Source organism: Peromyscus maniculatus, chromosome 12, assembly GCF_049852395.1.
Source record: "Peromyscus maniculatus bairdii isolate BWxNUB_F1_BW_parent chromosome 12, HU_Pman_BW_mat_3.1, whole genome shotgun sequence".
Classification (NCBI taxonomy): Eukaryota; Metazoa; Chordata; class Mammalia; order Rodentia; family Cricetidae; genus Peromyscus; species Peromyscus maniculatus.
In genome coordinates, this window is record NC_134863.1 from 79,936,876 (window position 1) to 80,080,345 (window position 143,470).

The 143,470-nt window shown below is 49.1% G+C and overlaps 4 protein-coding genes and 3 long non-coding RNA genes across 14 annotated transcripts in view; 4 read left to right on the forward strand and 3 right to left on the reverse strand.

The window, feature by feature from the left end:
* Window positions 1-1,408, reverse strand: part of LOC143268161 (uncharacterized) — a 4,472-nt gene extending 3,064 nt beyond the window's left edge. Inside the window, exon 1 of the long non-coding RNA XR_013043857.1 lies at window positions 958-1,408. This is a non-coding gene — a long non-coding RNA (uncharacterized LOC143268161). The remainder of the gene's footprint in view (window positions 1-957) is intronic.
* A 10,019-nt stretch (window positions 1,409-11,427) lies between these two features.
* LOC143268045 (protein Mis18-alpha-like) lies at window positions 11,428-22,499 on the reverse strand. The gene is made up of 7 exons (XM_076548356.1): window positions 22,480-22,499; window positions 21,475-21,769; window positions 21,102-21,425; window positions 20,744-20,858; window positions 18,838-18,904; window positions 12,560-12,656; window positions 11,428-11,853 (listed from the first exon to the last, which is right to left on the reverse strand). The coding sequence occupies exons 1-7, from the start codon at window positions 22,497-22,499 to the stop codon at window positions 11,740-11,742; spliced, it is 1,032 nt and encodes a 343-aa protein (XP_076404471.1). The 3' UTR covers window positions 11,428-11,739.
* A 726-nt stretch (window positions 22,500-23,225) lies between these two features.
* Window positions 23,226-28,761, forward strand: LOC143268160 (uncharacterized). The gene is made up of 2 exons (XR_013043856.1): window positions 23,226-28,089; window positions 28,564-28,761. It is a non-coding gene; the product is annotated as an uncharacterized LOC143268160 (long non-coding RNA).
* Window positions 28,762-36,572: 7,811 nt separating this feature from the next.
* Mrap (melanocortin 2 receptor accessory protein) lies at window positions 36,573-46,586 on the forward strand. Its single transcript, XM_006983538.4, has 3 exons — window positions 36,573-36,905; window positions 45,184-45,283; window positions 46,223-46,586. The coding sequence occupies exons 1-3, from the start codon at window positions 36,722-36,724 to the stop codon at window positions 46,443-46,445; spliced, it is 507 nt and encodes a 168-aa protein (XP_006983600.2). The 5' UTR covers window positions 36,573-36,721; the 3' UTR covers window positions 46,446-46,586.
* Window positions 46,587-48,332: 1,746 nt separating this feature from the next.
* Urb1 (URB1 ribosome biogenesis factor) lies at window positions 48,333-109,219 on the reverse strand. Of its 2 annotated transcripts, XM_006983539.4 has the most exons (39): window positions 109,007-109,219; window positions 105,869-106,008; window positions 104,865-105,016; window positions 103,772-103,904; window positions 100,136-100,232; window positions 96,956-97,041; window positions 95,337-95,471; window positions 94,078-94,202; window positions 91,528-91,723; window positions 90,187-90,324; window positions 86,872-87,045; window positions 85,819-85,948; window positions 84,826-84,942; window positions 83,651-83,763; window positions 81,350-81,469; window positions 79,980-80,096; window positions 79,402-79,540; window positions 78,684-78,854; window positions 77,595-77,788; window positions 75,932-76,147; window positions 73,846-74,025; window positions 72,537-73,386; window positions 71,794-71,992; window positions 70,564-70,750; window positions 67,737-67,795; window positions 65,281-65,474; window positions 64,202-64,312; window positions 64,031-64,094; window positions 63,045-63,216; window positions 62,673-62,781; window positions 58,036-58,196; window positions 57,462-57,573; window positions 56,277-56,383; window positions 55,673-55,816; window positions 53,983-54,092; window positions 52,442-52,639; window positions 51,299-51,540; window positions 49,825-50,424; window positions 48,333-49,048 (listed from the first exon to the last, which is right to left on the reverse strand). In XM_006983539.4, the coding sequence occupies exons 1-39, from the start codon at window positions 109,146-109,148 to the stop codon at window positions 48,795-48,797; spliced, it is 6,888 nt and encodes a 2,295-aa protein (XP_006983601.1). In that variant the 5' UTR covers window positions 109,149-109,219; the 3' UTR covers window positions 48,333-48,794. The 2 variants fall into 2 exon arrangements, with proteins under 2 accessions (XP_006983601.1, XP_076405287.1); XM_076549172.1 differs by lacking the exons at window positions 91,528-91,723; window positions 94,078-94,202; window positions 95,337-95,471; ... (4 more) ...; window positions 105,869-106,008; window positions 109,007-109,219 and adding an exon at window positions 90,769-90,841.
* Window positions 109,220-126,522: 17,303 nt separating this feature from the next.
* LOC143268022 (uncharacterized) lies at window positions 126,523-127,270 on the forward strand. The gene is made up of 2 exons (XR_013043611.1): window positions 126,523-126,724; window positions 126,911-127,270. It is a non-coding gene; the product is annotated as an uncharacterized LOC143268022 (long non-coding RNA).
* Window positions 127,271-131,688: 4,418 nt separating this feature from the next.
* Window positions 131,689-143,470, forward strand: part of Eva1c (eva-1 homolog C) — a 72,619-nt gene continuing 60,837 nt past the window's right edge. For 6 of the 7 annotated variants that reach the window (XM_006983540.3, XM_076549173.1, XM_042259524.2 and 3 more), the window contains exon 1: window positions 131,689-132,198. In XM_006983540.3, the coding sequence (XP_006983602.1) occupies window positions 132,039-132,198 (160 nt within the window). In that variant the 5' untranslated portion in view covers window positions 131,689-132,038. Of the gene's footprint in view, window positions 132,199-132,229; window positions 132,249-143,470 lie in introns of those variants that run through there. The other variant, XM_042259526.2, reaches the window with a different exon arrangement.

Consider the following 143,470-nt stretch of genomic DNA (forward strand, 5'->3'; position numbering starts at 1 on the left):
AGGCAAATGTTGTTTCCCCTCAAACTTTCACCTACTAATTTGACATCCATCTTTACATGCCTGCCAGAGTCTTGCCCTCTGATAGTTGTGCTCTGTTTCTTCCCATCCTATAATTGTGTTAGGATGAACTAGCCTTTGGATAACTTGTTTATTTAGTCAATCATTTATCAGTATGGGCTCACCTGTAGCTACCTTTTCTATGGTATGCTGTGGGCAGAGTTTTATGGGGACCAGTCAGCTCTGTCCCACCAGCTGGCTCCCCAAATAACCACACAGAGACTTATTATTAATTGTAAATGCTTGGCCGATAGCTTGGGCTTGTTACTAACTAGCACTTATGTCTTAAATGAACCAATATGTCTTATCTACATTCCACCATGTGGTAGGACAGTTTCAGTATGGCATATTCATCTTGCTTCTCTTCATGTTTCTTAGCAACCATAACTCTGCCTTTCTTCTTCCTTACACTCTCTTTTTGTCCATAAGCCCTGCCTAAACTTTTCCTGCCTAGCTATTGGCCAGTCAGCTCTTTATTAACCAATGAGAGTAATATGTATTTACAGTGTACAAAAAGATTGTTCCACAGCAATATGCCCTCTAATACTACCACTACAGATTTTTATACTTTTCATTTTTATACATTTTCACATTCTTAAACTTTTATGTTACATATTCATTTTAATTATTTTAATAATGGTTGATTTAAGGGCCTTGTCTGCTAATTCCAGTATCTGGGTCATCTCAGAATTGGCTTCATTTGCCTTCATTTTCTCTAGATAGAATGCCTTGCTTTTTCTGAGTCTTTTTGGAGGTAGAGTGATCTTTGAGGCAGAGTGATCTTTCCATTGTATGTGATGGCTAGCTTTAAATTTTAGCTCTCCACAACGTAGAGTCACCTCGGAGTTCCTTAGATCAGGCTGTGGGCATGTCTGTGGAGCACTGTTTTGGTTGCCTTACCTGATGTGGGGATAGAAGACCCACTCTGAATGTAGGCAACAGCACTTCAGGGGCAGGGCCCTGGACCACCTAAGAGTGAAGAAAGCCAGCTAAGTAAAACCAAGCAGGTATCATGCTTGCGTTTGCTGTTCTCTGCCCTCAGGTGTGATATCACAAGGCTGCTTTGTGACCCTGCTGCTACTGCCTTGACTCCCGCTCAAGGACAGAGGGAAACCTGGAGTTATAAACTGGAGAAGGCCTTCCTCCCCCAAGTTCTTTAGTCAGGGTGGTTGTCACAGCAACACAAAGCAAACTAGGCCACTGCCGTAGTAGGTAACACATGGAGACTAGAGTCTGCTGCATCCTCTGAACTGTGGGGTTTTGTCCATTGTGACCTATTTCATTTTGATTCTTTTCCTCACTCAAGGATTTGACCAAGGTTATTTGTGTTTTTTAACTGTGGAATGAGGGACTACACCTAGAGCCTGGAGTATTGATAGGCAAGTTCTGTCTCTACCACTGAGCTAACACACACCTAGAACAATATAAACATGTTGGGGGGCGTTCTGTGGGATGTCTTTCTGTACACTGTGAATATGTGTTACTCTGATTGGTTGATAAATAAAGCTATTTGGCCAATGGCGAGGCAGGATAAGGTTAGGCAGGACATTCAAACTGAAGACGAGACAAAGGTAGTGTCAGAGGAAACACAAGCCCAAGGAGCAACAAGACGCCAGCAGACCGTTAACGCCACAGCCACGTGGCAACAAATAGATGAATAGGAATGGGTTAACTTAAGACGAAAGAGCTAGCTAGCAGAAGCTGGAGCCATAGGCCATACAGTCTGTATTTAATATAATTAATGTAATAAGTCTCTGAATAATTATTTTATAAATGGCTGTGGGACCATGCTGGGAGAGATTTGTCTGCACCTCGGGGCCAGGTGGGATCAGAGAAACTTCTGTCTACAGGGTGGTAACTATGGCCTTTTACCCTCTAAGATTTCCTCTACCCCATGCCATTTAAGTACTGTCCTATGCCACGCTCTGCCCCCTGACTCCCAAAACCAATTAAATTTTGTTTTCCGCTTGAATTCACACTGGCTTATGTTGTGATGGGGATGCACCCAGGAAAGACATCTATAAATACAGACCTCACCCCTGCTGTTCCCTTATCTTGGTGTTGTTATCTATCTTGTTGCTGTGGCTTTCCGTCCCTTTCTGGTGCCTCTGAATAGTTGTCTTATTATATCTTCTCCATATTTTGCAGTTATTACCTAGAGGTCTATTAGCAGGATATGTGCTATTCCACAATTATAACAACAACAAAAAATAGACTGCCTGATTGGGGTTTTAGTTTAATACTTTTATATGTAAACAATTTAGAATGGTTACTGCATTTTTGCAGCTTCTTAAAATTTTTTATGAGCCAGGCGGTGGTGGTGCACACCTTTAATCCCAGCACTCGGGAGGCAGAGGCAGGTGGATCTCTGTGAGTTCAAGGCCAGCCTGGTCTGCAGAGTGAGTTCCAGGACAGGCACCAAAACTACACCGAGAAACCCTGTCTCGAAAAACAAAAACAAAAACAAAAACAAAAAGAAACAAAAACCAAAAGCAAAACAAAACAAAAAAATTATGAAACATATTTAATCTGATTGATATTATCAATAAATTCTGACAATAAGTAAATCATGATCTTTGTCTTAAATATTTTGCAGCGCACCCAGAGATGTTAAGACAAACATAGGAATGAATTAAAAATTCAGCAGAAACTTACTAGAATAGGTCAAAGTAAAGGAACTGAAACATGTAGATGTAAAGGAACTGGAATATGGGTATCTCATCAATTACCTCATGCTGTGTAAGAAAGCACCCCAAGATTAATGACTTGAAATAGCCATCTGGGCTCGGGAGATCGCCCCACTGGTAAACTGCTGCTTGCCTGGCAAACATAAGGACCTGAGTTCAGTCCCCAGAGCCCATGTCAGAAAGTAACCAGGTGTGATGGATGGTGCATACTTGCAATCTCAGCACTGGGGGAGGCAGATGCAGGCACCCCTGGGTTTCACTGGCCAGACAGCCTGGCCTACCTGGTGAGCTCCGGGTCAGGGGGAAACAAGGTGGATGGCTCTTGAGGAATGATTCTTCATTGTCCTCTGGCCAGCACACACACACACACACACACACACACACACACACACACACACACACACGGGGAAGGATGGGAGAGAAGAGACAAGGTGGGAGAGGGGAGAGAGAGGGAGAAGGCATATTACCACACACACAGAACAACCATTCTGGCTGCTGGGGTTTGCCTGGCTCTTAACTGTGAAACGTGTCCCTGCTGCTAGTGCTGCAGAAGAATGGGAGTGTGTCAGACCTCTTAAGACAGTGGTTCTCAACCTTCTGAATGCTGTGATCCTTTAATGTATTCCCTATGCTGTGGTGACCCCCAACCATAAATTATTTTGTTGCTGCTTCAGAACTGTAATTTTGCTAGTTATGAAACATAATGTAAATATCTGATATGCAGGATATCTGTTATGTGGCTCCCAGGGGGGTCCTGACCCACAGGTTGAGAACTGTTGACTTAAGACCTTGCCCTGGAACTTGCACATCTTTTGTGTTTTTTTTTTTTTTTTTTTTTTTTTTTTTTTTTTTTTTTTTTTTTTTTTTTTTTTCAGTGCTGGAAACTGAATGGACCCGAGGCCTTTTAGATGCTCTGCATTGTGTGGTCTGCCATGGAGTCACATCCCAGGTCAATACAATGTCTCAGTTGCTGTATCAATTACTCAAAGCCAAAACAAGTCACAAGGACCACTCACATCCAAGTATCTCTCTAACACCACCAAGAAACAAAAAGGAGTGATTGCTTCATGCAACATGTTGACAAAAGAAGCTAGAGCTCAAAGAGTGTGTACTGGGCTGCGATTTGTGATCGACCACATCTATGGGTCTTACTGGAATTTCTGGGTGACTGGGTGAGAAGAGCGACACACCAGCTTCCTTGAGCTGTACCTCGGCTTTTATGCTAATGAGGGCTTTTATGCTAATGAGGGCTTTTATACTAATGAGGCGATTTGTGTATGGTAATTGGCCTTATGTCCTCAGTCTATCCCGTGGCTCCCCGTGTTTGCATTCTGGCGGGACCCAATCATAGTACGGCACGTTTGCCTGATTCCCTATATAAGCAGCTGCAGTTAAGTCCTCGGGGCCCCTCACCTCCCGCTCTCCCTTAATCAAGAGGCGCTCCAATAAAGTGTGATCTGAGAAGGATCCTCGCGTGGTGGTCGTTCTTCCTCGCTGGCCGAGGAGCGCGCCGCAACTGGTGCCGAAACCCGGGAAAGGTAACTTCGGACACCAGGTGAGGGGTCGAAGAGGATTCAGAACTCAACACATGGAGCGGTGACGTCGGTAAGTTCTTTAGGAATGGTGACGTCGGTAAGTTCTTCAGGAACGGTGACGTCGGTAGTAAGTTCGCCAGGAACGGCTACAACGTCAGTAAGGTATGCTGATTACTGGGATTAATCCGCAGCCCTTCGCTCAGGCATGGTAAACGGGTATCGGTAATGCGGGCGTTACCGCAACACCTGCCCGGGCACAGTTTCCATTTCAAAGCAGAATCCACTGAGTGTCCCTTATCGGATGCTTGGGGAAGAACTGTTTGATATTTCAATATGTTTAGATTTTGAAATATTTGCATAATACAGTGAGAAGCCTGGGGGATGGGAGACTGCTTCCATGCACATCTTACAGATGCAGAGCGGAAGGAACTTCACGCACTCATTTTAGCCCGATGTGTTTTTCACCGCGACCCATCACGTGAGACCGACTGTAGAGTCTACTCATGGGGTCGCGTTCGCACTCAGAAAGTTTCGGATTTCAGAGTTTGGGCTTTCGGATTAGTAACACTCAACCCTTTACTTAATTAAAACAAATATGGCAGGGGCCAGAGGGACGGCAGGTGGGCAAAGGTGCTTGCTGACAAGCCTGACCTGCAGAATTTGTGACCCTGCGACCCACATGGAGAGAAGGGATGCTTGCAAGTTGTCCTCTGACCTCCACACGTGCGCTGTGGTAAGCATCAGCCCCCCATACACACACACACACACACACACACACACACACACACACACACACACACACATAAAATAAATAAACGTTAACAAAAAATTAACATTTTTCTATTTTTTTTAAATGAGTTTGAAGGGGAACTTTACAGGTCATTTTAACCCAATTCCTCATTCCATGGTTGGGGACAGGGCTGGGAAACAGGGTCAACGGTACGAGTGGCACCATCTGCTACTGGCCTGGCAGGACCCAGACTACAAAGCTCTGTCCGGCTGCACCTCAGAGAACCACCTTTGCCTCCGCTGTTACCATTGAGCATAATTTAACACACGAATGCAAACATTTGCGTTTCAGCAAATGGAAACATAAAGCGCAGTTCTTTCCCAGTACCCATGGGGGTCCCTGCTACAAACCGGCGTTCTATTTTGTACATAGCCGAGGCACATCTGCCCACACTTTAAATCACTTCCCAATTACTTTTGATTCCTAATACAATGTAAATGCTATGCAAATTGTGTTATAAGCTATTATTTGAGAACTAACAACAAAAAGGAATCCACAGATGTTCAGCATAGATTTAACTTCTTTTCAAGTATTTTTGGGAAGTGGACAGTGTGTGTGTGTGTATGTGTGTGTGTATGTGTGTGTGTGTGTACCTGTGGAGGTCAGAGTTCAACCTTGGGTGTTGTTCCTCAAAAGCCATTGACCTTGTTTTTATGTTAAGACTAAGACAGGGTCTCACTGGGACCCGAGCTCACCAATTAGGCTAGATTGGCAGGCACTGAGTCCTAGAGATCCTCCTGTCTCTACCTTCCCGGTGCTAGGATTATAGGCACTCAGAACCATGGCCAGCTCTTGACCTGGGTCCCAGGGATCGAACTCAGATCCTGATGCTTACAAGGCAAGCACTTTCCCAGCTGAGCTCTCTCCCCAGAACCTCCCACATTTCTGATCTGTGGTTCTCTGCATTCACAGCCATGGAAGCTGGGGGCGGGGGGGGGGGGGGGGGGGGCAACTCCAACTGCCTTCGTCTGCTTACATTTTGGAAAAAGGGCTCACCAAAAGTGCTTTGGATGCCTAGTTCGGTTAACAGTACCGTTCCCCAGGCCTTCCCAAGAAGCTCATGACATGGAGACAAACGGGGAGAACTCTTGAGAAGTCCTTGTGGGTCAGGGGCTTTGGTGGGGTGATTGGAAGCATCTCCCCCAAAGGCCGACATCTCTCAGTTGGCAATTTCAAATGGAGCCGGCAGACACAGGTATTAGAGAGTCAGCATTCGGGAAGGGGGTTTAGTAATGAACCTGAGTCATGGAAACATAGGAAGGAGTGAAAGAGAAACCATAGTTAACTTCCCATGTACGATCCGAGTCCCAGGAAGGCTGCTTGCAGGCACGTCGGAGGAAACAGTACTGGGGGTGAGCTGACAGACTGTTAGTAATCTGACAGGGACTAGGGTAGAAAGGGGCTGGGGGAGTCCCGGCTGGCTGTGCCATTTAACCGAGAAGCTTCTGATGCTCCAGGTTAGTTGGAAGAGACTCCAGCAGCCACTCCATTTGTCCTGGCGCTAGTGAGTAGCCAGACATGGAGAATGTTTATGTGGTGAAATGCGGCCCCTTGTGGTCTGATTCAGGAAGAAAATATATATATATTTAAAAAAAAAAATATATATATATATATATATATATATATATATATATATATGCCTAAATGACACTAACCACTGTACATGGAAGAGGTAAAGTAGATGGAAACACAAGTTCACATTGGGAATTGCAGGGAAGCCTGCAGTCTGGGTTTCTGAAACCGTTGCCATGGAGATGTCCATTCTGAGCAGCCCCAGGACTCTGAGGAAGTCCTTGCCACATGGGCTGCCCAGCACAGCTCCACTTGGGCCTCTTCACTCTGGGGATTGCATGCCCCAGGATGGCATTCCCATCAGGCTCCGGTCCTCCCAATGAAGGCAAGGTTGTGGGGGTAGTCCAATTCCTTGACGATACTGAGACCCTGGGACCACTTCATCCTGCAAACCTGAGACCCCTGCTTTGAGATCATCCTTCTCGGGGAGAAGGGCATCCTTGTGGGGTCGCAGAGGCCATCCCCAAACACGGGGCATGTGTCTGTGCCCCGTGGGTTCTACATGAACAAAGCTTTGACTGGCTCTCCTGGCCCTGGGTGCAGTAGGACGCTCTCTGGCCTATTGACCTCCAAATTCTCTCTTGAGGTTTGCACATCTGCAGATCACTTATGATGCCTGTCTGCTGGGCTTCTCACTCACACGGGGCACACAGTGAGCACCCGCTGTGATCAGAGTCCTGTTTCAAATAGTCATATTTTTACCTCTAATTCTAAGAATTCATTGTATTCGGTTAGTAAAAAATAATTTTTAATACCAAGTATTTTTAACGTGTGTGGGAGGAGAGAGATGGAAGACACAACAGCGGAATGATCACAGGTGGGTAATTACACATGTAAATGACTGAGTTTGGTAATTTCCCCAAATTCCTATTTACCGTTAACATTTTATGCTGAATCCTACACTACCACTTCATTTGGGGGTGTTTCTTTTTATCTTATATGTGAATCCTAAAATATTAAGGGGAATTTAGACAACCATTTTTCTAGGCTGAGCTTTTACATATAGTGCCACTTATCCTTGTAACTGATAAACAAGTAGACAGGATAAAACTGTTCTTTTCACTTAAAAAAAATCATTAATTGCCTCCATTCAGTGTTCAGGGTCCGACACTTTGGGTTCTCAGGTCACCGGTGTTGGGGACGTCTTAAGTCTTGAAGGACTAGTTCCCCCAAGTCTAGAACACAGTATCACAAGGCAGTGAAGCCAGTGATTTACTGATTGGGAAGTAATGACAGCGGCTGAGCGATCTGCAGTTCACTAGGAGGATGTTGCAGGACCTCAAAGAGGCCAAGCGAGAACTACAGAGAAGCGAGTGTGAGACACAGCACAGCACACTCGTGAGCAAAAGCTCAGCACGCCGGACGCAAAGCAGCACAGGGCCAAACCAACAGGACGGGGCCGCCAAGACTCAGTGATAAGGACGCTTGCCTCCGAGCCTCAGACCTAAGAAGGGTGCTTAGAGCCTGTGCGGCAGAAAGAACGAACCAGCTCGGGAAAGCTGACCTCTGATCTTCACACACACATACACACACACACACACACACACACACACACACACACACACATACCTCACATACACACACACATACCTCACATACACACACACCTCACACACATACATACACACACATCTCACATACACACACACCTCACATACACACACACCTCACATACATACACACACACATACCTCACATATACACACACATATCTCACATACACACATACCTCACATACACACACACCTCACATACATACACACACACATACCTCACATATACACACACATATCTCACATACACACATACCTCACATACACACACACACATATCTCACATACACACATACCTCACACACATACATACACACACCCCTCACATACACACATACCTCACATACACACATACACACCTCACACACATACATACATACACACACACCTCACATACACACACATACCTCACATACACATACCTCACATATACACACACACACACCTCATACACATACATACATACACACACCTCACACACATACATACACACACACATATCTCACATACACATATACCTCACATACACACATACCTCACATACACACACACCTCACACACATACATACACACATACCTCACATACACACACATATCTCACATACATACATACCTCACATATACACACACACCTCACACACATACATACACACATACCTCACATACACACACATATCTCACATACATACATACCTCACATACACACACACCTCACACACACACACCTCACACACATACATACACACACACACACACCTCACACACATACATACACACACACATATCTCACATACACACATACCTCACATATACACCTCACACACATACATACATACACACACACCTCACATACACATACCTCACATACACATACCTCACATATACACACACACCTCACACACATACATACACACACATATCTCATACACACATACCTCACATACACACACACCTCACACACATACATGCACACACACATACCTCACATACACACATACCTCACATACACACACACCTCACACACATACATACACACACATATCTCATACACACATACCTCACATACACACACACCTCACACACATACATACACACACACATACCTCACATACACACATACCTCACATACACACACACCTCACACACATACATACACACACATATCTCACATACACACATACCTCACATACATACATACCTCACATACACACACACACCTCACACACATACATACACACACACATCTCACATACACACATACCTCACATACACACATACACACCTCATACACATACATACATACACACACACCTCACATACACATACCTCACATATACACACACACCTCACACACATACATACACACACACATATCTCATACACACATACCTCACATACACACATACCTCACATACACACACACCTCACACACATACATACACACACATATCTCACATACATACATACCTCACATACACACACACCTCACACACACACACACCTCACACACATACATACATACACACACACACCACACACACACACCCACACACACACACACACCTCACACACATACACACACACACACACACACACACACACACACACACCTGTAATCCCAGAGCGGAGAGGCAGAGGCGAAGGGTTTCTGGGGCTCACTGCCAGCTAGTCTTGACAAGTTATCCAACTCCAGGTTTAGAGACTCCGTCTCAAAAAATAAGGTAGAGATAGAAGACCCCTGACACCAGCCTCCAGCCTCCACACATACATGAACACATACACAGAGGGAAAAGGAGCCACTACAAAGACTGAGCACCACTCGTGTGGTGAGGTGAAGTGTGAATTGCTGTCCACCCACTGTTTGTTCAGCAGTGGCGGCAAGTGCTTCTGCCGCCTGTTTACACACCGACACTGACCGATTTCTCACTCAGGGAGAATAAAAAGGATGTCTGTGACGGCAACTATGTAAGATTCCCGGGCATTTGTTTTCAAGTCTTTTGCTTTTTCTCTGGAAGAAATGAAGAATGCGGCTATAATCCTTTGGTTGTAAGACACTTTCATTTTTTACTTAACAAATGAGATGTTAAGAATGGTCTTTTGAGTGTTGGAGTATTTTCTTCTAAATGTTAAGTTAAACAGGATGGAGCAAGACTGAAATAGACTCCGGTGCTAGGAAACCAGCTCGGAAGGAAGAGGGGAACCGTTTTTTAGTACTTGATTTCTCTGGTGGAATGCCCACAACCCCTCTCTGCCCGACTTCAAGCTGCCAGTGGTTTACCCAGCAGCTCAGGCATCTCTAAACATCTCAAACGCCACCTCCTGCACACCGCAGGCGCCTCCACGGCCCACCTTCTGTTTGAGGCATGCATTCAACGGTCAAGTACAACCACTCAACGGGAGTTCCGAAGGCCTTCCGGTCACTGGGGGCACACGCTCAGTTACACTGTGACTCGGACTTTCTCAGGACGCTTCAGAAACTGAGTGAATGAGCCCTACAGGGTGCTGTGAGGAGCCGCATCTGTACCTAGAGTATGTGGATCTCAGGGCCCCAGAATGTTTTTTATCACTTAAATATCAATTTAGTTTGTAAACAAATGAACCTTCAAGCATTTTAAAAATCTTTATTCTCGGCCGGGCGTTGGTGGCGCACGCCTTTAATCCCAGCACTCGGGAGGCAGAGCCAGGCGGATCTCTGTGAGTTCGAGGCCAGCCTAGACTACCAAGTGAGCTCCAGGAAAGGCGCAAAGCTGCACAGAGAAACCCTGTCTCGAAAAAAAAAAAAAAAAAAAATCTTTATTCTCTTCCTTATTATAAAAATAATACATGCTCATTAGAAAAGTTTTACATTATAGAAAATTGAAATCTAATATATTACACTAAAATCTTACCCCAGAAGTTACACACTCTTTGGTAAGTATCTTTAAGCATGAAGATCCCACAGCAGGATGGGATGTCACTGCACACAGCTGTCATTTTTAAGCATGATCTAGTGAACAGCAGGATGGGATCTCAATGCACACAGCTGTCATTTTTAAGCATGATCTAGTGAACAGCAAGATGGGATCTCACTGCATACAGATGGCATTTTAAGCATGAAGATCCCACAGCAGGATGAGATAGATGGTAGTTTATTCTTGCACAAATTTCCAAGTAACTCTAGCAAGTGGACTGACCAGTTTTTCCAGAGACTTAAGCACTAACCTTCAAAGACAAAGCAGATGAGAACAACAAGATTTTCTTACTGCTCACTCTTTATTATCCAAAGTGTTAAGTGACAAAGTTTTTAAAAAATAGAAAAATGCACACATACAATGAATTTAACAAAAAAAAGACAGAAAAAAAATCACCCCGTTTTTTAATAAAATAAAAACTCAAAATCTCGTTCCAACATGTATGTATCATAAACTGGCTTTAAGAGTCACATAGGGAGAACAGGTACTTCTCCCCTAAAGTACCCAGAAGGAGTCTGACCACCATTAGGAACAGGGTGGGGCAGGTCGGGAAGGGCAGCTCAGCGGCAGCAGCCAGCGGAGGACAGTTTTGACTCAATCTCCAACAGCGTCGTCAGCAGGGCCTTCAGGACGGCAGCAGCCAGCGGAGGACAGTTTTGACTCAATCTCCAACAGCGTCGTCAGCAAGCCCTTCAGGACGTCTTCCATCTAGCGGGTTGGAAAGGCGTGGAGAAACACAAGTGTGAGTGCAGTTACTGCTCACAGTTGAAGGGTTAAAATGAGTCAGCCTCTGGGAATGTTACGCATGGCATAGATGAAGATATTCGGCCTAAGGAAACTCTTTAGCTGGGTGAGTCTCCCGTGAATGAGACATACTCATTCATAATCTCACTAGCTTCAGTCACAACCTGGCCCACAGTCTACAGCTACACATGAATTCGCCATCCCGTCAGTCTCAAGAAACATGAGTGCACAGCAATGAGCCGAACACCAGGCAAGCCAATCCGCTTAAGGCCACAGGATGGCTCAGCAGGCAAAGGCACCTGCTGCTGACCACCCTGGCTCAACCCTGAGACCTGACTGGGGATCCGACACCCTCTTCCAGCCTCCAGAGACATCCAGCACACTCATGGTGCACATGCATACATGCAGACACATAAAAATATTTTTAAACAATTTAAATCTTGCTTTGCTCCAGGCTACATTTCTGGTTTAGAATGAGCACTGTTTTGAGCTCAGCATGGAATGTGTTCACTGTTCCTGACACAGCTCAGCTCCCTAATGGATGGTGAGCACTTTCTCACTGCTAAAGTGCTAAAAGCAAAACAGATGACATCACAGGGCCATGTGGAGGGGTCATCTGGTCACCGCCGGAAACTGTTCAAACAAGGGCATAAATTTAGAGCAAAATTACCTGCTTTATAGACTTCTCTCTTTTAGCTCTGCTTTCCAGATTGAGAAGCTCCTTGTCTTCCGACACGATTTGCTTTTTGGAGGACCCTAAATTGTAACTGAGATGTGGTACAACCGAGTTTCAGTCTGGAGAGGAACAAGCATCAGCTCTGCAGCTCTGACACTGCCAGCTCGAAGGCCGAATATTCCTCTACCCCCGAGTGACTGAAGACAGCCTCTCCCTGTTGGTGGAGACCTTCTGAGGAAGCCGTACCACACAATCTCATCTCTCCCTAACGGCTTTGTCCAGCTCGCCCTGTGCATCCAGCTTCCGTTATAAATATTTCACTGTCGGAATAAGCCTCCTCCACCCCACCCCCCCACCCCCCCACCCCCGGCAGTCACCACAGCTCAAGGCCAGGGGCAAGCAGAGCAACCCTGAGAAACCAAAGCTTGCTCTACGTGACTTTCCAGAAACATGGACGCTTTCAAGTTTGGCTTCTAAAAAGTAGTCAGTTGTGGAACCAACTCTTGATTATCAACCTCAGGGTTAGAGAGATAGATGTAGGTAGTTAAGAGTACTTGCTGCTCCTGTAGGAGCTGAGTTCAGTTCCCAGGACCCCTATGGCAGCTCACAACCCTCCCTGACTCCAGTTCTAGAGGATCCGATGACCTCTTCTGGCCTCCAGGGAACCAGGCTTGCATGTGGCAAAACACCCATAAACACACAATAAAAATAACTAAGTCTGAAAAAATAAGATTTAGACAGCCTCAACATTGTCCTCCAGCTTGTGTTCTCCACAGCTCTCTAGGGTTGTGGAGTGTTATTATTTAAAAAAGTATTGAAAATGTATTTTTTTTTTTTTTTGAGACAGGGTTTCTCTGTGTAGCTTTGCGCCTTTCCTGGAGCTCACTTGGTAGCCCAGGCTGGCCTCGAACTCACAGAGATCCGCCTGGCTCTGCCTCCCGAGTGCTGGGATTAAAGGCGTGCGCCACCACCGCCCGGCGAAAATGTATTTTTAAAAAAGCAGCAGCAGCAGCAGCCTGGGCCATGAAAAAAGGAAGTCTGGTGCCAGCTCCCACATAACTCAACGCGAGGAAGGACACGCAATTCCTTCCCTTCTTTAAGTCTGTTATCCATGTAGCAATTTCACATCATCTGTCAAATAACAAGCCTTCTGGAGCTGCTGAGACGGCACAGCAGGTAAGAGCACTGGCTGTTCTCCCAGAGGATCTGGGTTCAATCCCCAGCTCCCACATGGCGGCTCACGGCTGTCTGCAGCCTTAGTTTCAGGGGACCTGACACCCTCACAAGGACATATATGCAGGCAAAACAATAACGCTCATAAAATAAAATAAACAATAATAAAATCATTTTATATAAAAGAAAAGAAAAAAAAGAAGAGAACTAGAAGAAACCATCCTGTGAAAAAGAAGAGATGAGCTGAAGAGACTGATGGCATTGAAGTACTTTTCTGAACTGTGACCCCATGCCACACTGGGCAAACACCTCTGCAGTGAACCCAGGCTCCTCAGCATGACAGCCCTGCCCCTAAAAGGTACCACGACCCTAAATTTAACTTTTAAGGAGAAAAGTAACTTCAATATTGTGACCTTTAGGACAAAATATTCCACCCCTTTTCTTTTATATAGATAGGTTCACTATGAAACATTATGGCGATCCTAGCACTTGGAAGAATGAGGCAGGAGGATCACTGAGTTCAAAGCTAGCCAGGGATACTACCACCCCCAATCTTAAAAATTCTGAGAAAATAAAGGGAGCTGGGGATTCCTCTCTCTGTTTTCTGACTGAGATGTAATGTGACTGTCTTTCCCACTGACTGACTGGTCCCTCTAAGTCTGAGTCCAAATAAACCATTCCTTCTTAAAAAGAAAGTCAGCTGGGTGTGGTGGTGCACACCTTTACTTCCAGCACTCGGGAGGCAGAGCCAGGCGGATCTCTGTGAGTTCAAGGCCAGCCTGGTCTACAGAGTGAGATCCAGGACAGGCTCCAAAGCTACACTGAGAAACCCTGTCTTGAAAAACAAAACAATAATAATGATAACATGGAAGATAGAAATTCTAATCCAGTAAGGTTGGAACAACCCTCTTTTTTGTTTGTTTTTGTTTTGTTTTAGGTTTTTTGAGACAGAGTCTGGATATGTAGCCCTGACCTGCCACCACCGCATGGCTTTATCATTATTATTTTTAAGGAGAGGGCTTGCTGGGTAGCCAAGGTGCTGTAAACTCCCGACCACCCTCCCCACCTCAGCCTCTGGAGTGCTGAGGTTACGGGGCATCATCACACTTGGCTGAAAGGCCCTCTCTTTGATACGCATGCACACCCTCAGTTCATTGTCACTGACCCTGGTGAGCATCTCACGGACTGAGGGAGCACGTGTCTGGGACCCGGCCTTCTACTCAGACATTAAATCATGACCCACCATAGACTATGTGCTCTGTAACATGGAACACTGCTTGCTTAGTGGTTTTTCCATGAGAGTTGGCTTATGGATAAAATTTTGATTTAAACTTGTCTAGTTTCAAAAGATGCCAAATACAAAGTAATCAATTAATAAATGGATAAAAATTACTTAAAAAAATTGGGTGGGGGGAGGGTGTTTCGAGACAGGGTTTCTCTGTGTAGTTTTGGTGCCTGTCCTGGATCTCTCTCTGTAGACCAGGCTGGCCTCAAACTCAGAGAGATCCACCTGCCTCTGCCTCCAGAGTGCTGGGATTAAAGGTGTGCGCCACCACTGCCCGGCCTGTTTTAAAATTTTTTAGGAGAAAAATCTAAGAAATTAAACAAGCATGATAAAAGTACCTCAAGTAAGGAAAGTATAGTCATTTTCTTTTCTTCTTAAATTGTTCTTTCCTGATACACAAGATCTTAGGGTCACATCTTTACTAGGATAAATTAAGAGGCACTGATATCAACTGATTTAATTTTGTATTTCCTATTTTAAAAGGACAGTCAACTGAAGGCCACTGAGACATCTGACATTGTTCTGAGGTTTCCCATATCTAGCACTGGGTTTTTTATTTGGCAACCCAGGGCTTCTAGGATGAGCATAATCCCAGTATAGGGTAACCCCAATGGAACTCAATATATACACATATAGCTTTCCATATGGCTTTTCAAGTGATCAAAGCTGTGGCTGGCTGACGGCTTCTAGAGGAGCCAGTTTTCTCTAAGGGTGAAGCCCTGGTAGGTGGACCATGATCCGTGGACAGCCACACACACGGAGTATAGAAGCCACACAAACTGGACTTGATAGGTTATGAAAGAAGCCTGAAGTTTTGGAGGTAAGAAGTGGGAAGACAGAGCTGGGAAAAAGATAGAGTGAGGAGGGTGAATATGATCAATACAATGCATGAAATTCTCAAAGCATCACTAAACATTTTTTAATTAAAAAACTATCTGAAATTAGGGGCCTGTAGCACCTAATTCACATTATTTCCTAATGCTTTTTAGAAATCTTGCAGAATACAAATATTTCCTTGCATTTTTGAAAAATACAGAAAACAGGCAAAACAAAACAAAAAACCAGACAATTCTTTATTATAGTGAAGAACTAAATTCATATTTCTAGTCTTCTAGAATACCAAAGGGACTCCTTTCTTAACCAATTTTGAAATGCCAATTCTTCATGGCCTTCTTCTTGGGAGTCCAAGGGCATTCTGAGTCTTACGGATCCTAAGGCTAGCTCTCTATGTTGCTCTCTCTATGATCCTCCTGCCTCCACCAAGTGCAGGGATGATGGTGTGCACCACCGTGCTGGGCTCTGAACCAAGGGTTTGTACACACTGTGCTCTACCCACTGAGCTACAAACACCCTGATCATCCAAGGCAGAAGTTCTCCAACAGTGAAGAGGCAGATCTACATGATATAGATATAGGACATATATATATGTATATATATATGTATATATGTGTATATATATATGTATATATGTATATATGTATATGTCTGTATATGTAGCTATCTATATCAACTTCATAATAATTAGGAGGCTACAACACATTGTCAATATTGTAATCAAGAAAAAAGATTTAGAAAAACCTGAGATTTTAACGCCTAGGATATACTGATAATAAATGGATAATCTGAATTTTCAAAATTAGTCACAATACCTGCAAGAGCTCACATGAGCCCTCTCACATCTCGGTACCATTTGAATGTGATCTGTCTTCCCAAGCTCGTGAAGAAACTCCAGTGAGACAGTACACGAACCTCAGACCCACCTGGGGTCTCTTGAAGGTGACTAAGACTGGACAAGTCATCATGGTAGAGTCCCAGTGGCTTTATAAGAGGGAGAGACCAGAAGAGACACACACCCACACAAGGTTCCATCTTGCCACAGTATACTCTGCACCACCTGGGACTGTCATCAAGAAGGCTACCACTGAACGTGGCCCTTAGACAATGTACCCCCAGAACTGTAGTGATAGCATGGTCAGCTACTTCATCACAATCCAACTGATCCAGAACTAGAATAATCTTGGGGAACAGCAGGAGTGTGTGGCTACCATCAGACTATCATTGAACAAGACTGAGAAGCACTACCAGAAACCACAAATGACTTTAATCAAGGAACCTGCTCAATCCTAAGATCCTCAACGAGGGACGGATCAGAAAAACAGGGGAGCCGTACTTCTGGAGCCCACCCCTGGGCTCCTGCTGACCACTTGAATGGCTCAGCTGGACACTCAGTAGAAAGGACACCCTAAAGCAATCGAGTATTTCACAAGGCCTGGTGAGACCCAGGACAACTGAAGGCGATACAGATGACAGGTTCAGGAGACACAAGTAGACGAGCCCCTTCAGCCCACTGAGTGAGAAGGACGGTTCCCTTCTCAACTCTCAACCAGTTCTGATTGCTAAAGAACAGTCAGCTCCACGTCACACTGCTGTCAACAAGGCTGTACACTGTTCAGCACCCGAGAGCAGACCACAGGCTTAGCAAGACAAGCAACAACTGCGTGATCTACTGTTTGCTCCACTGCAGCGGAGCTCCAGCTACCTGCAAGCTGATTTCAGGAAAACACTAAGCACAGACAGTGGACCTGGGACACGCCACGACATAATGGGGGAGGTTACATCAGAAGACTGAGCTGGAAGCAGGGAGGAAAGAACACTGCAGAGCAGTAAGGCCAACACCAACACCCTGGATGGACCGCAGTCAGTGCCGCAGCCTAGTGAGGGGCGAACTCCCCGGCTTGTTTTCCTCGGCCACAACATGAGACGAGATCTAAAGTTGAGATTTCCAGGAGACAGCTGGAGAGATGACTCAACAGTTCAGAGCACTGGCCGCTCTTGCAGAGAGCCAGGTTCAGTCCCAGCACCCACACAGCAGCTCACACCTGTCTACTATTCCTAATTCCAGGGGATCCAGCGCCCTCTTTTGACCTCTGTGGGCATCAGGCACACGCATGATGAACACACATACATACGTGCAAAGACTCATACACACAAAATAATAAATAAATCTAAAAAGCAAAGGTGATATTTCTAAATTGTAACCATCCACCTGCCAGCAACATAACCTGACACGCGTACACATTATCTTTACCAATATCCATGTAATTTCCCTTGAGTTTCTGTACCGCTGCACTCGACTTTATTTGAACAGGATATTCCAGCATTATTAAAGCTCTAATGTCGGTACCACCTTTGCTTCTCTGGCACTACCTAACGTTAATCTCCACACCTCAGCAAGACACGGTTCCTATTTGGGGTAGCAACTACAAAAGGCGGGGCTTCCGTTCATGTGCCAAGGACAGCACTTGCAACCACTAGATGACAGCTATGACAAGGTGGCTGTCCTTCAGCCCCAGCAGTGGCCACACGGAACAAAACTAGGACTGCTGTGCTGTGGTCAGGACTGCTTGTTTAAGGCCACAAACGGCCTGTCTGTGTACCCAGTCGGCTGTGGACACGGATTCTGGATTAGTACTTCCTGTCTGTGCCGGGACATGGAAGAGGCGGCGGCACTGGGACAGGGCGCCTCAGACTTGGAGATTTTAAGACAGATATGTTCTACATTTACCTCCCCTCTTCTTCTGCACCAAACCCAAAGCCCTAAAGTCTGTGTCAGCGACCCCTTCAGAAACTTAGAAACTTCCACTTTCCTATCGAAAGGGGCTCTCACCACCGAATAATGGGTTTTTACTTCTTTTATATGTGTTCAGTGACCATTGAAAGTTACATCTCAAGCAGTCTCACAGAATGGTGGGAGACTTTTCCTTAAAATTAAACATTTTCTATGACGCAATATTCACATCAACACCTTACTTACCAGCCTTCTTCGCCTTTACACGTGGACAGTTTCTGTTCTTTATCCACAGACACATTGGAGGAAACACCTGGGAGAGAGCAGCAGCACTTCATTAAAAAAAAACAACTTTTAACTCAACTTTAATTTTTATTTTAGAACTCAGAGGGATAGGGAAAAAGAGGAGCCCAAAGACGGAGCCCATTACATGGTTCAAAACTAAAGGTGCAGGGGCCTTCTGGAAAAAGAAGGTGGAGTAGGAATTACTTCATATCCTTCTTTGACAACTAACAGTATTAATAAAGCCAACAACATTACCCAGGAACATCAACGACAGAGCTTGGATTGTGAGAATCGCAAGCTACAAAGAACAACTACCAGGCAGAGAGAAATCAAGGTCAAGACCAAGGAAGATGGTCATCCCTGCACCTCCAGATCCAACACAGAGCTCCTCTAAAAGTAACGGAGCAGGTCCCCAGACAGACATCTTGGGCTTGGACACGTCACAGTTGGACCAGAGAAGCAACAGAAAACACTCCCAGAGGAAAATGGAGAAGCAATCTCTCCAGTTCACCCTCTTCCAGAGTCGCCTTGGTAAACCCCATGCCCACATATTCAGTGGCTCTGATTAGAAGCCGGGATGTAATTCCATGAGTGTATTTTGGTGTTTACAGCTCTGGGTATCATGCCAAGCAAGCTCTGCCTCACAAACCTTCCCTGGGCCCTGAAAGCTCAGACCACCTCTTGCCTGGACGGCTGCTACAGTAGTTAGCCTTCCCTCCCTGCTTGTTCCACGAGAGTCCACCGTCACGCCTCTGCGCGGTGTGCACTCGAGGACAGATTCTCCAAGTCCCCCCATTTCCTGGTTCCTTTCTAAAGCTTGTCTACACTTAGGCAACACAAGCCTGGGTCCCTTCCTGGGGGCGGGGGGTGGGGGAGCAGGACCCAGGTTAGTATCTACATATAAAGATAACAAAGAGAAATTTTCCAGCACCCAAACTTGACATTCCCGTGGGGATTGGAAAGACACTGGTGATAATTACACAAGCAATGGGGAAGTCACACATTTTTTAAATTTTTATTAATTTATTTTTGAGTGTTTTGCCTGCATGTGCTGCAAGTGCATGCGTGGTGGCGTCAGATCCCCTGGAATTGGAGTTACCAACGGTTGTAAACCAGCCCGTCGGTGCCGAGAACTGAACCCAGGTCCTTTGCAAGTGCTCTTGACCCTCGAGTCCTCTCTCCAGCCCCTATTTTTTGTATATGTTAAAAAATAAAAAACTACTGGGGTTGAAAGATGAGTTTATAAATATATTAAGAAAGTTCCCAGGTGGCGGTGGCACGCGCCTTTAATCCCAGCACTCGGGAGGCAGAGCCAGGTGGATCTCTGCGAGTTCCAGGCCAGCCTGGTCTACAGAGCCAGATCCAAGCACCAAAACTACACAGAAAAACGCTGTCTCGAAAAACAAAAAACAGACAAGTCCCATCCCAATTTTAGGCTGTCCAAATTAATGGTGGCAATGCTGGGTGGATCACCCAGCAAAGAAACCGCCTCCTCACTCACTGGCCTTATAGCATTCATGCACTCACTCAATCGTCCCCGTTATCGCATGTTGTTAGCCCTCACTTTGGCACAAGCTGTTGGACATGCCCCCAAGTCCCCTCAAAGCAGCTGGATGGTCTTCACACTTGGAACTGAAAGGGCCATCGGCCAACAGAGCCCACCAGATCTGAAAAACCTGGGCACGCCCCTGAAGGAAGTACCTAGCTGAGACGCTCGGTCATTTGTTTCTGAACAACTGTTCACAACGACGCTCAACCATGCTCAACCCTCCTGGGGATGGCCGAGCCCGCTGACGGGAAGGCCCCTCCTCCCCTCTGCTCCCCGTGGAACCCAGGAACCCCTCATGCCCCCCGGGCCCGAACTGACAGTGCAAGAGGATGCAGTTGCTGTCCTCCTGGCTGGTCACCCTGGTGAGCGAGTCGCCCAGCGGCCGGCGACAGCGCGAGCACAGGAACACGAGCGGGTTCTCCCCGGCCGCCGCCTCCGCCGCCGCCGCCGCCGCCGCCGCGTCCGCCGCGTCCGCCGCCGCCGCCGCCACCTCCGCCGCCGCCTCCGCCACCGCCGCCACCACCGCCTCCGCCGCCACCGCCGCCGCCTCCGCCGCCACCGCCGCCGCCTCCGCCACCGCCGCCACCGCCTTCTCCACGCACGGCTCGGGCTCCGCCTCCGCCACCGCCGCCGCCGCCGCCTTCTCCTCGCCCGGCTCGGGATCCGCCTCCGCCACCGCCGCCACCGCCGCCTTCTCCACGCACGGCTCGGGCTCCGCCTCCGCCGCGTCCGCGCTCCACATGCTCGCCCACTTCTGCAGCAGCCGGTGGCGGCGCGAATCTTCCGAGAGCCGCTTCTCCAGCAGCGAGGGGTGGCCCCGCGTGCCCCGGCGGCTACAGACACAAGAAGCAGAGGAGCAACCTAGGGAGCAAGAAGCCGCCATGAACGACAAATCTCCCGCGTGCCCCAGAGCCCCACGGGAAAAAGCACAGCTGGGCATGCACGAGGACCGAGGGACGGGGCACCGCCCGAGGGACGGGGCCTGAGGACCCGACGGCACCTAGTGCGCGTGCTCGTCGGCCGGCAGGCGCCCGCTGCGCCCGCTGCGCCCGCTGCGCCCGCTGCGCCCGCTGCGCCCGCTGCGCCCGCTGCGCCCGCTGCGCCCGCTGCGCCCGCTGCGCCCGCTGCGCCCGCTGCGCCCGCTGCGCCCGCTGCGCCCGCTGCGCCCGCTGCGCCCGCTGCGCCCGCTGCGCCCGCGTCCTCACGCCTCCCTCGGCTAGGAAGCTGAGCTGGAGATGTTGGCGGGGTGCCTGCCTGCACCCTCCGCCACCTCTGAGGAAGTTGAGGGTCTCGAATGAGCGACCGCTCACCTCCCCACCGTTAGCACGAGTGGACACGCCGGTGCTGGGTTAGCAGAGCGGGGCGGTGGTGGCGCACTCCTTTAAGATCTCTGTGAGGCAGATCTCTGTGAGTTCGAGGCCAGCCTGGTCCACAGAGCGAGATCTAGGACAGGCACCAAAACTACACAGAGAAATCCTGTCTCGAAAGAAGAAAAAAAAAAAAAAACAAAAAAAACAAAAAAAAAAAAACCTCAGGCCTAGTTATAGATGTAACCAACCGTCTTATTAAATAAGAAACACAGAAATAATGCAAAAGAGAAAGCCGAGAGGTCAGAGCTCAGAGCTGAAATCTCACCCTTCCGCCTGCAGTGTCCCAGCTTCCCGAATGAGCCCTCTATTTCCTGTCTGTTCCTCTATTTAAAGAGACAGAACAAGCCACAGCTATCTCACCTCACCAGTTCCTCAGCTGGTCCTGTTTTCTCAGACTGGAAGCTTCTGTGTCCTCATCCCAATAGCTCTCAGCTGAACTGTGTTGCTCCAAAGCCTGAAAGCTTAACCAGCCAAATGCTTCTAGTTTCTGGTCCTCACGCCCTATATATCTTTTTGCTTTCTACCACCACTCCCTGGGATTAAAGGCTGGCTTTCTGGGATTAAAGGCGTGTGCCACCACCGCCACACTCTTGCTATGGCTCTAATAGCTCTGACCCCCGGGCAACTTTATTTATTAACATACAATCAAAATCACATTTCAGTATAATTAGATTACCACCACACCTAGTGGAGGCTGGGGCCATGGTGTTGCTGTGGCCCTTCAAGGACCAAGCATTGGCATCATATGTGTGAAGATACCATGCCTGAGTTAATTAGCTTCCAAGTAAAAGAAAGTGCTTCAGATAGTTCAGGGTTTTCCCGCCCAGCAAATTGTCTTTTTCCCCTACTGCTTTTGTAGAGTGCGCCTGGCCTACCCTGTCTGTTATGTGAGTAACACAACCCACATGAGTTGTGGAAGTTGAGTAGTATCTTTGGATTTCAATGGGCAATTGTTCGCCTCAGATGTTGGGATCCTATGATCAGTACTTAAAATGCTCTAGTAGGATATCCCAGTTCAGTGAGCCTTCATTCTCAGCAAATACATCTTGTTGCAAGAAAATACAGCTCTCACCTCAAAGTGACTTAAGACAGGGTTTATTATGGAGCCAAACATGAGTGGCCATGGCCCAAGAACACAGATCCCGTGTTCCAATGTGACATCAGTTACGTGAGGTTTTAATTGTGTGTGAGGGGACACAGTAAAGAAACCATCAAAATGGCCCATTTGACGATTAAAGAGGTAGGTTTTCATTGTAGATAAGAAAAAGGAACTATCAAGGCATCTGGAAGAATTCGGAGCAGAGAGAGAAAGCAGCAAGTCTTTTAGATAGCAAGATGGCCCGGGCTATCTACAAGAAGGAGGAATAGCAGGAGAGAACAGTAGAGATGGGGAGATTGGGGGGTGGGGGTGGGAACGGGACCTTGCCATTATATAGGGAAGGAATAGGTATCTGGGAGAAGGGAAGCCTGTGAGCTAGAACAGGCCTAGGAATTTGGGGTAGAGGAGGAGGTGAGAAGGGCCAGGATGCTAGAGTTGGCGGTTTGAAGTGTATGACAGGTACTCGTGAACAGGCTCTGTAGGAACCTGGAGGCCAGCATGGGCCTTGATATGCAACCATGGGCATATGTCAATGGAGAGCTGTATGCCCCTTCTGCCAGAGAGGCAGGGGAATGACTCCTTTTAGAACCTGTTTCATACGTTCCTGAGGAATGCTGACTTTTATTTAACTGCCAGAAATCCTTCTGCGGTCCGGTTCGGCTTAAGGTGGGCCAAAACTGTCATTTCTGGATACATGCATTTCCTGAGACTTAAGGGAACAGAACAAAGAATGCCATAAGCCAACAAACTTTTCAAATACACTGTGAGTTGTATCAGGAAGGCGGGTTGCAGCAAAGCAATGGGAACCCTCTGCTGTGGACCTCCAATGCCATCTGGCCATATTCTTAGCATTTGGGTTTAGAAGCTAGGGATCTGATTGTATAGATGTAGCAGGAATTGTTAGAAGATCTTGTTAATAAAAACAAACCCAGGGCCTGGTATTGGAGTGAATGCTGGAAGATCAGAGAAGCAGAACAAGCCACAGCTTCCTCACCTAGGCAATTCCTCAGCTGATCTTATTTCCTCAGACTGGATGCCTCTGAGTCCTCATCCAGAATGGATCTCAGCTGAACTGTGCTCAAAAGCCTAAAAGCTTAACCAGCTCTAGTTCCTGGTTTTTCACACTTTATATACCTTTCTGCTTTCTGCCATCAGTTCCTGGGATTAAAGGCTCATTTCCTGAGATTAAAGGTGTGAGTCACCATGCCTAGCGTTTCCAGTGTGGTCTTGAACTCACAGAGATCCAGATGGATCTCTGCCACTGGAATGCTAGGATTAAAGGCGTGTGTGCCACCATTTTCTGGCCTCTATATCTAGTGGCTGTTCTGTTCTCTGACCCCAGATAAGTTTATTAGGGTGCACAATATTTTGGGGAACACAATACCACCACAATACATCAAAGTTTATCTCATACAGGGGAGGGCAGTAAATGACCATAGAAGGGGACCAAAGATAATCCAAAATGATTGGGCTCTGAACTTAACAGCGTTCCAACCTCTGCAGTCACTGATGTTCTGACCCCTCAATTAGCCTTTGTGGTCTCTGCCTCTTTCCAGGAATTTTCCTTCAGAGTTCCAATACCCCTGGTGGAGGCAGGAAATAGCAGTCATTGCAAACACTCTCGAACTCCTGCTTTGCTGAACTTGGCAGGGTGGGAGAGGAAGGGAAAGAGAGCTTGGAAATAGAAGAAAGTTCAAGAAGAAATGAATGGATGAGGCCTTGGCCACTTTGCTGGAAGGCTTGTGGATTGATTTTTTTTTTTTTCAAGACAGGGTTTCTCTGTGTAGCTTTGCGCCTTTCCTGGGACTCACTTGGTAGTCCAGGCTGGCCTCGAACTCACAGAGATCCGCCTGGCTCTGCCTCCGGAGTGCTGGGATTAAAGGCGTGGGCCACCACCGCCCGGCGTGATTTTTATTTACATTTATTTAAGGGGGACCTGCAGATGTTGGAGGGCAGAGGACAACTTGGAGTCAGTTCTTTACTTCATGGAGTTTAAACTCAGGCTTGCTGCCAAGCACCTTTAACCTCTGAGTCATCCCTCCACCCTGAACTAGAGATTCTCAAAAGTGCACTGGCAGCCAAGGAAAATGAGAAATTAATAACTGCTGATTACAATCACAGACTGATTTTAATTGCATGTACTTCCTAACATTTGCACACCAGAATGACAATAAGATGTGATTGCAGGTCCCCAGAGGCGGGTGGCTGAAGTCTCTATTAGGCAGGTTTGATTGTGGTTGCATTCAAAGACTATTTAGATGTGTGTGTGTGTGTGTGTGTGTGTGTGTGTGTGTGTGTGTGTGTGTGTGTCTGGGATCTAAATGGTACCAAAGGCTGCCCTTCATAACCAGCTGCCACCAGGAGAACGACACACTATGCCCTCAGCCCCCAAGGACCTTCTTTTACCTTCTTAGGAGACCTTCTTAAGAGATAACAACCCACTATAGGTTAAGCCGGGAGCAGGGAGGTGGTGATATTTATATCTGTGTTCCAGACAGAACTCAGGAATATGTTTCACCTTCTTAAAAGTCCTCAGAGGTGGAACGTTCTTTAAATAGTGTTTCTTCACTCTTCTATTTGGTGAGTAGAATCACAACTTCCCAGCCTTCAACCAATCCTTGGTTCTTGTGAACGTTAAAAACAAGTAGGTAGAGCATGTGGTTTTCAGCAAAACCATGATACAGTGGAGCTGAGAACCCCACGTGTCTTAATTGATGCATCTCATTCTAAGGATGAAAAGGCTGAGGTCTATGGGGTTCGTGAGTAACTGTTCAGATGACCGGCAGAGATTTATGAGAGCCTGGACTGTTAAATATTGAGCACACCCCTCCCCTTCCCCCCCACAAGCACCTAGAGAAGAACAGCATCACCATCCATATCTTGGTTACAATTTTAACTGGAAAGAAACAATATGCAAACGGTCAAGGTTGTGGAGGCATCTGTTAATATAAGGATTTAATTGTTATCTCAGAGCGTCAACCTTTGTGGGAATATTAGTTTTCTCTAATGCCAAAAGGTGAGAGGAAATGTTTAATTTGTTATTCCCCCTGATTCTTTTTAAAAATCTAGATTATTGTCAAACCATTAAGTTCACCATAATAGTTAGTAATCCATTAGACAGAAGTAAAAATTTCAAGCTAGTCTAATTAAATTATGCTCAATTGGAAATGAAGGAGAGCAAGAGAATGGAAAGGTAAATATATATGTAATTCCTCAGTTTAAAATACCTGCACAAAGATGTGAAAGCCTCCCCTACACTCCACCTGACCTGTTTTCACCGCATCCACTGCCATGAGCAATAAGGTGTCTATCTCTTTTATCTGCACCAGTCTCTGGCACATCCTCGGCTTCCCCTCTCCTGCCCAACTTGACCTCTTCGGAAGGGGAGTGGGAAGTCATTTTGTTGGACACCCTTGATTTAGCTTTTCCTAATGTCTTAGTCAGAGTTACTGGGGTCACATATTTAACAAGAGCACCCCAGAGGTCATGTGCCCCTCATGCACACGGTAAGGGACAAACACAGTCATCACTGCTTTCAGTGGTTTGAAATGTAGCACCTGGAGGTTTCTTGTGATTGTTTTTCTCTGTGTAAACAGTATTTTTTTTTTTTCAAGACAGGGTATCTCTGTGTAGCTTTGTGCCTTTCCTGGGACTCACTTGGTAGTCCAGGCTGGCCTCGAACTCACAGAGATCCACCTGGCTCTGCCTCCCGAGTGCTGGGATTAAAGGCGTGCGCCACCACCGCCCGGCTAACAGTATTGTTTTATATTGTCATTCAAATTAGTAATTAACAATTTGGAGACTCTTGTTAAATTAGGCAAATATTGTTTCCCCTCAAACTTTCACCTACTAATTTGACATCCATCTTTACATGCCTGCCAGAGTCTTGCCCTCTGATAATTGTGCTCTGTTTCTTCCCATCCTATAATTAATTATGTTAGGATGAACTAGCCTTTGGATAACTTGTTTATTTAGTCAATCATTTATCAGTATGGGCTCACCTGTAGCTACCTTTTCTATGGTGTGCTGTGGGTGGAGTTTTTTGTGGGGACCAGTCAGCTCTGTCCCACCAGCTGGCTCCCCAAATAACCACACAGAGACTTATTATTAATTGTAAATGCTTGGCCGATAGCTTGGGCTTGTTACTAACTAGCACTTATGTCTTAAATGAACCAATATGTCTTATCTACATTCCACCATGTGGTAGGACAGTTTCAGTATGGCATATTCATTTGCTTCTCTCCACGTTTCTTAGCACCCGTAACTCTGCCTTTCTTCTTCCTCACACTTTCTTTTTGTCCATAAGTCCTGCCTAAACTTTTCCTGCCTAGCTATTGGCCAGTCAGCTCTTTATTAACCAGTGAGAGTAATATGTATTTACAGTGTACAAAAAGATTGTTCCACAGCAGTATGCCCTCTAATACTACCACTACAGATTTTTATACTTTTCATTTTTATACATTTTCACATTCTTAAACTTTTATGTTACATATTCATTTTAATTATTTTAATAATGGTTGATTTAAGGGCCTTGTCTGCTAATTCCAGTATCTGGGTCGTCTCAGAATTGGCTTCATTTGCCTTCATTTTCTCTAGATAGAATGCCTTGCTTTTTCTGAGTCTTTTTGGAGGTAGAGTGATCTTTGAGGCAGAGTGATCTTTCCATTGTATGTGATGGCTAGCTTTAAATTTTAGCTCTCCACAACGTAGAGTCACCTCGGAGTTCCTTAGATCAGGCTGTGGGCATGTCTGTGGAGCACTGTTTTGGTTGCCTTACCTGATGTGGGGATAGAAGACCCACTCTGAATGTAGGCAACAGCACTTCAGGGGCAGGGCCCTGGACCACCTAAGAGTGAAGAAAGCCAGCTGAGCAAAACCAAGCAGGCGGCATGTGTGCGTTTGCTGTTTTCTGTCCTCAGGTGTGATGTCACAAGGCTGCTTTGTGACCCTGCTGCTACTGCCTTGACTCCCGCTCAAGGACAGAGGGAAACCTGGAGTTAAAAACTGGAGAAGGCCTTCCTCCCCCAAGTTCTTTAGTCAGGGTGGTTGTCACAGCAACACAAAGCAAACTAGGCCACTGCCATAGTAGGTAACACATGGAGACTAGAGTCTGCTGCATCCTCTGAACTGTGGGGTTTTGTCCATTGTGACCTATTTCATTTTGATTCTTTTCCTCACTCAAGGATTTGACCAAGGTTATTTGTTTTTTTAACTGTGGAATGAGGGACTACACCTAGAGCTTGGAGTATTGATAGGCAAGTTCTGTCTCTACCACTGAGCTAACACACACCTAGAACAATATAAACAGGTTGGGGGGGGAGGGTTCGGTGGGATGTCTTTCTGTACACTGTGAATATGTGTTGCTCTGATTGGTTGATAAATAAAGCTATTTGGCCAATGGCGAGGCAGCATAAGGTTAGGCGGGACATTCAAACTGAAGACGAGACAAGGGTGGTGTCAGGGGAGACACAAGCCCACCCCCCAAGGAGCAACAAGACGCCAGCAGACTGGTAACGCCACAGCCACATGGCAACAAATAGATGAATAGGAATGGGTTAACTTAAGATGAAAAAGCTAGCTAGCCAGAAGTTGGAGCCATAGGCCATACAGTTTGTAATTAATTAATTAATATAATTAATGTAATAAGCCTCTGAACAATTATTTTATAGGTGGCTTTGGGACCATGGTGGGAGAGATTTGTCTGCACCTCGGGGCCAGGTGGGATCAGAGAAACTTCTGTCTACAGGGTGGTAACTATGGCCTTTTACCCTCTAAGATTCCTCTACCCCATGCCATTTAAGTACTCTCCTATGCCACGCTCTGCCCCCTGACTTCCAAAACCAATTAAATTTTGTTTTCCACTTGAATTCACACTGACTTATGTTGTGATGTCTGGGGGATGCACGCAGGAAAGACATCTATAAATACAGACCTCACCCCTGCTGTTCCCTTATCTTGGTGGTATTATCTATCTTGTTGCTGTGGCTTTCCGTCCCTTTCTGGTGCCTCTGAATAGTTGTCTTATTATATCTTCTCCATATTTTGCAGTTATTACCTAGAGATCTATTAGTAGGATATGTGCTACTCCACAATTATAACAACAACAAAAAGCAGACCGCCTGATTGGGGTTTTAGTTTAATACTTTTATATGTAAACAATTTAGAATGGTTGACAGTTACTGCATTTTTGCAGCTTCTTAAAAATTTTTATGAGCCAGGTGGTGGTGGTGCACACCTTTAATCCCAGCACTCTGGAGGCAGAGGCAGGCAGATCTCTGTGAGTTCAGGGCCAGCCTAGTCTACAGAGTGAGTTCCAGGACAGGCACCAAAACTACACAGAGAAACCCTGTCTTGAAAAACAAAAAACAAAACAAAACAGAAAACCAAAAAGAAACAAAAACCAAAAGCAAAACAAAACAAAAAAATTATGAAACATATTTAATCTGATTGATATTATCAATAAATTCTGACAATAAGTAAATCATGATCTTTGTCTTAAATATTTTGCAGCGCACCCAGAGATGTTAAGACAAATATAGGAATGAATTAAAAATTCAGCAGAAACTTACTAGAATAGGTCAAAGTCAAGGAATTGAAACATGTAGCTGTAAAGGAACTGGAATATGGGTATCTCATCCATTACCTCATGCTGTGTAAGAAAGCACCCCAAGATTAATGACTTGAAATAGCCATTTGGGCTCGGGAGATCGCCCCACTGGTAAACTGCTGCTTGCCTTGCAAACATAAGGACCTGAGTTCAGTCCCCAGAGCCCATGTCAGAAAGTAACCAGGTGTGATGGATGGTGCATGCGTGCAATCTCAGCACTGGGGGAGGCAGATGCAGGCACCCCTGGGTTTCACTGGCCAGACAGCCTGGCCTACCTGGTGAGCTCCGGGTCAGGGGGAAACAAGGTGGATGGCTCTTGAGGAATGATTCTTCATTGTCCTCTGGCCAGCACGCGCGCGCACACACACACACACACACACCACACACACACTCGGGGAAGGATGGGGAAGAGAAGAGACAAGGTGGGAGAGGGGAGAGAGAGGGAGAAGGCATATTACCACACACACAGAACAACCATTCTGGCTGCTGGGGTTTGCCTGGCTCTTAACTGTGAAACGTGTCCCTGCTGCTAGTGCTGCAGAAGAATGGGAATGTGTCAGACCTCTTAAGACAGTGGTTCTCAACCTTCTGAATGCTGTGATCCTTTAATGTATTCCCTATGCTGTGGTGACCCCCAACCATAAATTATTTTGTTGCTGCTTCAGAACTGTAATTTTGCTAGTTATGAAACATAATGTAAATATCTGATATGCAGGATATCTGTTATGTGGCTCCCAGGGGGGTCCTGACCCACAGGTTGAGAACTGTTGACTTAAGACCTTGCCCTGGAACTTGCACATCTTTTGTGGTTTTTTTTTTTTTTTTTTTTTTTTTTTTCAGTGCTGGAAACTGAATGGACCCGAGGCCTTTTAGATGCTCTGCCATGGAGTCACATCCCAGGTCAATACAATGTCTCAGTTGCTGTATCAATTACTCAAAGCCAAAACAAGTCACAAGGACCACTCATATCCAAGGGCTCCTCACTATGGGAAAATGAATTACTCAGTATCTCTCTAACACCACCGAGAAACAAAAAGGAGTGATTGCTTCATGCAACATGTTGACAAAAGAAGCTAGAGCTCAAAGAGTGTGTACTGGGCTGCGATTTGTGATCGACCACGTCTATGGGTCTTACTGGAATTTCTGGGTGACTGGGTGAGAAGAGCGACACACCAGCTTCCTTGATCTGTACCTCGGCTTTTATGCTAATGAGGGCTTTTATGCTAATGAGGGCTTTTATGCTAATGAGGGCTTTTATACTAATGAGGTGATTTGTAGAGACTCGGATTGTCAGAGGATCCAATCACAAGCTAACAAGAACTGGAACTCAGCCCACACTTTAACCTCTAGGGAGGGAAGACTACATCTCGCCTTGAGATTGAGATCCGCCACTTGAATCCAGGGATTTCATACTTTACCTCTGTGCTCTATAACCTTGAGACCTTGTACAATGAGGTTGGGGTGCAGGAAATGCTGGGGGTGTACATGGAGAAGGCCAGGAAGGTTCCTACCTCTTTATCCCTAGACCTCAAAACCAAGGGAAATGCCAAATAAACCCCTTAGCTTCCCTTGCTTTTACTCACATGCTTCTAGCACCAGCTTTAGAGGGCATGCAGCTAAGCAATCCCTCCCACGGCTTCGCTCTAGGTAACTCCTCTGACATGTGCTAACAGTTGCCCAAGTTGTTCAGAATTTGGAGGACGTTCTCGTCTGTCTTCAGTGAGCTGGCACACTGCCCCTTGACTTGTTCCTACACAGAGGGGGATGTTTTGATGTCAGAGAGCTGAACAGTCCACCCTTAGAGCTTACTAATGTCATTGTGTTCTGAACATGTGACCTCTGAAGAATCCTGAACTGACCACACGTTCACAGGCCACCCATCACCCCATCACCCCATCACCCCATCACTCCATCACCCCATCACCCCATCACCCCATCACTCCATCACCCCATCACTCCATCATCCCATCACCCCATCACCCCATCACTCCATCACCCCATCACCCCATCATTCCATCATCCCATCATTCCATCACCCCATCACTCCATCATCCCATCACCCCATCACCCCATCACTCCATCACTCCATCACCCCATCACTCCATCACCCCATCACTCCATCACCCCATCATTCCATCACCCCATCACCCCATCACTCCATCACCCCATCACCCCATCATTCCATCACCCCATCACCCCATCACTCCATCACTCCATCACCCCATCACTCCATCACCTCATCACTCCATCATTCCATCACCCCATCACTCCATCACCCCATCACCCCATCACCCCATCACCCCATCACCCCATCACCCCATCACTCCATCACCCCATCATTCCATCACCCCATCACTCCATCACTCCATCACTCCATCATCCCATCACCCCATCACCCCATCACCCCATCACTCCATCACCCCATCACTCCATCACCCCATCATTCCATCACCCCATCACTCCATCACTCAATCACCCCATCACCCCATCACTCCATCACCCAATCACCCCATCACTCCATCACCCCATCACCCCATCATTCCATCACCCCATCACTCCATCACTCCATCACTCCATCATCCCATCACCCCATCATCCCATCACTCCATCACCCCATCACTCCATCACCCCATCACCCCATCACTCCATCACTCCATCACCCCATCATTCCATCACCCCATCACTCCATCACTCCATCATCCCATCACCCCATCACGCCATCACTCCATCATCCCATCACTCCATCACCCCATCACCCCATCACTCCATCACTCCATCACTCCATCATCCCATCACCCCATCACGCCATCACTCCATCACCCCATCACTCCATCACCCCATCATTCCATCACTCCATCACCCCATCACTCCATCATTCCATCACCCATCAATCCATCACCCCATCACCCCATCATCCCATCACCCCATCACCCCATCACTCCATCACTCCATCACCCCATCACTCCATCACCCCATCACCCCATCACCCCATCACTCCATCACTCCATCATCCCATCACCCCATCACCCCATCACCCCATCACCCCATCACCCCATCACCCCATCACCCCATCACGCCATCACTCCATCACTTCATCACTCCATCACTCCATCACCCCATCACCCCATCACTTCATCACTCCATCACTCCATCACCCCATCACTCCATCACTCCATCACCCCATCACCCCATCACTCCATCACCCCATCACTCCATCACCCCATCACCCCATCACTCCATCACCCCATCACCCCATCACCCCATCACCTCATCACTCCATCACCTCATCACCCCATCACCCCATCACTCCATCACTCCATCACCCCATCACCCCATCACTCCATCACCCCATCACCCCATCACTCCATCACCCCATCACCCTATCACCCCACCACTCCATCATCCCATCACCCCATCACTCCATCACCCCATCACTCCATCATATCATCACCCCATCACTCCATCACTCCATCACCCCATCACCCCATCACTCCATCACTCCATCACCCCATCACTCCTTCATCCCATCACCTCATCACTCCATCACCCCATCACCTCATCACTCCATCACTCCATCACCTCATCACCCCATCACTCCATCATTCCATCACCCCATCACTCCATCATTCCATCACCCCATCACTCCATCATTCCATCACCCCATCACTCCATCACCCCATCACGCCATCACTCCATCACCTCATCACCCCATCACTCCATCACTCCATCACCCCATCACCCCAACATCCCATCACCTCATCACTCCATCACTCCATCACCCCATCACCCCAACATCCCATCACCTCATCACTCCATCACTTCATCACTCCATCACCCCATCACTCCATCATCCCATCACTCCATCATCCCATCATCCCATCATCCCATCACTCCATCACCCCATCACTCCATAACCCCATCACTCCATCACCCCATCACTCCATCACTCCATCATCCCATCACTCCTTCATCCCATCACCCCATCACTCCATAACCCCATCACTCCATCACCCCATCACCCCATCATTCCATCACCCCATCACTCCATCACCCCATCATGCCATCACTCCATCACCCTATCACCCTATCACTCCATCACCCCATCACTCCATCACCCCATCACTCCATCACCCCATCACTCCATCATATCATCACCCCATCACCCCACCACTCCATCACCCCATCACTCCATCACCCCATCACTCCATCACCCCATCACCCCATCACTCCATCACTCCATCACCCCATCACTCCTTCATTCCATCACCCCATCACCCCATCACCCCATCACTCCATCATTCCATCATCCCATCACTCCATCACTCCATCACCCTATCACCCCACCACTCCATCACCCCATCACCCCATCACTCTCACCTCATCACTCCATCATTCCATCACCCTATCACCCCACCACTCCATCACCCTATCACCCCACCACTCCATCACCCCATCACCCCATCACTCTCACCTCATCACTCCATCATTCCATCACCCTATCACCCCACCACTCCATCACCCTATCACCCCACCACTCCATCACCCCATCACCCCATCACTCCATCACTCCATCACCCTATCACCCCACCACTCCATCACCCCATCACTCCATCATTCCATCACTCCATCACCCCATCACTCCATCACCCCATCACCCCATCACCCCATCACCCCATCACTCCATCATTCCATCACTCCATCATTCCATCACTCCATCACCCCATCACCCCATCACCCTATCACTCCATCACCCCATCACTCCATCACCCCATCACCCCATCACTCCATCACCCCATCACTCCATCACCTCATCACTCCATCACCTCATCACCCCATCACTCCATCACCTCATCACTCCATCACCTCATCACTCCATCACCCCATCACCCCATCACTCCATCACCCCATCACTCCATCACCTCATCACCCCATCACTCCATCACCCCATCACCCTATCACCCCACCACTCCATCACCCCATCAATCCATCACTCCTTCACTTTATCACTCCATCAGCCCATCATCCCATCATTCCATCATCCCATCACCCTATCACCCCATCACTCCATCACCCCATCACTCCATCACCCCATCACCCCATCACTCTATCACCCCATCACTCCATCACCCCATCACTCCATCATTCCATCACTCCATCACTCCATCACCCCATCACCCCATCACTCCATCACCCCATCACTCCATCACCCCATCACTCCATCATTCCATCACTCCATCACTCCATCACCCCATCACCCCATCACTCCATCACCCCATCATTTCATCACTCCTTACCTCCCATCATCTTTTCCCCATTCTCAGGCCAGCCTGCTTCTTTACACCATAAATGTCCCCCTGTCTCCATCCTCGGGTTACAGAATTGAGACTTGTGTAAACGGAAGGCTTTTCTCTGTCCTGCCTTGTCCTGCAGCTGTTTCCAAATAATCACTCAGAGGCTTATATTAATTATAATTGTTAGGCTGATGACTTGGGCTTATCACTAACTAGCTCTTACATTTAAATTAACCCATTTCTATTTACCTATTTATTGCCACATGGTCCGTGGCTTACTAGTTCTCTCTGGCATCATGTTCCTTGGGTGACTGGCTGGCTGGTGTCTCTCCTGACTCCCCCCTCCTTCTTCCCATCATTCTCAGTTTGGCTTTCCTGCCTAACTTCCTGCCCAGCTACAGGCCTGTCAGCGTTTTATTAACCAATGGGAGTAATACTATTCACAGCATACAGAAGGCCATCCCACAGCAGACTTGGGGCTTCTGTGTCCTCCATCTTTGCCTCACAAAAAGATGCTGTGTTGTAAAAACCACTTTCAATGATTGTCACACTCTGCAACGTGCACACCAGGCCTGGTTTGACATCTATGGCTCCTGTCTGACTAGACCTGAGTTGTATCCTTTTATGATGAGCCGGAGTCCTGGGAACCAGGGGAGGGGCTTGTTAAACCCTTCAGTGTCCAGCCAGTGGGTCAGAACTGAGGTGACAACCTGGGGTTCAGGATCACAGCTGAAGTGGGGAGAGGCAGGTGACTGACCCTGGGCCCATAACCTGGGGGGTCTGCCAACCTTGCACAGGTACTGTCAGACTGGGCTCAATTATAACACAGACGGCGGGAACTTGCTTGGTATGAAAACCCTGCAGTCCCGCTGAGAGGTAAAAGCAGAAGAGGAAACACGAGGTCCCCTGTTCTTCCAGGGAATCATCGCCTCTCTGCTTTGGAAATCCAAGCACAACCTCCCCTGCTTCTAGAGCTCCCAGCAGAATGCCTGCCTTGGCACAGCAGGGTCAGAACGGGCAGGGCCCAGGCTGTCTGGGGTGTACCTCTTGACACCCGCCACTGGAGACTTAGAAACAAGTAGGACAGATGAAAAGACCAGGATCGGTGCATACTCCCAAAGGCAAAATCCCAAGGGGCCTCACGCATCAGCTGCTCATTCCAGGATTCCTCACAGTCTTTCAGGGTAGTGTCTAGAGACCTTGGGAACGAGTGTGTGCTTAACTTAGGGCAGGCCCCCCAGAAGCCTGGATTCCTCCTTACACTGTGTCCGCTAAGAGCTGTGCAGACCCGTGTGCCTTATTTCCCAAGAGCTCAGTCCTGTGGGACGCTGACCCAGATCCACCGCCTCTTGGGTCTGAACAAATGCAGCTGGCCACCACCCAGCTGGCTCCCGGGGGCTTGAGCAAAAGCTGGGGGTGCATTCAGCCGGGTAGTGGGATTCTCCGTTTTAGTTAACTGGTTGTGCACAGGACAGAGGTTGCAAGTACAGGGCCTGCCTTCAGAATCCAAGTCAGAGGTCGGCTGGTTGCTTCATAATACCGAGAACTGCCCCAGTGTGTGTCAAGGGCACGGCCAGGCTTTCCTGCAGTTTTATTAACTTTTCATGTATCAGAGGCAAAAAAAAAAAAAAAAAAAGATGGCTCTACCCAGCTCCGCTATTCATTTTCTGCTTCTGGCATCTGATTTCTTGCCCACTTCCCAGGCCTTCCACGGAGAGGCAAGCTCGAGCCGAATGGGAAGCCGTGACTCTAGCAGCCGGCTTTTCCTGCTGCGGTAGTTTTTTCCAGGAGAGGCAGGATTCAGAGGCTGTTCACGGGAACAGCCCCCTGACCTTCCAGCGAGGCTATGATAAGCAGGCCCCTTGTCTGGAGACCCGCAGATGAGCCTGGGTGACTCTGACAGTGACTCTGACAGAAATGAGTTAAGCAATGTCGTCCCTGGGGCCCACACACAGCCCAGCTCCGGATGTGAGGCTCTGGCAGACACCGGCCTCCACAGCCACAGTCATGGCCAACAGGACCAACGCCTCCGTCCCGTACACCAGCTATGAATATTACCTGGATTACTTGGACCTCATTCCTGTGGATGAAAAGAAGCTGAGAGCCAACAAGCGTAAGTCGGAACCTGGGAAGGCGGCCAGGCAGAGGCTGGGTCCCAGATGCGGCGTTCCTGGTCTTGTCTTTACTTTCTAACTCCAAAAGACTCACCCGGCAGCAATAACATTGCACACACAGATGGAAATGAAGCAGGCATGGGATTCAGACTGTACCTATAACTTTCAGTAGTAAGTTTATGAATTAGCTTGCTATCAACTAAGCAGAATGTTCCTTTAAAAAATGCACATGTATTCATTTAGGGGGCGGGGGTGCCACGGTGCATCTGGGAAGGCCAGAGGACAACTTGGGGAAGTTGTCTCTCTCCGCCACATGGGTCCCTAGCACGGAAACCCAGTTGTCAAGCTTGGCATCAAGCGCCTTTTAACCCTCTGTCTTGCTAACCCAGCAGAATGTTCTTTTAAGACAAATGCACATGCGCACATACACATACTTACGTCCACGCTTTATTTTTCCGTTCCTTTTCTTAGTGAATATTAATTGTACAAAATAGTGGGTTTTGTTGTAAAGGTTTCATACATGTAGAGAGTGTAATTTTTTTTTAATTTTTGTTTCTTTGAGATGGCATCTTATTTAGCTTTGGCTCTGTTGGTACTCCTTATATAGCACAGACTTTGCTCAGACTCACAGAAATCCTCCTGCCTCAGTCACTCAAGTGCTGGGACTACAGATGTGCATTACCATGACCAGCTGCGGACTTTGATCATATTCAGCCCTGTTACCCTCCCTCATGCCGGATTCCTTCCCCTGGCCCTTCTTTCCCCAAATAGTTGCCCCTCCTACTTCCGTGCCCTTTTTTTCTCTCACCCTGAGATGCTGGGGATTGAGTTAAGCCCCTCCAGCTCTTGGCTACACGCCCCCCCCCCCCCCACTTCTCTTTTGAAGGTCTATTTCTTGATGAAGTTGCATTTGTTTTGGGGCTCCAGTAAGCTGGGTGAGTTTCTTCAAACTCCATATTTAGAGCTGGGAGATGTATTCCCGCCACCTCTAAGATGGATGGCATAATCTCTGCTAAATTGCCAACAGCTGTTCGGCGTTCCTAGTCTCAGAGGACAGGCAGGAGTTAACATCCGTTTCTCATCTGCTTTCATTCATCTCTTGAGCAACTTGGCACTTTGTGGACGTTCTTCCCTGATCCATCCAGCTATTCAGTCAAGGTCAAAAGTCAGCCAAGGTGATGAGCACACAGGCACAGCCCTGGAACCGTGCTCTCGGCGGGGGACCTGCCTCTGCCTGCTCCATAAGAAGTCTTGGGTTCTGTCGATACTTCCCGCACTATAAATGGAATTCCTCAAAGGGATGGAATAATTTCCATATGGAAGGGAGAATGCTGTCTATTCACCGGCTTCTCCAAGAGCTCAGGGAGGGAGAGCAGAAACACACCATTAATCAAACTCTTCCGAAAACACCAGGGGGCTCAATGGACACATAAAACAAAGGGCTGCATATGACTCTTCTCTCACAGGAGGAGCATCAGTTTCAGACTTTCCCCAGGATTTCAATGTCCTCAGCAAATTTCAATGTCCCCTGCACGTAACATAAATCCTAAAAATGACATTTAAAGAAAGATGTCACAATGTTTGCTTTGGAATAAACTCTCATCAAATGTCCTTGCGAGGCATGACACTTGAATGATTCTGTTACTGGAGCCCTTTGATTTGAAACTGATTTAGACAACCACAGCCCATTTTCTGAAACATCTTTGGAGAGAAATGATGTGCAAGTTTTCAGAGTGATTTGTTGCTATGATTGATTGATAAATAAAATGCTGATTGGCCAGGCAGGCAGTATAGGCTGGACAGAGAGGAGAATTCTGGGAAGTGGAAGGCTGAGGCAGGGAGAAGCTGCCAGCCACCGTGATGAGAAGCAACATGTTAAGATGCCGGCAAGCCACGAGCCACATGGCAACTTACAGATTAATAGAAATGGGTTCATTTAAGATACAAGAACAGCTAGCAAGAAGCCTGAGCCCTTAGGCCATACAGTTTATAAATAATATAAGTCTCTGTGTTTGCTTGGGCCTGAGGGCAGCAGGAGGCAGGCAGGAACAGGATAACTTCGGGTACAGTGATTTGTTTCTGGGAACTAGTTAGAGGAGGGCTGTGAGCATTTGATTAATGGATAAACTTTGGGAAAATCTCTCTGTGGTAGCTTTCATTTGGATTTGTCCTTGTTGTTCTGGTGTGGTCCACGAGAAAGCCGCAGTAAAGGACCACTGACGGCAACTCACAGGAGAAGAGAGGCAACACAAGTTGATGGCTCTCCTACACAGGGCCCAGCCAGGGGAGGGTGGTGAGGTGGCCCCATGAAATCCTCAGGCACTAGATGACGTGGGACTCACCCCTCTAGCTTTCCTGAGACATGTCACTCAGCTCCATGCTCTGCTGATGACTTCACCATCCACAGCCAGGCAGAAAAATGGAGAAAGGGAATAAGGAAGGATGCAGGGTTCAGGAAGTCCAGCTGTGGCTGGAGGAAGACTCCAGGGCCAGTTCTCCTCATACCCCACTAGATAGAACCTGGCTGAAAAGGAAGCTGGGAAATGCAGTTTTCTATCCCAGGTAGCCATGAACCCAGACGAAACAGGGGTAGAGAACAGACCCTAGGATTGATAACCAGCACTCTGTGCCATAGCTACCTCTATTCAGACCTCACATTTTAGTGAGGTCAGAGGACAATGTGATATTGCATCATTGGCCATAAAACCCTTGACAAAAACAAGGATCTTAGTTCTCCTTAGAAATCGTAGGCACTGAATGAGAAACTATACCAGGGACATTTATTTTATTCAGTCACCTGAATACTTAATAGGTACTGTTGGAGACAAGATTTAGAGATATAAGAAAATGTCAGATTGACCAAGATCATAAATAGGAAATGAAAAGGTCAAAATGTGAAATTGAAAGCAATCTGCCTGGGATCTTACCGTTTTGTTATTCCCCAACAAAGAGAAACAAATAAGGAACAACAGCAGCAAGAACTGAAGCCGATTCCTACCTGGAACCTGGAATGTGGTGACATCAGACAAACACTGGCGTTTACTCACTCTTGCTCATACACTGAAGCACCTTCCCTGGGGCGGTTTAATTAACTCCTACAATCACGCTAAAGGCCCAGTCAAGGCCTGAGGAGTGGTTGAGAAGTAACGGACCCATTAAGAGGTGGGGCCTAGCGGAAGGAAGTGAGGTCATTGGCAGTATGTCCTTGATGAGAATACTGGGGTCCTGGACTCTCCCCTTTTGCTCCCCAGTTGCCGTGATGTGAGCAGTCTTATTCATCACAGGCTCTGCACCATGGCCCCCAGCCTCACCAAAGCACCAAAGTGACACACTGGGCAACCACAGACTCAAGTCTCTAAAAACCGTGACCAAATAGACCGTGTCCCTTTTAAGCGGTGCGTGCGCTTCAGGGATCTTGTCACGGTGTTGTGCAGCTGACTGACACACTCAGGGTAGTCAGGGGAGTCCTATAATGTAAGGTGGAGCCCATCCGTGCTTGCTGCAATTTGCCTTAGAAGTGGGGTCTTGCTATGTGGGCCAGGCCGGTCCTGAACGTCTGAACTCCAGAAGTCCTGACTCAGTTCCCAAGTAGCCGGGACTACAGCATGCAGTGCTGCACATGGTTCAGAATCCGGTGAATCCTCTGTTGGTGTTCGATTCTTCACAGTCCATAGTGTGAACCGGGAAAGGGAAGAGAGGAAGGAGGGCGGAAGAGAGGAGGGAACTGAGGGAGGGGGGGCGGGGCAGAGCGGGAGGAGGGAAAGAGGGATGGAGGAGAAAAGAACAGGCAGGCAGGCAGGGAGAGGAAGCTGGGGGCTCTCCATATATGAACTGGTTTCATTCTCAGCCCAGCCAGGGGTTCTTTGCAAAAACAAGCCCTCGGGTGTGAGAATCTTTCAGATGCTGGGGGATGACGGTTCTTGCCTTTGGAACAAAATGTTCTCCGTGAGCACTCAAGATGAACTTTCAACAGAAGGGGAAGAAACTACTATTTTTCTTGGCTTTCTATTTCAAAGGAACACAAGAGTGAATTTAGCATGGGAATTGACTAGTGGCTACTCATCCTTATTTTGGTCTGACAAAATTTAAATTTCACTTGTCATAGGTAATGAATTCCAGGCAGGGGGTCGTCTCATTTCCTGCTTGGTATTAGGGATAATGACCAGGGTTCTGGCAGATGGTTGAGAGGAATGAGACTCTTGTCTACTAAGTGCTTCCTGTGAACTTACAAGGACCTACGGACCTCAAACTTTTCATCATTTTTATGAAGAGGAAAAGAGAGCATTAATGTCCACAGAAATCAGAAATACCCATCCAGAAGAAAATCCCAAATGAAAGTTTCAGAAAGCATATGCTCATACCTGGAAGATTATGAAGCAAATTGTAACTCTCTGGGAGTATGGGCATGTAACAAGGCATGCTGAGAAAGCCAGAGGGGTCTTTTGAAAGGGTTCTGTATAAACTAACCATAGTGTGGATAAGGAGAAGGTTTTTAGTGTAGATATTAGAGAGGAGAGAGAGAGAGAGAGAGAGAGAGAGAGAGAGAGAGAGAGAGAGAGAGAGAGAGAGAGAGAGAGAGAGAGAGAGAACAGCCAGAGGCATTTGGAAGAGTCCAGAGCAGAGAGAGAAATAAGTAGATGAATGGCCAGCAGACTGGATGTGACCAGGGTTATCTTCAAGAGGGGAGAGCAGCTGGGAATAGAGAACTGAGAAAACACAGTGAGAGGCAGGAGCAGAAAGAGAACAAGCGGGAATAGCTGGGCCATAAGGAGAATGAGTAGCTGGGGGAAAGAAGCCCGTGTGCTGGAGGGAGTCTAGGGTAGGGGAGGAGGTGAGGAGGGCTGGGGTCCTGGCATGGATTTGGAAATGACCCGGGGGCCAGCACAGCGTTGATATGCTGATAGGCACCACAGGCAGCCATTTGTTCCTCCTGCCCGAGGAAAGGGAAATGACTCCTGTTGGCAGATGGGAACTAGTTTCACCAGTTCCAGAGGAATGCTGGCTTTTATCTAACTGCCAGAAATCCTCCTATGGTCAGGTTGAGCTCATTTCTCAATATTTGGACTTGCCTTTTGGGGTTTGGGGAATTGGAGTTTCCTTTGGACTTGACATGTTTCTGCTTAGGACATCCACTATGACCTCATCTCCCACTTCCCGGGAGCCCAGAGATCCCCTTAAACTGTTGACTGTTTCTTAGCTTAGGGGCAGAAAAGGGAGAGGATGCAAGAGCTGTCCTTGCCTCCCTGGAGTGTAAATGCTGTAAAGGGCTGATAGATTACAAGGCAGGAGCTTGTGTTCCTTCTACAAGCATAGCATCTTTTCTGCTGTGTGTGTGTGTGTGTGTGTGTGTGTGTGTGTGTGTGTGTGTGTGTGTGTGCACGTGCGTGCGTGCGCGCATGCCTGCAGTGTAGTACAGTGTGCAAGTGCGCATATACCCGTGTAACCAGAGTTCAATGTTGGGTGTCTTTCCTCAATTGCTTGGCACCTAATCTGTTGAGATAGGGTCACTCACTAACCCTTGAAGCTCAGCAGCTCATCAGTTGGCCTGGACTGCCAGCCGGTGATCTCGGGGATAAACTTGTTTTCACCCCCTAATCCCCAGGATTGGTTTTTCCATGCATGTCTGGGATCTGACCTCAGGTCTTCCTGCTTGTGCCATAGGCTCTTTACCAGCTGAGTCCTAAGCCCCATTTTTGACATTAACTGTTAGGGTCCAGGGCATGAGTGTTATAGCTCTGGAGGGAGAGGTATCCCGACTCATCGGGAAGCCAAGCTATACCTGGAGCTGCAATAGGACCGCTCTGGAGGCTGGAGCTGCAGTAGGACCGCTCAGCCCTGGAGGGAAGGAAGACAGGTGATACCTGAAGCTGGGGTGCAGTGGGAGATGGTCACCCCGCAGGGTATAGCAATTCTGTTCCTCTCCTAGAGAGAGCCCTTACAGCTGAGCTTTGCTCTGCCCCCACTTAAGGGGGTTTCCCAGCAGAGCTCTGGTTCTTCTCTCTGGCCCAAGATGTTGCTGGTCTGCTTCACTCTGCTCAAGGGGAAACCCCTGCAGAAATGTAGCACTCTCCTCCAGCGAAAAGTTGTTACTTTGTTCTGCTCAGCCTTGCTCAGCACCCCTAGTCTCAGCAAGTTTTTTTCTGCTCCGTCTCCCTAAGGAATGTCTCAGAATGAAGATCTTCACCCAAGACTCTTGAGAAAGAGATTTATTTGGGAAGGAGGAGTCCGGGAGAGCGGCTGCCTCTGCCGGGGTGGGAAAGCACCGTGTACAACTGAACAGGCAGGGGGACTTATATAGGGCTTTTGGGGGGCAGAGTTTCTCCAGGGAGATTCTCTGCTCAGGGATTGGTTAGTTTCGTTGGTCGGGGCAGAGATGGCTCTGATTTCAGAGTCAAACTGTGTTTCTTTCACTGGTCCTTTTTAGCCTTTTGGCTCAAGTTTTAGGGCCAGGGCTTGTTTCTTTCACTGGCTTTGATTCTAGGGACAAAATGTGTTTCTTTGGTACTGGTTTCAGGGTCAAGGCATGTTTCTTAGGTTCTGGGTTCCGGGCTGGCCCCTTTTCCCTACACAAGGTCCACTTTTACAATTTTTTTTTTAACCTGTCTGAGTCATAGGAAGCAGAGATGACACTTTTCAAATATGGCCAGCGCTATATATCCACAGACTGAAATTATTTTTAAAAAATTGGGTATGTATTAAAAGTGGACAGACCCTTCCCTTGTCCTTATCCCCTCTGAAGACAGCAGCTGTCTGTATGCAGTCATGTTGAACAGAGTCATCTGGAGATGATTCAAGTTGTGGTAGTCTTGTGCAGATATACAATGTGGGCTTCCATAATGGACATGAGCATCTGAGGACGTTGGTACCCTCTGGGGGCAGGAGAGCCTGAAAAGCAGGGGTGCCATTTACAGCCAGAGCCCCCCACTTCCATCTCCATGACTTACACACTCCTCGCGCCACAATCACTTCTTTGGTTGGTTGCTCATTTTTTATATGATATGATAATATGACACATGGGCCCTTTGTGTCAGCTTTCACAGCTGTGGAGCAGTACAGTTCACACTAACAGAAGGTTGCCCTGCAGGGCTCAGTGTGCTCAGTAAGTACTTGTTGGGTTACAGACCGTCTTAGGGTTTCTATCGCTGTGAAGAGACACCATGACCACAGCAGCTCTTATAAAAACATTTAACTGGGACTTGTTTACAGGTTCAGAGGTTCAGTCCGTTATTGTCACGGCAGGGAGCATGGCGGCATGCAGGCAGACATGGTGCTGGAGAAGGAGCCGAGAGTTCTACATCTGGATCTGTAGGCAGCAGGCAGAGAGAGTCCCTGGGCCTCGCTTGAGCATCTGAAACCTCAAAGTCTATCCCCAGTGACACACTTCCTCCAACAAGGCCACACCTACTCCAACAAGAACACACCTCCTAACAGTACCGCTCCCTGTGAGCCTATGGGGGTCACTTTCATTCAAACCACCATACGATCCTTCAACAGTCTCTTTCTGTCACACCTTGAGGGGTGTATCGATTCTCCCAGCTTGACCATCTTGTCCTGAGGCTACCCTGTAGTTCTCATAGCCATAGGTAACCACCCCAAAGCCACCATAGTCCCCCAGCTACCTGTCACATGATACTGACCAGGAGCCTCAGAGACAAACCCTCCCGACCTGCCAGGTTCTGCACAGGGATGGAGGAGCCTAAGCATGTTTCCTGGTTTCCACTTACCCAGAGCCACACATCTGGCCATGGTGCTGGCTACAACAATGCCTGGGAGAGGGTCACTAGCCAGTTACACCCCTGTCCCTGGCCTCAGTCCACTTCTCCACAGGGGTAGGGGCCTTGACCTCCAACAGGACCCACCGGCCCTGTGCAGTTCTCCTGGGTTTCTGAGAATGGAGTCCCTGAAGCTGATCCTTCTGGGGCCTGTCACCAGGGCTCCCAGGGGGTCCTTGTTACACCGAGCTGCACTCAGTGAGAAAAGGAAGTCACAAAGTCACTACTCAGGATTCTTCCTCCGAGCAACAGGGCAGCTGGAGAAGGCTTGTGGGGATCCCCAGATTCTGTTCAGTCTGCCATCAAGCGACATCACCCTAAACTGAGGAAAAGCCACGCACGCGCACACTTCCCTTTCTTTCTGCGGCTGTTCCGGGAAACCTTCCCAGCCAACAGCTAGAAGAGACCACTGAGGCACTGGCTCTGGAATGCCAGGTCTCCTGACTTCTCACTGAGGACGGTTCTGCTGTCGGGCTGACGCAGCCGATTCTGTTCCTTCCTGCAGATTCCATCGTCATCGCCTTTTGGGTGAGCCTGGCAACTTTTGTGGTGCTCCTCTTCCTGATTCTGCTCTACATGTCCTGGTCAGGCTCCCCGCAGATGAGGTAAGCCGGGAGGCGGTCGTTTGGACAAATGCAGATGTGAAATGGTAGTCGCCCAACGGGATGGCACCCACTCGTGCTAAGCATGGCCTAACAATAACGATCTATACATAGAGTAGCAGTCCCACAAGTTTGTGAGTACAGCCTGTGGTGTTCTCAGCGAGACCACCTAGTGGCCCACTGCTTAGCAGTTAAGAGCACTTGCTGTTCTTCTAGAGAACCAAGTTGGGTGGCCAGCACTCACGACTGTTTACAACTGCCTGATATCCAACTCCAGGGATCCGGCGTCCTCTGCTGGCCTCTTTGGGTGGCATACACTCACTCTGACACCCACATAAACACAATTTCCTTTTTTTTAGAAATCTAAAAAGGTCACCGAGACACTGTGTGAGGACCCTCCCCACCCCTGCAGAGATGGGGGAGGGGAGGGGGCAGACAGGAAACAAAAGGCTCCTATTGCTCCCGAGGCACCCGAAGAGAAGGGCTTTGAGCCCTCATCCGGTGCCTTCATCTTGTAGCGCTGGAGCCACATGGAGGATGGTTCTCCAGCTTAGCTGGTCCCTGGCCCCTGCTCACCCCGATGCCACTTACGAGGCAGGTTCATCCCATTTTGGGAATAAAGTCCAACACAGGCGGAAGCAGCGGTCAAGGTTTATGCCAGGCAGTCATGTTCCCTGTCCCCAGCACTTCCGTGGCCTGGAAACCCAGAAGACAGGCTTCCTAGTTAACGACACAGTCAGTGTGGCCATCAGGAGCTGACTGGGGTCTGTGTAGACCGTGTGAGAGAGGAGATGATACAGAGGAACGTCACTGAAGGAAGGACTCCAGGCCTGGTTCCCGGGGCGCAGGGCAAGCATGGGGGGGGGGGGAGGGGGCCCTCCAGCCACGGACTCTTCCCTAGCCAGTCCCTTTGATGTTCGCCTCTGTTTGCTCTGCCCACAGACACAGGCCCCAGCCCCATCGGATATGCCCATGGAGTCACAGCCTCGACCTCCCCTTCTGCCCCAGGAGGGCCTCCCCGCAGACAACAGAGGAACCAGGAAGCAGAACTGGCTCTGAGCAATGGTTACAGCAGCAGAGTCCCTCTGCCTCGGCCCTGGAACCAGGCTTGGGATGGGGCTTCCCAGGGCATCAGCTGACCTCAGGCACAAGCAAGGGGGTGTAGTGGTGAGCCCCGAGACAGAACTTCTCAACTGTGGAACTGACAAACTGATACACTCAAATCAACATGGACCATTTACAGTGGAGCAAGAACCTGACCAGGTCACAGCCAAGTCTACAGGGAGGACCATCACTCACGTTCACAGTCCGGGGAGGACCATCACACACGTTCACAGTCCGGCTACCATGCAGAAGCTGCCCCGACACAGCTGATTCTGTTGAATATGTTAATCTGCTTGCTGCTTGCATTTGCTTTGGGATGCGTAGGAAAATAAAACATAAATCAGGATAATTGCCTCCATCATTCCTTCTGCCTGAACATACCTGGCACACAGGTTCTTGTGAGGATGCCGGGGAAGCCTGCAGACTTCCCTGTGCCCTCCACTGACACTGAGAGATCCCCCAGATACAACAGTGTGTGCCCTCCCAGGCCAGCTCAGCTGGACCACACTCTCTCTTCCCCACAGCCTTTCAAGACAGAGCCCAAGGAGCTTGTCAGAAGCAGGGCCGGAATCCAGCGGAGCCAGCCAGCCCCCAGCACGGTCCCAGAATGCTGACTTCTCCAAGCTAGCAAGGAGCTTCCCATTGTAGACGCCGCTTTACGGGACCGTGGCTCTGAGAGCCCCGAACAACTAGGTGTCTGGTGCCGACAGCCCTGGTTGAACTGGGATAGCACAAGGCCCAGAAAACCGGCAGATGTAGCTGCTAGCACAGCCAGGAGCTGGAAGGCTCTGTTCTTAAATGATGCTTTTCCCTTTCCACCACAGCCTTCATGCTAAGGCAGCTTCTAGGTACTGACCGGGGTGGGGCCATGCCAAAACCACGGTGAGCAAACCTCTTGTGTAAAACGGTCGCGTTTGCACACGGCCGGCCTGCTGAGCATCACTTCTGGCACGCTTTAACCATCTCCGGATGCCCTCCATCCTGTGCACGGCGAGTCTCGACATCAGTACAGAGGCAAGCCATTTCGTATCACAGCTGTGGACTGTGGGTCTAGAAGGCTGGCTGTGTAACCCCATGCCAGCTGTGGAAGGTCATGTGGGACCCACTCTCCACAGGGTGAGGGCCAGGCATGGTCTCACCAGGCTTGGGGGAGGTGAATCTAAACAGACGGAGAGAGCAGGCGAGCTCCTTAGTCACCACCTAAGGCAGCATCTACTTCCTGTCTCTGCTCTGCACTGGCCACAGACTGCCAGGAGACGGGAAGGGAGGGAGCATGACCCATGACCTCTCACCAGCTCCTATCCAGGGTCAAGATAGAGGAGGCTGGTACCATCAGACTGCATGTGAGCTCACCTCACAGGAGCAATCAAACCCCACCCAGCCACTGCGACCCGTGAATCTAGGGGACGGCTGAGGACTGGAGCTTGTGATGAGCTGTGGAAACTTGCTGAGGTCTGGTGGCCTTTCAGAGGCCTGGGTTATAGGGACACGCCCCAGATCCTGTCTTTCCAGCCACTGGTCCCTGTGTATGCCAGGTACAGGTACCATAAGCGGGACGGTGTCAATAAACCGCGATCCAACGGCACTTTCCACGTCAGTGTCCTCAAGCTTTTGTCCGTTCCCTGCCATTAAAGGTAAACGGCCCCTGTCCTTACACGAGCCTGTCTGTGTAACAGGACGACACACAGGTGCACATAAAAGTGCAAACACTGAAGTCGAAACCAAGCCACTCAGTACTACGTACACCACACACGACAAACTAAATCACCAGCTCAAACACAAGGGACCAGTGTAGAGAGTATTTCATCTGCAAAATCTATGCAATTTCACACTGACCTCTACCAGAGACAACACCTACTAACAGTGAACCATGAAAGTTCAATTCTGACATAAAATGCAGGTCTCTGAAATAAAAAGTTTGTAAAATGAAAGCAAAGTACAAAGCGACTCACAAAAATAGCTATTTATTATCAAAACATTATAAAACTCAAAATCCTCTTTGAAATATAACTTAGAAAAATAGACGGTCTCCCCAAAGTAGAGGTGAAGGCATTTACCTTAGGGTGTAGTACAACATACTTAAACAGCAAACACAGACAGGAGCTCGTCCCCGTGGTCACTGAAGCTACTCCTACGACTTCTCACAGAGACGACTTTAAACATCTGTCGTCCACAGACCTGAGTTTTCACATGTCAGCTTTCACACCATGAATTCTCCTTCCCAGCACACTTAGGGAGCGTCCTCTGCCGGGGACTCCGGGACTCGGGGTGGAGCCATCCGAACCGCCATGGGCCTCATGGCCTGCCAGTGTCCCAGTCACTTCAACTCTGACTGTAAGGTCAACACCCGAGCCTCGTGATGGTCAGTTAAGGCCTCTTCACTTTTCTTGCTGGAAAACAGTTGAATGTATCAGTTCACACCTCCCGGAAACCTTGCCCTAAGCCTCCTGGACCCTGCAGGGGCGCTGGCGGGCAGGGGTGAGTCAGGCGTCTGGGTCAAGGAGTCAATGTTCCTGCACAGCAGGACAATGGCCTCCGCTTCACCATGTGGCCCGTCCTCTGCGGCGTCACAGACCATTCTGACATGATGGAGGAAGGTGTCTGGCTGCTGGGCCCCCAGCCAGACGTCCTTAACGTACAGCGACACCAGGAACGCTGCGGGAGCTGGGGAGAGATGGACGAGGCCATGAGGATTGCACTTGCTCAGACGGGAACAAACCGCCCACCCACAGCGCAGAGGGCTTTGGACAGCTGCCAGATCCACTACGCCAAACTTGGGGAGCACAAGTGAGCACATGGATAGACAATGAATTTCCTCTTGTGCTGCCCTTTCTGATCCTTTCAGCTGACTTTCTTCTGATGATTGTGTATCGACCTTAAAAAAGAACTTACTCCTAGTCCCAATAAGGTCAGAGGCCTCACGCCAGCACCATCACTGACTCGGCATTTATCATCTCCCAGGGCATGTTTAGGAAAAGGTGAGGTTCACTCTGCTCCTTCTGCTCTCAGGCCACAGCTCAGCCTGCTGTCCTCTCCATTCTCCCAGATGGAGGACAGAGCAGCCACTGCATCTCACAGCCGCCACAGAGCAGGTCACTCATCCACTCACTCTGGCATCCAAGCATGTGTGGGTGTGTGCTCACGTGGGTATATCCATGTGGTCATTGTGCAACACAGCAGTGTTCTGCTTGGGTGACTTATGGTCAAAACACCCTCTGCTCTGTAGGATGGAGTGTCCCTAAGGTGCTGAAGGGGTGCTGTCATCATAAACATGATTGTCGCTGATGAGGAAGACCTGCACTCCCTTTATATTCACTCTTTGTAACTCCCAGTCTCGGTGAGGACCCAGCTAGAAATCAGAGTACCAAGTTAAAGAACTTTCTAACCCATCCTCTCCCAGCCCACGCATTTCTCTAGTTCTGACCAAGAGCCCACATTACCTCGTTTGGCTTCATCTTTTTCATTCAGACAGTCAAGGCACAGGGCCTCCACTGCTGGATGGAAAGGGCTGTCTGTCCGGCCCTGGGCTACCAACAACTGCAGCATGACGGAGCTGAACTCGCAGGCCACATCCTGTGCAGGCTCCGCCAGGCCCTGGGCGCTGCAGTGGCGACCATACAGCCTAAAGATGCCACTCTTCACAGCACTGTCCCTGAGAAGGTCAGCCACCACCGCTGGGCATGGCAAAACGTGGCCCTTGAGCCAGTCAAGGAGTCTTGTGGCCTCTGCTCTGCCCAGGGGGCGCTCAGCCAATGACCTCAGCACCCAGCTGGCCACCAAGGAAAGAGCAGCATGTGTAGAGTCCAGTGTTTTACTTCCGGGGCTAGCCTGGCCCACAGACTCCTGAGTGGGTCCAGGGATGGTCACAACCGGCCCCCAGTGAGTCAGTGTGGCCCTCAGGAGGTCCTTGCATGTCTCCAAACTAGACGCTTCCAGCTCAGGCTCAGCAGTCTCCTCCACCTCTCCATTCCTCTTCTTTCGGCCTCGTGGGCCTTTGGCATGGGCAGCTGTCACAGGCTTGTTCTTATCCTTGAGCATCTCTGTTAAAGACAGAGAGAAAAGATGAGGCTAGGGTTGCCACACCCACACAGAGTGTGTGTGTGCGTGTGTGTGTGTGTGTGTGTGTGTGTGTGTGTGTGCAAGTGAGCAGTGCTGAATGCCTTGGAGCTGGAGTTAAAGGTGTTTGTGAGCTGCTGCAATGAGGGTGTTGGGGTACAAGCCCGGCCCTTTGATGGAGCACTGAGCTCTCTTGAACTAACTGTGTTTGGGACAGGGTCTCTCAGTGGACCTGGCTTACTCACCTGGCTGGCCTGGCTGGCTGAGCCAAGCCCAGGCATCTACCTGTCTCCATCTCCCCAGCATGGGGATTATAAACCTAGCTTCCCAATCTGTTCTTCTGACTTCAGAGCAGAGAACAAGGTGAAAACAAGGCACTCTTAGGGACCTCCCTCAGGCGATCGGGCACCTCAACACTCCTATTACCTCCTATTACCGTTTGGATCTCCTACATCCCCAAAGCCTTGGTGTCTTAGGCTTACTCCCAATGCGGCAGTGTGGACGTGAATGGTTCAGGAAGGTCCTGATCTTGTGGGTGAAAGGATTAAAACATTTATGCACTCACAGCTTAACAGGCTATGGGAGATGTGGAAACACTGGAGAGTAGGTCACTGGCAGTGTACCTCTGAAGGTGTGTCTGACCCCAGGTCTCTTTCTATCTTAGGTATTTTGTCACAGTGACACAAAGCTGACACACTTGGGTACTGACATATCTAAGGTCAGAAAGGCCACCAGGCACTGGGGCTGAAGTTCAGAGCCAGGACCCACTCCGGCCTCCGTGCCCCACTCCGGCCTCCGTGCGCACCAGCTCTGAGCTGTGGCTGCTGAGGGCGGGCGGTGAGGAGGTCTAGAACTCACTCATTAGGTCCTTGACTTGGTGCTGCTCAATGACGGCCTTCAGGGCTCCCTGGAGCGTCGTGTCTCTTTCAATGAGGCTCCACTTATGCAGGAGCACCAGCACATCTTTGGTGGAAAGCGTCTCCTTGTTCACAGTGAATCGGCCCATCTCCTTGAAGGTCTTTAGGATGGTGGCCCGATAGCTCAGCACAGACTCGAGTGTCCAGAAGAAGTGGATCAGCTGGGCGGAGGCCAGGGTGGGTCTGTTTGGAAGTCAGTGTTAGAGACTGGGCAAGAGCTGACCCTGTCCTGACAGCTCAGGACAGTCAGGGTCACACAAACTACACTTCCTTTGAAGGCCAAACCAGTGTGCACTCAGGACAGAGAAGAGGAAGTGTGAGTGAGGCACTCTAGAGAGACCTGGAATCTGAGGAAGAGAAATCTCTCGGAAAGCTAAGCTAAATGGGGGAAGCCAAGAAGGAAGATGGAGGCCGGTCAGGGCCATGGGAGCGCCACAGAACTCTACCCTAGGATGCTGAGTCCTCTGCAGCTCAGGCAGGCCCTGTTCAGTATCACTTCACAGGAAAGCCTGAGTGGAGGAAAGAAGCTTTCCGGTCTTTTCATGTCATCCTCTACACACAAGGTTGGATGCTAAACCATCATTCCAAGGGCCACGGCTGTCGGGCAGCAATGGACAGACAACCCCAAAGTAAGGGGTATGGTTGCCCAGCAGGCTTAATTCGGGACACCTGAAACCAACTGCCCTGTTCTTATCAAAAAATGCCTCCATTCCCAGCCCACTCTCTCCACCAACACACGTCAGCTCCCAACATGAGAAACCTAAGTACACATGTTTTCTCCAACACTGACTCGGAGGAGAATTCAGCTCCCAGAGGAAACCTGGCACGATTCAGAGATCAGCGCCAGGACTGACGAGCTCGAGGATCCATGTGTACCTCTGGAGGCTGGAGAGGCGGTGAGCACGGCTTGGAGGTACCCTGGCTGAGGGAAGGTCACAGAAAACACGCTCTTCTGTGGAACCTCATTTGTTCAAGCAATGTGGGGATGCGGTGGGGGTGCCACCAAGAAGTTTCTCCTGCTAAAAATGCCTGAGCCCCCCAACTGCCCCGACTTGCACAGCAGAGCACCTCACGGCGGGCTCACCTCAGGTGCTTTGTAAGCGCGATGAGAACATACAGGAACTCGTTGACCATGTGCAATGCAAGCATCTTTTGGGACTCGTGGGAGCCAGGCTGGCAAGGTGGCTGGCCGCCCTGCTCTGGTGCTTTGTTGCCCAGGTTGGTCACCCACAGGGTGTGCAGCAAGGAGATCACGTTGGAGAGCAACCGAGTCTCCACAAATCTGAAAGCAAACATGGCAGCAGGGAAGCTCAGATGGGGACCGCAGAGTCGGCCAGACGCCGGTGACAGCCCTGCCTTCAGAAGTCCGATCTGTTCATCCCTCACCCCAAAGCACATGCGCAAGGTGAAAACAAGGTGCCTGATGCAGCAGCAAGCCAGGAGGCCGCCTGACCACTTTCTAACCAGAACACTGTCCCAAGTCCCCGAAGTACAGTAAGAACAGCATTGTGGTTACAGTAGCAACTTGAGCTATAAGTGAAGTTATTACGGGACAGGCTATTGGCCAATTATGCCTTTTTAAAAAAATCTGAAAGTCTTGAGGTTGTTGATGTTGGAAGACACGGTTTAAGCTGTTTCTTTCTTTTAGAAAGATTTTATTCTATTTGTTTTTTGAGGTAAGGTCTATCACAGTAGCCCAGATTGGCCTCAAACCCCCTGGAATCCTCTGACACAGCCTCCTGAGTGGTAGGATTACATGCACCAGTCATGAAGTCTGCACAAGAACCTTTAGAAAAGTATCTCTTCAATGCCAATCTCCGGCAGTGTGTATTCCCAGGTATGAACGCCTAGTTTTTAAATTAGGAGTAAAAGATCATTTAATCTAAGCTTTGGGCAAAAATAAATCAATGAAGGAGCATCTTCTGCAACACCAGGCTTATGACGTGACAGTGCCACAAACCTCTTGGGGATGAGGTGCAGTAGGTACCCTAAGAAGTCATCTGGTGTGGTGACAAATGGGATCTGAAATATGCAGAGTTCCCAGGGCTGCAGCCTGCACATGTGCACTGGAGTCAGCTCCTCAAAGAGCTGACATTACTTTGGAAAGAGAACAAAAAGACCCAGTGGCCCTGGGCAGATCACAGTTGCCTGTCACAGACAGAGCCCTCCTGACAGTGTGGCTGTGTCGGGGCCCCAGCCTTCCACAGACTCACAGTGAGGGAGACTACGAGGGTGACGACAGGCACCTTCTGTCCGGTCCTCCACACTGTAGCGCCGGCTCCTCCCTGACCAGTCGTCCCCCGTCCCCGTCCCCCCCCCCCAGTGGATGAGTGTGAGATGAAGACAGGAAGGCCAGCCCCCCCCGCCCCCCCTCCCCCGGATGAGGGTGAGATGAAGACAGGAAGGCCAGTGGGTTCTGCCAGAGCAGATGCAGCTGTGCTCCAGCCCAAGGCCGACAAGAGACACTGACAAGCAGGAGTTAATGGAAGAGAGGTCCTTTGGCTGTTACCAGGAGCCGGGCTGCAAGCTCACAGGAGTATCAGTGGGCCACCACTGCACACGATCTATTGACACTTAAACGCTTAGAGGTATCATGAACACATAGCTCATGCAAACAGTACTTACCTGCTCTCAAGGATGTGTAAAATCCACGTTAAAAGGCTATAGTCACGGATGACTTCATAGGCAGGTCTGGTGACGTGCGCAATATTCTGCAGAATTTCCAGGATCCAATTCTGCAAAGTCCCAAAAGTCACTCCTTAGTGGACAAACTTACTCAACTAAAAGTGATTTTTCCCTCCCACTGTTTGAACTTTTAATATGTTTTAGATAGGGACTCACACTGGTCCCAGACTCCTGAGGGCTGGGATTATAAGCACTAGCCACTAGGCCCAGCTCCAAAAGAGTGATTTTAAGATGTATCAGCATGCAAATGACAGAAGACAGACTCCCAGCAGTCAGCAGGCCTTGGAGAGAGCCTCACTTCTGATAATCCATCATGGAACTGACCCATAGCAGACATGCACCATGACAACCAGATAGCTCAGATACATGATGGTCCAGGTGGGACACAGTATAGACCCCAGAATTTCCAGCCCAGCCAGGAGCTGCTGCTGGTAGCCCATTTTGTCCTATCCACACAGAAGGGAGACCATCAACACAGGACTACCTTAACTGCTTCTTAGCACCTCAGAATTCTCTTACTAGAAAAGTAAAGTTACCATACTCAAACTCCATTTATCGCAATGTGTTTCTTAATCCTGACTGCTACCCCCACACCTTACATAAGACAGAAATGAAAGCTCGCCAGGATAAGAATTAATCGAGGCACCTCAGCCTTTTCCCATTTACTTCAGACGCCTGGGTATTAGAACATAGAGTCAGCTCTTGCTCCCGGACAGTCGGGGGTCAGGGCAAACTCACTGACTCCTGATGGGTGAGGGAAGACAGTCCTAACTCTCAATTCTCCCCAAGTCAAAGGCAAATTAAGAATTAAGTCTTTAATTGAAATTCAGAGTGCCTTTGACTTTTAAAGCTTTAGTGAAAACTGTAAACTGTCATTTAGTTAGATGATATTGACACCAGACAGTCAAAAAAGATGGATCCAGCCTAAGATAGCACTCTGGAGCTTGTACATCAGTGCATGGTGATTATGATCTCACAAAACAACTAAAGAGACGGTGTGTCCAGTGCTTATACTTAGGGACTACATACAGTGGAAAGTTTTGCAGAGTCAACCTCACATGTGGTCAGGCCTACAGTCCAGCATGGGAAAGGCAGCGGGGATACTGCAAGTTCAAAGCCAGCCACATGAAAATCAGACTTCAGGCCAGCCAGGGCTACAAAAGGAGACCTTGTTCCAAAAACAGGAAGAATAAATCACAGAAGAATAATATAACTGATATGAACTAATAAAACTGAACACAAAGTGTGACTGTCCACAGGCCAACATTTATTTGGAACATGGTTCATCTTATGCATTCCAGGCTGGCCTTGAATCCTCCTGCCTCAGCCTGAGGGCTGGGATTCTTCTGCAAAGGTCTTCTGTCTCCAGACACCACATGAAAGCTGGGAGTTAGAGGGCTCCTGTCACTCATGTGGTACAATTTGCATCCTGGCTTTTTGGCCAACTTCATAGGCTTATGATCAGCGATCAGCACCTTTCCCTTGGTAAACTAAAGAGGCAGAGACCTTTGTCCCTATCACCAGGGGCACGGTAAGAAGGCTACAAAGAAAACCACCTGTCAGGGGACAGACAACTGGGAGGACCCCAGAGAACAGTCGGCTGTGCAGCGGACCCGAGGAGCACGCTCACCTGAGCCACTTGGTCACACAGGGGGCTGCTGAAGAAGGACAGGATGATGTGGAGCACCCCTCTCCTGGAGCACAGCTCATAGCACTGCTTGTCTCTAATCCCCTGCCGCAGAATTCCCAACACCCACTCTTGTTCAGTTCTTTGCTAGGCCAGACAAACAAGAAAGCATTGTTAGGTAAGTTACAGCCCTTACCTCGGACAATCAAACGCCACTGTTTGCAGGTGAGGGCAACAGCTCTGGCCTGACATCATTAAGAGTCTCGTCCCATCCTTGATTTCATTATCAGCTCAGAAATCCAAGGACAAGTCAATTCAACGCTGAGCCATGTGTAAGTGGTGGGGGTTTTACAGAAGGGTATGCAATACTTGGTCCAGGGACTCAGCAAGGAGATACACGAGGGATGCTTAAGGAAGCCCGAGAAGTGCCAGGACACAGGGTGCGTCTGGCTTTGTGGGGCAGCACCAACGGTTCCTTTCTGTGACCTGGCTCTGCACCGTTGCCACGGTACTGGGTAGCAAGCGGTACTACTGGGGACACAGGAGATGTGGCGGCCGAGCCATCCTGTCAGGAGTCTCGGGGGCCTTGAGGACTTGGCAGCCCTACCTGGAAGTCAGAGCTGTAGAAGAACTGGTAGAAGCCCGGCAGTTTGTCCATGTTCACGCTGTCGTGGGAGAGCAGGAACTTGCTGATCTTCCAGTACATGTGCTCCTCTGAGAACACAGGCAGACACTCACTCCCAGCCTCGTGGCCCAGGCTGGCAGAGATGAACTAGGGATCAATCCCAACCCAGCAGAGGCTCTGTGTCCTTCTCCTGATCACTAGTCCCTACGAACCAGAATATGACTGGAAACCCAAGACCACTTCTGGTTTAGAAACCATTCCTGGACTTGGCCACCGGCAAGAGCACAGGGCCCACACTGCCTGCTTCGAGTCTCTCCTAGATGGGAGCTGGCCCAGGAGGGAGGCTCAGACATCTGGCTCCAGAAGACAAGGCAGGGATGGTACACACCTCCTCTTCCTGCTGCGGGTCACTGGTCACCAACACACGACCTTCCCTGGCATGAGGACTGATATGACAGCCATACCCAGGCACTAGGGGCTCAATGGGAGACTACAACCATGAACATCTGATCTCTGCTATATTTTCTCCTAACAGCAAAGTGATAATTATTTAGCTCCCTCCACAAGTCTCCAAGGCAGGGAAGGAAACCTATGTCACACAAGTTCTATGACAGATGAAAACCAGACCTGACTTCGAAGAGCAACTTGACTGCACACTTGACTACACACTAACCGAGGAGCTTGAGACACACCACCTCTCTCTCCTGGGGGCCTCAGCTGGTGAGGAGGGGGGGGGGAGTCAGGTGGGGGCTGTTTCCTCAGCTGAGGTTATGACCTGGCTAGACTAACAGAGCCCTGGGGTCCCCAGTGGTACCAACCTTCTATTGGTTTTTTCTCTGACTAACCCCAACCAGGGCCTTCTGGTGAATCGAGGCCCTGTTCCCCAGGAGCTGTGCTCTAAGATCCTGGGTTAGACCTCAGTGACTCCTATGCTTCCCAGCTGAGTCCCTGGAACCACACACACCATGGCCTCTGTTAAGCATGATGGGTGAGTGACAGTGTCAGCAGGGCAGCTGCTAACTCACATGGGTGTGTGCTGTGCGGGCAAAATACAAGGAAGGCTTTCAGGTGCATGACCCCTAACCTCTCAGCAGTGAAGAAACCTGTGGGGCTGACTCCCACAACCTCGGCTTTATCTGTTCTCCTCCCCCGAATCTACACGGGTACCTGGTTTCAAGATCTGGAGCGCTGCCTTGGCAATGAAAAGAGCCACGGTAAAGGGGAGTCTCAGGTTTGGAGCTTTAATTCCATTACGGACAACATCCAACAGGTACAGAACCTGAACAGAGGGGAAAAGATGAGCATTTTCAGAAGGTGCTGATTGGTCACAGCTTGCAGGGAGTGCCCGCCCCTTCAGCCTGGGGACAAACAGGAAGCTATAGCATTATGCTGGGTGCCTTCCTCTTTGGCTCCCTGAAGTCCAATCTGCTCCTGTTCCGCTAGCACCATGGGGCGTGGACTTCTGGGGGTCAGGTGGTGTGGAAGGTCAGCTGCCTTCACCACTGAGTTTAGACCAACATTCAACGGAAGGCAAACCGTTGTGTCTAGCCACAAGAAAGCAGGGTGCAGGGGAACCCTTCCCAGTGGGCCCGGGGGTTAGAAGGCAGTCTCCCGAGGCTGAGCTAGGCCGGAGCGGGGCCTCTCACTCACGCCTTCTCCACACCCTTCCTCCTGCCCCAGGTGACAGCCAGCTCTCCAAAGCCTCACCTGCAGCCCCACAGATCTATCCAATTCTACTCACCTGGGACTGTTCCCGGAAGCGAGCTCCCTCCAGGTGTGAGTAGTAGGCTGCTAGGACAGAGTAGGCTGCAGCTCGCATCTGGGGGTCGTAGCTGCTAAGGGCCGCGACAGTTAGACCCAGAGCATTTGAATCCAAAAATTTTCGACAGTCCACCACAAACTCTACAGAAAGTAAATTAGAGCACTAAACACATGACCCAGATTTCATGATTCTTGTACAACCCATGCCAGCTGTTTGGGCTGGACACAGAAAACAAGTGTCTCTCTGACTGCTGAGACTGGACAAGAGTATACTATCTTCTGTGGCAATGAGTACCCTGTTTCTACGACACTGGTCAGTTCTAAGCACAGATGCCTCAAAGCTGAGAAGAGCAAGGGCAACACCAAGACTCACTGTGCAGTCTCAGCGCGTCAGCAAAACGGGACACAACGAGGGACCTGACGTCCAGGTCCTACCTTGTCTAGCCCTGGGCCTCTGCCCCCTATAAAAGACTAGAAGGGACTGAAAGTTGGGAAGAAACTCAGCCAGCAAACAGTGGGATCTGGGCCCACTCTGTATATAAAGGACTCCCTACCTCCACTCTGACAACCTCCTTCCTTTACTCTTTAAACACACAACGAAACTCTCTGTAGAGTGGTTCACCAAGCTTAAACAAAAGCAACGGTCAAAAAACGTCGGCTGGGGCTGGGGCAGGGCACAGCTCAGTGGCAGAGTCCTTGTCTACCACACACAAGGCCATGGGGGGGGGGGATTCCCATCATTGCCAGGGTCAGGGACAGCCTGCTGGCTGACATCCATTTGCTCTATGTGAGGCCTCAAGGCACCCCCAACTGCTATGAGAAAGTGCAGGACAGCTGATCACATACAGGGGAGCAATCCCGACAGCCCACGGGCTTGACGCTCACCAACAGAACCTGTATCTTGTCAGCTCCACTTTAATGGGAACTCAGGACTTACCCCCAGGAATAATTCTGTCCGAGAACCTCAGAAAAGAGCTAGGTTTCCCTTGGTGAAGAAAGAGTAACTTGGTGACAATTCCCCATCAAGATGCTCTTTAGATTGAGTGGTCAGTGACCCAATCAGGAACTAACAGAAGCAAACGGAAATGAGTGTCTTCTATGAACACTCTTGGGATACACTACCAACGTGATCAGTTTAAAACTGGAGCAAAGATGGTGCACGCTAAGACGAAGACAGAGAGAATGAGGACCCACGCAGCTTCTGGAGGAGGCTGGGGGAGGCTGGAGACGAAGACAGAGAGAATGAGGACCCAAGCGGCTTCTGGAGGAGGCTGGAGATGAAGACAGAGAGAATGAGGACCCAAGCGGCTTCTGGAGGAGGCTGGGGGAGGCTGGAGATGAAGACAGAGAGAATGAGGACCCAAGCAGCTTCTGGAGGAGGCTGGGGGAGGCTGGAGATGAAGCTGCTGTGGAATCATTCTTTTCGTACGCTGTGCATATGTATTACTCTCATTGCTTTAATAAAGAGCTGGCTGGCCAATAGCTAGGCAGGAAGAGCAAGGTGAGAGAGCCAGACTGAGAGGCTGCTGGGAAGAAGAAGGTGAGGACAAGAGAGTCACCGCCAGACACGCAGGGAAAGTAGGACATGTGCAAAACGAGCCAGGAGCCAGGCGCCACAAGGCAACAAGTAAATAAATAGGACCCGGTTAATTTAAGTTATAAGAGCTAGTTAAAACCAAACCTAAGCTCTCGGCCGAGCAGTTATAATTAACAGTAAGTCTCTGTCTGCATGGTTATTTGGGAGTGGCTGGTGGGACAGAGCTGAAAGTGCACTGGCCGGGACCAAGATCAGAACAGGCCAGTGACTCAGAAGACTGCAAGAGAAACCATGTAAACCAGATACAGAGAAAACTATCAGAACCCAGGTACAGAGAAAACAAACATCTAAAAGCCGCAGCGGCAGTACTGAGCAGCAGGGCAGCCTGCAGGCGGCCAGCAACCACGGAGGCCTAAAAAGAACCTGGAGACACAGGGCCACGCTTCTCTCCAGCCAGCCCCGCGGGACTGTCAGTCAGGAGCTCCAGCGGCACAAGCCAGAAACAAAGTAAAAACAGCAATCATAGGTTTATAGGTAACAAAGAAAAGGTTTAAGAACAGCACAGAAGCCAAGCACGCTGGCTAGTTTTATTAACCCGACACAAGCCTAAGTCATCTGAGAGGAGGGAGCCTCAAATAAGATCGGGCTGTAGGCAGGCCTGTACAACATTTTCTTAATTAGTGATTGATGTGCAAGGGCCCAGCCCATGGTGGGTGGTACCATCCCCTGGCTGGTGGTTCTGGGTTCTATAAGAAAGCAAGCTGAGCAAGCCATGGGAAGGAAGCCAGTAAGCAGCACCCCTCCATGGCCTCTGCATCAGTTACCGCCTCCAGGTTCCTGCCCTGTTTGAGTTCCTGTCCTGACTTCCTTCAGTGAAGGACTATGATCTGAAAGTGTAAGCCAAATAAACCCTTGCCTTTCCAACTTGCTTTTTGGTCATGGAGTTTCATCGCAGCAATAGAAACCCTAACAAGACACTCAGAAAGGAGAAACGGTCTATGCTATGGTTAGCCCCTTCCACATGCACGAAGCAAAGTCATCTGGCTGGAGAGTATAATTGTGATCAACTGCATGACATGATCCCTAAGCAGCCACACTCACCCTTCCTAAACTGAAGCAGAGCTATGATTTCGTTACACATACATGGTGGACACACTCCAACTAAACCAGAACTCAAATTACTAAGTTGTAACTTAGCACATGCTGCTTATGAGAACCTACTTGATGGTAAAGCACAGACGGAAGCCAAGGCTGGGAGAAGAACAATCAGGCGATTGTTCCAGTAACTAACGGACTCCATTTTACAGTTTCTAACAACTGACGATTTGGATGTGGAAAGAGCACTGAAAAGCTTTTTAAAAGCATCAAACTGTAGATAAAATGAATACTACTCTGGGGAACAGAGGTATTTAAGAGATAGCTACATAACAAATATTCATGAATAGAGTATGTTTGGGAGAGAGAACAGTCTAAACATTTAATTTACACTCAATGAGGAAAGCTAGAACTCTGATGGCTGGGACAATTTTAGTAACTACTGACATTCTGAGACAAATGAGTTTTCCACGTGGCCATGAGGAGAAATCAACTTCCTATTTTGTGACTTTCTTGGCTACTCTATGGTCTTAGCTTTGTACTTATGGAAAAGGGCTGCCCTTGGGCGCTGAAAATATAACAGGTTATTGAAAAGTGGCTATAAATGCTATTCTGTTTTAAGAACCCTTTGAACAGGATTTTGACCTTCTAAAACCAGCTTTAAAATTCTGAGATGGCTTAGCCAGGACAAGTACCACGGAAACATCAAAAGCACCCAGGTTTAGTGGACATTCATGGTCCTGTGGCTCTGTTCCAGGAGCACCAGGAAATGTGCCTCAGCCTCTTTTTTTTTTTTTTTTTTTTTTTTGGTTTTTCGAGACAGGGTTTCTCTGTGTAGCTTTGTGCCTTTCCTGGAGCTCACTTGGTAGCCCAGGCTGGCCTCGAACTCACAGAGATCCGCCTGGCTCTGCCTCCCGAGTGCTGGGATTAAAGGCGTGCACCACCACCGCCCGGCCAGCCTCTTTTTATATGACATCCTCAGTCATAATTGTAAAAGGTTCTTCACAGAGAGCAGAGTCCACAGGTCTGGTGCGCTGGGCACCAGGCCGTGGCACACAGCTCACCCTGTGCCGGCTGCCTTGGCAGACTGCAGCTCCAGCCTGTCTAGCGCAAGAGCTGCTGTGGAAAAAGCATCTGTCACTGCCACTGATACAGCCTTGGCTGGCCCTGTTGCTTGGCTAGGCACTCCAAGTGGGCAGGTGGTGAGGTTATGAAAACAGGTTCCCACTCTCCACAAAGGGCTGAAAGCGGAGCAGTAAGACAGAAGAACCGCAGGCCTGACCGGACAAGGGCAGCAAGACCTGGCCAAGGTGGAAGCACAGACTGCTGAGGCCAGGAGCATGCACGCTCAATTTTTTTAAATAAATAAAAAAAAAAGCCATGCCTAGAAGTCAGATACAGAAATTTTTTACTGTGTGCCTTAAAGTTTTAATTTTCTATCATCTAAATTTTAAAATTTGAATACATAATCCAACACTAAAAATAATTAAATTCTCAATTCTGGGAAAAAAGAACAATAACCCTTGTTCTTCCAACAAAAACAAGGTCTTAAGTATAGCTAAAGACCTTGAATATAGCATTAAGTAAATCCATGGGCTGCCAAGAGGACTTGGAGGATAAAGGTGCTTGCTGCAAAGCCTGGCAGCTTGAATGTGATGCCTGGGACTCAGACTAAAGCGAAACCATCTCCTTAAAGTTGTTCTCTGACCTGCACGGGTGCTGTGGCATGAGTGCAAAATATCCTATGCACAATAATAAGGACTAATTAAAAAGCAAACCAGATATCATGGCTGAGAGGGAGAGAAAGCAGACTAGCTCAGGGCTCTAGGTCCCAGGAATGATAAGGTGGACTGTGCCCCTATGCACCTAGCAACATATCCATAACACAGAAAAACCCTAGAAGATTAGTCTTCTGGCTCGGCACTGACCTGGGAGCCATGAAAACCATTCACAGCAATCTGACTGCAGAAGGCCGGCACACTCACCTGGCCTGGTCAGTTCCCCAAAGAGATGGAGAAGAAAGCAGGGGTCGTAGAGGCTGTCGAGGTCCACTCTCACGGTCTTGTCCGTAAACACCAGTGGCTCCCCTGTGTCCTGAAACAGCCCAAGCCAACCACATGCTCATGGGTGCTGACCATCTGAATGCTGACCCCACTGTCAGAGCTCATAAAGCCTAAGCAGAGTTTTCACAGGAAACTGTGATCTTTGAGACTTACTTCAGGACAAGCTTGTGGGGGTAATAAATAACAAAACAGTGTGACCAGTGTGGTCCAGCTTCAGTACGGACATGGAGGTCCAGTCTGCACCTCTGGACAAAACTGGAGTGCTAACAGGGAAGGGGAAGAGCAGCACCACACCTCAGCAGGCAGCAGCCTCCGGTCCTGTGGGAAGTGCAGGATGGTCTGCATCATCCGTTCTGGGTCCAGCAGGCGGAGGATGTCCCCGACGCTTGGCTGCTGCCACAGCGACTTGCCTAGGCTTCGGCACGTCTTGTGATGTTCCACAGCTGCTGGGCCCCACAACAGAACCCTAAGTCACAGAGGAGTGCAGGCTGTCACAGGACCCACCAGAAACAGAACTGATGACCACAACCCCAACACCAAGACCCAAGGGCCACTCTGGGTAAGCATGCACGCTCTATCACTTAGTCCTTAACATGGCCTCTGACATCAACATGGTGATGGTGCTGCCGAGGTGTGGGGACAGCGGGCGGTGGCAGCACAAGCCAGCACCCACACACTACTCCTGGGGTGTGGGGCCAGACTCGGAGCCTGCTGCGATGACCCCATAGCTTACATGGCCACCTTCTGTGCAACGTGGGGAAGAGGCCCTGAGGGCCTGGGGAAGCTGCAGGGCCACGCCCTTGCCCGCTGGGGAGCGGCAGAGCAGGGATTCCACGTGACGGGGTGTGGTTCCAAGGCAGGCTACAGCAGGTCAGGATCCTGACCTCAGGCTACCCACAGCAGCAACCGACTCATCAGGACTGCCGCCGTCTTTGGCCAGCCCTGCCTGGAGAGCCCACCCTGGGCGGCCCGGTACTCTCCTGCAGCTGCCCACTGAGGCCCACGGGACATGGCAACTACTACAGTGTGGGTCTGGTTCCTGCCAGCACTTCTGTGGAGGCTCCGTTCTTGACTTCCAAGTGTGCACTGTGGCATGAACATGCTATGCACATGCCTAGATTTATACAAAATAAGGAACACAAATACTAATAACAGTTTAAGACAACAACAGAAGGGAAGGAGTTGTCTCGGATCTAGAGCTCCCTGGAGAGGGGCTACGCCACTGGGCCAAGTGTCCCCACTGTCCTTCTGTTCATGACACCTGTCAAGCCAACACTCACCTGAAGCTGATGAGGCTGAGGTTGTTCTGTTCATATGCACGAAGGAGAAGTAAAATCTTCTGGTCTAGAAGACAAAGGAAGGGCACTTTCAGGAAACTGCACCCCTCAAATACACAAGAGGGTACACTCACGAGCCCCACCCACATAGCCTGGCCACCAGGTCCTCCTCACCCAGAACACTGAGGGTGGCGCTGTAGGTCCCAAGAAGCACAGCAAAGTGGCTGCTCTCACAGACGGAAGGGCACATCTTCACCACAGCGGACATCAGGTCCACCAGGGTTTCTGGAAGAAACACGGACATGAGCACTGAGGGAGGAGACGCCTTCTCTCACCGTCGGGGAGCGTGCACTGCAGCGGGCCTGGAGGCTGGTCCTGTCTGTCCTCCCAGAGGGAGGCTGGAGGGGCGCCATCCAGTCCCCGCCCCAGATCACACGCATTCTTGTAATAAACACATCTTCAGAATCACCATCTCTCTAGGGCTTCACAGGTTTAGGCTCAGATCTACCCACCCCTTTCCCCCACATTTAAAAAAACCTAGGATTTTAGAATCGAAGCATACTCCCCAGTTAGGCCAACACAGTCTCCAGCAAACACACCCCTGCCTGCACAAGGTGTGGCGCCCATTTCACTTCCTAACTTCCTGGACCAATAATTTGCATCTAACAGTGTTGTCTTTAGCCAGGCTGGTTAGGACAGACAGACCCTGTTAACGCTCACTGGTCTGAGGGTGACGCTTTGTCTCTTAAACTGTCGCTTGGAGGGGACAGAGCACTCAGACTGGGTCCTGACATTCAAAGCAGTCTACACTGCACTCGGGACTCGTGAGCATGAAGTCCATGCGGACTGAGGTGGAGACAGAGTGCAAACCTGGCTGGAGAGACTCCTACAGCAGTGGACCACCACCACCAGCGAAGCTCTAGCCCTCCCTGCAGGACCATGGGGACTCCACTCCTCTCCGGGCAAATGTCCACCCTATTTTCCCATCCCTCCCCTAACTCCCAGACTTTTAACACCGGCTCCTGACAGGGCCACATGAGCCCCCACAGAACCTCTGTAAACCAGACAGTCGTCAAAACAGGGCGAAACTTCTGTGTCACTTTTAAGACAGAGGAGCATGTCTGGACCCTGAATCTGACAGACACAGAGACTCCAGTACTGCACTCTGAAAACAACGAATGGTGCATGGCTAGCTGGAAGGAACCAGAAGAGAGCAGCCGCCACTGAGCTGGGCGGGCAGAGTGTGGAGACACCTTTTACTTGACTGTCCAGGTTTTCCTGTTCTTCCGATGTCAGCATGGTTGGCAAAAACAGAGAATGCTGGGTGAGCATCATGTGGACCACTGGCAGCTGGACAAGTTCAGTGTGCAAAGAGCTTTCTGGACTGTACAGGAGTCTCACGGCACCGAGCAGAGTCTTCAAAAAGGTGAGGTCCTGGTACCGAAATCTGGAAGACAAGCCAAAGGGAAAACGTGTCATGAAGGAAGTTTATTTTTTTAGGAAATGACATTTGCTCTTGGAATCCCCAAACTACAAAGCTGACAATTTCACAGTTGCTATGCATACACTCATCCCTGGTTCTGAGTCCTTCTGTCCACCATGACAGGGCCACTAACCTACATCGTGAGGGGATCCTGTCCTGAGACAGACGTCACAGAATGGGCTGACACAGAGAAGACAGCCTTGGTGGGGTCACTATCATATCACATCACAAACCATCTCCTGTGGCACGTGGCTGAACTTCCTCTGTGGCAGTTATCAAGAACGTTCTGTCTGCGGAGTCAGCAGGCAGAAGCCTGAGTGTGAGGACAGCACTCTGCGGTGGACCCCACCAGGTCGGCCTCCCTGGGTCCTTTGGCCATTTGGACTCCACCAAGCTATGTCTTCAATCCCTTCAAACCCACTCAAGGGAGAGGTCTAGGAAGAATCCTTATAGCTCTCTCGGTCAGCATTAGTCTGTCCCTAGACTTGTCATGAAGAAAACAGGAAGTGCCGTGCAGCATCAAGGAGAGTGGGGCTGGATGGGGCTGTGTAGGGGAGGGTGGGGCTGGGCGGGGCCTGCACCAATTCCCCTGCACACACTGAGGAAAAACCCTGAAACAGAAGAGGTGTGGTGGTGCACCCTGTGATCCCAGCACCTGGGAAGAAGGCTCAGAGTTGGAGGGAGCTTGGACTACATAGTGAGACACTCTTGTCTCAAAAGGCCAAAGACAGACAGACAGACAAACAAACAAGAGAAGAAGAAGAAAAAGAAGAGGGGCTGGAGAGGTGGCTCAGTGGTTAAGAGCACCGGCTGCTCTTCCAGAGGACCTGGGTTCAATTCTCAGCACCCATAGGGTGGCTCACAACCATCTGTAATGCGATCCAATGCCCTCCTCTGGCAAGCAGAGGAACATGCAGACAGAGACCTCAACTACATACAAACATAAATAAATAACGCTTGAAAATGAAGAAGAAATAATAATGATGTCAGTATTTAACCTGGAACCCCCCCCCTTCCTTCTTTCTTCTCATGACATTTTCTCTGGATGTTGGACATCACAAATAATCAGGAATGAAGATTATAGGCATCACACGTCACTTCATCTCTGCACACCCAAACTAGTCTGACCACAGCAAATGCGAGCGAGCGAGGTCACATTAACGCACACACTCCCTGCTGGGAACAAAGTCTCTCCACTTTGCTCATCGAGTGACATTCCAAGTGTGCAGGTCCTCCACCAGCACTACATGTAACACGGGGGAGTCACTGCAGGGCTGTCAAGGTGGGGGGGGGGGCTCAGGGAACAGCCTAGATGTCCTCCAGCAGAGAACTGCTAACTAAACCGCTGTACAGTCTAAAGATGGAATTCTACACAGTAGTGAAAATGGATGACCTTTAGATCTGTATGTTTTAAATTAGAAACACCTGAGTAAAAAGAAAAAACAAAGACAAAGAATGATATGAATGTTCAAAGTATCAAACAATGCAATACTATATCATGCCGTGGAACACACTCTGCCACGCAGAGGCTGGCGGCCACAGCTCAGTGGTATAAAATACTTGTCTAGAATTTGTAAGGCTAGATCAATCCTCAGCACTGAAAAAACAAAAACAAACAAAACAAAACTAAACTAAAAGATAAACATCCCTGGAGGATGACAAATGCATGGCTGGGCACAGAGGGGAGACAGGAATTCATTAGGAATAATCTAGAAAACTGTGACATTCATCATATTTGAGTACAGCTATCACCTCTTCACTTCAAATTTTCAAAATTTCATTTTTACGTCCTGTGAGCGCGCTTGTGAGCGCGCTTGTGTGTGTGCGCGCGCGCAACGTGCATGCGTGCACACAACACATCACAGCATGCATATGGAGGTCGGACCAGTGGGTCCTGGGCCGGAATCAAACTCAGAATGTCAGGCTCGGCAGCAAGCACCTCTATCCACTGAACCATCTCACCAGACTGTTTTGTTTTCTTGAGATAAAGTCTCATGCTGCCCAGGCTGGCCTTGAACTTGCTATGCAGCGGAAGAATGATTTTGTAATTCCTCCCAAGCGCTGCATTACAGACATGCACTATCACACCGTTTCCAGGCTTGTGTGTTTAAGATGATTGTCTTCTCTGCGCCGCTGTGACTGGTTCTCTAACGACAAGCAAAGAGACATGCGTGGTTGGCGCAGCACGCCTTTGTAAGTGGCACCAAGAAAATCAAATCAACTTACTTGAGTCCTGTCTTCACAAACTGCTGCCAGTCACCAGGGTCAACCGCTTTAAGCTCATGCTAGAAAAGAGCAGGCAAAAGCGCACATGAAACATGCCAGTGAGCTGGACACACTGAGGGCTCCAGCGCCGTTTCGGGGGTGGGGGGGGGTGGGGGGGGGGGGAGCTGGACTAGCTGCAGCTCTCTCTCTCACTTTCTGAAGCAGGGTTACCGAGAGCCCTGCTGTGCCTCCTACTGTCTGTCACCTCCCCTGCAGGGCTCCACTCCCCGGCTGTCACAGAGGCAGAGACAGGCCTACGATCTTACAGCAGACTAACGCGCAGACTGTGAACTTACAGCACACAGAAACCAAGTACCCAGACACACCCGCTTTGTTTGAGACCGGGGCCCATGTAGGCAGCCGTGAACTAACTGGAGACGACCTGCCCCTACTTCCTGAGGGCTAGGGTTACAGTCTGAGCTACCATTTCCTGTTTGTCCAGTGCTGGCGATGGAACCCAGGGTTTTGTGCATGCTGAGCAAGGGCTCTACCCACTGAGCTACAGCCCCTTGTTTTGTTATTTTAAAAAAAGTAGTACTGAAATTTTATCAGCACACCCATGCACACACACCACACATGCACAGGGGCATTTCCCGAGCGGTCCTGTTATGTTTCCATGTCTGCCTTTTCAGACAGCACTGGTGGATTTGCGATTGGCCTTTTCCTTAGGAACCAGTGGAGACTACTCACAGGACATGCTCACCCACCCCAGGAACAGTGCACAAAGGGACCGTGAGGCGCAACGCTGGCCCTGAGGCACAGCTAGCACAGGTCACTCATGTCACTGCCTCCACCAGGCCAGCCATGCACGGAGACCCCAGTGCCAAAGACGGCCAAGGAGATCCCAGGGCACTGGCCCTCGACTGAGGACTTCTCTGACGCATCACACTCTTCAATGCTGTTCTCTTTGCCCAGCACTTGCTCTTTCGGGGATTCACCAGGATAAACAGATGTACAGAGGGCTGTGGCAGTCAGTATTGAGTCTCACAGCGTCTAGAATAACCTAGGGACAAAAACCTCTGCGCTGTCTGTAAGGAAGTGTCTAACTCGTACAGTTCAGGTCTAGCTCATCGCCTGCACGCAGAGATACACCATCTCTAGGATATTCATTGACCTAACATGGGGGACGGCCTTGCCACGTTCTCTTAGTTTTGCATTGCGGTCGTCCTGGCTCTGGTGGCAGGGCACTCACTATGGACAGAGCGGGGACCTGCAGGTGCTGAGCCAGCACTCCCCACTCAGCTACCCCCCAGCTGCGCACGGCTCATTTCTGTAGTTGGTATGCTGTTAGCTCGGGATCACAAAAGCCAGTAAAGTTACATTTTCACGGTACTGGAGGAAAGGGTGACAGACATCATACACGGAATACTACTAAGCAACAAAAACACAGGTACTCGCCGGGGTGGGGGTGGGGTGGCGCACGCCTTTAATCCCACCACTCGGGAGGCAGAGGCAGGTGGATCTCTGTGAGTTGGAGGCCAGCCTGGGCTACAGAGCGAGAGCCAGGATAGGCACCAAAACTACACAGAGAAACCCTGTCTCAAAAAAACAAAACAAAACAGCTACTCATTCTCCTATCTGTAAAGTATTACTTAACTAAGAAAAGAGACAATGAAGGGTACACGCTGAAGTCACGCCCTGTTGGGTTCTTGTTACTTTAAATTCACAAACTGTGACACAACAAATTAAGCCTTGAAAGTACAGGTTATTTATACACACACACACACACACACACACATAATACATATATATCAATCACTTTGTGATTCATAATGAACTCACAAACAAAAACATCAAGCAGCTAGCGTATGGGAGCCACTCAAACCCTGATCCAGTCCCAAGCTCTACACATCTCAATGTATCTCTGAAGCTGTACAGCTTCCCCTGGGGTTTTACAATCAACAAGTGTATGGTGCATGCCTGGAAGCTATACAGACGCATGCCTTTGGGGCTGCTACTAACTTTTAGGATGCTATTTCTATATGGAAACGTAACATTTAAAAGGGGTACTTTAATAGAAGGAAATAAACGTGGACCATTTCTCAACTTTACAACCACCACAAGCTGCAGACAGACCGCTCGCTCACTGAACCCAGTGCTTAAGAAGTTGGGGATGGAAAGCCTATGGGCCATCATAAGCCAACTAACTGCCCAACCCACATTTTCAGAAGGCCCTAAAATCAGCCGTAGGGAAAAAGTCACCATGTACTGATGAGTGAAAGTGAGAATGACAGATTTCTGACTGGAAACAAAGTAATCCAGAAGATAGGAAGGCGGTACCTATAAAGTAGTTATGAAAAAACTAAACTGTCCGCTTGAATTTTAAACCTACTGAAACTTTTCCCAACTCATCCTATGCGGCCTGCCTTATCCAACACTGGGCATCACAGAAAAGACAAATTCAACACGACTATGCCTTATGCACAAAGGAGCAAAAACTCCCTAGCGGAATTAATTAGCAAATCAAATTCAACAACATAGAACAAGGCTAATACACTATGATCAAGTAGTTGATTTCAAGAATCCAAGGCTGGTTTAGCAATAACTAATAAAATTCACCCTATTAACAGACTAATCAAAACACAGACTTTCTGTAACATCTCAGTAGATGAAAAAGAATTTGATAAAATCCAACATCCATTCCTGATAAAAGATGGCTTACAAATTCAGAGCCCTCTCACCCGACTGCCCCCAGACGTCAGTCCCCTCCTTCACACCACACAGTTTGGCTTGTCTGGCTCCATGTCCCCTCAGCATGTAAGCAGGGTCTCTAAGGAGAGTCACTTACCAACAACTGGCTGAATCGGAGCAGCATTGGCTTCTCTTGCTCCTGGGGGTCTTCATCTCCTGGCTCCCTGCCACTGAAGGACACAGCCAGCCACTGCAAACAGGACCCCAGAAGGGTCTTCCTCCAGGCCCTCAGCTCTTCTGCTGACCCCGCCAAGGCCTCGGAGACAGAGTCGGCCACGATCCAACTGCAGCAGGAGACAGGGGGCAGGGTTATGCTGCTCAGGGCTGTCTGCACAGAGGCCGCGCTGCCCACTCTCGGGGCCACTCTGACTTCACACCACACTGTCAGAGAGCTCAGCTCAGCACAGCAGAGAAAGGACAGTCTCTCCAGACTCAGTGTGTGTGTGTGTGTGAGAGACAGAGACAGAGACAGGAAGAGAAAGAGAGAGAGAGAGAGAGAGAGAGAGAGAGAGAGAGAGAGAGAGAGAGAGAGAGATTGATTCACCAGGTATAGAATACTGGGTTGGCAGTTATTATCTTTTTTTTTTTTTTTAATTTTTAAATGTATTTTATTTATTGATTCTTTGGGAATTTGACATCATGCACTGCTAATTTCACTCAACTCCTGGTGCCCCCATATCCTCCCCTCACCCCTGCAGTGCCCCCCAAGAGAAAAATAAAAAAAAAAAAAAATCAAAACAAAACAAGCAAGCAAGCAAACAAAACCAAGAAGAAAACAAACAAACGAGACCCCTCTTCTCCTTCTCCGGCCTCTCCAGCTCCTCCTCCCCGTCCTGGCGGCACTGGGGGCTGTGGTGTGTCACACAGTCCACCCTTCTGGCCTATCAGTTTACTAGCAAATGCTCACTGCAGTGGTCCCGGTCTTCTTCCTCCAGACCCGTTCTTAACCAGGGTCTCCCTGCCTCTGATCGAGTGCACACAGGGCCTCGTGCTCTCTTTGGAAGGCTGTTCTATCGCAGTCAGTGGCACTCCGACCCTCGACCCTCTGGAGACCAGAGACCACACCCCCTTACCTAAGTGAGACACTCAAAACCACGGCTGGCGGAAGCCGCTCTAGTAGAGCGCTGCTCTCGGGGCATCAGCCCCAGCCATCCAGCCATCCGCATGCAGGGATGCACTTCTCTAGCCACAATGGTGCCCCAGCCAGACTGCTGTCCCGTCTACGGGCACAACAGGAAGACACACTTTTCCTGAACTGCTTTATACACACCACAGAGAAAAGTGACACTAAGAGGGAAAAACCACCCCATGGCCTTGGCCGTCATACCTCCTGTGACTACTCGGAGTCCGAAGCAAGCTGGGTAAATGGTCCATGAGAACATGCAGATCTTTGGTTCTTGCAAACGGCACGAGCTGAGCCAGGGACTCCAGATGGCGCTCATGTGTGGAGAGACCGTCAATCTGGAAAACCCTGTCTCGCACTCGTCTCCACAGGGCCCTCAGGACAGGAGTGACAGCGGAGCGCACTGGGTAGACATAAAGCAGAGGTTACTGTGCATGATGCAGGGCCCCTTTGGACATGTGGCTGCCTGCGGGGAACCTCCCTTTAGGAAGCACGTCACTGACACAGTACAGAGCAACAGGGATCACCTTCTGTTTACTATAAATGAGTAAGCTGGCGGTGACTGGTGCCAGACCTGAGGCTCAGCAGGGGGAGAATTGGATTCACACGGCTCGGACTCAGTATGAACCTTTCCTAAGGAGAGGACAGTGTGATGGGACAAAGGATGGCTTAGCCCTCGGTTACTTCTGCTCAGTCACAAACAGCCAGAACACCCCGATTACTGCCCACCCTAGCCTGCCTCTCTAATTAGGAAAGGCTAGGCCCTGGGGCTACACCTCAGTTCCTAAGGTCAAGAGACAAGAGAGGCTGTTGAGAATCTCAGCTTTCTCGGCCTCCTGAGACTACAGTAAGGAGGAACGAAACTGTCCCAGCCCAGAACACAAGTGACGGTAAGAGGGCGGCCATTCCACCTTGCAGGCAGAAGCTCCTCCCTGCGTTCTCCATACCTCCTGCGGGCCGCAGGGAGCATCCTTGTGTCCTGTGCTGGAGATACACACGGATAAGGGGGAGGAAGGCATCCAGGTGCTCCTGCAGCAGCCCCGCACCAGGCTGCCCACACCACAGCTCAAACTTCAGCAGGTGGGTGCTGCTGTGCCGCAGGAGCAGGCTAGCAATGCCCAGGGCTGCCTCTGTCCGTCGGACCAAGCAGTACTCAAGCAGGTCGGCTGGGACCGCAGGGGCCAGCACAGGGTCTCTCTGCAGAGTCTGCAGGAATACGGTGTCCAGCTCTTGCTCGGCCAGAGTGGGGAGCAGGGTCCCCAGGCCTCGAACATACTCGGCCCACCAGAGGAGCTCACTGCTCTGCAGCTGCTCCCGGGGGCTGCTGGCCAGCAGCTGGACCAGTGTCTTTCCAAGCCTGCTCAGCTGTCTCTCCTCTCCTGGGGACTGCGTGCCTTGCGGGGCCAGCAGGTGGGCCTTTGGCAAGCCCAGCAGGGCCAGGGTGACCTCTCGGATCTGGACACTTTCCATGTACGGATGCAGCTCCCGCAGCGCCTCCAGCTGAAGCAGGGTCTTGGGTGCTGTGGCAGAGTTCACAGTCCTGGTGCGCAGCTCTCTCAACACACTTTGGGTGATGGCTTCTGAGTACTTGGCCAGGAGGTCCAACCGGCCCCGTTTGTGGAGAATGGGGGAACTCGCCACCAGCAGCTGAAGGACCCCAGCACTGAAGTGGGCCGCGAGGAGCTTCACCAGGATGGGGCTGAGCGTGTGCGGAGGCAGAGCTTTCTGCTCCAGGGCTAGAAACCAACTCTCCAGCGTGGGGTGTTTAAGGACGGCCACCAGCAGCTCCTCTCCTGTCTGGAAAACAAGGTCAGGGGCACACTTTAACATGTGTGACACAGGCCGTGGGCCACAGCTACCTGAGAACACTCTGTGTTTGCAAACCTGCTCTACCTTAGTGCCACGTTTTGATGCCGCTCCCGGGCAAGGCTGCAGCATCCTGCCACACACATGCGCTACAGAAGGCCTGTCAGCACAGGACACAGCTACCTGACCCTCACCTGACCCCTCCAGAGGTTCGGGGACAGGTACAAATAAGAGCTCTAGGCTGGCATGACTGGAAAGGAGTGATTGGAAAGACAGAACCCAGGCTAAGCCCAGGCTAAGCTGTTATCCTTGGGCAGGGGCCCAGCATCTCAGCCATAGTGTTTTCTACAGTTCTCTGTTCTCCTCTAGTAAACACATTTTTAAACTCAGAAATGGACAGTCAGTATCCACAACCTGTGGGAAAAGGGGAAAAGGTTCTGGTGGTGGTACCTTGTTAGTGGCCAACTCAAGTGAAGCCACAGACTCCATGTCCAAAAAGAGATCAGACTCGGCACGGGCGGCCTCTGCCTTCTGTTGGTTCTGGGCATCCAGCTGCTCAGAGTGGACAACCAGGTGTTTAAGGAGATCCAGGAGGAGCTGCAAGTGGGTTGGGCCCACACTTTTGCCCAGCTGTAAGAGACACATGACCCTCAGACAAAGAAGAGCTGACCAGCCAGCAGAGTATTGACTGCCAGGTCCTGTGCAATCAGCAGGAAACTGGAAGGGCAGGCCAACAAGGCAAGACTCATACACAGAGTTTCCAGGGTCCTCTCACATGGGAGACTGTCTTCCTCCAGGACTGTGAGGCAATCTCCCCTCACCATTCTTCCCCAGGTTAGCCAAGCTGTACACAAGGAAGCACTTGTATATATACTCGCTATTTAGGGGAGCATGGGATAAAGGGAACGTGTCTTCCTAAACCTCAGTGAAATACAAATGTTAACTTTGGCTAAAATAAAGGGAAAGATGGCTCAGCAGGTACGGGTACTTGTCATCTAGTGTGACAACCTGAGTCAATCCCCAGGAGCCCCCTACACTGAAAGGAGAAGACTCAATTCTTAGAGCTGTCTTCTGCTTCCACATGCATGCTCCTGCACATGCTCATAAACAAGCACATGCACATAAACAAACACATGCTCATAAACAAGCACATGCTCATAAACAAACACATGCACATAAACAAACACATGCTCATAAACAAACACATGCTAATAAACAAACACATGCTCATAAATAAATAAGTTAATGAGTGAATAAGTGTAGTAAGTGTGGGTTTTTGTTTTTATTTTTTTAAATAAGGGGAACAGGTCAACAACAAAACCTGTAGTGGGTAGCCATTCCAGCTTTGGTCTGGAAATTCCAACCCCCACTGAGGCTTCGGTAACTGTCACGCCTACAAGGCAGGGCCAAGGGAGGGCCCTGAAGACCCAAGTTCAGGATGTGCCGCACTCTCTGTTTTCTTCCTGCTTGGACCGTGGATGCTAGAGGTGGATGGAGCAGAGTTCTCCAGAGAACACCACCGGACTGCGCTGCGTCTTTCCCAGAACCCACAACCTACCTATCCCTCCATTTGTAAGTTACGCCACTAAATAAATCTCCCTTTTAACTACCTGGAGTGGCCTTAATAATTTCCCCAATATCTTGAATGCCTCATTCACAGTGGTTTTTCGCTGGTCTCGGGCCTAAGCTAGGGAATTGAGACCAGACTAGCTGCTCCCTTTTTCGGGAATGGAACCGTGTAGGCGTTCCCTGGTTATATGGAACTTTGCAGGTGGGTTTAGGTACTCGCCAGCCAGGGAGGAGGCCGAGGGTGGGAGCCACCCAGGCCTTTGGAATTTGCCCCACGTGAGTGCCAGATATTGGGGAAATTATTAAGGCCACTCTAGGTAGTCAAAAGGGAGATTTATTTAATGGCGCAACTTACAAATGAAGGGATAGGTAGGTTGCGGGTTCCGGCGGTGTTCTCTGGAGAACTCTCCTCGGTCCACCTCTAGTGCCCAGGGTCCGGGAACCAAGAGAGCGGCTCATCCAGATCTTGGGTCTTCAGGGCCCTCCCTTGGCCCAGCCTTGTAGGTGTGACAGTTACCAAAGCCTCAGTGGGGGTTGGAACTTCCAGACCAAAGCTGGAATGGCTGCCCACTACAAAAACCCAAACTAAAGAGCTATACAGCCCTCCAGCAGCAAGTTCAACAGCGAGCTACTGGACTCGCAAACCATGAAGGCGCAGGCCTGGCTCTGTGCTACTGTCCAGGCTACCACAGGAGGGACCTTGTCCTGCGTACGCACACTGGCCCAGACAGACAAGCACCGCTGCCTCTGCCCAGCTGCCCAGAGAGGGGCAGCACAGGAGCGGCAGCTGGACCTGCCTCGTGGTGTATCAGGATTTCTGTCCCTACGTGACCACTGGGGTGCAGACTCAGAGAAGAGCACTCCCTGCAGGTGGAGGGCTGGGAGGAGGAGGAGGAGGAGGAGGAGGAGGAGGAGGAGGAAGAGGAGGAGGAGGAGGAGGAGGAGGAGGAGGCGGAGAGGTACTGACCCGGCTGAAGTTCTCCACGGTGCTCCTGAGGTAGAGCAGCACCTGCTTGGCTGAGCGCAGCACCTGCTGCAGAGCTAGACCGGGAACAGCAGCCAGCAGCTGTGTCTGAATGTTCTTGTCCCCAAGTGTGCGGCTCTCATACGCTGTTTGCAGCAAGGTGGAGAAGCAAGATGAGGTGGAGACATGGGGTACAGAGCTGCTGGGCACCTGCAGTGGCTGAGGGATCAAAAAGGACAGAATGGAAAAGAAATTAGCTCAGAAGCAAAGGCTCACACACCGGCGACAACTGGGTAACATGTAACGAAGGGCATCTCACACTAAACATTTGGTGCAGTGTGGCGCTGCACTCAAGGAAACCCCATCCCAACACAACAGCCTGAGGTCAACCTAGAACGTCCTGCCCACAGTGCAGAGCACCTAGCGTTCGGTATGAACAGACCTTTTAGTGAGGAGCCGACTGCCACAAAAAGGGGATTTGATCACTGCTGCTACCAGGATGAATCACTGCAAACTAGGAAAGCACCACCCAAAGCAAAGCCCTGTGCAAGCTACCGGCCTGCCTGAGTACCTTGTCCGAAGGACAATGGGTAGAAGGAGAGAAGGATCCAGAACAGTCCTGCTCCAAACAGAAACTACTCACTTACCACCACCAAGCTGCTGTCTACACCCACCCATGGGACTTTAGGACACTTGACTTTCTTCAGCTAATGAGCTCAAGGCCACTGTGTACAGATGCTCAGTGGTTCTCAAAGCATGATCTGAGGACCAGCGTAGCTGCACCATTACTTGGGACAGTGTGACAAAGGCTGATTCTCAAGATCCTACCCCATAGCTGCTAGCTGGGTCACATTATGGTCAGGGCCTGGCAGTCAGGCTTAACTAAACACCACAAAGGGTGACTCCCAGCTGTGATCACTCCGCAGAGGATGGACACCAGCACCAGCACACAGGAGGAGCGGGACTGAACTCTACCGCCTGCTGACTGTGCAGAGGGAGATGGCAGTGGCTGTCTGGACATCAGCTCTGGAACCAGACTCGTCAAATCGTGCCCCAGCACTAATTGCTGGTGAAGTTCTCTGCACCTCAGGTTCCCATGTGTATACGAACGGTGATCAGCGTCTTCACCTACCTCTCAGAGGCGGTGAGTCAAATGGTTTACAATAGACACGGCACACCATTAACATGGCTACCATCACAAGACAAAGGCCCTACACTATCTGCATTCTTAAGCACAGCTGAAATGGAGTGAATCCACACAAATCCACAGCAAGGTTGACTTGGTGCCCCAGACTGTTTAGACACAGCACCACAGCAAGAATCCTGCTCATCCCCCCATTTACTCTCCCAGTTTTGGCGTGGAGCTCATGGGGGTATTGAGGGGAGGGTCTGCTAGCCGAGCACACTAATGTCTGTAGAAGACAGCCGAGACACACCCTCCACTTTACTTAGTAAGGGAAACGAGGAAGAGGCCACTTCTTGTCCTAGGCTGAAACAGTGATGAACCAACCACGGTCATCAGGGAGCCGCTCCGCTCACGTCAGCTGAGCAGAGGAAATGGGAAGGCTAAGCTCACTGTAAACTACACAGCACCTGGACCACGCAGCTGCACATCTAGCTACAGCATCAGGAAGAAACACTTGGAGGAGCAGCGAGTGCAGCTCACCAAGACCTCTTGGGCGTGCTCAGGAATCCAGAGGCTGTAGTATCTGTGAAACTGAGCAAGCTGCTGACGGCAGAGCAGGCTGGCAGGCTCACACTTGTCGTAAGCCTGGAGCAGAAGACACAGGGCTAGGGGGTCCCTCTGGGTATGGAGAAGGTCTGTCAGCACTGCGATCAGATATGCCAGGACGCTCTCCCCTGCGGAGGAATCGGTGGGTAGGGTGAGGAAGGAGGAGTTTGGCTGCCTCTACGACATACTGACACAAGCGCTTTCCACAGACACATCAGACTCAGGGAAACTGAACGCCAGCTCCACGAAGGGTCAAATGCCCACATGGGAAGGTGCAGGCTCCTGTGGTGTCCTGGGTTCCAGTTCAATACATAGAGGGCACATGGTCTGACATCAGGTCCTCAGGCACATGTACAGCTAGACCAAAGCTACCTGGGACCAGGACTTGCTGGTGGCTCTCCTGTCCCTTTCTCTGCCTGGACACACAGGTCTCTCCAATGGATAAGGTGGAACACATGCCACCCGAGTCCCTCTCCAGGCGTAGCACTTGCTGCTTGACCAGAGACTCTGGGATGACCAGGAGCACCTTCCCCAGTGACCCTAGCTACATGCCATTAGATGGCGTAGCCATGAGAATAGCCTATATCCCTGGGCCACATCATCGAAGACAGCCACCAGAAGAGCCACCTGACCTGGATTGGCCTATGACAAGGTCAGGAAACTTCTATCCTCAAACCCTTGCCATGGGGGCTTCACATGTTATGGTAAAGTCTGGGTACTCCAGACTACACTTGGGAAACCTAATAGATGCCAAGGTTCCTCCTTACTCTGACAGCAGGACTGAGTAGCACGGAGAAAACCTCAAAGTGACAGCTGGTTCCATGGAGCCAGTGAACACATTCTTCTGGACTCACCCTCAAGGACTGCTCTGCCAGCAGCCTAGTCGCCTGCACATCCATCCTGTGCTCTGGGCTCCAGGCCGAGGCGCCATCACTCTGGGGAATCCGACTGCTGACTCTTCATACTTTCGGCCCCTGGTACCCAACCCCAACCTCCGCAGCCACCCTGACTATGCACAGGTACCTGCTTTACTTTCTGTCCCAAGGAGCAGCTTATTCCTGGCTTCCAGAGCTGCAGGAACCAGAGCGCTGAAGGGGAAGGTGAGCAGAATCATGTCTTCATTTAACAAGAAGCCGATCTCCTCATCCAGGCCCTCGCTGCCTTCCACCAGGACATCCACCATGTCCAGCACATCTGAGACAGAAGGGAGAGGCTAGCTTAGGAAGGAGCCACCACAGGACACCCTGTCAAAAGCCCAGGGCAGGAAGAGCAAGAGAATATTACAAAAAGAGAGACACAAAAAGTCTCCAACTTCTCTCAGGGGAAAATGTTTCCCAGAGGTTGACAGACGCAGACACTGCCTGCAGTTGGTGGGAAGTAAGTGTGAGCGCCAAAGTGACTTGGCCTCTCTGCCCCAGCTCTCTCGACTGTATATTCAAGAAGGACAGCAACACCTTCCTCACCTTAGAGCTGTTAGGAGGGCTCTGTGAGATCTGTGAAGAGCTTCACAGTGCCAGCGCACAGTAGACAACAGACAAACACAAACTCCCAGCAGGTAAGGTCTCCATACACAGCGCAGTGGGAAGCAGCTTCCCCTCCAGAGGTGCTGAGGGGCCGTCCTTCACACAAGGAAATGGGCCGTCCGCACTCTGCCCAAAGCCTCAGCACACTTCCTTCTGTCTAACTTGCCACTATAGCCTGAGACTCAGAGCACAGGCAGGAGTCTGGGCACAGCACCTACCGTCGATGTGGGAGATGGGAATGCTGACATCATCGGCGTCTTGCTTCCCCACAGAGGCCTGCAGGGTACTGGCTTCCTGAACAAACTCAGCAGCTTTGTCCGTGTATGAGTAAGGACTCACCACCAGGGTCAGTAAGATCTGAGCATAAAAGAGGCAGGTGAAGACAGTCAAATGCGACAAATAAATAGAAAAAAGTCCCCAATGCCCTTGGTCAAAATTAAAGGAAGGAAGAAAATGCTAAGTGTCCTTATTAAGAATAATAATATAATTTTAGTAAAAAGATTTTTAAAGCTTTTGTTATACAATTTTAAAAAGATCTCTTCTATTCTAATACTTTGTAACTTGGCTTTCTAGATAACCGTATTCCTTCATGAAAAACAAACTTCGCAAATGCGATCAAGAAGCATGCAGTAGCGTACTGCTACTTCAGATGCTAACACTGAGTGGGCTTCAGTGTCAGCAGGGTTAGGAAGGGAGGCGCGGCAGGAGTCTTCTGGCAGGGCTGCATCAAGAAGGGCTCAGTGTGGCTGAGTCAGCTGCCCCAGAGCACACTCCGTCCGTGGAGCTCTGCACTCACACGCTCCAGGAACTGAATGATGGTTTCCTTGTGCTCTTCTGCGGTGCTGTCCAGGTGCTCCAGCCACAGCTCCAACTCTCTCCACGTGTGTTCGAACACACCCGTGTCCCGAAGAATCTGTTGGCACAGAGGCGTGCAAACGTCAGAACCAAGCCTGTGTCTGTGCAGCGGCAAGTTTCACGCCCATGTGCGGACTCCAGAGGCTGCACGCTCCAGCCGCAGGTGTGCTCCACAAGCTGCTCTCCTAGGATGGAACCCCGCTGCTGAGGTCACTCCGCGCCCTGCTGGGGACAACATGGCTCCTTTTCACTGCGGTGTACTCCCTTTCCTGAACGTGTAATAAGAAGGAGAATGAACCAGGTGGTTCTTGGGGAACTGTTTTTATCTGGATTGTCACAAAGACCAGATAAGCATGTGTCATGACCCCTCACGTGACTCAACCCTTAGCCTAAGGGAACTCCAAGTCTAGGATACCATTCCTACCAGGGGAGAGCTTAGTGAGGCAGGATCTCAACTTGCCAATAGGATACCCCTAAAGGTCCTCTGACGTAGGAGACTCGGGGGCTACGTGCTCTTGTGGCACAGGGCCCTGCCACAGTGTGCACCAAACACCCTGACTGTCAATCCCACCTCTGCAGCTACTAGTCATGACATCTGGCTGGGGTGGAGCTCTCAGCTAAACGGTCGGTGAGCGAATGGCCACACAGGCAGAGACTCAAACAGGACGGCCTTCAAGCAGCTCAGACAAGAAGCTGAAAATGCAGCAACATCATCAGCCTTTCAAGGAAAACTGCAAAGTAACACCGTGGCACTCCAAAAGCACCGGCTGCCACTGTTAGTGTTTCTGAGTCGGTGTGGAGATCCGGCCTCAGACCCCGAGGTAACTAAGGTGAGTACTATGATCCTGCTGGTCAAGTGACCCTGGGAGTGTGAGTGCCACTGTAGGAGAGAGAAGAGAACCAAGTCCTCCCTCCCACCCACTGACTCTGCAGACACCTGAGTGTAGGCGATGGACAAGTCACAAAGTTGGAAGGTCTGGAGAAAGTCCAGTGTGGGAATGAAGAACAAGGCGGAGCTCGGAAACAGTTTCCCATGGGAACAGACTCTGTGAGAGTCCATACTGTGCGAGCTGTGACTGACTACTTCACAGTTCCCTTTCTGACACACACACACACACACACACACACACACACACACACACACACACACACACACGGTCACACAGCAAATACATGGAAACATTACAAAAATGTCAAATAGACAAATAAGAACCCACACAAATCTGCTGTTCTCCCACCACAGTCTACATCACCCCATCAGGAAGACCACGAACACCCTTGTCAGATGAGAAACTGCTGCGAGACACTGACCTTCATGATCAGAAGTTTAGTGGACGCCTTGAGCTGTAAATGGTTACTGCTCACAAACATCTTCATCAACAGGTAAAAAACCGAGCGCTCTCCTCCAATGATTTCTGCATCGTGGCCTTCCTAGAGTTAGGACATCACCTCAAGCTGTTAAGATGTACAATTAACAAGGGCACTACTTGCTGAGAAACATGTGACTGCATGCCCAGGACATGGCCAGGCCTTTCACTTCATCTCATTATAGCTCCCATTCAGTGAAGAGTACCCGGATCTCACACATGGAAAACCACAAGTTAGACCACTCATCAAAACCTCCGACAGCCGTGGTAATGAGCCAGCAGCAACAACACGGAAGCATTTCTGTGGGCTGCAGCCCTCGGGTCTCTATGGAAATGGCTCACTGAATCCTCCCTTCAATGCAGGAAGTGGCATAGCTGTGACCTGACTGACTCCTAACTGTGTCCTGGACACCAGGCTCTGGTGTAGACGCCGTGTGCAGGTGGGAAGCGAAGAGGCACCTCAACCAAAGCGGGCGGCTGTGTTCCGTCAGGACACTGTGTAGACACAGCCCACACTCAGTGGATGACAACAGAGCCTTCTGAAAAGGCTTCCAGATGTTGAACACATGCCTGGGCCTCGGTGACAAAGTGCTGGAGGTGACTGGTCCAGTACGCATGCCACACAGAAGATGCGCTTTAGAAACCTGGGTGGGTGGGGCACGGAGGTCAGTCAGTGTCCTGATGCTGCCACTTCTTGCACACTAAGAGGCCTCTTCCGGGGAATTCTCCTGGACAAGGACTGTGTGCTGAGTGTGTCTTAGTGTGACCGTTCTTGTGACACTCACGATCTGAAATCACTCACAATGTCATGCCACAGAGCACCAAAGAAGAGCTACACAGCACTGTGTCACTTGCCGACCCTCTACCTGGTACCTGCTTTCTGCCTCCATCCCATCTGCCCTTCCTTAAAGACTCCTCTGAACACACTGGGCAGCACAACTTCACAGTGGGTTGTCTCAAAGGGCTCACTTCTTGACATATGACAATAAGACAGTGTGGTGATTCGTTAGTGTCCTGCTAATCTGGGGAGGACATGTCCACCCTTCCACTTGGAGTATAGGACAAAGCTTCTCTTCTTCCATCCTTTCTTTCTTCCAGGATAACAGGTGTCCTGGTCTCTGCCTGTCTTTCTAGTAAGGATCTGTGCACACACACACACGTGAATGAACAGTTTTGTGTAAGCACACGTGCACACGCTCATGCTTGTGTTCCCTTTTTAAACATAAATGACATCACTGTATTTTCCTTTTTTTGTCTTAATGATCTATCTGCATTGACTCCCATATTCTACATGTAAATTCCTGTGTTCCTTGGACTTGCTGCCCGTTCCTCCACAGCGTATTATGATTTGGATTGCTTCGGCTAAGGTGAGGGAGGCCCAGTGTGAGGAGAAGTGCCTCAGGGGCTTGACCGGCACACACACGGCTTTGGGCTCCAGCCCTAGCACCAGGGTGGAAAGACAGTGTTTCTAACTCTCTGCGTGTGTCATCAAGATCTGCTGGTCTAACAACATCTAACACGTCACTTCAGGATGGAAACCACTGGAGGCTGAGAGGCGGGCTCAGGGCAGCACTGCCTGGGCCACCACATGGAGCTGGAGCACTGCACAAGTCTCCTGAGCACTGTGACCCAGCACCTTGTCTGACGGGGTTTGGGTGGAGTGGCCAAAGCACCCTTGTGCAGCCTGCCATGTGTAAGACCTTACGCAAGTATGAGCTGTCCTCAACTCAGAAAGAGAGCATCATGCAAACACACACAGACCCCAGTGCTGCAGCAGTCTTAGACTTTTCTGGAAATGCTGTGTGTGTAAATGCCAACAAGCATTCCCATGCTACTGGTTCCAATTAAAAATTGTACATAAGAACCAAGCCATTGTATGAGCTGAGCTACTCAGAAGCACACTTAAGCTTGTAGGTCAGGCCCTCGGCACACAGCAGGAACAGATCTGGGGTTCCAGGGCATTGGTGAGCATCCAGGGCCTGCTGACCTTCCCTCCATGCATAAGTAGTCTGACCCTAGAAGATGTTACTGAAGATGTGCAAACACAGTGCCCAGCGTCTGCCTGCACGTCTGCCAGCCTCCGCTCTCTGCTGGCGTGCCGCTATTCCCTTCTTGACCACTGAGCTAGCTCTCAGGGTCACAACAAAGGAAAAGTGATGTGCTTTACTTCCAGTGTGTTAGCTGACGAGAACTGTGAAAGGATGGAGAGGAGAGCCAGCCCAGGACTGGAAATTCCACCTCCTACCTGTGCCTTTAGCCACAAAAACTTGTTAGCAGGCAGTTCCAGGGCCACCTTTAGCATGTGGTGCTGCAAGATGGGAGGGACCTCCTCAGGAGGGCCCTGTTCAGAGATGATGCCTGCAGAGAGAGATCAGGAAAACACAAGGTTACCCAGAGCTAACACCCTGACCCAGAGAAGAAAAAGAAGGAGATAATCCATTTTGTGTTCCATGCTCCCTCGCCCAGGCTGTGAGAAACACACCTCACCTGGCATCCCTTACCCAATGCCTAGCCAAATTCTTCAACAAAAGTCCAAATTCTCTACGCCCACAACAGCCCTTGTCTGTCCCTCAGCCGACTCCCACCTGTCCTATAACTGCAGTCCCCATACTACATCACACCACAGTGCCTCCAAGTGTGGTTACTAACTCATTAATGTTACAGCCCTCCATGACTCTATGCAGGGCATGGGCCCTATTATCCAGGCCGTAAGTATTTGTGGAGAGAGACTATGACCACTGAGCCTGGTCTCTAGATTCCTCTCTTGCTTGGGAAGGATACAGCTGCTAAGTCCTACATGGCCACATTTCTTTAAGTTTTATATTCTCATGGAAAAGACAACTTTTCACCCTTGATGATTAAAATGCTAATTACAAGTCTCAAAAATATATTTCAATAACATAAATTCCAAGAATGGCATTTTTGCAAGTCATCTTCTGCAGGCCCAATTATAAAGTCAATCTTATTAGGCAAATTTGACCATCAAGGATCCATGTCCAGGCAAGCATGATGACCCTCTCCCAGGAGGTGGTTGAACCTCACTGGGGTAAACCATGAAGTAACTATACCCAATGTGCCTCTGCACAAACAGGACGCATGGCCCTCCACAGGGCTCCCCTTTCTGCTGCCCATGCACCCTGCCTGGGCGTACGAATCTTGGGGACGGCCCTGCGCAGCTCACTCAGCGTGGTTTTCCCTTCTCTACTCTCCTAAGGGTTCTCTTCATGTGGACTTACGGGGCCCAGCTATCCAAAGAAATGGGGGTACAAATAAGTAACGGTGACGGATCCCATCTGCTGGTAACCAGCCCACCACCCCTCCTGACCCGCAGCTCCTAGACTCTGCTGCAGTTTACTGGAGTGTCCTTTATCGCCACCGGCAGAAACCGAGGCAGCTTGCCTGCAGTCCCTTGAGACTCACCTTTCAGGAGTTTGCTGAAGTCAAAGTTGTACTGCATGACCATGTGGGGAACAACCTGTTGGTAGAGGCATATGACCTGGAGCAGAACAGCTTTCAGAAGAATGGTTTCTGCATCGTCTGCACCAAAGGGAGACAGTGTGCATTAGGACAAATCCTTGTTCTGGATCAGGTGAGCATTCATGCCACCAGCCCTAGCCAACTGCATGCTGAACACTCAGGCAACGGAAAATGGAGTTTTTTTTATCTGAATCTGTCAAATGTTAATGGACTAGACATCATTAATGTAATTTTGGCTGTATATATTGTATATGCTTATTGGATAGTTTTTCTTGTATTAGTTATAAGCTTTTTTAATTTTAGACAAAAAGAGAGGAGATGTGGTGGTATTGTGTTCACCAAAATATTGTGTACCTTAATAAACTTATTAAGCATTCATGCCACCAGCCCTAGCCAAGTGCATGCTGAACACTCAGGCAACGGAAAATGTGGTAACTAGATCTAAGGGCCAGTGGTAACAGGGCTGGGACTGTTCCACGGACATGGTCTTCAGGCCACTTCACTGCTGCAGCCTGCTCAGGCCAAGGTTACCAGTCTCTGGGCTCTCCTGTCCTCATCTGAGCAAGAGAGACACAGCAAGCACTGCCCTGGGGTGCTGCTGTAAGAACTGACCAAGATGTAAATATGGAAAACCACACCTACCAACACCAAATTTTAACACCAGAGTGGCCTCATTGCTCACCTCCATCTGCACAGCACCAGCAGTCAAGTTTCAGAGAGACATGGTGCTGCCATAAGGACTGAATGTAATTCTAACAGATACTAAAATTCAATCTATAGTTCCATCTAATGCCTCTCCCTAAACAAGAAAGGATACAAGATCTCTTCACAGCCAGAGGGGACCCGATCCAGAACTCCTTGAGGATTCTCTCAGAGGAGCACCAGGCTGCCTGTCACCTCTGTCCCAGGCCAGAGCAGAAGCAGCTAAGCCCTCACCGCGCTGGACAGGCTCCGAGGCAGCAGGAGTCTTGCTAGCGCTCTTCTTCCCTTTCCCATGGTCCTGCTTAATCTCTTGCTTTTTCAGTGACTGCCAGACCCAAATGACTGTGTTCAGATCTGGCAAGTTCTAAGTGAGAAAGAGAAGCGAAGAATAAAAACCAGTCACTTGAAACACGGAAAGAAATCACTGAACTGAACACACTACAGGGAAACAAGGCTATGTCCACAGCGGGAGGGGAGAACAGGCCTGCTCTCAGCTCCTGCAGATATCCTAGAACTGAGCATGCACGTGGGAGTGCAAGGCTATGTCCACAGCAGGAGGGAAAGAACAGGCCTGCTCTCAGCTCGTTCCTGCAGGTATCCTAGAACTGAGCATGCACGTGGGAGTGCAAGGCTATGTCCACAGCAGGAGGGGGAGAACAGGCCTGCTCTCAGCTCCTGCAGGTATCCTAGAACTGAGCATGCACGTGGGAGTGCAAGGCTATGTCCACAGCAGGAGGGGGAAGAACAGGCCTGCTCTCAGCTCGCTCCTGCAGATATCCTAGAACTGCACTTGCTCTTACACCCAGACCAGACAGTGGAGCAGGAAGAACCCTTCCTGGGACAGCTCCAGTGACTGGCCAAGCACCACCAGGGTGCTCCGCACTGCTGGCCAGCGTGTAAAAGTCACACCTTATTAGCAGAATTAGCCACGGGGGAAACAAGGGTCCCTCCAGCACCCACCTTTATCTGCTTTTCCTTGAACCATATACCATCGGTGTGCGCACTTACAGGCATAGTACAGCCACTGATGAGCCACAGGTCCACCAGAACCAGTGCCCACTGTTTCTATGCCAGCAAGTGCGTGGTCTGACTCTTAGCTCCCTCAAGGACCTGTTCTAAGTGAGACAGGAGAAACGTTTACCAGCTGCTCCTGCCCACTGGCTTCCTGCCCAGCAGCTGAGAGGACGCATCTATGGCTCCCAACCCACGTTCCCAGGATGGCCCTTCTCTCTTCTGTATTTGGTGAAGGGGTATGCAGAGAAAACTCAAACTGGGACCCACACCCACCTTGCTCAAGGCTTCTCTGAAGAGCTGAACAAAATCTTCCATCATTTCAGCTGTGTACACGCCTGAATCTTGCCAAACCTCCTTATCCAGACAGTGCTCAACTGTTTTTAACGCTCTCTTCAAAATGACCGAAATAAGGGCTAACGCTGAGTGTCTCACAGGAATGCTGTCCAACTGGGAAGAAAAGAGAGAGATCCGTCATGTCTGCAGGTGGACACCTGGGCCTGGTGGGCTCCTGTTCCTCAGGTCACTCTGGGGAAGCAGAGGTGGCTGGACTCTGCACTGGGAGAGGTGGTGGGGACCTTCCCCGTAGACATCCGGTCGGTCTGACTACAGCCGTCACCAGGAATTCTCGGTAGGTAAGCCTTCTCGGATGACCACTCGGCCAGGACCGATGGTCTGCAGTGACAGCCCAGGATCTCTCTAGTGACTACTTGGCGTCCACAGAAGCACTCACCTCAAGTGAGGCAGAAAGAAGGTAAGAAAAGATGTCAAGCTGTTCCTGATGAAGCCTGCCTTCAGAATGACTAAGCATCTGTATTGGCTTGGATAACATCTGTCCCCCAGAGGTTCACACGCTGGAAGCCTGTTCCAATATGGTGGTACTGAGAGGTAACAGAACCTTTAGGAGGTAGGATCACTGAGCATTGAGTAGGCTTCAGTCATGAATTAACACAGTTCTCATGAGAGAGTTGATTTCTAAGATGAGCCAAGGCTAGTGGTGAATGCCTATAATTCTAGCACCCAGGAGACTGAGGCAGGAGAACCACCAGGAGTTGAAGGCCAACGTGAGCATCACAAAAACAAAGAGAAGTTAACCAGCCCGTCCCTGTCTCACCATGTGTCCCCACGTCACTCCTGCAAGCACTCTACCTCTTTTGTTCACCCGCCCTGTTGTCCGTGATAACACAGTGAGCGGGACCTCACTGAAGCCTAACCACACGAGGTCCCTCCCTCCCCTCCCTCTCGGACTTCCAGCCTCTACAGGTGCTGTGATAGTGACAGAAGATGGAGTACCACAGAAAGCAACCCCCACACAGACTTCCGACAGCAGAGTCCCCTCCAGTCAGAGGACAACCAAGAAGGGTGTCAAGGTCCTCAATGACCTCAGAGACTGAGTGACGCTCAAGGACCCATAGATCCTATTATCAAAGAGGAATGGGCCCGAGCCCTGACCGGGGCAGTGCATTCTTGTGCCAGCAGCCTGCTGGTCCCTGGCTCTCTACCAATTCTAGCCGAATGGGCACCTTCCCAGGCCCCCCACGTGGTCCCATCCATGTTAGGGCGTGTGGACCTGTGGCTGGAACAGTAGAGATTTACAATGAAACACAAAAGGCCTTCTGACTTAGCTTAATAACCACGATGGCCTAGTACCCCAGCCTTCCAGGCAGCTTCAGTTTTAAGTAAATGTGCACGTAAGCACAGAGACATGTTCTGACCCAGCAATGGATCCACAGCCGAGCCCCCTTCAAAGGCAGCCTTAAAAAGGGCTCCCAAGTGCCCCCAGTGGAGGGAGCAGGGACTCCAAAGCCTGCAGTCAAATCCTTCTCCTTTCCCATCGCTACTCCTCTTTCTGACTCTGAAATACACACTGGTGGAACTTCTCGGAGGAAAGCACAGAGAACAAAACACAACTCCTAACCGCAAGCCTTAGAAGCCATTCACATCGATGCCCCCAACAGTACGAGTCTCGGCTCTTGGGAGGACATGTGGGCACCGGGGACAGCGCTGTGACTCAATGGTCCTGGGCCTGCACAGAGTGACTGCCACGAGGAGAGACAGCTCTGGGCTCAGCCACTGCTGAGCCACCCAGTCCAGGAGCTGGGACACCCCTCTGGAGACACAGCCCTGGTGCTGGGAGTGAAAGGCAGCCTTCCATCTGACTGCAGGGACTGGGCAGGGAGAAGAGCCAATGAGGCCTCAGAGGAGGTACGTCTGTCTGCTGAGTTCTTACCATTTCCTTGAGGCCGCTTGGGAAACGTTAATCTCTCACAAAACAGACGGGACCTAATTTTGCGGAAGATTTGTCACAGAGAACAAAAGGCCTTTCTGCTCAGTCCCACACAGTACACACTCAGCGCGAACCCTGGATGGGCATCAAAGGATTCACTGCAGTCTCAGGGGGGACACAACCTTCCAGTGGTTTTACAGCCCCCGCCAACCCGACTGCAGAGCTGACCCTGTTCCTGCTCACGTCACACACCACCTGGCCTCTCTGGAAGGCTGGAGATGGCTCTCCGAGTGCCATGACTCTCCGTGGATATCAGGCTACCTGGACTTAGTGGGCTGGCTGCCAGAGTCCAGTGGCGGGTGTGTCAACAATCAACAACCACTCACATAAAACTAGGACACTGTGGTAAAGACCAGGAGTCCTCAGAATGCTGCTTCTGACGGGAAAGGCGGACATCTACCGGAAGAAAGTAGAGGTGTGAATTGTTTGGGGTTTATTTTATTTATGTGTATGTATGTCTGTATGTGGGTATGGGCACGTGCATGCAGGGGTCTGCAGAGGCCAGGAGAGGGCGTCAGGTGCCCGGGAGCTGCAGTTACAGGTAGCTGTGAGCTGCCCAACGTGGGTGCTGGCAACCAAACTTCCTCTGGAAGCAAAGCAAGTGCTTTGCCACTAAGTAATGATGAGAAATCTAAGTATCATTTTTTTTTCCTCCAGCACAGCCTGAAAAAAGCTGCTCCTCAAAGTACATGTTCCCCAGGATTCTTAACACCTGGTCCAAAAGGCCCTTGAAAGAAATGGAGATTGGCTGGAAGTTCTGGCCCCACCGTACCCTGGTGTCCTGAAATAGTGAAGTTCTACTGCCAGCCTTCCCGTACCTGCACAGCACCACAGAAGTGTGGCGGGACGGGGTCCCCACAGTACGCTGAGGCAGAGACGAGGACCATGCTAGTCACCTCCGGAAAGGAATGCTAACCCCAGGTGACTAGATCGGTCCTCACAGGTGACTTCAACCCAAATCCTGTCTGAGAAAATGGTCAAATGCAGTCGCAGCCCTTCTCAGGATCACACACAGCAGAGGGCTCTGTGAGAGAAAGGTGTGTGTGTGTGTGTGTGTGTGTGTGTGTGTGTGTGTGTGTGTGTGTGTGTGTGACTTACCTTTGTTTTTAAATTTTAATGTTCTTTTTTTTTCTGTGCACCACACATAGGCAGTGCCAACAGAGGCCAGGGCGTCGGATCCCCTGAACCTGGAGTGTGTGTGTCACAGATGGCTGAGAGCCAACATGTGCTGGGGCAAACCCGGGTCCTCTGGAAGAGCAGCCAGTGCTCTTGACACTGAGGATTTCTCTACCCCTGTGACTTACATTTAATGCCTGAGTGAACATGATCTTATTGCACACCAGAGGGACTGTGGTCACCATCACCATCGCCAGGAGCCTCGGCAAAGGGATAAACTCTCTGGTCCAAAAGGCCTGGGAAATCTCTGGCTGGGCCTCGTAGATCTAAGACAGGGAAGAAAGAGACTGGGTTAGGGATGGAAGAAGGTACTGCCTGTAAGTACCCCCAAATCCACTCACACATCAATCACTTCACAAACTACTAGGGTAACAAGGGCTCCGTCGCCAGTCACTGCTGCACTTGACAGGTGTGTGACAAACTACACTGTCCTTCCTTCCCTTTGCGGGACAGGGCTCCTCTGGGTGCAGTCCTGGCTGTCCTGGAACTCGCTCATTAGCCTAGGCTGGCTTTGAACTCACAGAGCTCCAAGTGCTTCTAGCTCCTGAGGACTGGGAGTAAAGGTGTGCATTACCGTTGCCCAGTTAACGACACTGTCCTTTTAGAGCTCCACGAAAATACTTAACACACGGATGTGTTCATGGTGTCACAGCTGGACCTCAGTGGGACTACCAGCCACATAGTAGACAGGCCACATCATAAGGACTCACGCCAGGCTATAAAACCACACAAGTGTCCCTTCAGCAGCATGGGGCCAGACAGCATCAGAAGTAGCTCTTAGGACAGATGCTGGGCCAAGGTGAGTGCTTCTCATGGGATTCAGGAGGCCTGTACACATAGGTGCTCTAAGAAAACCAGAGAATGTATGAGTTAAAAAGCTGGATTTACAGATAATGTCAGGACCAAACTGAGACACCAGCAAACCGTCATGGGAATTTCCCTGAAAGGAAGACCATAAATCAGAGAGAGAAAGCTTCCACACTAGGTGTCACCACTATAGTTTTATTTATAGTTATATTGCTGTGTGTGTGGGAAGACACAGGAGGGTCCTGCAGAGGTTATACAAAAATTACAAAATCCACCCCACCCCCACCCACGCAAAACTCTCCTGGTCCCAAGCATTCAAGAAGGGGACCTCTGATCTAGACCTACGCTGGCAGATGAGGAGGGGCTGGGAAAGGGATTTAACACAAAGCACATCCTGCAAGGTCTACTGTCCTCTTCAGACTTCACCGACACCAGCCTATCCTATGACTCCCAAGATCAGCAATGAGTTCAACTGAGTCAGAAGGGAGAGTTCCAAATCCAGCTCAGTGAAAAACCAATGCTACCAGAGGGCAAGACCACCAAACCCCACGGTCTAAAGAATCCCCGACAGGGCCTCCCTGCACACCCCGGCAGGCCAGCACGCACACCGGCCCCAACTGCTCAGACACTGCCCGCCCAGCCAGCTCCGCCATGCTCTGTACCTTGTTTAGCAGTTTCACGTTATTCAGCCACGCGGACTTCACTCTTGGGAGAAAGGAAAACGTGACTTCCTTGAAGTATTTGGTCAGCAGGTCCGGGCACACCTTCAGAATGTTCACCACGAGAGCGGCCACCAGCTCATCCCCAGCTGCAGTTTTCAGACTCAACAAGAAGTGTAGGAGTGTCAGGTTGCCTCCTCTGTTAGGAACAGGGACAGACCAGAGGGTCAGCAGGAGAGGTTCAAATGCACTGAGCACTGAGTCCTCTGGGGACGCGACAGGCACATGACAGTGAGTTCACTTTCTCAGGGCACCTGCTGTGGTATGCCTTGGCCTGCAGGAGAGCCCTAGGGAGGAATCCCCTGGGAAAGCATCTTCCAGCATGAGAGGAAGACGAGAGTAACGCCTGACATGGTAACACGCTCCGGAAACGCCATGCTCAAGAGAGTGAAGTAGGAAGGCCATTTTAAGTACCAAGCTCTGGACCAGCCTGGCCAATGAACAAAAGCAGCGGAAAAAAAAAAAAATCAGACAGGAAGCACCATCCCAGGATGTTCCTCTACAGCTGAGGCTCCAGGGCACTAGGCCTTATCCGCCCAAAGCCTGAAGAAAAGACTACTTTTCACAGCTGCTTGACCCCGGGCAGTCAGAGCATCCAGATGTACCCGCGCCCTGCCATCTGCTCGTTGATTAGACGGCTCACCAGGGTTGCCATACCGTGGCTACCACCTGCCTTTAAGTCTCCCCTGACGGTTACAGCACCTGTCTTCACCTGCGGACATTCGCGTCACAATGGCAACGCCGGGTAGTCGGACTGGCCTGTCAAGTTACTACGCTATCTAGCCCTTACAGAAACAGGCTGCCACCCTGACCCACACTGGCACCTTGTCTGCTGACCACTCAGTGTACGGCAGCCACCATCCTAGGCAACGACCAGCCTCTGCTCTGACCACCTCTCACCAACCAGACTATGAGCAGGGAAGTGACCTTCTGGTGGAGAGAAGTCACAGAAGCCTTGGAGGCAAGAGGACAATGACAGCAGAGGGCCATGTGAGCAAGGTCGCGTCCCTGAGGCGGCTGACTTTGTGAGGAAGGAGCCCGCACCTGCTGGCCACCTTCCTTCAGTTCCTCAGCTCTTTCCACCCCAACAGCAGAGCTCCCTCCCCAACCCCAAATAAAAACCTCACTGTTTGCCACCTTAACCGCAGCTTTGAAGGCCCAGGAAGAGCGGGAATGCTTGGGGTGTAAGGTTTCCAACAGCTGTAACACGGTAGTGGATGCTAAAATCCTTAAGGTGCATTTTAACAGGGAAAGGAGTTCACCATGATGGGGAAAAGCTACGATTAAGTTTTTTTTTTTTAAGTTAGGACTAGGGATACAGCTCAGGGGTAGAGTACTTGCCCAGAATGCTTAAAACCCTAGTTTTAAGCACACAGAAGAAAATAAAAATAGAAAATATTACAAAGTGAAAGAAATGTAGTAAATTAAGTCAAAATAATCTCAAAACAAATCCACAGTCACACACAGAAGATTTCCCACCATGCCACCATGTTGAAGGACTCAATTATGTCCCATTCCAAGTTACAAGTAACTGAATTCTTTTGTGTTTGTTTTTTGAGACAGAGTCTCTCTACTATGTAGCTCTGCCTGTCCTGGAACTCACTATGTAGACCAGGCTGGCTTTGAACTCAGAGGTTCAACTGCCTCCACCTCCCAAATGCTGGATTAAAGGCATGCACTACCATACCCAGCCTGCCTTCATAGAAGAAATGCTATGCAGCCAAGAGGACTCTGAGGACTAGAAAACATGCTCATCTTTTTACTGTTGAATGAAGGCGGAGCAGACTGATCGTTTGCCTTGTTAGAGAAAAAAAAAAAAAAACAGACATATAGTTATCTGACTACAAAAACACATTCAAAAGAATTAGTACCATTAGATCTGGACCTCCTTTCCTTGCTGATAAAATCTTGTAACCGTGAATCAGGAAGTACACCAAACCACCACTCTGATGTCCTACCCACTGGCAGCATGTTGGGGGAGCAGGGGCCATTCAGCTATTACATGGATCAGGTTTGGAATCAGATTTCCCACACCCAGTGCAAGCTCTGATGCTTATGGGGCAGTGCCTTGCCCTCTATGTGGCCTCCTTCCTTTCTGCAAAAGTGGGGTAACAGAGCTCAGGGCTACTGTAAAGCCGGTGTCAGCAGCTTCCCCTCCCTGGGAGGGCCCACTCTAGGGAACTCTTTCTCAGATCCAGAGAACACTATTGTCTTTAAGTACATCCATGCACGCATGTGTACTGCCTTCCCCTGCATACACGGTCCTTTATCTGTGTGCCTGAATTGCTATTGTGAGCACTCCATCCACAAGGGCACTGATGGAGAGACACTCTCCAGGTGCTCCAGGTCACCCCTAAAATAAGTTTAATCACGTCCATGATTCTGACTCTAAGCACCAGTACCATCACTTAGCTGGTTTCCACTGGATGCTCAGGACGTGCCACCACCCTTTACGGAACACACACACGGGGTCCACACAGCAATGTACTTTACCTGCCAGAAGTTCCCAAAGAGGCGTCGTAAAAGCAAATGCCATGCTTTCGAGAACAGCAGAGATCTATCAGGAAGTTATGAACGAGGTCCCTCACCATGGCTTTCCCCGCCTCTTCAGCAGACACCTGGAAAGTTGAGCAAACTATCAATTCCAAGGTCCTAGCTACAGAATAAAGACTGGGCAGCATCACCAGAGGATGACAGCTAAGAAAATACTGTAAATCAAATACCTGAGGTCAATGAAAAAGCAAACAAGTAACTCAGGAAACATACACTGATCACCATGAAACAATACTCTTAAGAGGGCCAAGTTCAAACTTGTATTTTTTTTTTTTTTTTTTTTTTTTTTTTGGTTTTTCGAGACAGGGTTTCTCTGTGTAGCTTTGCGCCTTTCCTGGAGCTCACTTGGTAGCCCAGGCTGGCCTCGAACTCACAGAGATCCGCCTGGCTCTGCCTCCCGAGTGCTGGGATTAAAGGCGTGCGCCACCAATGCCCGGCCCTCAAACTTGTATTTTTAAAAAGTTAAAAATGACTTAATTTGTCTTGTGCTTTTGAATAAAATGAGTGCTTTAATCAGCCTGTGCGACTTCCTGGTGAGGATAATACAAAAACATGTTCAGAACAGGAGGATACGGGCAAGTTACCAAGACAAAAGGAAGCAACCGTAGGCTCTCGGGAGGCAAATGACCATCAAGTTGCCAGGGAAACCAAGCCCTCCCAAGGCTAGCCAAGTCCATGTTCTACAGCATCCACAGAAAACCAAGAGGAATGCTAGGCTTAGGCCAACGTGAGAGTGACTGTTTGAATTCAGCAATGAATTAACAATTGTCACATAAATTATCTGTTGGTAAACAAAATGTGAGAGGCCTTCTAGACAGAGTTCTGAAGTAAGAAAGTTACGCTATAAAAGCTGGATATTTTAAAAGGAGAAAGGCAAGCAAGAGGAGAGGATGCAGCCTGGAGGAGTCCTGCAAACCCACCAGACAGGCATGGCAGGGCCAGCCAGGACGTCACTCAGCAGAGGTGACTGTTTTCTCATGAAAAACAAAAGGAGGTTTATTCTCACTGCTCCACGACCAGAATAAAAACCTATAGAAATTGTGTCTTATCTTGCAGAGAGTTAATCCACCTATCTAACCGTAAGTCAAAAGAAAGAGATGGTATGGGATTTCTTTAAAGGTCTGGGGTGGTGTTGGGATGCCTTCTCTTCCTGACTGTGAGGGTCACACACCAGGACTAAGTGAAACCTGGCAACTTACCTCAGCGCTTTCTGGGTTTTCTGGACTGACATCTGTGATTCCATTCCAGTTGTAGAGAGAAGCTATATGGTTCAGAAGCTGCCCGGTAAAGAAACGCACCTTCTGGGTTTTCGTGATGTTTTTATTGTGAATTACCTGGGCACAGTCAGAAGACAAAGAAAAAGGAAGTCTATCATTTTTATAATACTGTTCACTGTTTTCTACTATTAAAAAGGCATGTATGCCACGGGGAGATAAATTACCAAAGAAACGGAAAAACAGAAAGAGAAACAGAATTTGCCAACATTCCCAAATATCTCAGAACACCCACTTACATTTGGGCGTGTTTCCTTTTAGCCCCGCCGACCTACCCCACAATGCACATGTGTTAGCTGGTTATCTTTTTTTGTCTGAGGTTACATTTATTTATAGTTTGGATGCTTCCTTTATTTACATGGTTTAGCTTTTCTCACACTATTCAAAATTGCATCAGAGTCTCATTTTGGAGGGCTTTCCCTTTCTGTGCCCTGACTGGACCATAACTGCTATCACTGCTCCCTGTGGTGTTTGTATCAGGGGTCCCAACACTCTAGCTATTCCCCAAAAGGCCATGGTCAGAATCTTGTTCAACAGTTTTCACCACATCTCTGTCTAGGGAGCAGGTGCTGGTTTTTACAAATAGAACCCAGATCAAGATCTCAGCCCCACCCAGAGTTACCCCCAAATCCCTGTCACTGTGGTCCAGGAATATGTATCCACATGGGTGGTTCTAATTCAAAGACCAACCGTAAGTTCAGGTATAAACATATGTAAAACTCTGACACACCATGCCTCAAGGCTCAGTGCTTTCTCCAGGAAAGCACTCTTCATTTTTGCAGCCTCTATGCTGGCACTGAGAACGCGTTATAAAAAACGGCGCTAGTTTGGTAGGGGAACCAATCCCTCTCGCTACTGTTCACATGACTGTAAGTGAAGGGTTTCTCGGCCTCCTCTCTGGAGCTGTACTGCAGGATGTGTTGCAACATCACCGATCTCATTCACAAGGGACCAGTGGACCGTCCTGCTGCGACAATCAAAACTCTCTCCAGACATCTCCAAATATTCTCCCTTGGCAGAGAAGGAGTCAGACCCTCTTAGTTGAGTCACTATGGTAAATACTATCTAATGTTTTGTCCATACTTATTAGCCTTTTTTAAAGCACTGGCTTCCGACTTTTCTTTTTGGAGGATCAGTTTCTTTACTGATCACTGAAAGTATCTCTAGATAAAAGCCATGATCCTTTCACCAAGTTTTAAAATGTCTCCTAAGATACCTGAAAAAGGCAGACTATGCAACACATCTCAAATGAACACTTGGAAAGAAAGGATCATTTGCATTTACAGCCCAGACTACTGCAGCTGAGTTACCATGAACTGTAGACTGACAGCTTTTTTCCTCTTATGGTAACAAAATGGGCAGGCTGCTGGAGCACTGGCTTTTCTTTAACCTTCTAGTTCCAGAACTAACTCCCCTCAAGACCAAGTTTAAGCCTAAGAAGCTGTTGTCCAAACTACCTCACCATAAGCTCAACTCTGAAACATATGGATGGCGGAGGAGCAGGTCTGTAGGCATTCTTAAAGACAAATGAGACAGACAGGTACCTTTGTTTTCAGTGTAGACAACAAAATGTTGATGGTAGAAATCTTATCCTCCTTTATGCCTGAGCTAAAAATGCAGGGGATAAATTCTGAAAATAAAAGTTGCAAAGAATTAAACTCCCAGGTACTTAGAAATGAGGAGCAAACCCCACCACACCTGGTTCAAGTTCTGTACTAATCACACAAGTTTTCAACATCAAACCTGCTCCATGGCCTAGGGAATCAAAAACATCTCAGGGTAAAATGACCACAGGACATGCACGATGCTTGGTACTGGCCCAGCCTCGTTTAATGCTTTCTTACGTGAAGTAAAAGCCACTCGGCACTATTTGGGAGAGGACTCAGAGGGACAGTCCTTGAGAAGCTGTCTCCCACGCAGACAAGCTCGGGGCTGCTGAGACAGTGTCATTTTGAGGTTGGTGGGTGTGGGGAGTTGTTCGCTTCCTTCTCTTTGACTTACCCTTCCTCTACCAAGAACAACTCAGACCTAGAGTGACATGGGCAGAAATGTCAAAGCAATGACAGTTTCACCTGCCCCACACAAGCCTGAAGCAACACAGTTTCTACAAAAGAAACACGCATCTCTTTTTAAAAGGCCAAGTTTCAAGTCAACAATGACTCTCTAACTCAGCTGCAACACTGTGACATCCAAGTTGACTGCTGGTTTCTGCTGGGTCCATATGCTCTGTCCAGTGTTCATAAAATGCTATTCTACATTCAACTACCTGTCACTCAAACACTGACATCAGTGTGTATTTTCCACCCGGACAACTAGTACTCAATTTGCTCACCTCCTCCCTTGCTAATGGAAAGTCAGAGGTCTAACTGTCAACCAGTTATAAGGCTTTCTCCTAACCAATCCTCTATGCATATCCTTAAACTATTTCCTTGGACAACTGACTAAACACAGCATGGCTGGATCAAATATCTTTTTTTTTTTTTTTTTTTTGTTTTTCGAGACAGGGTTTCTCTGTGTAGCTTTGCGCCTTTCCTGGAACTCGCTTTGGAGACCAGGCTGGCCTCGAACTCACAGAGATCCGCCTGCCTCTGCCTCCCGAGTGCTGGGACTAAAGGCGTGCGCCACCACCGCCCGGCATTGGATCAAATATCTTTAAAGTCTCGATGCACAGGTGCTGTGGATATCGCTCTGTATGCTGTGAATGTGTTGCTGGTTGGTTAATAAATAAAGTGCTGATTGGCCAGTAGCCAGAAGGAAGCACAGGGGGGACAAAGAGAGAGAGAGGGAACAGGAGGGATGAGTGAGGAGACGCTGCCAGCCACCGCCATGAGAAGCAAGACGTGAAGGCAGAACTGGGAAAAGGTACCGTGCCACGTGGCTAAACGTAAATAAGAGTTATGGGTTAGTTTAAATATAAGAGCTAGTGAGTGGTAGGCCTGAGCTAATGGCCGAACAGTTTTAATTAATATCAGCCTCTGTGTGTTTACTTGGGCCGCAGGAGCCGGGCAGGAACAGGATAACTTCAGCTACACACAGGGCCCAACTGCCCTGCATAACCTGTCTACGGCAGTGTAAACGAGCACTTGCCCATCCTTTAGAGAGAGGCCAGGTGGATGAGATGGCCCACAGGGGAACCCTAACATTCCCAGCCTAGTCCTGAGCTAGTTCCTGCAAAGAGCAGGGGGAAACTGAGGCTCTACGATGGCCAATTCTCATTGTCAACTTGACTATGTTTAAAACTGCCATGGAAACAAACCTCTGGGCAGATCTATGAAGGTGCTTCCACAAGTTTAATTCAAGAGGCAAGACCGCTCTGTTTGTGAACAATACTATCCCATAGGCTGGGCTCCCAGACTGAATAAAAAGGAGAAATGGAGCTGAGTACCAGCATTCATCTCTCTCTGCTTCCTGACCATGGACTCAATGCCACCATGCCATCCCCGCCATGAAAGACTGTCCTAAAGAACACAAGCCAAAATAAGCCCCTCTGTCCTTAGGCTGCTTCTGCCGGGCACTCTGTCACAGCAACAAGAAAAGTCACTAACACAGACTCTAATCAATTCAGCATCTCTCCTTCCATAATGCTCTGCCACCACAGCGCCCAGGCTGACCACACCTCCACTCTTACCCTCACCTGCTGAGTGACGCCCAGGCCCCTGTCCTGGGGGAGGCAGAGGACTGGTTACTGAACACTTAAGCTGTAGCACATGGGGATTCCTCCAAGGACTCAGCCCAGTGTTCTGCCGCAACATAAGCGTGTGATTCTGGAACTCTGACTGAGCAACTGTCATGTGCTACCCCAGGGAAGTCATTCGCCAACCTTCTGAAATGCTTAATAAAACACTAATGTTCCTAATAAACGTTAACAAGCCGTTCACTAAGGAAGCAGTCATCAGAAGGTGGTCAAACTGGAGCTCCCTGGTGCCTTGATATTCTGATAACATGGAATGCAGCCATTAAGGCAATTAAATGTATCTATCTATGTTACTTATTATGATGCAAGGAATCAAACTCCTTGTATATGCCAAGAAAGTGCTATACCATTGAGCTATATCCTAACCCCTTACACTTCATTTTAAAAAATGCAATTACTGTTGGGTGGTGGTGGTGGTGGCGGCGGCGGCGGCGGCGGCGGCGGCGGCGGCGGCGGCGGCGGCGGCGGCGGCGGCGGCGCACGCCTTTAATCCCAGCACTCGAGAGGCAGAGACAGGTGGATCTCTGTGAGTTCGAGGCCAGCCTGGGCTACAAAGCGAGATCCAGGACAGGCTCCAAAGCTACACAGAGAAACCCTGTCTTGAAAAACAAAAAACAAACAAAAAATGCAATTACTGGGACTGGAGAGATGCCTCAGTGGTTAAGAACACAAGCTGCTCTTCTAGAGGACCCAGGCTGGATTCCCACATTAGCAGATTAAAACTGTTTATAACTCCAGAACCAGAAGATCTGATACCTTCTTCTGTCCTCTGCAGGTAGAACACGTATACGGTGTATACATACACATAAAACATACATAAAAATGTCATGCAGTCAGGGGTATGGTCTGTGCATCCTCTTCCTCATCTGCCCCAGGCTGTGCTCAGCGCCCCAGACAGCCTCAGGGGCACTGACTCAAGGCCTGCCCACATCCTCTGAGCACTGCAGTGAGGCCGCAGACTCTTCGGGAAGAAACCACTGCGGTAGATTGTTCTCACTCCAGACTCTCCGGGACAAAGCCGAACGCCCACCTTTTAGCTCCAGCACCTGGCCTATGGTGTTGTCGTCACCCGCAATGAGGAAGGAGAGAGCGAACTGGATGTAGGCCAGCCGGACGTCATGCACTCCCTGGAGGACAAAGGAGACTCACATGTAACTCACATGCATTAGAGACAGGAACACAGAGGGCATGCTCACCTCCCAGCTCAGAGTCACCAGCCTCCTGATCCTGTCTCCAGGCACAGCACACGGATGCCTCATTCTCTATGGAAGCCAATTTTCCTTACATTCCCCCAACCAGTCCCTTAAGTCTTCTCTGCTTTTCCCTCTTCTGCTCCCATTCTCTGCACAACAAAAGTATGGCTGAAAACAGCCTGTGCCCCTTCCCTGACTTACGACATCAATTTCTTTAGTTCACTCTGGGATAGGGCCAAAGATCCTTAGTCCTGCTGGGATCCATTCCCTCTAGCTTGCTAATGAAAACAATCTATTGTGTTTTAGAAAAGCCAGAGATAATGGAGACACGGTGCTGCTTTTGATGAGAAGCCAATGTGGTGAGATCTGGTTTTTATTAAATATTGTAAATAAGTTATTAAATCACACTAAAAACCAAAGCACAGATGCTTCATGTTATAAGCACATGGACAGCCCAGGATACAGCCCACAGACATCAGCATGACCCAGGGAGGCAGGACACAAAGCCCAGTGAAGACAGAGCATCTGCCTGAGGCTCCCAGGAGTCAGTGACATCCAGAAGACACAAGTTATTTACCTGCTATATCGTGTGGGTCCTAAGGCTTGCAGGCTTTCCTGAGAGTGTGGCGGGCTGGAGCTGCATTTTGTCTCTATTTTCTCTGCCATTTCCTTGTAGGATGTGAACGGCTTTCCCTCCCAGTGTTGTTAAGATACATTCACGTCTCAACACAAGGAAGAGAAGGTACAGATCTCCACAGCTGCTCCAGCACTGGAACGTGTAGTCTCTACCACTCAAACTGAAAACCTTTCCAATTCCCAATTATTCCAAGGTGCCTTACTGCATTACCAAGGAATAATACGATAGAAAGTATGGTTTCGAATGCCTGGCAAGACCAAGAAGTCAGCATCGCCGCCTTCCAGACCATCCCGGCCCACTCAGCAGCCACAGAGGAGGTGGCAGCAGTTGTGATGTGGTGAGGACAATGACAATGTTTCCTGAAGACCTGCTCCATGCACACCAGGCACTACGGCAAACACTGAATCGCTGTCATCTCACTCAGCTCCCTTCACCAGCCAAGGGGGAGCATCGCACTTTGCAAATGACTTGGAAAAGCCTGTCATCATCATTACCATCGCCATCGCCACCGTCACTGAAGTGTTAGTCAGGGCCCTGGACTCCCTAGCCCCAGTGTGCTGTCCCTCTAGACTTTTCTAGACACACAGAGAGTTGGACTAGATCCTCCTGTGGGCTCCTCCAACACAAGATTCTAAATGAGATTCTAAACCTGCTGGTTCCCGTCCTACCCCCCAGCCAACCACCAATCTCAGGCTCCTCCGCTGTAGAGAAACTAGCCTGACAAATCCCAGAGACAAGGGCGCCACCCTCCCTAGGCTGGCCACTGCCAGGCCTCCATCCCCACCGACCCTTCAAAGGCACCCCACTCCCACCGAGACGGCCTGTGCCTACTCCTCGTTCCCACGCGATGACCTCACAGGGTTGCCATCCCAGAAAGGAAACATCCTGAACTTCTCTGAGCTTGTTCTGAAACACACTGTCTAAAATAGACGGGAACACTGGCAAAAGTGCTCCTTGGCCCAGCGTTTCAGCAATGCTTTCATTGGCTGGATGAGCAGAGCCACGACCCGCTTTCTTCAGGAACACTGAACTACACCTCACAGACCAGAGATGACTCTCCATCTTCAGCTACAGGGATCAAACAGAGAAGGGGAACGTCAAACGTTCAAGATCCTTAACAAACTTATCACCCAACAAACTTATCAGCCAAATGCAACACCCAAATGGATCTTGTTTGGATCCAGATGGAAGCAAGAAGTACAAAAATGTTTTTTGAGACAGGAAGATTCAAAGACCAAACTGGGTGTTCAAAGTAGGAAATTATTAATGGTGACAGTGCCATAACGGCATTGTGGTTTTGTTTTTAAAAAGACATTTTTCTGCTGAGAGTACATGCTGAAATATTTATACTGAAGTATGATTCACGTCTGGGACTTGCTATAAAAGCCAACTGAAAAGGTGTGGTGTTGAGTGGGTGAAGGCGGCCGACACCAGCAAAAGCTAGAACACAGGGTTCCTTGTGCTGCTCCATTTTTAACGTCTCTGATATCTCTGAAAACCGTGATGTCTGGACGTCACTGACCACACATACAGTAGTTTATGTAGATCACTCAAAAGAAGCACAAGCTCTGTCACCAGGACAGAGCCTTCCATTTCACAGATCCTGGAGAGGTGAACCAGCTGCTGTAGCCGGGGTGGCTTTGCCATGTTGTCCAGGCTGTCTGGGTGGCCTAGGTATGTCAGCCTATTTCACTCAGACAGCTTGGATAACTAAATCAGGGGAGGGGGAGCACAGATTATCTGGTAGATAATCACTGCTAGGCTTACTGCCAGACAAGAGCAAGGAACTTCGACATGTGCCTTATTGTGCAAACAGCAAAAACTCTTTTCATTATGAATGCATTCCATGTCCAAAGCCCTTACCCACTGGTGGGAATTTGTTGACATGTTAATAAAGCATAGTATCTAAGAGACACTAAGACCTGGGCTTTCTTCCCTCAGAGACTGCGTTATTTGTAATTCTGTAAAACTTTTAATACCAGGCTAGTCTTATAGAGCCATAAAAGTTACATGGCATTATTATTAACCCTTTGGTCTACTTCCTAGCAATTAAGAAATTTAATCCCCAGGCACACGGGGACAACTAGCTAGCACACTGTTACACAGGAGACGTAGAGCACCACAGTTCTCCACCCCAACAGTGGGGTGGTATGTGCTCACTGTGCTCTATCCTCAGGAGGGGAGCACTTGGGCCGTGGCTGTGCACACCACTGAGCACCATCAGGAGCCAATCTGGCAAGCAGAACAGGCGCTACCAAGACCTGCAGCTGGCCCCTGTGCTGGGAACTTAGATGTCTTGGTTGTGTTTTCCTCCCCAGAGCTCTGGCAAACCCAAGTGTCCCCTCTAGAGCTACCAGTGTACTCTTGCAGCGCTCCTGAAAACCGAGCATTCCTGTTCCCACTCTCACTGGTCTGTTTATCCTCTACCCATCACAAGATGATCACAGAGCCGGGGAGCTCTCTGCGGCTGAGTTCCAAAAGATTTCTCTAGAGTGGACAGAATGTCAAGAGGCCTGGGAGCTGTATAAACTCACAGCTGGGGCAGAGCGAGGCTCTTCTAGTCACTTAGAAGAGAGGGTGCTTACAAATGATCCTCTCAGCCCAGAGCCTAAGCCCACCCCACCAAGCCAACCTTGTCCCCTTAGGGAGGCTCAGATCTTCCTGGATGTACCAACTGTTCAGGCTCTGTTGAGGCCCTGGCCCATCAAAGCCAGGGTGGGGAAAGGCTGCTGCCCTACTCACAGGTACGGTTTTCACCCGTGTGGGGACCAAGGCAGAGGAGGAGGAAAAATGCCACCCTAAGGGAAGGCACAAGCACGACACTGGGGATTCTCACCTTTGAACCTCTCTTGGTCACCAGCGTATACAAGGCTTTTTTATTCAAATCAAAACAGCTGCACACATCCCTGGCGGCTTCAGGACCCTGGGTCACCATGGCAGCCATCAGGTCCAGGCAGGCTCGAGCCAACCTGCACAGAGACAGTAGACCAAGTATGAGGAACAGAGGCAACACTACCAGGACCCAGTGCACTCCTCAGGGTTAGGGCCTGCTGCCCAAAACCGGGAAAAAGAAGGAAGCACGAATGTTCTTTCCTTCCATATTTTTTAAGCACAACAAAAACTTCAAAAGGAACTAAAAAGCCAAGGAAAGATTCTAATACAAAGATGAGAAAAAATTATCATTATTATTTGAGACAGAGTTTCACCATGTATGTAGTTTCGGCTGAAGGGAAACTTACTATGTAGACACTAGGCTGGTCTTGAACTCACAGAGATCTGTTTGTCTCTGCCTCTTGAGTGCTGGGATTAAGGTTTAAGTCATCCTGCTCCGTGCTAAAGATGAAAATTTTATCTCTTAAGTAACCATCAGTGACTGAGTGCCATATCTCAGTCACTGTGTTTTGGGGACACAAAGGACCGCTTCAAAGAGCTATCTCCAAAAGTGCCCTCCTGGCAGCCCTCCGCTCTGAGCTTGTCAGCATTGGTGGCTCCACACAGGGGATGCTCCAGACACTGGAGAGTAAAATCTATCATCCTCTGCATACACAGCGGGGAAGAAGACAGTCAACAGACGTAGACCGCTGTGTCGCTGCACAGGTATTTGTGACATACAGGAAACTAAAGTGGGACGTGGAGACAGAAAAGGCCCGTGGACTGTTACTGGCCCAAGACGGTCAGTGAAGACCCCACAGGCCTTTCCTCCGCAAAGTGCTGTGGAGAAGAGTCATCCAGGCAGGACAAGCTATGTAAGGCACGTCTGAGCCCCAGGACAGTGAAGAAAGCTAGAAGAAGGCTGAGCGGAAGGGACACTTGGTGTGAGAAGTCGGCAGTAGTCCCTGCTGGTCCCTGGCGAAGGAAGGGCTGAGACACAGTCCCAACAGCCAACACAAAGGCTGGTGTCTGGCCACACAGGCAGGCAACTGCCTCACCTGTAACCAGATGCATACAGGGATTCACACAGGAGCTTCATGTGGTTGTTCAGCAGCTTCTTCACAATGTTGATGCCCACCACATGGAAATGCGCAAGATCACTGGCTGTCCTCAACAATATGGCCTCAAAAACTTGAAATATTAACAGCATCTGCAAAGATGTAATTGAATACTATTGATCACTTCATTCTTGAGTTACAAAGTTACGAAGTTAGGCCTTCCCCAGATCCTGAACCAAATAACAGAAAGAAGCAGGCAAGAGTTTAACAGCCTCACCCACCAAGACCCAGGCTCCAATCTAGAAACAGACACGAGGCTGCTTCAAGTTTCAGGAGATGACAGCAAAGGACAAATTCTATTGAGACTGGGACGCACTGCTCTGAGGACACTCAGTTCTACGGCCTTCCAGCATGAGTCCTGAGATCAACAAGCTCAGAAACAGTTCCAGCTTCCCACCTCTGGGAAACCAATCAACTCCACATGTGTTCTGAGTCTGTACTGCTAAAGCCAACCAAGTGCACTCTGAGAATCCATAATCCTAGGGCTGGAGAGACGGCTCAGCAGTGGAAAGCACTGGCTGCTCTTGCAGAAGATCCGAGTTCAGTTCCCAGCACCCACACGACAGCTCACAACTGTCTGCACTCTAGTTCCTGGCCTCTGTGGCACTAAGCACGCATGTGGTGTGCATGCATGTGGTGAGCATGCATACATATATACATACACACATGCATACAGACAGACAGACAAAGCATTCATACACATAAAAATAAATGAATAACCATTTTTTAAAAACTGTAACCTTGACTTACGACATTAGTTATAAACTATTAAAGAGAAGCTACCATTTTCCATCAAAATGTTTTCAAAGGCCATAGAGGCAAAGCACTGGGACAAGAGATCACTTTCTGAAGGAAGCTGCCCAAGACATGGATATCACACTTTGTCAAGCTCAGTGCCATACAACACTGACTTCTCTTCATCACCCAGGTAAGAAACAACCTACTTCACTCTCGGGCCGCTTCTCTCCACTGAGGAGTTGGAAAATTTCTGCACACTCCATGGAAATCTTGATGTAGCCCTCAACGACATCACACATGCCTTCGTGCGGTAGCTGTTTGGCAGCAGAGACAAAGGCTTCCAAAGCTGAAATAAGAGACGAGAGATCAACAGGACCGTCTCCTCAGACATCATCACTACTACACTATACTTTCCTTGTTCTGAGATTCCCATACTCAAAGAGGCAGAGAACCCACTGAACTGAAGGTTCCTGTTATGGCTGTAATTCCTACAAGACTACATAAAGACAGGGCTTCTCAGAGACGATTAAGGATGACAGGTCATCGGGTTGATGCCCCAACTCCATAGGATTGGCGTCCAAACGATAACAAGGGGGATGCCAGAGAGCCTCTTTGAAGAGGTGAGGTCCTCGGAGGCCTCCAGGCAGTGCGGGGTACTCTAAGGTGGGAATTGCTGATCTGTTCCGCTTGCCAGCTCTACAGCCATCTTTCCATTCACTATTTACCACACTGGGATGTGCCAATCCTGGGATGTGCCGGTAAATGAACTGCAAATGGTCTCCACCAATGTGGTACAATGTGGAATGAATGGGGCCTAAATGCATTCCATGGATAATATACTGTGAACCCCCATTCGCTTAAATAGACATGTATTTCAAACTATAGTGAGTGCTATGAAGACAAGAAGGGACGGCTGCTGATGAGAGGTTATAACTGCAGAATGTGACTTTGACCAAGGGCTAGGAAGGCGCCTGCAAAGTAAGGCTGCACCTGATAATCAGAGAATGAGTTGGGGGAGGGCGAGGCAGTGCTCCCGGCCGATATGGAAAGTCCCCGGCCTGGGGGAACAAAGCGAGGGTAGGTACAGTGGGGCTGATATTTGGTGAGAGGGGAGGATAGCCTGAGATGAACACAAACAAGTAGGTAGGCTGAGTAGAAGTAACAACTTTGGTTATCAGCCTATGTGCAGTAGGATCGAACCAAAAGACGCCGTGAGAGGAGGGACACAGAAAGATCCCCTCATGCTGCACGTGGAATGGGGTCTAGGGAATGAGCCCAAGCCTGGGCATCTCTGGCCATAATCACAGCAAAGACTAATGACCACAGAGGAAGTAGAGGGCAACAGACTCCAGAGACATACAGGACAACCACAAACCAAGGGATGGACTGGGGCACAAGGAGGGCTCCGGAAGGAACATCTAGGTGATGAGGAACAGTGATAAATTTTAACCTTTAGCACACTCATATTCACAGTATGGCCTTTTCCATCACCAGTGAAGGGGCAAACATTTTTAAGAGAGCCAGACTTAAGCAGACCCTCTCTTGATCTGGAATCCTGACTCACTGATCATCACTTTAATCCTTGGCACGGGTCCACTGAGCACCCTCTGCTAACGGAACCCCAAAGCTCTTCTCCACTGCACAAAGGGAGCACAAGCAGCAATCTTCCCTCATGACTGCATAAAGAAAAAAATCCCCGCCACCCACCCACAAATCCTATCCTTGGCAGCATTTCTATCACAGGAAGTCAACAGGTACCAAGGGGGTGGGAGGGTGGGGGAATCTGAAATAAGAGTCAAACACAAATCTACAAATTCCCACACTCATCCACTGACTTCAGCTTTGCCACATCTTTCGATGACTTCACTAAACGTACTGCCTGTCAGCCTAGCTGTCCCTTTTTTCCGCTGGCATGGTGCTCTCTAGCTGGACCCTGAGACGCAGACAAAAGCCTTTTCCATAACCAAGCTTGCTCTTTTCTTCCTCCAGAAAGGCTCTTGTCCCTATACCTTTCTACAGCTCTTGAAAATCTACTTCCTCGGGGAAGCCTTCTTCGATCTCACAGATTAGGGTCCCAGGCCCATCAGACACAAAGCGTAGCTGGCTCCTCTGGAAGACTTGTGTGACTTGACGGAGCACCTGTTTCCCAAATTGACTATCATCAGGTCCACAACGTCAAGACCAGGGTCAGATTTGTACCCACCCATTTTATCTCTACCTCACAAATCACAGCCGCTATTAAGTGGCAAATAAAAAGGTGGGATGCTGGATCGTGTGCTAAAAGGGCATCATCCTCCAAGCGAACTATCAAGGATGGGAACCAAAAGTTTAAAGATAAAAACTGTAAGAAAAAAAATTAGTTGAGAGTCCTTTCTGAAACAGTCTCACTGTACAGTGTTTACCGAGTCCCTTGGCTGTGGGTCAGCCCAGAGGAGTTCCGTGACACACACAGCTTCCTCTTCTTCCGGCTGCCAGCAGCAGCTCCTGGAGGGATGTCACTGCTAACAAGTTCCAATTCTGCCCCCGACCTTCTACCATTTCCTAACTAGTTAGGAAGTCAGGTGTACTTGGTTTGGAACCTGTTGGGTAGATCAGGCTGGCCTCGAACTCACAGAGATCCGCCTGCCTCTGCCTCCCTCTCAAGTGCTGAATTAAAGGCATGGTAGCACCAAGTCCTGTGACAGCTCATTGATTTAGTAATTTACTTAACCTGAGGGAAATAGTTCATTATCTTACTTCACTACAGCGTCGATGTCTGAAGAGGACAACATGCTCAACTGTAGTTTTCCTCGTAACCAACGCAGTCCTCACCCGAGTACTTACAACTCCTTATAAGTAGCTGTGAAGTGTGGTCACACTCTTCACCAAGAGAAATTAAGTTAGGGAATCTGGTCCATCTCGGTCACAAGTCCAATCCCAGTCACTTGACAAGGAGTGGTAGGTCCTTACGGGGGGGGGGGCACTTGTCACACGTGACATCTCGCCATTCTTAGGGTGGACAGTTGGCTTAGGCGTGCCTAAGGGGAGGGATGGCACCTGTCTGGCTGAACCCCTCTGGGCTGACTCCCCGGCCAGGGTCGCGGGGAACGCGTGCAGTGCGGACGAGGACCCTTGCTCGACCTTCCTGACAATCACGGTCGGGAGGGCTTGGGGGCTGTCTAGGGACGCTGCGCCGGAGAGAAACGTGGGGCCGCATAGGCACGGACACGCAGGGTGGGGAGCCCCGCGGGCTCCATCCCCGGAGCCTCCGTTTCCCCGCAGCCAGAGCCGTGGCTGTCACTGCCCGGGAGCTGAGAGGGGTCCGGCTGATTGTCTCCCCCGGCCCGCCCGCCGGCCTCACTCACCAGGCCCCGGGCCTTGCGCGTCCCTCAGCTGGGTCTTGAAGCGCACGCCCGTGAGCTCCTCCGCACGGGTTCGCTTGGCTGTGCCCGCGGGGGGCGCCGCGCCGCCCGGGCTCTCCGAGGCCTTCCTCTTGGGGACCCCCATGGTGCAAACCCCCGGCCGCAGACGACCGCACGCTCGGAAAGACCCACGCGACCGGAAGCAGTGGCGGCAAGGAAGGGGCGGGACTGGAGGAAAAGGCGGAGCCTGAGTGGGTAAGCCGGTGGAAGAGGCGGTCCTCGGGGGGCGAATGGCGGAAAGGGCGGGGCCTGCTGCTGGAAGCAAAATACCTGAAGGGCGGGGTCTTTGGAAGGGGCGGGGCGGGTCTTAGTGCTGGGGGCGGGGCCTGGAGGGCGTGGGATCGCTTCTGGCTCTCAGTTTGTAATCCCCACAAATCGCGCACGCCTCAACACACACCCTTAGCTGCGGCAATCTGGGGCGGGTCAAAGCGCTTCTCCGGTCCCGGCAGTGCTGTTGAGGTCCCTGAGCGCGGGAAGAACTCTCAGACCCTTCCCGATCGCCACCTCCCTGACGCCCACAGAGATCACAAAGAAGCACAAAGCTCAGTTTTTGTTTTTGTTTTTGTATCTCTGGGCACCTTAATGGTCTCCCTTAAATTACTCCATGGGATCAACACTTTGCCAGTTCGAGCCCCTGCGTGCAGGCCGGGTGATTCAGTGATTCTCGAGGGCCTCATGTCAAGTGGACTTAATGCTGAGAAGCTCTAGCTTGGGAATGCGGTCCCGGGCTGTGCAGGCGTTCCACGCCTTGAATTCCAGCTTATGTCACAACCATAGCCAGATGGGCTGGGTTGGTAAATTGTCACTACAAATAACTTCCAACCAAGCTCCCCCATACTCAGGGGCTCACGTGCACCCCTTCTTGTAGTGAGGAATGTGAAGGGAGATCAAAGAAAGTAAGCATTCAAGAAAACTCCTTGGACAATGTAGGGTGTCCACACCTCAGGTCCCTCGCTAAGATGGAGACAGCAAAGCACTCTCTCCCCAGTTCTGGGCTAGAGAACACTAAGTAATGCAATGTTTAAAGAACTGCTTTTGAGCCGAGCAGTGGTGGCGCATGCCTTTAATCCCAGCACTCGGGAGGCAGAGGCAGGCAGATCTCTGTGAGTTCGAGGCCATCCTGGTCCACTAAGATCCAGAAATAAAAACAAAACAAAAAAAACTGTTTTGAGAGCTTACGATATGTTTGTTGTTTTTGTTGTCAATTATTAATTCACAGGCTGCATTAAACGCTCTGGCATAATATGGTAATGTAAAATGAATAAAAACATCTTTTTAATAAACCAAATCTTGTCAATAACTGGATATGTATTTAAAAGCCCCGAACAAGCCTGTTAGTTGGGCAATCTGATGGTTCCTGAAATTCTCTGTCATATTCTTCGAATCTGAGGGGACATTGCCTTATGTTTTGGAGGCAATTATCTTTTAAGCACCTAAGAATGTGGTCCCTTGTGGCTACTATGATTTCTGAGTCCCAAACAGAAAAAAAAAAAAAAAATTGCCCTTAACTCTGAATCTATAGCCTAGAAAGACTATTGCACCTGTGGAAATCTTGGTCATAGGTCTATCAGAAAAATAAAGATAACTGAAGCCATGTAATAATGTTAAGAGAAGAGGATAAAGACAGATCTGTAACCAACTGTCCACATAGATCCTCCTCCCTGATTATTAACATTCATCGACAGTCACCCCACAAAAAAGCAGCAGGAAGAAGTAGAGACAGTCAAAAACCCTGAGTTCAGTTTATGTGACATTGGGGGAAATTATTATCTCTCTGTACTAGTGTATGCTATAAAGAATTAGAGAGAGGTGCTGGTAAGATGACCTCCATTCGACCCCCAGAACCCACATGGTGCAGGAGAGACCCTCCCCACAAGTTGTGTTCTAGCCTCTATATGCATGCTGAGGCAAATGCAACACACACACACACACACACACACACACACACACACACACTTTTTTTTAAACCACAATAACTAGAGAGAACTGATGAATTTAACAGTATACCCAGCAGACTAGCCCCAATTACATGTCTGACCTAGCCTTAGCTAAAGAAGTACTCAATGGCAGGTAATGACTTGGAATTACAGACGGATGCTTAAGACTGGCTCACAGCAATTCTCTAAATCACTAATGCCCTGTCTTTGTTACCTTGTCCACTGCCAGTCTCAGCAGCCAATAGTGAGTTAGCTTTCCATGAAAAGCTCTGCCATTTGTCCCTGTGTTGATTACTTTCCTTGTGACAGTGACTGAACACCTGACAGAAGCGAGGGGTGAAGGATTTCTTTTGGCTAAGAGCTTCAAAGAATGTCAGTCCATTATGGGAGGGAGGGCTCAGTGTCTGGGGCAGCTCACCCATGGAGGTGGGGGCTTGTTGCACAACTTTTTCATACATCGGAAGATCAGGAGACAGAAAGCATGGGCCCCACCCAGAAGTAGATATCAAGGCCTGCCCCCAGGAACTCACTTCTGCTAGCGAGGCTACAATCTCAAAGGTTCTACCTCCCTAGATAGGGAACGCTCAAATACATATAGAGGGTGTATTTCATACTCAAACAATAACAGTTTGCAAGCTTGCTCTGGTTTGTTGAAGGCTGAGAATCACTGTTCTAGGACATTCCAGGTTGGTATCCTTTTTAGAGCCTTTGAAACTTCAGCCTGCCCTTTAGCGGCTCAACTTCACTTCCCCCGGGCTCTTCTTGTCCATTCTTTGCTCTATCTTTTACCATCCTCTGGTTTGTCTGTTTATTTGGGGGGAGCTTTTTGTCATTATTACCTATTGGTGACACAAAATATTCTTTGCTAATGTGCACTAAACATAATGGCACAAGTCCAATGTTCCATTTCTATTGTCTAGAACACATATAGGGCCAATAAATTCAATAAATATCTATACAGATACAAATATGAATGAATGCATGAATCTGACCTTTTTTTTTAAATCTTGGTTTAAATTCAAATTCTGGTAAAAGGAGATGCTCAATCAGAATCCATATCAAGTTCATACTAAACTATGTTTATCACAGATGCAGGATGTGAGGATTAGAGCATCATCATCCATGGGAGGATGTTTTCACCGTAGTATTACTACTGTTATTGTCTTGAAGAGCAGGCACTCAAACCTAGAGGCTCAAGCATGTTAGGCCAGCCCTTTTCTAACAGACCTACGTCTACAGCCCTGACATGAATTTTTCCATAGTTTGAACTGCATTCTTTCACCTTGATAAAAGCTCCTTGGCAGAGTTCGGTTCTAGAAATCAGAGGTGTGGAATTCTTTTCTCCGTTCTGACTCAAGTTCTGATCTCTTCAGTTGATATGTGTTGATATTTATTTTAATGTAATATCTACTGAAATCAAGACAGTTTAATCCCCTGCATGATGGGCAAAGAGAACACTGCATTATTTCAAAGACAATGTCCATGAACTCTAGTGAAGAACACAATATACTTGGGCCAGAAAGGGGAAGCAAGTATCTGGATCCTCATTTCCAGTCCACAAAAGGCCAACGTCCACCAACAGTGGCCATGGTGTTGCTTTTTATAATCAACCATAATAGATTCAAGGAAGTATAACACAGCCCACTTACCCCACTCAAGGGTCACTAAGGATGTAACACAGCTGATAAATTCAGTGAAAATAAACAGTTTATACCAAGAATCTGAATAACCAGGAATCCAAGATGAGAAGTTAAGGGGTCACATGGCAAAATAATGAATTATTTGAGCAATGACTACATTATGGTCATAAACTCCAGGTTATTTCATCATAGATATCTTGCTGAAATGATAGTAAAAGAAGAGAAAAAGCAGAAACATCAAGTTGGTCGATTTTTTTTCCTTCTCCGAGAAGAAAAAAATTGAGGGAGAATAGAAGATATTCCTGTTATTCAGTGTAGACTAAAGTAGCTATGTGAAGCTAGTATTGATTTTAAAAGAAGAGTACTGTAGGTGAACTTTGTCATCTTGGATTCCCCCAAATCTGCTGTCATGTTTGTTTTCTGTTGCTGTGATAAAACACTCTGAACAAAAGCAACAGAGGAAGAAGGGGTTTGTGTGGCTTGCATTTCCAGGTCACAGTCCATCACTGAAGGAAGTAAAGCCAAGAACTCACACAAGAACATGAAACAGAAACCGTGGACGGATGCTGTTGGCTGGCTCCATCCCAGGCTCCTGCTGACTTAGCTTCCCTATATAGCTCGGGGCCACCTTCCCAGAGATGGTGCCGCCCACAGTGGGCTGCGCCATCCTACGTCCGTTAACAGTGAGACAGTTCCCCAAAGACCTTCCAGGCGCCAATCTGATCCAGGCAGTTTCTGGATTGAGATTCTTTTCTCAGGTGACTCTACGCTGTGTCAAGTTGACAGCTACAGCTTACTAGGCCACTACTCACCCACCCAACTCTGCCCACAGACACTTGACATCTTCCTGATGCCCCATCCTCTGTAGTCCCAACTGACACAGCTTTCCCAGAACTGATCTCCCTGGGGGATGTCTGTCCTTGGACTTACTCCTATTTCTGCCTGCCTCCCGATGCAGGCTCATCGGTTCTTCCCTTGTTGCTAGAGTTTTCCTGCCTTGCCCACAGTCAGGACAAATCTTTGTCACCCGCCAGTCCCACAGCTGCTCAGATCCAACCAAGTAAACACAGAGACTTATATTGCTTACAAACTGTATGGCCGTGGCAGGCTTCTTGCTAACTGTGCTTATAGCTTAAATTAGTCCATTTCCATAAATCTATACCTTGCCACGTGGCTGGTGGCCCACCGGCATCTTCACATGCTGCTGGTCATGGCGGCATCTGGCTAAAGTTTAAATGCAGCCACGTGTTCCCTTTTGTGCCTAGTCAAGGCTTGGGTCTGGCTTCCTTAAACTCCGACCACGTGCGTTGGCTTTACAGGCAGGGCCCTGTTCGGCAGGTCCGCCGTCCCGCAAGGGCGGCAGACCGGGGTGCCGGCTTCCTAGTCCAAGCTGCCGGCTACCTAGTCCGAGCGGCAGCTTCTAGCCCCGGCCTAGGTCTGTGAGCAGCTTGCTTAAAGCCGGTGCTACGAACAACTCAGACCTGCCCTGCCGAACAGGGCCCTGCCTGTAAAGCCAACGCACGTGGTCGGAGTTTAAGGAAGCCAGACCCAAGCCTTGACTAGGCACAAAAGGGAACACGTGGCTGCATTTAAACTTTAGCCAGATGCCGCCATGACCAGCAGCATGTGAAGATGCCGGTGGGCCACCAGCCACGTGGCAAGGTATAGATTTATGGAAATGGACTAATTTAAGCTATAAGCACAGTTAGCAAGAAGCCTGCCACGGCCATACAGTTTGTAAGCAATATAAGTCTCTGTGTTTACTTGGTTGGGTCTGAGCGGCTGTGGGACTGGCGGGTGACAAAGATTTGTTCTGACTGTGGGCAAGGCGGAAAACTCTAGCAACATTTGGCACCCAACGTGGGGCACAAACCCACGACCCTGAGATTAAGAGTCTCATTCCCTCCTCCAAAACTCCTTGTCTTACCAAAGTTCCCTGGGCTAATCATCAGAAAACAAGGACATTTGTTATGTCCACGGTCAGATATTGGAGAACAGTTGGATTTTGAAGTCGTCTTTCCATGATTATTTTTATACTTCAAAAGGACATTTGGAGTGCACTACCCCGGTGAATTTGGGATGTTTTAGTCACTGTCGTAAAGGTGGGCATAGGTGAGAATGAAGAGCCAGGCCACAGGCAAAAAAGAATAACTTCAAAACATTGGCATCGATCTGCCTGAGTTCCGGCCACATGTTACATTTTACAATCTTGAGACATGCACATTTTCGAAGATGGACTTTCAAATCCATTCAGAAAGTATACAAGTATCCCACTAAAATCCGTGTTGCTGAGGGCTACATCCTTAGCTCATATTATGTTGAGGGTCATTGTCTTAGACTGGGATGTTCAGAAATGCTAGGTCATTGAGTTCATGGCCAGAATCTTTGAAGGCCAAAACATAGCAAAAAGCTACAGTTACTTTAGAGATTAAAATCTTAACTGATAAATTCCACAGCTATTGTATAAACTGTGCTGGCATCTTAACTATTAGACAAAAATCTTAAAAATATGAGGAACATATAAATAACAGTGTTTTAAAATTAATAGACTCTAAGAGAATTTGTTTACCCATAGAGAATACATGTTTTTATAACAAGGAATGCTCATAAAAGCTGACCACTTTAGACCACAGAGTAGGCGTCACAAATTCTGGAATAGCCTCAGAGTGAGAGGCCATGTTCTCTGACCATCACCCAGTAGAAGTAGGCCTTGATATCAAGAGGTTTTCCCATTGCGTGAAGGATACAACTTCTCCTAAGTCGTCTTTGGAAAGCATAAACTAAGTTGGGAGAGTTGGAATGCAACTCTAGGTAGTGACCTCTGCCAGGCACACGTGTGTACAGGACCACTTTCTGCTCTAAAACCCACCTATCAGAAGGCGGGGGAGATGTGAGTGAACCAGTGATAACCGGTTCGATCACAAGATTGGGGAGAGTATAAGTGGAAATGAGAAGTAAAAGGAATAAACGAGCTGGGAAACAGACATCTTAAAAATACTACAAACCTGCAGGGAAACTGGTTGTGTCTCTTTTCATAACAAATATACAAACCTGTGACAAGATTAATTAGGAGAATAAAATGAAAGATTATAAAAACTCCAGGAGGAGAAGAGGAAATAAGCACACAAACAACATAGGTATTTAAAAATATTAATAATATATTTTCATGGGTATGGATGTTCTTCTGCCTGTGTGTATGTCTGTGCAACATGAGCAAGCTCGGTGCCTGCAGAAGCTAGAAGAAGCATCAGATCCCCCGGAACTAGGGTTATATATGGCTGTGAGACATTATGTGGGTGCTGGGAACTGAACCCTGGTCCTCTGCGAGAGTAGCCAATGCTTAAGAGTGCTTAAAACCACTGAGTCATCTCTCCAAATCCAATAATACAGGCCTTAAAATTATAAAGAGCTACCCCAAAAATTTAAAGCTGAAAGAAACACACAAGCTGGTAGAAAAGATTTTTAAAGAAGTCCCAAAGCTGGCACAAAAACAAATGAGAACAATTGGAAACATAAGCAGTTGTTAAAATTATACAATAAACCTTTCCCATGATACTGATGACTTTTCCAAGTTTTGATCATTTGTAATGAAACCCACAATCCCTGGTTCCCTTCAGCTTTTCCCACAAAATCAGACAAGAAACAAAGAATCTCAACACATTTTATGAGGCTGACATAACCCTAGGTCCAAACCAAAGGGCTGGGATGTAGCTCAACTGTAGAGCATTCATAAAAGTGTTAGGACCTGAATTTAATTTCCAGCACTGTGGGGGCGGGGGGGGGGCTACAAAACCAGCTAAGGCAGATTGCTTGGAGAGAAAAGTCAGCAATAGTCTTACCCAGCTGTGAACCCCATGCACTGCCTTAGTGACCATGGGCATGTGCCCATGGGTGCAATGGCACACGTATTATGAGGGTAACCAATCACTGTCTGATCAGATTTAAGGCCCGCTGTGTAGAAGGAAACTCATGCCTTGTACTAGAACTTGATTAGAGTCTAGTTAAGAACTCAAGGCTGGAGAACTCTCTTAGACCCCAGGGGTGAACATTTTGCTTCATAGACGTAGTATCGAAATACCTCTAAATTTCTATCTCTGTACCCACAGGTTAGTACGGCTCTTGGACCTTATCAGAGAAGCTTCTTTGTGCAGTGGGCAATAGGTAGTGCAGAAACTCACACTTAAAGTGCAGAGAATAACTGTGGCATGCTCCGCGGTCAATGGGATAACTACATCCCATTCACCTAAGGGATCATGAAGGAAGAGGGGCGGGGAAGACTGTAAGAGTCGGAGGTCGGGGAGGACCAAAGCGGAACAGTACTTTCTGCACTCATGAACTCCCAGCAGCCTGGTTACCTGCCCAAGATCAAGCCAGTTAACATTCCAGTGTGGAGTTGGGGTTCATGACACATATAAAAAACTATTAACATTTGATGGCTGCTTGAGAGAAGGAAAGTTTTTGTTAAGGGTGTGGCCCTTGGTAGATCAGCCACACTCCAGTGCATAGTCCCACATCCACTGGACCCATGTTCATATGGGCAGTACAGATTGAACTTAGTGAGTTACTTAAAGAGGGAGAGAGAGAGACAGACAGAGAGACAGAGAGAGACAGACAAAGAGAGAGAGAGACAGAGACAGAGACAGAGACAGAGACAGAGAGAACAGGGTGGTGGTATATGCTTTAATCCCAACACTTGGAATGCAGAGGCAAGCAGAAATCTGTGAGTCCATCCAGATCTATGTAGTGAGTTCTATGCTAGCTGAGTTTACATGGTGAGAGAGACCCTATCTGAAAACAAACAAACAAAACACCAGAGGACATGAAGTCAAGAGGAGTTACAGGGCATGGGTAGATCTAGGGGGAGTCAGGGAGAGGAGTGGAGGTGAATTATCAAAATACATCGTATGCATATATGAAATTCTCAAAGAATTGATCAAAACATTATGTGCATTTTAAAAAACCAGCTAAAGGAAATTCAAAGTAGGAAAATGATGTTCTTACTTCAATTATGGACATAGATTTATATAAATAAAACATTAGCTAACTGAGTCCAATGCTGCACTTTAGAAACAGAAGAACAATATAATATCTTGTTTATATAATTTACCACATTAATGGATTAAAGAAAAACAACTATCTTGAGAGGCAATAAAAATGAGCATTCAAAAAAACTATGATTGTTTTTAAAATTCACATAGAACTAGGGGCCAAAGGAACGTCCTTAGTTTGAATATGGTTATGTATCCCCAAACATATAGCAATCATCATGAATGGAAATACTTTGAATTATGATAGAGAAAAATAGAAAAGATAGAGCTCTTCACTGCCTATACTACTGTCTATTATATATATGTGGAGGTATACACATGCCATGGCTTAGGTGTGGAAGCCAGAGGACAACTTGTAGGAATCATTGTTCAGGTATAAAGCATACGTGGTAAGTTGCACATAATGACCATATACAAACAAATAAGTCTGGCATGAAACCATCACCCCCACCAAGGTATCAGACACGCCCCGTTTCCCCATGCCCCTGGATGGTGTCTAGGGCTGTGAGCATTTTAGGGACTATCTTGCATAACCACAATTTTATAACCATCGTATGACTAATTCCCATCTCTTTCTCTGCCTGTGAGACCGTCTCACTGAGCAGCTCATCCCTGCCTGAAACCCAGTATTTCCATAGGCTGACGTCAAATTCATGGCAATTCTCCTGCCTCAGTGCCTGAGTGCTAGGGTTGCTAGTATGTGTCATTACATTCAGGCACGAACTTATTCTTAGTTTTGTGAGCTTTACTGTTTAAATACTGCATGTGAATATAACAGCAATACAGTGTCTGTCTTCTGTGACTGGCTCATTACACTTAGCAGCAGGAATTGAAATCAGGATCATGAAGTAATATCTAGACTCTTGGGTTTATGATAATAGCGTCATTGACAATAATTGGCTTGCAGAAGTCAATGGCCAGATGATTGTCTAAAGACAGTATAGTATGATAGACACATTCAGTGGGATATCACTCAGTCTTTTAGAAGAAGGAAACTGCCAGGTGTGGTGGCGCACACCTTTAATCCAAGCACTCGGGAGGCAGAGGCAGGCGGATCTCTGTGAGTTTGAGGCCAGTCTGGTCTACAGAGCGAAATCCAGGACAGGCTCCAAAACTACACAGAGAAACTCTGTCTCAAAACAAACAAACAAACAAACAAACAAAAAACAAGGAAACCTTGCCAGATTTGCGACAGAGAAGACTCTGGGGGACATTATAGGTGTTTGACAGATGATAAAGACAGCACCCAAAATCCACTGGATGAAGTTGATGTAGGAGACTGCAAAATGCAGTCATAAATTCCTCCCACCAGGGCAGCGTACCTCTTTGCATTTTAACCTTGGAGTTCTTCCTCTTGGGGTGTGGCAACATCTCTTCACTTGTAGGGAAGCAGCCTGGACTTGCGGGTCTCCAGGAGTACCTCGGCACCAGCCCGACAGGGCTAGCGTCTCTTTGGGTTTCTCTCAACGCTCCTGGCTTGTCTATTTAAATCACTATGATCCCGTGTAGTTACATCATTTTCTGTATTTACATTGGTCTTTACTGTTCTGCTGCCTTTTTGTGCACTGATATTTTAATAGCGTCAAGTTTTGTCTTGTTATACTGAAGAAAGCCTGGACTTCTAAAGCCAACTGCGACTGTGTTTGCAGATGGTGTGTGGGGGAAGATGCAGGAAGATTGATAGAACTGGCCCGCAGGTCACTTAGGAGTGCTCTGCAGATAGAGAACATGGATCAGGGTGTGGTGGTAATCTAATTGTATTGAAATATTATTTTGATTTGTACTGAAATATTAATTTGATTGTATGTTAATAAATAAAGTTGTCTGGGGGTCAGAGCTATTAGAGCCATAGCAAGAGTGTGGCGGTGGTGGCACACGCCTTTAATCCCATAGATATCTGTGTGTTCAGGGTCAGAGCTATTAGAGCCATAGCAAGAGTGTGGCGGTGGTGGCACACGCCTTTAATCCCATAAGATCTCTGTGTGTTCAGGGATACAGCCAGCATTGGAGACATATGCCTTTAAGACCTAGGGGGCTGTACATTCAGACAGTGACGAGGCAGTCATGTGTTTGGGTTTACAACCAATGAGAAGGCAGAACAACATACTTTAAAAATACGAACCGACAGGAAGTAGGTCTCTTTTCGCGAAGCTGGGACAGCAGGAGGAAGGGTGAGATTTTAGCTCTGAGCTCTGACCTCTTGGCTTTCTCTTTTACATTGTTTCTGTGTTTCTTATTTAATAAGACGGTTGGTTACATCAACATCAGGGTGACTGGGATGAACAGGCTAGCAGACACCATTAGTTGGTTAGGGAGAAGGGCCATGGCAACCCAGGTGGAAAGAGTGTTAGTTATAGTAAAACGTTGAGATGTACATGATCGGAGTGGGGCAGCTTACCAAAGGCCAGTTTACACATCACCGTAAGGAAATCCTATAAAGAGGTTTATTTAACTAACTGTTTCAGAGACTGACAGTCCAAGACTCAGGGCGCAGGCAGGCTCCTAGCCTGTGGCACACCATCCAGGCAGCCCCATGCTGGGGGTGCATGTAAGGTGAGAGCTCACAGGTTGAGACTGGTTGGTGAGACCATCAGCCCTGGAAAGGCTCACACAGCATCTGCGGGACTAGACAAGGTCTTGGTAACATTTGAAGGATTGCGATTTCTAGTTCCCAAACCGAGCACCACGGGGCCCAGAACCCAGGGAGAAACACGAAGCCTGTCTTGAAATGTCGGTACCTATCAAAAGAGACAGACTCGGCAGCTCTCAGCGGCTCTTTGCTCCCCCCCCCCACACACACACACTGCTAGTTCAAGCTGGCTGTTTCAACACCTGGCACTACGTTCTTTTCATTGAGGTCACAGCTCGCCAATGTGGGTTTCTGTGGTGATGGTGATTGGAAAGGGAGGAGGAAGCAGACAGAAGTCGACACGGGATAGGAAATGCTGTCCCCATAGGACAGCCACCGAGACACACCTCACAGGCACACACACCCCATTAGTAAATAACTGCAGTTATTTAAGAATACAATAAAAATATTTCTCCTTTCAATTTATTATATGGTAAATTTTTTCAAACTGATACTTAGTGATTATAACACAAATACTCACTGAGCTCTTTGGATCTGTTTAATAAACACAAAAAGTTCAGTTTGGTGTTGGGTGTCTGTGTGTTTGACTAGGGCCACCGTGAAGAATTATCAAGACACAAAGCACATTGGGAACTGGGAAAATTCGAAGCCTTCTGCTCTGTGCCCTTAACCAACCAGAGACCACTTTTGTTTGATTCTGACTTATCTTTGTTGGGTTCTGATTAACTTTGATCTGAGTTTCCATTGATTTCAATCTTCCACTGAAAACAATCACTTATAATTTAAATTTTTTGGTACACCCAGTTTCATAGCAGGATTAATTGCAAATGATCAAAATGTAGAAACAACCCAATTTGCCAGTGAGTGTGCAGGACCTGCCCCAAAGCCAGGCATCTCCATAAGCTGTATCCTGCCTGGACGGACACCAGGCCTGAGTCTCCCAGCCTCTCCTTCACCTTTTCCAGACCTTGGCTGAAGGCTTTTACCACTGCTCACCAAGAGCAAACCCACTGGATTGGCATGTGCAGTGTGTGATTACCTTTATTCTTTATTTTTTTTAAGAACCAGCCACTGGCTGCAGCCCGTCCCAGCTGAGGTGACTCGGAAGCGACCCATCGGTTCTGCCCGACACGCCCCGCTCGCGACACCATGGTGGTTTACTGGCAGGGCAGGCTGGGCTCAGCTACATCCAGTTCTCCCAGATCTGTGCAGAAAGCAGTGAGGGATGCCCTGAAGACCGAGTTCAAAGACTTCCTGAAAGTGAAGAAGGAGTAGCCGCCCTGACTGAAACATGAACTGCCACATTGTCAAGGTGAAGACATGTGGGTACCTGTTACAGCGGATTGAAATCAACCTCACCTCCTGGGGACAAAACTACCCCTGTTGATAAATTGACTCTGCCAATAAACTGACATGGTGTACTCTCAAAAAAAGAACCGGTCGCTGCCTTGTTAATGTGGTCATACCCTGTGACTATCAGCAGCAGCACTATGCATCTAGTTCACCCGTGAGAAGGAATGAAATCCTGACTTGCCTTCTAACAGAGATGAACAGAGAAATGAGGGGATCACGAACAGGCAAATCCTGTATGATTCTGTTTACATGAGGCTGCTAGGGTTGTTAAATACATAGTCATAGAGTGGGGTGGTGATCGCCTCCTCAGGCTAGGAGACGGGAGAGGAAAGTTACTGTTCAGTGGGCTGGAGTTCCATCCTGCATGATGAACAGAGCTCTGGAGACGGATGGTGGTGATGGTTTTACATGGCGGTGTAGTTAATGTCACTAAACCGACATTAGAAATATCCGTCGTGGCCAGAGGCATGATTCGGCAATTGAGAGTACACACAGCTCTTGCAGATGACCAGAGTTCAGTTCTCAATGTAAGCCATCAGTTGGCTCACAACCGCCTGTAGCTCCAGTTGCAGGGAGATCTGACACCTCTGCCCCCTACAGGCACCTGCTCTCATAGGTACATACCCACAAACGAATACACACAAGTTGTAGAAAATGTGCATTTTTGTTAATTCCTGCATATGCTATCCATTGGTTTATATGTGAATCATATCTTCTTGGTAAACGAATACCCGAGGAAGCTTTTGAGGGTTCATGGAGTATGGTGAACAGTTTGACTCTAATTCATGGGACTCTCTAGCTGTGGTCATTCTCAGGTATTCAGGGTGGTGAAGTCTATTTCTCGGGGAGAGCAGGACTTGATCCTGGAGGGAGCAGACACCCATCTCCCTTCTCCACCAAAAGGTAGAAAGTGTCAGGATTCAAGGGAAGCCCTGAGGCTACTGCAAGAGACTCTGTAACAGTAGGTGTGCTGCTTGAAGGGCCCCTGAATGAAAGATTATATGTTTAAATGCTTGGTCTGCATTGGTGGAACTGTTTAAGAAGGATTGGGAGGTGTGCCCTTGTTGGAGGAGGCATGTCACTGGGGGTGGGCTTTGAGGTTTTAAAAGTTCACCCAGGCCCAGTCCTGCCCTCTCTCTTCCTCCAACTTGTGGATCAGATGTGAGCTCTCAGCTACTGCCCCTGCACCATGCCTGCCTGCCTGCCTGCTGCCACACTTCCCGCCATAAGGATCATGGGTTCACCCTCTGAAACGGTAAGCAAGCCCTCAGTTAAATGCTTTCTTCTATAAATTGCTTTGGTCATTGTGTCTCTTTACAGCAATAAAACAGTAATTAAGACACTGGGCCAACTTGAGTCCTATCTAGGCCTTCAGAGACCTCTACGGTCCTCTTTACACCCTTCTCCCGACTTCTGCTTAGAGACCAGGGACAAGTTCTCGGAGGCTGGAAAGCCAAGATGATGGGAATAAGTAAGCTCCTTTCACAGCAGGAGCTGCAGCCCTGATTCTTAGCACCCAGACCCCTGCCCTACATGCCAGCTTCATAGGGAGTGGTGGTTAATGTGTGGGCTCTGTGGCCAATGAACAGAGTTTCAAATGCCAGCTCTGCCAAGCCTGGCCCCTGTGCTGTGAGCTGTGAAAGAGTTCAGAGCTCAAGGAGCCAGCTGAAGGGGCTTTGTATGCGAGGAGCCATGCGGAGGAGCACCATCTTTCTATAGACTTACTGTTTATTGAGCGTACAATGATATTTAGTTTTAATGTGAACCCCTAGGATTACTTTTTATCTTTAAGACGGGGTCTCGAGCATCCAAGGCTGGCCTCAAACTCGCTGGGTAGTCCCACGGATGACCTTGAACTCCTGATCCTCCTGCTTCTGCCTCCCAACAGCTGAGGGTGCAGGGCCTCCTGAACCTGTGTTTGTGGGGTGCTCTGAACTGAACCCAGACCTTCCTGGGTGCTCGAAAACACTCTACCAACTGAGCCACATCCACAAAGTTTTGGGATCAGATGAAGATTTTCCTACTTAGGCCATTATGGAAACAGCTTCCGGGCGGCTCCTCTGTGCAGCGACAGCCCTGGTTCTCTGCTGGCACCGGGACTTTGCTGTCTTCTGGTTCATTATCCAGGAACTCTGTCTGACCCCATTTCTCAATTCCCAGTTCTGAATCACTCCTTCCTTTCTCTCCCGTCACCTTCCCCAGGCCAGGCATGCTCCTCTTCTCCACAGCAGCATCCCTGTCACCAAGACTTCAGTGATATGCCTGATCTTTTAGACCCTGGCTTCTCTTGGAAATGCTAATTGAATGTGACTTTAGCTTTTGAAGTCCCCCCCCCCACCAAAAAACCTAAAAAAAAAAAAACCACACATATTGTATCTTTCTTTTTTTTTAAAGACAAATTTATTTTTATTATATTTCATGTGTTTCCCTGAATGTATGGATGTACACCATGTGTGTGCCTGGTGTACTCAGAAGCCAGAAGAGACTGCTGGATGCCCTGGAACTGGAGTTACAGAAAGTCATGAGGCACCATGTGGATGCTGGGAAACCAACCTGGGTCCAAGAGCGGCAAGAGCTTTAACCACTGAGTCATCTTTCCAGCCCCTAAACCTTGAAAGCCATGTTTTAACTTAATATGTGCATATCTATATGTGGGGATGTGTACATGTGAGTTCAGGGGCCCTGCACTCACATCTCCAGGGAGGGTGTTGGATCCCCTGAAGCTGTAGTTACAGGTGGTCATGAACCTCCTGATGTGGGTGCCGGGAACTGAACGTGGATCCTCTGCAAGAAGTCTAAGTTCTTTACTATTGAGCTATCTCTCCATCTCCACAAAATGGATTTTTACATTTTTTAAAAAATGGGTCTGTTGTAGTCCAGGCTGGCCTCAGACACTTTGCAGCTGAGGATGACTTTGAACTTCTGCAGTTCCTATGTTCATTCACCTCTCAGCAGCTGGGATTAGAGATACACACAACCACTCCCGATTTTTTATACAGTGCTGGCTATTGAATCCACACATGGGTAGGCATGAACTATACCAGCTGAACTACAACCTCAGCCTCAAACAGACTTGTCATGTTGTGAATTTAAAAATATGAGGTGCAGTGGGATCGGACAACCATCACTGGGGTTGTCTCTCAGCAGAGCTGGAATTACACTGAAGGTCTCCAGAATGGCTTCCTGAGTATCAGTGGATGCTGTACTTCTGGACCCCGCGCATTTGGCTCTCGACAGACCGTAGGTACAGGTATCAGTCAGGCACTGCATGCTTGCTCTTCCTTCCTTTTTCTCCATTTTACATGTATGTGGGGTTTTCTGCATGTATGTCCATGCACTGGGTGCACTCTGGTGCCTGGGGAGGTCAGAAGATCGGATCCCTTGGGAGTGGGATTAGAGACATTTGTGAGTTGTTGTGGGAACGCTGGGAATTGAACCCAGGTCCTCTGGAAAAACCAGCCAAGGTGCTCTTAACTGCTGATCTATCTCTCTAGCCCTAAACACATGTTCTTTAAGACCTCCTTCAGTAGACTTTCGGGTTAAATGTTGCCTACACACATTTTCTAGTACATTCTAGCTTCTGTCGCCCCCCACTAGTCAGGCTCTCTGCTATTGATGTGGCTCTGTGGTACAGCTCTAAAACAAACCACTATTTGCTGCTTTCTAAAAATAAGTCCTTTTAGGCCTGGAGGGTATGGCCTCCTTCTCCTGAGCTGAAAGGTTGGTTTCTTTGAGGCTGAGAAATGGCTCCTTATGTCTTCTCAGAACAGCCACAGTCCATCTTTATTGGAAACCTGAAGTCTTACCTTGACAGCCCAGGTGAAAAGACCTGATTAGACCTGGAATTTAAGTTCAAAGCCCTCAAACATCTTCTGAAACACACTTAGATATGTGTGGAGGTGGGCAGCCAAGATCTTCTCTAGGGAGAAGAGAAACAGGGCTGCAACTTGGAGCTAGCAGAATGCACAGAGGTTGTTTTAAAAGGAAAAAGAAAAGGAAGAGAGACAGCCAATTTATAATGTCCCCTGGGGTACCTCTCCCCCAAAAGATGAATGTCCTGGATATAAGGAGCATCACAAACTCATTCAGGGTGAGGTGAGCTTGTCCAATAGCACATGGCATACAGAGGGGTGCTGTTTGTTATGTTGGCATCTATTTCTAATGACTGTGCCTCTCAGTACAGTGGCTTCCGTCAGCTCCTCGCTCTGGGCGAGCTTGTAGCCTCAATGTCTCTATCATTTTATAATGGATAGATAATTGATATCTTTTATTAGTTACCATGATTCTCAAAGGGTTGGGAACAATTTATCATTTGGCTCACTTTTACCAGACTGAACTCACTCTGTTTTCTTCTCTCCAACCCTAGGATTGAACGTAGGTCCGTGTGCATGCTAGGCGGTGCCATACCATTGAGATACATCTCCTGCTTTTCAGACTGAATTGATATGAATTCCAGTGTCTATAATTTGGCTGGATAATCAAATGGTTGTAGCCACTTCTTAGCTTTCAAATTCTATTATAGAAGAAAGAGTGAAGGGCACGTGTGTGTGCCTTAACTATTTCCTTCCTTCCTTCCTTCCTTCCTCCCTCCCTCCCTCCTCTTCCTTTTTTTTTTTTTTTTTTTTTTTTTTTTGGTAACCAAGTGACTTACCGAGGAGTTTATTCGGTTTATACCTCCAGACGGAGAGTCCAAAACAGTGGCGGAGCCATGACAGCAGGCAGCCAGAGCAGGAAGCTGAGGAGTCACATCTTCAACCACATGGGCAGAGCAGAGAGAGAAATCCAGAAGCGGGACAGGACCATACGCTCTCCAAGCCCGCACCCCATGAGGTGACGCACTTCCTCCAGCAAGGCCGCACTTCCTGTATAACCCCCTCAAACAGCGCCACCTATTGGGGACCACGTTCAAAGTGAGTCAATGGGAGACTTTCCATATTCAAACCCACCGACTTTGTTGGTGGGAAACGATCTTCCCTGTGGCTGAGATTGACTTTAGATCTACAAGGTGCCCCCGTGTTTGAACCACGCAGCCCTCTCTGCAGGCCTTTGATGGAGTGCCACATTTGAGATGTTTGATTCCCTCATGTTCGGCGGTAAGGAAATGGGACGAGGTAGAATTTCCTTTTGGTTAGAGGTACAAACGTACTGGGTGGAGGTGGGGGAGGTATGGAGGAAGATGGATGAGCTTAATTTTCTTGCAAGGGCTAGCCTGGGTGTCCAAGGAGCCTGAGAGAAGGGAGAGTCCTGTGCTGGCTCAGACTGTGGTCCCTTCTTCCAAGGCGGTCACTCACGGGCCACTCTCGGGGAACGGGGAACGGAGCAGAGAGCAGAGCCGCAGACAGACAATCGGGACTGACCTCACGGGTGCCTTTTGGCTCATTTGGGAACCACACATGTGAAGATAGAAGACTGGCCCCCTATCCAATGAAGAGCCGCTGAATGCTGGTGCCTTTGGGGCCTGCCGGGGCTACCCTTTGACAGAGGTCCACCACTCTCAAGCCCGTAGGCCAGAGAGATGGCTTAGAGGCTAAAAGCTCAGTTGTCAGGACTCACATGGCACTCAGGTTGTTCTCTGACTTCCATACGGAAGCATGACACATGTGCACACATACAAACAAATAAAAAAAAATTTAACTTTTCTGCAAGTCAAAAACCTTTTCTCTAAAGATATGTTTTATTTTTAAAACAAATTCTGTGTATGTGTTTGTTCCTGGGGGGGTGGTGGTGCAGGTGCTCACAGAGCCCAGAAGAGGATGTCAGACGCCTTGGAGTTGGAGGGATTGGTGGTTGTAAGCTACCGGACATGGGTGCTGTGAACCAGACTCTGGCCCTCTGCAAGAGCGGTACATGCTGTTAGCTGCTGAGCCATGTCTCCAGCCTCCTGAACAATTCTTAAAGGAAGCAAGTTAGGGATGAAACCCTCCATTTTGACAGAGAAGGCTAAGGGCTAATGCAAAGGAAGGCAGGAGTCACCTTCAGTCACCTCTTTCCTACGCCTCAACCGCCCGTTCCCGCCACATATTATCCGTCCGTGTGAAAATCTCTCCAGGGCTGGGGAGACAGTTCAGTTGATAAAGTGTTTGCCGTGGAGGTGTGAAGACCCGGGTTCCACCCCAGCAGTGGAGGATGAAGACAGGAGGGTCCCGTCCCTGGGGCTCATGTGGCTCACTGGCAGCCAGGCGAGCTGAATCATGAGCTCCAGGCTAATGTGAGACCTCGTCTCAAAAACATAAAAATGTGGATGGTACCTGAGGGACAGTATTCAAGGTTGACCTCTGGCCTCCACATGAATGCACACACACACACACACACACACACACACACACACACACACACCTATGTGAGCACACCTCTCCAAACACACACAATCTTCCCCGTTCTTCCGCTGCTCTCCTCCCTCTGGGCTCTCTGGGATGTCCTCGTGACTCTCTAGAACCACTGCTACTGTGAGATCTTAAAAACAGCTCCATTGAGAGATATTTCACATACTATGAACTCACTTGTTCAAAATGTGTAACCCAATGGCTTAAGGCATATTACATTATTAAGTTTTTAAAGCTATGATGCATTTATATAATAATTTTTTTCCGTTTTAACTGTTTTCAATTGTACAACTCGGTGCCTGTAATTATGTTGTTACCACAAATTCCAGAACTTTAAAAAAAAAAATCATCCCCAACAGAAGCTCATTAAGCAATAACTCCTGACCCGCCTCCCTCAGCTTCCCCTCCAGTCCGCATTCTGCCCTGTGACCCTGTTGACTAAACACCTCCTGTAACTCATATTCTATTTGTCTGGTTAACTTCTCTTAGCACAATGTCTTCAGGGTTCATCCATGTTGCGGCACGTGCCAGAACATCTCTCCTTTTTATTGCCAAATAATACTCTGCATTTTGTTTATCCCTTCATCCACTGATGGGCGCATGGATCGCTTCCATCTTCTGGCGACTTCACGTAATGAATACTGGTGTGCAAGGATCTATTTCAGTCACTGATTTTGATTCTCTGGGGTGCATACTCTCCAGCCCCCTCCCCCTTTTATCCGAGACATGATATCGCTGTGTACTTAAGTTGACTCAAACATGCAATCCTCCTGCCTCAGCCTCCTAAGTGCTGGGATTGCAGGTGTCCCCGACCACATCCAGCTGGACCAGCTGTGGACGCTTCCAGTTTATTTGTGCCCAGTTGCCTCAGGAATCTTTTTGACCCCCGCAGTGTTGGGGATCAAACCCAGGGACTTGAACAGTCTAAGCAAATGCCACTGAGCTAACCTCCCAGCCTTATCCTTATGTTGGTAGAACATTTCTACCAACATATACCAGCTCACATCACCTCTTCATTCATAACCCTTTGCCAGTTTGACATAAAGATGCCCCTTGAGGTCTGAGAAAATGATTCTGTCCATAAAGCATCTGAGTTGACCCCCAGAACCCACGTGATAAAAAAACACAGCAAGGTAGATAGCTTGCAGTCTTAGAAGGGAGATAAAGACAAGTAGATCCAGGCACTTACTGACCAGCCAGCTTAGCCTTCTTGGGGACTTCTAGGCCGGTGAGAGGCCCTGTCCCAAAAAGAAAAACAAGTAGATGGTACCTGAGGAGTGACCTTCAAAACTGTCCTCTGGCCTCCTCATGTGTGTACACATGTGTGCCCCACATACATACCCATTAAGCAAGGGGTTCAGACAGACACTCTAATGCTGAGCCAGGCCTTTAGAACCTGGGCTGGGGCCAGCCAGAGTCTCCAAGGTTTCATACCCCCTTCCTCTGCTCTAGAGATGCCCTAGACTTCCCATCCTGCTCCGGAGCCATGCTCCTTTCAGATTTTAACCTTCAGGTCCCTCTTTCTCCCTTTAATATTTTATTATTATTTATTTATGTGTACATGTGTATGAGTGAGACAGACAGAGGGATGTTGGATTCTCTGGAGTTATAGGCGGTTATGAACTGCCAGATGTAGGTGCTGGGAATCGAACTAGGGTCCCCTGCAAAAATAATAATAGTCTGTGCTCTTAACCACTGAGCCATCCCTTCGGCACAGGTTCCTCTTTCTAAAATGTTCACACACCTCCAAATCCCCAGGTCTTGCTAGCTTTGTTAATAGTCAACCCTTCCTATCTTTTCCTTCTATCTTATCATAGAAAATCTCCCTGATGTCCACAAACCACGTTCCCTGTCACTCTTTTGTCCTCTTTCAGCCCCTTGTCGTTTACGACTTGGCGTGGATGGTCCATGTCTTGTCGTCCCTGCTACAGTGGTGACTCCTACGGACTGAGCACCTCCTGTGTGTCTCAGGCTGTTTCACGCCCGTCTCCTCTATGACCTTATCACAAGCTGACAATATGGAAGCATGGGGACCCAGTCACGGTGTCGGTGACGTCTGGAAACCACTACAGCCCCCAGCGTCATCCCTCAGGGAGCGTGGTGCTCCTTCCTGTGCCAGCATCTTCATGCCCTGCCAAAGAACCTGGCTCCCGCCGGTAGCCAATCCATACCTAGATGAAGGGATAAGACGGAAGTACAGGAGGGATTCGAAGTTTGAGCACTCTTTTTTCCCCCAGTGGTCTCTATGAGTTGAGCAACCTTACCTACTCTCCCAGCCTCAGTTTCCCCAATGTAAGATGTTCATGTTGAACTTAACGTTCCACGATGATTGAGGCTTTTACAAAAAGATTTATGTGTGTGTGTGTGTGTGTGTGTGTGTGTGTGTGTGTGTGTGTGTGTGTGCCCCATGTGTGAGGGTGCCTGTGGAGGCCAGACTAGGGCTTGGTGTCCCCTGGAGCAGAGGGATTCCGGGGTGGTTGCGAGCTCCCAGCACAGGCTGCTGAGATCCGAACTTCGGTCTTCTGTAAGAGCAGCATGCGCTCTTAACTGCTCAGCCGTCTCTCCAGCTCAAGGCTGTGCTTTTGTTTTAACATAATAATGTTTTGTTTTGTTTTGTTTTGTTTTGAAGTTCAGCCTTGCACACCGGCTCCCTCTATACAAACACTGACAGTTAGCACTTTCTTTCCATCCTCGGGATCCCAATTTGGCCGACCTAGCCCCGGCAGGATGTGTGGCTGTCCTCTTCCTTGGATTTTAGTGGTCCACCTCTGAGACAGTGCCACAGGGAGGCAGAGCGTCCGCGTGCTCTGCTGGCCCGGCCTCACATTCGTTGCTTTGCTCCGGGAGTCGGGCGGAGCTGGAAGCCTGGCCCCGCCCTTGGGGCTCGTTATCTACGTTTCCGCGTCAGGCGCTGGGTGAACTTGGCAAGCCCTGCCGGCTGTGGATGGGGAACACTTTGTGCCCAGCGCCGGCCCGCTGGGCCCTCCTCCTTCCCGCCGGCGCCGCAGGGCCTGGACGCCTGCGCTGTCCCTAGGTCTGGGGTCTTTGGAACCCGAGTACCTTGCACCTGGGCCGCAGCTCTGAACTCCCACGCTTCGTCCCCAGTGTGGTCACCGATCTCTTGGTCCACGGGAGTCCAAATGTGTGGACACCACGCTTAGTCAAGGGGGTCATATAGATGCCGTGGCCCATTTTAAAACAAAGCTCAATTATAAGCGCGCAGCGGCTGTTTATTCCAGCCCAGCCTCTGATCCCCGAGGGCTGCTGTCAACTAGTACCCACAGGAAGCTCCACCCGGACAAAAAGAACCGGGCCGGGAGCCTAGAGACCTGTTTGAGACCCTCAGCTCGCTCAGGTCCAGACTTACAAGAACCTAGCAGACCGCGGGATGGTGGGTTGGGGGTGGAGGACCCAGTCTCCCATTCTGTGTAATGGGACGCACTGCGTGCTCGGTGGCTGTACTTCAAGGGCTAAAGGTGGCAGGGATAGCAATGCCTCTATTTCCGGGACCCCCATCTTCCCACGGTCCCCGCTCCCCGCTGGCCAGGGCTGCACGCGCGGCGCTGGCTCTAAAGTGCGTCACGGACGGCACCGGCCGCGCTGCTCCACCGGCCTGGGTGAGGTTGGCTGGCGCCCGGCCAGTGCAGGCTGGGCCAGCAGCGCCTGGGCCATCACCCCGCCTAGAGACCCGGGCGTGGAAAGCGCTCAAGTTGCGCAGCACCGGGATCGCAGCCGGGACACTCTCCGCTAGGGGCTCCGCGCCCCCGATCCGCCTCCGCAACCCTCCCGGGCACGAGGTGACACCCCCTCGGTTCCCTAGGCGCGCGGAGCCCGGGCGATTTCTTCAGGATCAACTGCGCGGCGGCCTCCCCGGGCTCCTTGCCCCGCCCCGGGTCTCCGCCCCCTCCCCTTTGGCTAGGGATCTTGGACCCGGAGGCGACCGCCTAAGAAGCTCCAGCAGCCTGGACCCGGAGGCGGGCTGGGGGCCGCGGAGCCGCTGGCCACCTACTCTCCCCGCCATGTGACTCGGTCCTCCTGCCTGCGATCCCAGTGCCAGCGCCCGCGCCCTGCCGCGCTGCGCATCATGCTCCTGCCGGGACACCCGCGCCCGCTGTCCGCGCCCCAACCCGCGCAGAATCCCGGCCTCCGCAGGCAGGTAGAGCCTCCCGGGCAGCTCCTGAGCCTCTTCTACTGCACGGTCCTGGTGTGCTCCAAAGAGACCTCCGCGCTCACCGATTTCTCCGGTAAGAGCTCTCTTGCTTGCCATGAGCCCGCGTTCCCGTCGGTTACCCAGGTGAGAAGCAGGCAGGGGCCGCCTCTGTAGGGGGCACGACCTGGATGGATTAAAGTCCAGTGGACCCGTAAAGCAGTTTTCTTGCCTGGTGGGAGTTTAGGTGATGGTATCAGGGGAGTCGTCCCTTCCTAACGATGGACCTGTAAGATATTTCGGGTTTTTCGCGGTGCTCTTGACCTTTGTTAGTTTCCTGGACGTTAGCCGCACAGCCCTGACCTTCATGTGTTCACTAGAGGATCCCTAAACTGAGCCCCGGTACCACGCCCAGCTCTGGGAGATAACCGTGTTCTGGACCAACAGTTGCGCTTGGCTGGCCACCCACACGATAAGGGTGCGTCTAGCCAGACTCCAGGGTACCCATGTAAGGAGACTAGCCCAGGGCACACTGGACCTAAAGTCCAAGCCAGTCCCTAGGGAGGGAGCCTAGGAAGACTGGAGGTCTGGTGGAGATGCCTTGAGAGACTCATAGGAGCTGACACCAGAGAATATGCAGAGGCATGACTTTATAGCAAAAGGTGCCAGCACCCACCACACACACACACACACACACACACACACACACACACACACACACACACACACACACTGACCTCCTCCTGCCAAATCAAAGATCTTCGGGGAACTCCTACCCCAACCTCTGGCAAAAGATCTTAGCAAGGTGTGAGGTTTTTAGAAGGTAACAAATGTCCACAGCTGTTAATAGCCCTGAGTCTCCACAGGCTCAGCAGCTTTCTCCATCACTCCCAGGACGCATCACCTCTGTGCCTCTCACTCCCCTTTATCGGGACCTTCAGCCCAGCTTAGGCTCGGCACAGACAGGAATAAGCCCCTTGCTATGGGTTTTTTTCCCTTTGTTTTTCAGTGTGATTGTGGTAAACAGAGTCACCCTTCTGTTCTGCGTGCACGACAGACTACCAGGCAAAGAAACAGGGAGACCAGACTTGAGTTGGGTTTCTGGTTTGCTTACAGAGAATGTCATTCATTGTTAGCTGAGAGCCCTTAGCTCAGAGGTTCTTTGCCTAGAATATTTAATATCAAGGCAGTGTTCCTGCCTGGCCAAGGAAGCCAAGATATGCCTGTTTGGCAAGCACACCAGGGCCCTTAAAAACAAGCCGCAGAGAATCAAAACTCTGGTCAATGTGCTGGGGAAATGCAATCGTTTTTTTTTTTTTTTTTTTTTTTCAAGCACTATTGACTTTTTTCTTTTTCTGTAACAGAACTTTCTTGGCTTCCAGAAACATTCTGCATTTGCTGATTTAAGCTAGAGTGAGCAGCTCTGAGTTTGTTTTTTTAGCCACCGTCTTGCCCTGATTATTGTAGGGAAAGAATTAAAAGCTGAAACCCCCACCCCCACTTTAGTGACATCATTTGCAACTGAACAAATAATGCTTTAGGCAAATTGCAATGGAACTCTCCTCCATCCCCCCAGATGACAGACTTTCTGAGTTTGTTTCTGGAGGGAAGCAGTTGCAGTCCTGACAGCGTGCAGGTTGTCACACAAGTCTGGAGATGAACTGTGCATAGTAAGGCATACAGTAGATCTAAGCTGTAAACGGGGAGGCGCCATCCTGTGAGAAGCAGGTGCTTGTCCGGAGGTCCCTAAGTCCTGAGATGGATGAACGGCTCCCCCCCCCCCTTCCCGCCAGGCCCCCCCCCCCCCCCCCCCCCCGCTGTTTCCCAGGAGATGCGGGAGTCTCTAACTCAGAGTCAGCGGCAGGTGGTGGCATTGTCTGGTCACCTCACCTTCCCTCTTTGCTGTCTACGGACTGTAAGGAAACACATGGAACTCTCTTCCCAAGTCATAGGCACTCTCAGGTTTAAACCCGAGTTCTGTATAATGTGGGATGGGGAAACCTCCAAAAGGTCTCAGAGGGAAAGAGAGGTGAAGTCTTCCGACGATGGCCCGTTCAGCTTTAAACTGAAGCCAACCCTCCAGCCGTAACAGAGGGAAAACCCTAAGCTCCCAAATGGACAGTTTGAGTGTCCAGTTGAGTATGTTGGCCTCACTGATTGATTTCCTGTGGCCTCAAAGGGTACTGCCTGCTTTCCTGGGGATAGGCAGGCCTGTTCCCTTTTATGAGTTTGGCAAGTGTGTAGGAGGGGAACAGAAATAGTGGGCTCTCCCCTGCGGAGCCATACCACAATAGCCCCGAGCTAGGGAGCGTGTTTGACAATACAGACACTTGTTTTCTAAATCAGAGAAACATCAAAAAGGTGTGGAGGAGAGAGGGAGTTCGGCCCCCCCCAAATTCCTCCCCTGTGAAGAAGAACAGAGAATGTGTCCATGTGAAAGAAAGCCTCAGAATGCTGTGGGCCCCCATCGGAGGGCCCCCGTCAGAGTCATACAGTGCAGAACTTTCCTGCAGTTTCAGAACATTACTTAATGTCTCCCCCTTTGCAGCTCTTTCCCAGGCTACTGCCTGAGGCCGTCAGCTGGTGTCATTTTTCCTGGGTCATTGATTTTTTTTTTTTCCTTGCCCTGGAGATTCTAGCATCAGATCTCTTAATAATCCAAAGGCTGCATGGCGGCCCTTTCTCCCACTCTGTGCTTGTGACTTGGGCTAATCATCCCCAAGCCTGCTGAGGCCCAGGCTCCCTGGTACCCTCTTCTCTCTGAAGATTGTGGGCTTCCAGGAAGGCTAACTTCACTGCATTAAGAATGTATCCCAGGAAAGACAGGATGGCTCAGTGGGTAGAGGCACTTGCCACCAAGCCTGATAACCTGAGTCTGATATCTGGATCCACACGCTTGAAGGAGTCTTTAGTCCCAGCACTCGGGAGGCAGAGGCAGGAGGATCTCTGAGTTTCAGGCCAGCCTGGTCTACAGAGTGAGTTCCAGGACAGCCAGGGCTATGTAGAGAAACCCTGTCTTGAAAAAACAAACAACAAACAATAACAACAACAACAAAACAAGAAACAACAACAAACAAGAACACTGGCTGCTCTTCCACAGGACTCGGGCTTGGTTTCCAGCACCTACATGTTATAACTCCAGTTCAGAGTATCCAATGCACTCTTCTAGTCTCCTCAAGAGTGAGACATGCATGTGGTGCATGTACATATAAGTAGGCAAACACACACACACACACACACACACACACACACACACACACACACGTAATGTTTTTAAAAAGTCTTTTTCAAAGCTCTCAAATAAAAAAATCTAAAATGAATACCTATTTAAAGAAACAGTCTGAGAGGCTGGGCCTCTAAGATCAACTTTGGGCTTCTGTGCTTGGCTTATAGGCCAGTGACTTCTCACCTATGGGTCCATCCCTCTGTGTCTCTTGGTGTCTTCATGGCCTCTTCTAAGGCCAACAAGCAGATTGGGTCAGGGCCCACATGAATGCCTTTATCTTAACTTAACCTCCCATTTAAAGACTGCGCCTCCAAGTACACTCCCAGTCTAACGTGAATCTAGGTGACACACAAATCCATCTGTAACATAGGTCATCTGCAACCCAACATACGGGCCTGACTGGAAGCTCCATCGTAGCCGGAAGTTTCTCCGGTCCTGCCCGGCCCCACAGTCTGGGAGAATCTCTCCCACTCAAGGTCCTACAGCCGCTTATAAAATGATCACTCTGAGGCTTAATATTAATTATTAATTGTTTGGCCTATGGCTCAGGCTTCTTGCTAGCTAGCTCTTATAACTCAACCCATTCCTATTAATGTACGTTTTGCCATGTGGCCCGTGCTGTGCCCTTACTGATCTGGTGACATGTTGCTCCTTGGGTGGGCTTGAGTCTCCCCGACTCCGCCCTTCTCCTCTCTGTATCTCCATTTGAATTTCCTGCCTGGCTCTTGTCCTGCCTTACCATAGGCCAAAGCAGCTTAATTTATTAACCAATGGGAACAACACATATTCACAGCGCACAGAAAGACATCCCACAGCACTCCATGTTCCCCTGGCCAGAATCTCAGGATGTGATACAGTGGATATTAGGAGCCAAGTCCTGAAAAGGGGACAGGGCACACATAGTTGTCCATTTTCAGGAAGCTAAATTTTCCTATTTTGCACCCAAGGTGTAACAAGCAAGGTGTAACCCTAGAAGTGTATAGAATGACCTGGGGAACTAAATGTATGGTGTTCAGCTGTATTCCAGGGTTTCTGATTGAAATGACCTGCAGACATGCAGGCACTGGGTTCTTCTATGGTTTCCTAGGCAATCCCAAGGTGCAATCAGTTCCGAGGCACTGTGCCAGCGGTCACAGGACAGAGCTACCTCCTGTTCATGTATCAGCCCACCCAGAGGATGACTGACTGGGGTCCCCTTCCTCATTAGTCCAAGGTGCACCACCAGGGAGCCCAAGCCTGCGATTCTCCAGCCACCTCCCAACACCTACGTGCACACACACACACACACACACACACATACATATACACACACACACACGTACACACACGTACACACATACATATATACACACACACACGTACACACACACACACATACATATACACACACATACACACACACACACACACACACACACACACACACGTACACACGCCCCGTCTGCATTTTATTATGCCTCGGTTATATTGTCCTTTTACCTAGGAGTTATTGTCACTTAAAAAAAAAATGTTATGGCGTGAAAAGCCAGCTCATGCCAGAAAAAAAAAAAAAACAAGCTGAATGTCTGGAGTTGTCTGGCTGTTGTGGAGAAAGAGAGGAAGAACAAGGGTCTCACATTGCCTGCCTGTTTCCGTGGAAAGCAGCCGCATCTGAAAAATGCCCCTCCGGCCCCTTCTGCGGCAAAGAGATGTCTCAGCTCACAAGTGGGCCGTTATTGATGGCCGTGGTCTCCCAGGTGCTGTGTTGGAAGGGCAGCCTAGCAGCAGTCCTAGGGAAGAGGCAGCAAGAAGGAATGGAATTAATTGAGCTCAGTGTCATTTGATTTCAGCCCTGTAGCAGCCCCTGGTGAGTAGTAGTCTCATTTACAGACAAGAACTAGGCCTTGGATAGGGCAACTAACCTGCCCAAAATGCCCCAGTTAGCAGAACAAGAACTATCTCCAGCATTGAACTGGGGCTAGCCTAGGGGACTTGGCCTTTGATGATGTCAAGGAACAGGACAACAGGAATACATCTACAATTTGCCCGGCCTTTCTAGATAGTTCCCGGAGTGACCACTGCTGTCTCAGGTGTCTGCTGGGGAGACTCAGCTTCTCACCACAGTGGTCACAAAGAGGCTGCGGTTATGGGAGATACACACCATTGTTCGGTCATCTCTCAGTGTCTCCTGAGGAGTGATTCAAGGACCCCTGTGGACATCAAACGCTCCTTTCTATATGAATTTCTATATAAATTGAGTATAAACTCCCATTGTGGGCGTTCAGCCACCACTTACCATACCCCAAACAGCTTGAGGTCTAGGCAGACAGTTGTTTATATTGTTTAGGGGACGGTCACAAGACAAAGGAACCTGTACCCATTCAGAATAGGCACACTGTGTGTGTGTGTGTGTGTGTGTGTGTGTGTGTGTGTGTGTGTGTGTAGTTTTAAGAAAGAGTCTTACATAGCCCAACTTGCCTCAAACTCACTATGTAGCTAGCTGAGGATGTCATTGAACCCCTTATGGTTTTCGCCTCCTGAGTGCCGCGATTACGAGCATGCACCACCAGAATTAATTAGCTTCAGGTGTGCACACGTGTAACTGAAGGCCAGGCGTTGTGGTGCACACCTTTAGTCCTAGCACTCAGGAGCAGCAGCAGGCAGACTTCTTTGAGTTTGAGGTCAGCCTGGTCTACACAGTGAGTTCTTGGCCAGCCAGAGCTCGATTACAAGCAAACAAACAAACAAATATTTTATCTGCAGTATGTTGAATCCTTCAATATTTCTCATGCTTATGGAGGGCAGGTGATATTTGCTGTTCCATCCTGAAAAAAGAGACATTTTTGTTTATAATTGGCATTCACATTGACAGTTGAACAGTGTATAATTTATAGATAAACACACACATATTAGAGGTATGTTCTCACAATGTTTTGATTGGTGGGTCATGATTATAAAATGTGGAGGTCACTGATCTTCCCTCCTTTAGCATCCTTGAAAAGGGACCCGTTGAAGGATAACAACACATCTGCCCCTCCCCCCACTGACCCATCACCCATCTTCCTGCTTGCTTTGCCGGATTCTTCCCAGCTGTCAGGATTTGAGCCCAGTACTCATCTGGTTTCAGGAGTCCACACACTTATCATTTGAGCGAAGGAATGGCCCAAGAAAGTAGGACAAAGGTTCTTTGACCTTTTATGAGTGGCTGTTACTGGTTCAATGAGGCTGGTGTGTTTGTGTCATTTGGTAAGGAAGTATGGCTTGGGGGCATAGATCACAGAGTGGCTGAGATTGTTAAGACTGTAGCACTACAAGGAGATGCCCACATGGAAGAGACTGGCCCAGCTATCCTCCCCTCAGAAGGGGAGCTAGTTGATGGTCCCTAGGTGTGGCCATCTCCAGTTAAAACTCTGGCCTAGCCCAGGCAGTGGCCTCCTCCCTTGGCCTCCCTCAGCACAGGTGAGTGACACTGATGGGTTAAGAGCACTTTTGTATCCGATGAGAAGCAAATCAGAAACCTCTACTTTGGATGCTATTCCAAGAGTTTCAGGTTCACCGCTCACTTACTCTTCATGACTTTCATGTCAATGTGATGCTATATAATGCTTAGGGGTTTTAGTCTAGGCAGTGTTCTAATATCAAGGGAAGAAAATAATATAAATAAATCCCAGTGGTTTAAAGTAACTCCACCTTGGTAATGTCCATTGCTGATTTTACCAGCGCCTAATCTTTCCCAGGACTTACACGTATTTCTTATAACATGTCCTTCCTGGAAAAAATGAGTACACAGATGCTCCCTATGTGGAGACATCAGCAACACAGGTCACTCGAGCGTCATAGGAACACACACACACATACACACACACACACACACACACACACACACACACACTTTAATTAAAAAGACTCACATAGGTGAATTCTGCTGATTATGAACACACAATTGAAAACAACATTACACAAGCATTACTCAGCAGTAGCAACAGCGCTCGCTCTCAAGAAGCGAAGGAGGGAACCCCCCCAAATGAGAAAAGAACGAAGTCCACCATGAAAAAGAGTGTCCAACTGAAGGAAAGCCAGGTGCAGCTACTGACATGAAAAAAACATTGTCTGAGATGAACATCTTTGTAGACAGGTCAGAGAGTGGATTGGACTCAGCCAAAGACAGACACAGTGACATGGAAATACCGGAGAAATTATTCAGGGTGAAGCAGATAGGCTAAAGGCTTAGGAAAATTTACAGAAAATGGTAAGATAATCGGTCCACATACGGGATGGAAGGGAAAGTTAACACACACACACACACACACACACACACACACACACACACACACGCACGCACGCACGCACACACACACACACACACACACGCACACACACGCACACGCACGCATGCACGCACACACAGAATTGGTTTTCTGGAACTGCTGAAAGATTGTTTTTAAGCATCTTAAGTGAAGCAATTCACAGATATATCAAACCTGTAAAATACTAAAAACAAGCAATCCGAGGGGAACATAGTATCTATAAAGTGTCCCCATCAACAGCACTGGGAGACAGAGACAGAGAGATAAATCGCTGTGCTTCAGAGGAAATGAAAATCTAAACAGCCTTCAGCCTAGAGCTATAGCTACGTCCAACTATTTACAAAGATGAGTATGGAAAGAAGACCCTTCGACCAGTGGTAAATCTTCCCTGAAAGAACTACCACAGGACGTTCTTGGTGGAGGACATTAAGTCTAGAATGCCGAAGAAAGGAACACTGATGATCTCGGGATCTGTACAACGTCCAGTTCACTTTTCTCACATTGCCCGCTCTGTCTTCACACGTAAGAGTGGTGTCTTAGTCACTGTCCTGGGGCTGAGAGGAGACGCCGTAGCCAAGGCAACTTATGGAAGGAGGCGGTTCACGGGAGGTTCGATTACAGTGTCAGAGGCTCGGTTAGTCCGTTACCGTCGTGGCAGTGGGGAGCACAGTGGCAGGCAGGCATGGCATGGTGCTGGAGAAGCAGCCGAGAGCTTTACATCCACAGGCAGCAGGCAGGGGTGGGGGAAGACTGGCGTGGACTTTTGAAACCTCAAAGCCCACCCCCACAGTGACACGCCTCCTCCAACGAGGCCATACTTCCTAATCCTTCTCAAATAGTTTATCAACTGGGGCCTAAACATGCAAATAGCTGAGCCTATGGGGGCCATTTTCATTCAAACCACAAGTGGCATCCCTCCTCCTGATCCTTCTTTTTCTTCTTCTTTGACAAAGTCTCATGAAATAGACCTATTGGCCTGGAACTCAATGTGCAGACTAGCCTGGCCTCACAGAAATCTGCCTGCCTCTGTCTCCCAAGTACTGAACTGTGTGCTACCATGCTGACTTGCATGTCTTTATCTTAAGAGTGATGTTCTTTTTGGTATCTTTTTTTTTTTTTTTCTCCAAGTGCTGGGTATTAAACCCAGGACTTCATACATACCAGGCAGGTACCTCGCCACTGAACTACATCCCTAGTCAAGATATCTTGTGCTTTTGTCTGGGTTCACGCCGTCCTTTCTTGGCCAGCTTGAGCTCCTCCACTCACTGGAAGCCTGAGACACTCACATACCCTCCCCAGACCAGCCTCAGTCCCAAGGCATCCCGTGGGAGAGGAAAAGGAACATTCTAAAGTCTCTCGGGCACCAGATTCCAGGTCTGATCCGTGGCCACTATGATGAGCTGATCTTGTCCTGTCTTGTTTTAACTGGACCCGTGGACATACAGGACATAAGCGAGGAGTTTGAGGATAGATAATAGAATCACCAGGCCATACACTCTAAAATAATAACCAATGCACAGAGCTAGAACCGCGTGTTTAATATGATGCCCGCAGACCTGGCAGACGGCTATGCACAGATTTTACATTTTCATACGTGTCTGACTCACACTTTCTCCAACACCTGCACCGGGAGAGGACTCAGGCCCCAACCCTGAACTTTCTCTGCGTTAACAAATTCATTAACCAATGAAGCGGTGCTTGGGGCTGGTAGTTTCCAAACACAGAGAGCCACGTAAGTCCAGGCAACCAGGCAGCATTGAAATTCACAGCTTGGGCTGCTGAATCCGAAGCATGTTTGCGAATGGTCTGATTTCATGCGTGCCTCGGATGTCCCATGAATACAAATGGCCTCATTTGGGGTCAGGGGAACAGGGAGGAAGAAATCGAAGAAAGATCTCGGAAAAAAATCTTGAATTCGGATGAGTATAATGGAGCGTGAGCCCATTTCGAGTCTATCAGCATTCCTTTGATGATGACAAACGAGTCCCCTTTCCCCAGGCAATGCGGGGAGTAATCTGGGTAAAATAACCCTTTCTGTCTGCCAAGGCCTGTGACAGCTGTCAGAGCAGGGTTTCAGAGGCTAAGGGGCGCTCACCAGGCCACCGAGCCATCCCTTTACTTAGAAAACTTTTCATGTTTGGCCACTTCTAAACTTCTCAGGCTGGAAACCATAAATCATTACACTGTCCCAAGGAACAAGAGACCTGTCACTGAGTCCCCCACCCCCTCCTCTCCCTCGCCTGTTGGACGGAAGACAGGTGGAAATGAGAATGAATGATCTTATCTAGAAAGCCAATTTGTACAACCACGAGGGGATCTACTTTAAGAAATGCAGGCGATGTGGCGGCCCCTTCCCATTAGGGAAAAAAAAAAGGAAAAAAAAAGCCCTGCAAGTTCAGGCTTCTTGTGGTCTCTTCGGTCGTGACACACCAGGGCTGGTCAGCGGCAACCCTGCTTTCTGTGTTTTTGAGGCTCAGATAACTGAACACTCTTCCCAAGCATATGATCAAAATGACCCATGGGTGGGTCAGACTGGAGGCGGAAGCCCCCTCCCCAGCCTGGGAAGGAGGAGCCATGCTGCCGCTCTGGTGGAACTTGAAGAAATGAAAACACTTCATTCTTTCACATTATTATTTTTTTTTCTGTGTGTGAACCCGCGTGTGTGCTATGCATGGGAAGGTCAGAGACAGTGGTCAGAGGACAGTCTGGGGGACCGGGATCTTTCTGCCGTGTAGGTCCTGGGAATTGAACTCAAGTTGTCAGACTTGGCTGCAGGTGCCTTGGTCTTCTAAGCTATTTTGCCAGCCCTTAAAACACCAAGAGTTTCAAGATGCTGAAGCTCATGCCCTGAAGCCCAGGTTGCCTTCTCAGACAGGGGACTCGCCAGTTCCTCCAAACTGGGGTGATGGCAATCCCTCTGTTAAGGTGCTTCTCCACTCCGCCCAGGCAGGTTTTACTCGGTCCTCCCCACCCACTTCCTTTCCTCTAAGGGACTAGCTTGTGTCTTTGGGCCCTTTTCCCGCCTTATTTCAAGCTCTGCCATTCCCCGCCAGCAGGAGCCAGCTACAATGTTGCGCTGGAGAGACTCCCTGGCTTGAAGTCTCTGCTTGCTCGAAGCATGAGCAAGGATGAGTTTGCAACATACACACCTCAGTTATCTTGGGATCTCAGGCACACAGGGTTCAATTTGATCGGAATCTTAAAAGGGAAGAGGGAGAGGAAGTCATACAGACCGTGTGGAGATCTGCGCTGCCCTGGCATCTCCTTGTGGGCTTCCTTCCCTTTCCCTGTGGTCATTCCTCCTGTCCCTCTGCCCACAGCCACACCCACCTCCGCACACCCACGTGCAGACAGCCCCTGGCACTCACACACAAACACGTTGCTTTTAAGACAGCCTTGTCTTCCCTGTGCTGCGTGTCACACACTTACTAGAACGCACGTGGAGCTCATGTGGCTGGAGCTAAGTGACACTGTGGGCCCACCCTGAGGAGAGGTGAGCCCACCGCCACCTCCCACCCAGAGGCTGCAAGACCTCAGGGTGGTTCCCACTTTCCGGCCAGGCTCACTCCTCTCACCTCATTTACAGACAAGTCACAACGCTCCTCAGAATATTTCCTTCTCTCTGACACAGAAAATCGACTATTGTTTCCAAGAGAGCAAGCAGGGGCACTGGCAGGAACGGGTGTGCAGTATTTGGACAGTGTCGTGACTCAGTCCATCTGAATTTCCAAGCATTTTAAGAGCTTTGTCCAAAAAGGAAAGAAAAAAAAAAAAGGTCTATTGTATGGTTCTTGGCACTGAAGAAAATAGCGAGCCTGTTAGAACTCTGTTTCAGATGTGATTTTCAAGTGGGTGAT

Excerpts from the sequence above, each read along its gene's own strand:
- LOC143268045 (XM_076548356.1), bottom strand. The coding sequence starts at position 22,499 with ATGGCCCCAGCCTCCACTAG. Across the intron at positions 18,905-20,743 it reads CAACTGCATCCTCTTGCACT|GTGTTTCCTCCAATGTGTCT; the intron begins GTCAGTTCGGGC and ends GCTCTCTCCCAG. Across the intron at positions 12,657-18,837 it reads TGTAAAGGCGAAGAAGGCTG|TTACAATTTAGGGTCCTCCA; the intron begins GTAAGTAAGGTG and ends ACCACATCTCAG.
- Mrap (XM_006983538.4), top strand. The coding sequence starts at position 36,722 with ATGTCGTCCCTGGGGCCCACACACAGCCCAGCTCCGGATGTGAGGCTC. Across the intron at positions 36,906-45,183 it reads GAAGCTGAGAGCCAACAAGC|ATTCCATCGTCATCGCCTTT; the intron begins GTAAGTCGGAAC and ends TCCTTCCTGCAG. Across the intron at positions 45,284-46,222 it reads TCAGGCTCCCCGCAGATGAG|ACACAGGCCCCAGCCCCATC; the intron begins GTAAGCCGGGAG and ends CTCTGCCCACAG.
- Urb1 (XM_006983539.4), bottom strand. The coding sequence starts at position 109,148 with ATGGGGGTCCCCAAGAGGAAGGCCTCGGAGAGCCCGGGCGGCGCGGCG. Across the intron at positions 64,313-65,280 it reads CCTGGACAGTCAAGTAAAAG|AAACCCTGGTGGACCTGATG; the intron begins GTGTCTCCACAC and ends TGTTTCTTCCAG. Across the intron at positions 49,049-49,824 it reads AAAAGATGAAGCCAAACGAG|CTCCCGCAGCGTTCCTGGTG; the intron begins GTAATGTGGGCT and ends ATCTCTCCCCAG.